General features: G+C 44.5%; 1 protein-coding gene across 2 annotated transcripts; it reads left to right on the top strand.

The window, feature by feature from the left end:
- Positions 1 to 14,462: 14,462 nt before the first annotated feature.
- On the top strand, positions 14,463 to 102,013 carry NOL10 (nucleolar protein 10). 2 transcript variants are annotated; one of them, XM_004274885.4, is made up of 21 exons: positions 14,463 to 14,637; positions 18,331 to 18,376; positions 20,494 to 20,592; positions 23,319 to 23,396; positions 24,632 to 24,669; positions 25,883 to 26,019; positions 26,758 to 26,823; positions 28,265 to 28,325; positions 32,982 to 33,067; positions 37,824 to 37,902; positions 39,105 to 39,254; positions 41,746 to 41,812; positions 44,129 to 44,181; positions 71,627 to 71,753; positions 75,372 to 75,451; positions 75,650 to 75,748; positions 76,795 to 76,884; positions 84,998 to 85,171; positions 85,435 to 85,682; positions 95,190 to 95,292; positions 101,200 to 102,013. In XM_004274885.4, exons 1-21 carry the CDS (start codon positions 14,572 to 14,574, stop codon positions 101,317 to 101,319), a joined length of 2,067 nt encoding a protein of 688 aa, XP_004274933.1. In that variant the 5' UTR covers positions 14,463 to 14,571; the 3' UTR covers positions 101,320 to 102,013. The 2 variants fall into 2 exon arrangements, with proteins under 2 accessions (XP_004274933.1, XP_033293333.1); XM_033437442.2 differs by lacking the exon at positions 20,494 to 20,592.
- The last annotated feature ends 42,166 nt before the right edge of the window (positions 102,014 to 144,179 follow it).

Below are 144,179 nucleotides of genomic sequence, written 5' to 3' on the forward strand. Positions count from 1 at the left end.
GGTGGGAGGAGACTCCCGGCTCTGCTGGGGACAGTGTGTGTAGGTGGGAACCATTCCCACCTCAAGCCGCTACCATCCGTCCTCACCGCTTCCTCGAAAACAATCCTCCCTCCATTTTTAAGCCCCGCTTAACGCTCTCCTCTGGAATCACCCCTTGCTGGGACTTGCACGACTCCATCCTCTCCTGTGGCCACTCATTTCCTGACTCTCTCCTGCGTGTCCTTTCTCTGACCTCCCTTTACTTTTGTTGTCCCCAAAACTCCATTCTTTGCCTGCTCCTTTCTCTCCCTGCACCGGAGGTTTGTGACTTTGGGGGATCACAGATCCCTTTGATTCTCTGTTGACCTCTCCTCCTAGAAAAAATAACTGCACATTACACAATACATAGGATTCTTTTCATATGATATTATCAAGGAGTTTGTGGGCCCCTCTAGACTCTCGGACTCCAGATCTAGAAGCCTCATCCGTACACTTTCCCAGAGAGATTTCAAACATTCCCGCAGGACCATCTATTCTTTACAACTTTTAAACATTGAAGTGTAGTGGAAAGTGAGGGCTGAATAGGCAGAACACAGAAGATTTTTAGGATAAAGAAACTACTTTGTATAATATTATTATGATGATGGGTACATGTCATTATACATTTTGTCCAAACCCACAGAATACCAAGAATGAGCACCAAGGCTGAAACCTAACGTAAACTACAAACTAGGTGGTAATGATGTGTTAATGTAGGTTCACGGATTATAACAAATATAACACTCTGGTGGGGGACTTGATAATGGGGGCGGCTGTGCACGTGGGAATTCTGTACTTTCCATTCAATTTGGTCACGAACCTAAAACTGCTCTAAAAATTAATGTCTTATTTTAAAAGAGGAACTACCATGTATACAGGAAAGAGAACAAATTACAGGTGTACAGCTCAATGAATCACAGGTAGGAACACCCATGGAACCAAATCAAGAAATAGAGCATTAGTTAAAAAAAAAAAAAAAAAAGAAAAGAAAAGAAAAAAGAGTATTAGTAATGCACCAAAGCCCCCTTGGCCCTCTGCCATTTGGTATTTCCTCGCACCCTCCAAAGGAAACTGCCAGCCTGACCGCTAAAGCCATTGAGTAGTTTTGCCTGTTATGAATAGAATCGTACACTATCTACTCTTTGGTGCCTGGCTTCTTGATTCCTACGTTATGCTTTTGAGGTTCAATGTTCTTGGGTGTTCATTTTAACCGGTGTGCAGTATTCACTGCCGGGTGTCCCGTGGTGTGTCTTGGTGGACTTCTGTTTCAAGTTTGGGGCTTTTAGCAATCATGCCACTGTGAACATTCTTGTACATGTCTTTCGGTGAACACGTTGTATGTACTCCTGTTGAATATATATCTGGGAGTGAAATTGTTGGGTCCTGGAGTTTACATATATTGAACTGATGTAGATAATTCTAGTTTTCCAAAGTGATCGCACTAAGCCAAACACCCCACCAGCAATGTGTGAAAGTTCCTGTCATTCCAAATCTTCATCAATACTTGGTGTTTTCAGAATTTAAAATTTTAGCCATCCAGATGCGTGTGTAATGACAGCTCATTGTGGTTTTAACTCGCATTTCCCTGATGACTAATTATGTAGAGGACACTTTCATGTGTTTGTTGGTCATTAATATACTCATATATTTTGTATGGGGTTGTTGTTTTTTCACTGTTGAGTTGTAGGAGTTCTTTATACATCCTGGATACCAGGCCACCATCTGATACACGTTTTGCGAATATTTTCTACCAGCCTGTATCTTGCTTATTCATCTTCTTAACTGTCTTTTTTAAAAATTAGTTAATTTATTTATTTATTTATTTTTGGCCGCATTGGGTCTTCGTTGCTGCACACGGGCTTTCTCTAGGTGCGGTGAGCAGGGGCTACTCTTCGTTGTGTGTGTGGGCTTCTCATTGCAGTGGCTTCTCCTGTTGCGGAGCACGGGCTCTAGGTGTGCAGGCTTCAGTAGCTGTGACGTGTGGGCTCAGTAGTTGTGGCGCATCGGCTTAGTTGCTCCACGGCATGTGGGAATCTTCCCGGACCAGGGCTCTAACCCATGTCCCCTGTATTGGCAGGCAGATTCCTAATCACTGTGCCACCAGGGAAGTCCCTTAACTATGTCTTCTGATGATCAGAAATTTCTAATTTTGATTCTAACTTATCAATTTGCTTTCATAATTATGGATTTTTGTGACCTAAGAAACCTTTGCTTATCCCCCAAGTCACAAGATATTCTCCTATGTTTCCTTTTAAAATCTTAATTGTTTTAACTTTGGTGTTTAGGTCTATGATCTATTTTGAATTCATATTTTTTGTATGGTATGAGGTTGAATTCAGGGTCTATTTTTCCCTATATGGATATCCAGTTATTCCAGCACCATTTGTTTTATATTTATTTATTTATTTAACATCTTTATTGGAGTATAATTGCTTTACAATGGTGTGTTCGTTTCTGCTGTATAACAAAGTGAATCAGCTATACTTATACATATATCCAGCACCATTTGTTGAACAGAATTTCCTCTCCTCATTGGATTGCTTTGGTGCCTTTGTTGAAAATCAAATGATTACATAAATTAGAGTCTATTTCTGGGCTCTCTATTCTTTTCCATGATGCGTTTGTTGATTCTTCCTCCAGAAGCATATTCTCTTAATTACTGTAACTTTACAGTAGGCTTTCAAATCACGTAGTGTACGTCATCTAACTCTGGGGGTTTTTTCAAATGTTTTGAAGAAACCTTTTGTGTTGCTGCACATTTTAGAATCAGCTTGTCAATTTCTACCAAAAAATAAAGAAAAGCCTGTTGAAATTTTGATTGGGATTGCGTTGAATCTATAGATTAATGTGGTGAGAATGGACATCTTTTTTTTTTAATGTGATTTTTCAGGTTTTATTTATTTATTTATTATTTTTGGGGGGGGCTATGTTGGGTCTTCATTACTGCACGCAGGCTTTCTCTAGTTGCAGCAAGTGGGGGTCTGCCCTTCGTTGCGGTGCGAGGGCTTCTCATTGTGGTGGCTTCTCTTGCCACGGAGCATGGGCTCTAGGCACGCGGGCTCAGTAGTTGTGGCTCGCGGGCTTAGTGGCTCTGTGACATGTGGGATCTTCCTGGACCAGGGCTTGAACCCATGTCCCCTGCATTGGCATGTGGATTCTTAACCACTGTGCCACAAGGGAAGCCCGAGAATGGACTTTTTTTTTTTTTTTTTTGTGGTACGCGGGTCTCTCACCGTTGTGGCCTCTCCCGTTGCGGAGCACAGGCTCCGGACGCGCAGGCTTAGCGGCCATGGCTCACGGGCCCAGCCGCTCCGCGGCATGTGGGATCTTCCCGGACTGGGGCACGAACCCGTGTCCCCTGCATCGGCAGGCGGACTCTCAACCACTGCACCACCAGGGAAGCCAAGAGAATGGACATCTTAATGACAAGTCTCATCTTGAATTATTTATGTATCTCCCCATCCTCCCACTCCCCCCCACACACACCAAGATCTGCTCTTGTGTTATCTACTGTCATACCTGACCCTGAAGCTGGGAGGCACCCTTAACTTTGCCCTCTCCTTTAGCCCTGACAGCAATCATGAAGGCCTGCTGATTTTCCTCCTTTGTCCCTAGTGCTACCGTGCTAGTGCAGGCCTTCCTCATTACTCACCCGGATAATTGCAATCTCTGATTAATTACCTGGACCCTGCAAATGCAGCTCATGCACCAGCCTGAGAGAGACTGTTTTTGCACATCTGACCCCACTACTCTGCCTTGAAACCCATTAGTTCCAGGATCAGTCCCAGTTGCCTTAACTTGAAATGTGCCAGTTCATGACCTGGCTCTTTCTCACCTTTTCAGCTACATTTCCAGACTTTCGCTGTCCCTTCCTTTTTCTGAAAGCCTCCCCCCCCACATGAGATGGGACCCCTCCTTGATGCAGCAGTCATGCCCTGTACACAGGACTGGGCACGTAACGCAGGGTCCCTTGCTCAAAAATTATTAAGAATTTCAAGATGACAACAGCAGAGTTTTAAACCAGGTGTGAGTGAGGGTCTCATGAGCATGGGGCCCTGTGTGACTGCACAGGGCCTTTGCACTTCCCACTCTTGTCATTGCCTCTGTTTGTGTGGAGCAGGAAGCTCTAGAACTCTGAAGGACCCAGGCAAGTCATCCATGAAGTGAGCTGCTTTCTTCCAAAATCAATGGCTTTTGTCTTTTGTTATAACCTGATCACTTTGAATGCCCTTAGAAGGTAGAACATTGACTACTATTATAGTCCAGCTGCTCAGTTCTGAAAACTGAGTCAACAAATGATTATGTTCCGTGAGGCCCGCTGTGATCAGGGCACTGAGAGCCCTGATGGAATGAATTTGCTTGTGGTTGTGATGTCAGCCAGTAATCCCACCACAAAGGTGGAGCTTGTGATAAACTTTCAAGCACAGACGTCACCAGTTTCCGTGTAGTATAATTAGCCTGTGTTCATTCTCAGTAAATATCTGTTCTTATTCAAAGGATTCTATACATTAAACTCTCCAAAATAGCTCCTTCAAATAGACTGGAAATGCACGCCCATGTGTATTTGGTATCATTTATGCAAAGTATTAGTGTGTGATTGAAGGAGAAAACGTGCAGTGAGGTAGCATCCCACTGCCTGGGGTGAGGTGTGGGGTGTTTATTGCAGTCTGGTTTGGGGCCCAGGTCCTAGTGAGGGTCTTCATGGTCAAGTATAAGAGGTCTTCCAGTCTATCTTACTGCCAACTTCCCTGGCTTGATTTCTCCCACTCTAGAACTCCTTGGCAATGTGGACTACATCCTATGCAGACTTTTATTCCTAATATGCACAAGGTCTGGCAATAGGTCCAGTAAATGTCTGGCTACTGAATGGAAGATAAAGGGAGAAAAAAAGAGGGAAGGAAACAGAAGGGGGATTTCAGCGTTGGATTATATTATCTTGTGGAAGTAAGATAACTTATATTATCCCTACCACCACCACCCAGAGCAGACAAGCAAAGAAAACACAGCTTTACTTAATCTAAAGTTCAGCTTAACTTTGTCCATAATGTAGATAATAACTCATTCTGGTGCATTTAAGACAGTTAAATGTCCATATTAATAATACTAATGAAAACAATAATAAATTTATATTAATAACATTTATGAAAGTTATTTTCTTAATAACATGCATATAGCTTTAACCATTTTTTAATTTAGCTATTCATTTATTTATTTATTCAACAGGCATTGAGTGCCTATCATGTGTTATAACTAGGGAGTAGATTTTCATGATCAAACATTCTATAGTTTATTTCACCATTGGCCATTTGTGGACTTAACATAATAAAAAAGTAAATCTTTTTTTAAATAAAATTTTTTATTTTATTTATTTTTGGCTGAGTCGGATCTTCTTTTTTCTGTGCAGGCTTTCTCTAGTTGTGGCAAGCGGGGGCTACTCTTCGTTGCGGTGCGTGGGCTTCTCATCGCGGTGGCTTCTCTTGTTGCGGAGCACGGGCTCTAGGCGCACGGGCTCAGTAGCTGTGGCGCATGAACTTAGTTGCTCCACAGCATGTGGGATCTTCCCGGACCACAGCTCGAACCCATGTCCCCTGCATTGGCAGGCGGTTTCGTAACCACTGCGCCACCAGGGAAGCCCAAAAGTAAATCTTTTTAACAGTAAAACTATTAACTGTCTATTCCTTTCTCTTTTTTGCTCAAGTCACATAAAATGGACAAAAGGCATAACACAAGGCTGTGTAAAAATACAGGGCAGCACTGTATTTCAGGTATGCAAACTGCATCTGCATGTTAACATTATCTCATACATTCTGGAATCTGTGTGTCAATTCAGCCCACAGAGAAAGATTTACATGGTATTGTCTTACTTTTATATAATAATGTCATCTACAAAGCATTTTCACGTGTGTAAGTTCACTTGAAATCTGCCTTCTAAAAACTTACAGCCTAAGGCAGACATATTGACAAATGTCTGAACACATAGTAGTAACTCAATAGATATTCTCTGAATGAGTGTATGAATGAATAGTGTTACAGGACACATGATTAAGAGTTAATTATTAAAATAACACAAAAACTTTATAGTAAGCCCTAAAGGCATTTCAATTCAATTCAAACATGGCATTTACACATGGTAGTAGCTGAATACGTGTGTGCTTAACTAAATTTAATTTCTCACATCTTTGCTATACTCCAGGAGTCTATCGCATGGAGGGAGGAGTGATTCTCTTTTTCCCTCGGTGGGAAAGACAACCTGTACATGATGATGGTGATGATGATGATGATGATGTTGATGGTGACGACCATGCAAGTCACATGTAGTTAGGCAGAATTCTAAGATGACCCAATGTCCTTCACCTTTGCATAGCTCCCTCCTCTGTAACTATGATAGGCTAGTATGTTACATCACATGGCAAAAAAGATTTGGCAGCTATAATTAAGGTTACTAATCAGTTGATCTTAAGATAGGGCCACCTACTCACATGAGCCCTTTAGAAGAGTCTTCTCTGCTGGATGCAGAGGGGAAGTCCCTGAGACCCACTGTGGCCAGCTTGAAAGACCATGAGCATGCAGACTGTGAGCTGCCCATGGGGGTCACGGAGGAAGGACCTGAGAACGGCTTCTGGGAGCTGGGAGTGGCCCCCGGCTGACAGCCAGCAAGGAAACAAGGGATCTCAGCCCTACAACTGAAGAAAACCGAATTCTGCCAACAACAAGAATGATCTGGGGAGCTGATTTCTCCCCAGAGCCTCCAGACCAGCCAGCCTGGCCGACACCTTAGTTTCTGCCAGAGAACCAGCCACGCCAATGCCATAATTCTGACCTACAGAACTGTGGGTCAATATTTACGCTGCTTTGAGCCACCAAGTTTGTGGTAATTTGCTATTAGCAATAGAAAACGAATCCAGTGGTTAATGGTATTTTTAAGGTGTGGAAAATTCCTCTGCAGGTTATGCGGAACCCGAAGCAATGATTCAGAGTAACAGGGAAATGGGTGAGCTAGGCATCCTGGGCTGGGAAGGGCGTGGCTAGCTATCAGGCATTTCAGTATTCTGAAATGGGGTCTGACAGGCGAGAAGAAGACCACGCGACCAGCAAGCGTCTGGAAGAGAGAAATGTTATCTTTGGGGATCACTTATAGTAACATCTTCCTCTTTCCTTCATTCAACAAATACTTATATTTGCTCTCTTCTCAGTGTTGCATATAATTACATGTATGTATAGCAGTCAGATGGATAAGGTCCCTGTTCTCACGGGGCTTACATGCTAGTGAGCATGGAGGAACCAGAGTATAAAACACTTCGAGTGTTAAAGAGTAAAGTCATTTCAGGTAATAAATGCAAGAAAGACAATAAAGCACATGGATGTGATGGACGCAGCTGGGCGGGGGCAGGGCTGCTATGGGTCGGAGAAGGCATTTGGGGGTGGGGGGTGACATCTGAAATGAGATCCGGATGCCGCAAAGTAGCAGCGTGGAAATGCTGAGGACAGAGCATTCTGGACAGAGAGAACAGCAAGTGCAAAGACCCTGAGGCCAGAAAAGCAAGAAAACAGTGTGGCCAAGTCACTGGGGAGAGAGAGGTAGGCTGAACACAGGTGGTGGAGGATCTTGTTAGGCATCAGGAAGGAGTTTGGATTTAAATGTGAGTGCACTGGGTTCTAAGCAAGGGAGCGAAACCATCTGATGCACTATTTTAAAAAGGTTGCTCTGAGGGCTGAGGGTCAGGGGATGAGTGAAAGCAGGGAGACCAGCTGGCAGCTTGGGGAGCCAGGCAGTGGGTGGCAGTGGCAGTGTAGAAATCCAGAAAATCTTCTTTGGAGATAAAGCAGATAGACTTCCCGGTGGATTTGACTTGGAGAGTGAACCGCTTGGTGAATATAATCCTGTTTATTGGGAGGGGGAAGGCCAGGGGTGACGGGTATCAAGAGTTCTGGTTCTGGTGGATGGTTGGGAAATCTATCCACAGCCTATTGTAGTGCCTCATGGAGAGAAAATGAGGAAGGAGTTTCCAGAAGAAACAGAGACGCTCCATGGGCTTAGCAGGAGGACTCTCAACACTGGCTTCATCGTAACAAAACAAAACAAAACAAAAAAACTTTATTTTGAAATAATTTTAGATGTACAGAAAAGTTGTAAATATACTACAGAGAGTTCCCATATACCCTTCACTCAGCTCCCCCATTCTACCCATCTTACATAACTATAGCATATGTATCAATACTAAGAAATTAACATTGTGCCACACTATTAACTAAACTACAGATTTTATTCAGATTTTACCAATGTTTTTGCTAATATCATCTTTCTGTTCCAGGATCCAATCCAGGACACCACCATGTTGCATTTAGGACTTAATTCTTTTTAGTGTGTTATTTAAAGATGCACAAATGTAAACCTAGTATAAGTTTATTATGCTTTTAGCTCTTGTATTACTATACACCAAAACAAATTGATACATTATTTTCACGTAAAACTTCAAACCAATAGAATTCAAATTAATTTACTATGATAATTGATATATAGATATTTTTGATGAAAACCAGTTGCTGCTTTGCTAGATGAATATATAGCACTGCTATGACATGAGATCTGTTGCATTCTCTATCCCCACCTGATTTAATTCTTCCCACCACCGTCCTCTACATGATCAATTGCAAAACCTTCTTTCACATAATAGGCCATGACATCGTTGGGCTTTCACTTGGCTCAGACGTGTCCCTATCATATTATTTCATGCCATCCTCTCTCCTTCTAATCACTGAACCGAGACAATAAAAGTAGTGGCACGTGGAGCCAGTGAACTGTAAACTTAAAAACAAACTTGGCGCTGATATGAGCCGTAGTACTTTTCAGAAGACGCCAACCAGATAATCAGATATGCTTATATCAGTTGGTTAAAAACTTATTTTTGAAAGAGAAAAAAACCACAACGAAATGTTATTTTGCAAATACAACTGTAAGCCCCAGTTTAAGAAACACTGCAGTGAGATTAAATACAATGTATGATGAGAATCTAGGTATTTACAGCCCCCTGGAGGTGAAGGAGGATGAACTGGAGTTACTGAGGTACAGAGGGTGGGATTAATAGTAGTCCGAAGAGCAGGTGCAAAGACTCGAAGGAGGTGTGAGAGAGGGTCTTGTTATTTTTCACGCTGTGAGTAATTCAGCTTGAAGAGTCTAGGGAGTGAGCGGGGGTGAGAGACGAGCTGGGGAGGGGGCAGCATCAGGTACAGTGGCTGGGAAAGTTGGAAGGGGCCAGCAAAGGTGTTCTTCTAGGCTTGGGGAGAACTAAAGAGTTTCGAGTTAGACTGTTGATGTGATCAGGTTTGCCCATTAGAGACATGACTTTGTCTCCTGTGAGAGACAGATTTGGGGCAGGAAGACCAGAATAAAAGGATTGTGATGGCCAGGTGGGAGAGGATGAAATTTGAATTCCTCTGGCAGTGGGAACAGAGAAGAATGAATTTGACATCTGAAAGGGAGACTCTAAAGGATTTGGAGTTGGATTGGCTGTGGACATAAAGAATTGGGAGAGGAACCTTGAATGTTTACTTGAAGGTCTCTGGAATGGCAACTAATAACACAGCAGTTAAGGTTATTTGGAGTCTACAACTTTATTTTTTTTCTTAGACAGTTTTTAATGTTTTTGTTCCCAGGAGTAAATAATAATAACTAATAAATAGTGCTTACTATGTTAGGAACAGTTCTAAGAGTTTCATATGTGCTGTATTTTATTGAATCTAAAAGCCCATTAGCTATAAGATGCACCATTATCCCATGTACCATTAGAAGAAAAATACTGTCAATTAAATATGCATGATATACAAGACACACCTGATTTCAGGGATGATAAAAATATCCTGGACTCAGTGAATTATAACACACAGTCATTTTATCTTTATAACAGCCCTCTGAGATAGGTTCTATTATTATCCTCATTGTTCAAATGAGGAAACAGAAGCAGAGAGATTACATGAACTTGTTCTATCCAGCCTCTATCCAGGTAGCCAGGATTTGGACCCGTGCAGTCTGGCTTTGAAGACTGTACTCTTAGCTCCAAGCACGGGCATTGGATAAAGCACCACATTCAAGTTCATCACAGTCTAGGGACTGAATATTCGTGTTAGAGATGAAACTAGAAACACCCAAGAAGCAGCACCTGCTTTGTAGTTCCACCCTCAGTGGAAAACAACCCTAGAATGCAGAGAATTGAACCCTCAGGGCAGTGACTGCGGGAGGGGCACCATCCTGGCACCTGGGACCAAGTACACCTTGTTCTACCTGGCAGAAAACACCATGTTCCTTGCAGTGTGGTTCCTGACTCTCTGACATTTCTTGTTGGAGAAGGAAGATGTATAAATGGCCATGTTTGAAACAATCATTTGGCAGAGAGCTGTGCTGTTTCCAATATTCCAAAGGCCAAAATGTACGGGACAAAGAATTAGGACTTTGGGTCAGGATGTGAAGTGAGTAATTGACTCATTTTTATCAAGAAATATTTGCTGAGAGTGTGCTATTCACCAGGCAGTGGGTTAGGCCCAGGGAACCCAGAGATGAAGTAAGGCCCAGACTGTCATCAAGTCTAGGTGCAAAGGGTGGTCAGACAAGTACCTTACAAACCACAAAGGTAATGGCCATGGATTTACTTCAAATCTTTCAGAATAAACCAAGGATGAGGAAGTGGTGAGGGTATAGCTGAAACATAAATGGTTCATGTGTGAATTGTTGAAGCTGGGTTTTTTGTACATGAGTTCAATACACTATTATACTTCTAAATATGTTAAAAAATGTCCTAGAGTAATGAAAATGAGGGAGAAAGAAAATAACAGGGTGAAGAACATGTTCAAAAGGAGTCCATCCCCCATGGAAACAACCTAAGTGTCCATTAACAGATGAATGGATAAAGAAACTGTGGTATATGTATAGGATGGAATATTACTCAGCCATAAAAAAGAATGAAATTTTGCCATTTGTGGCAACATGGATGGATTTGGAGGGCATAATGCTAAGTGAAATAAGTCAGACAGAGAAAGACACTGTATGACATCACTTATATGTATTATTTGTGTTCTAAAAAAGACAACAAACTTGTGAAGGTAAAAAAAGAAGCAGATTCACCGATATAGAGAACAAACTAGTGGTTATCAGTTGTGGGGGGCAATACAGGGGTGGGGGAGTGGGAGGTACAAACTGTTGGGTGTAAGATAGGCACAAGGATGTACTGTACAACCCGGGGGAATACAGCCAATATTTTGTAATAACTGTAAATGGAAAGTAACCTTTAAAAATTGTATAGAAATCAAAAACTTTTTAAATTTTATAAAAGGAGCCCATCCCAAATTTAACAAAAAAGGAAGCTTTATGGGCTCTATTTTAAAAATGGTATTTTAATTAGGCTTGAGAGGTTGTGACTTAAGGAAACCAGAGTGCCTGCAGGAAACCGCAAAGAACAGGCATCGAGTATCGCATGGCATCCGTGTTCCTTATTATTGTCTGTAGGATGTGTTAAATTACTGTGCATTTTAATAATAAAAATCTGCAAAAAAATAAAGGTATTTATTCAGTACAGTGAAAGCATGGGAGAATGAGAAAAATATTCAGAAGGTGAGTTTTGTTTTTTTGTTTTTTTTTTTTTGCGGTACGCGGGCCTCTCACTGTTGTGGCCTCTCCTGTCGCAGAGCACAGGCTCCGGATGCGCAGGCTCAGCGGCCATGGCTCACGGCCCCAGCCGCTCCGCAGCATGTGGGATCTTCCCGGACCGGGGCACGAACCCGTGTCCCCTGCATCGGCAGGCAGACTCTCAACCACTGCGCCACCAGGGAAGCCCCAGAAGGTGAGTTTTGAGGAGATGGTGGCCTCTGGATATAAGGACAAGGGGAGGGCTTCAAATGACCATCAGCCAAGATTCAAAAGCAGAGAAATGAAATCGATGTTCATGAGGTAGATGGCAGATCTAGGGGTCAGTCAGTGGGAAATCGGATTGAATAAGGTAAAGTGAAATGGTCTAGGACTCTTTATTATCAAAGTTAGGAGTAGGCTATATCTCTATATATTATACCTAACACATGTCACTTAATAAGTGACAGACATGCTTGTGGTTTACACTCAATGGGTCTTTACAATACGTTCTTGAAAATAATAAAGGTAGGGACTTCCCTGGTGGCGCAGTGGTTAAGAATCCGCCTGCCAGTGCACGGGACACAGGTTCGAGCCCTGGTCCGGGAAGATCCCACATGTTGCGGAGCAACTAAGCCCGTGAGCCACAACTACTGAGCCTGTGCTCTAGAGCCTGTGAGCCACAACTGCTGAGCCCGAGTGCCACAACTACTGAAGTCCGCGCGCCTAGAGCCCGTGCTCTGCAACAAGAGAAGCCACCCAATGAGAAGCACGGGAACCACAACGAAGAGTAGCCCCCGCTCACTGCAACTAGAGAAAAGCCTGCGCACAGCAACAAAGACCCAAGGCAGCCAAAAATAAAAATAAATAAATAAAAATTTATTTTAAAAAATAATAAAGGTAGTATTTTTTTGTGTATGAAAGTATTCAAAGTGTCTTGGAAATCATCCTGCATATTTTGGAAAATAAGCATTTTCCATTTTTTTTTAAATTGAGGTATAGCTGAGTACAATATTAGTTTCAGGTGTACAACATAGTGATTCAATATTTTTATAATTATGCTCCATTTAAACTTATTATAAAATATTGGCTATATTCACTGTGCTGTACAATATATCCTTGTAGCTTGTTTATTTTATACACAATAGTTTGTACCTCTGAATCCCCTACCCCTATCGTGTCCCTTCCCCCTTCCATCTCCCCACCGGTAACCACTAGTTTGTTCTCTAGATCTGTCAGTCTGTTTCTGTTAACATTTTCTATTTTTACAACTTGCTTAAAAGGCCTATTTTATTACCACTCTGAAGCCCATGATCTTTCTCTCCCTTGGGACACCGCCTCCCCAAGGAGGATGGCAGTCCTACGTATTTTCTCAAAAAAAGTCTCAGGCGGAAGGTAGAATTTGGACTGGAACTTTAAGGTAGAATAAGGACAGTTACAATAGGAACAAAATTGTTGAGCTCAGAAGTCCTTACTCTGCCATGAACAATATAGCTTGTGCTCAAAGTGACCCACCTCAGTTATATGAAAGTGGAGTGAGTACTACTCTCCAGTTTCAAAAGGACCCTTTTGCACAGTTAACCGACACTTTCTGCTGAAGTTTCATCTAACCACACCAAGAATTCTTAAGTCCTCAGATCTAGGCAACAGTCTCTAAGTAACTGGACGATCAACAGAGAAAGTTTGTGAACTTTTCTGAAAACGATACTTAAGCGAGGGTCTGCCTGTCAATACTGTCACACACCCATCTCAAAAAACATCAGGTTCAAATCCATTTCTTCCCTGATCACCTCTTCTTTTACCTTTTTACCCCTCTTCTTACTATGCTTTTTCTTTTCTTTCCTTATTTAGTGAGATTGCCAGGAAGAAAATTTTCTCTACCTTTCTAGGTTCTTTTGGCTGGTCTAAGAATTAAATTGACATCAGATTAATATGTGAAAATCAAACAAAAGTGTAATAACATGTATACATGGGAGGGACCCAGGAAAACTGAGTAATGCACCAAAATGCTGGAAACCCTCATCTTAAATACCATCTTCAGCTAAAGACAAAAAAGATTGTTTCAGGCACTGGTTTGAGACTTCAAAGGCGAGGAAGGCAACTGACATGGAGATTAAAAAGCAAATGTTTGGTAAACAAATGCTTGCTGGGTATCACAGAGACAATGGGACACAGAGGGGAATTTTAACAGACTTTGCTAGGTTCCTCCCTGTCTACCACACCCAGTTCACACTCTAGTTATCCATGGCGACAGCGCCCTTGCTAGAACAGGTCCTCTATCTACATTCTTCTAGACAGTGAAGGGGAAGGTCAAAGTTTTTTCCTATGTCTTTTGGGCCTTGATTGGTTTCAGCTAGAAATAATACGCACGCCAAAGAGACATTTTGGGATGGCAAATTTTGCTCCCCTGCAGGATGAATGTCAATTCCAGATGAAAATATTTTTTAATATCATTTTTAAAAATCTTTTATTTCTAATGGAATATTGCAGGAACACTGGTGAGAAAAGAACTCACTTCCACTTTGAATTCGCTCCCAGGTCGTATTCTCTCCCTGGATTCCCTGACCGGGCCCCCCAAAGCCTCAGTCAGCCCAGACAGCCCTCCCGGGTACCTAGACCTTTCGGCCTGAGCAGAGACCCTAAGAGCTTCCTGCTCCTCCCTGCTGACAAAAGGGAAAGCAGTTCTTCGCCCTCCCTATATTAGGGTCGCTCCCAGCCCCGCCGCCTCCAGGACCTCACTAGTTAGCATTCCCTAACTCCGCCACTTTCCCACTTCCGGGACCGGCGCTTTTTCCGGCGCCCGGAAGTGCGTCATCACCCAGCGCCCGCGCCCCGGGCCCCACGCCGCCCAGGCGCTCCAGGAGGCCCTGAGATTACGGTGCTTGCGTGCACTGCAGCGTCCTGGACGGGAACGGGGGTGGCTGATCCTCGGCGCCGCGATGCAGGTCTCCAGCCTCAACGAAGTGAAGATTTACAGTCTCAGCTGCGGCAAGTCCCTTCCCGAGGTGAGTCACGTCGGGTCCTCCTCTTCGCGGGGCAGCCGCCCCTCTCCTCCCTGTTCCTGGTAGTTTCAGCTGGGCCCGGGCCGGCCCCAGACTAGGGGAGGCCCAGAGTCCAGGGACGGTGCCTGGGGGAGCTGGTCGGTGCTGGGAGACGAGGACAGTGCTGTTACCGCGCCAGAGCCTGGGCCGAGGGGTGATCGGGATTGATGAGTTGGCTTGAACTTTTTGCGGGTAAAGTTCTCTAGAACAGAGGAGCTGTCCCTTTGGGCTTGTATAATGATCACAGTCGCTGCCACACCGAGGAGGAAAACGTGGACAGATTGGTTGACAGGTATTTCTCCCCCACTTTAATGCCCGCTCATCAGCTCTTCGTTGAATTCCTGTTATATGCCAAGTTCTAGAAATACAGCAGTGAAAAGAAATGCAGACTTTGCGTCAGCAGCATTTATGATGTGGACGGCAGTATTTTTGAACCTTGCTGAACTTAACTTGATTTCGTTGAGTCTTAGGACATCAGAATTGGAAGGCGTTTGGAAAGTCAGCCATTCTCTTCCAATCTTTTCATGTTGAAAATATGCAAAAGATCCAGCGAGGGGAAGGGTGACTTGTCCATCCACCTAGGCTCTGTAGCTTGTATGTTATTTCTCATAAGTGCTGGTCAGGCTGCTGTCGAAGCACTGCCAGTGAGAAGAAACTTTTGGCAGAAGCTCTTCCATTTTGAGACTGCTTGTTAGACAGTTGTTTTAAAACACGCCCCCTTTCTACATGCCGCGGTTGCTCTGAGTCCTGCCCTTGGAAATCAGAATAAGTGTAACTCTTCCTTGTGTCTGACTCTAAAAGATTTGGAGCCAGTGATTAGACTCTTCTCAGAATTCAGGTTAAATAACTCCTTGTTCTCCAGCTGTTTGTCACACAGCATGATCCTTCTCATTTTGTTCTTTCGTTCTGCACATTTGCTGAGACGTGAGTACCTGCAGGCAGCCCTGTTCTAAGTGTTGGGATACGTGATGAACCGGTCAGATAAGGTTCCCTGTTGGGGAAAAGGATAATAAGTAAGCAAATAGGACAACTTCAGATACTGAAAAGTGCTTTGAGTGTCTATAAGAGAGCACTTGTGGATGAATTGTTTAGAGAAAGTGGTTTGGACTCAAGCCCTCAGGGAAGGCCCCTCTACAAGGGGGTCACATTTGAACAGAAACTTGGTTGATGAAAAGGATTGAGTCTTTTGAAGATGGGAGAAAGGAAGAGTTTTCCGTACTGAGGGAACAGAAAGTGTCAGTGACCCACAATGGAAGGCACTTGGCACGTTGGAGAAACAGGAGAAGCACGGTTGTGGCTGTGGAATGCTCAGTGGGGCAAGAGGGTGGGGACAGCTGAGGCTGGAGAGGTGGGCCTTGTAGGCCAAGGCAGGAAATTAGGGTTTTATTCTTAGTGCTGTTGGAAGCTGTTGCTGGATTTTAGATGGGCTGCTCTCTGGTAAATTACTGCAGCTGGGGAGGGTGTGAGTGGGGATGAGTTAGGTGGTCCAACTGAGAGACAGGTGGCTCGGGCTAGGATGGTAGCAGAGGAGATGCTAAGACTGGGTGGGGTAAAGGAGGTGTTTTGGAGGTAGGCTAATGGGACTTGCTAATGAGTTGGATAGTCGTAGGAAGTTGAGGTGAAGGAAGGAATCAAGAGAGAACTCTTAGGGTGTGGATCTGAATAACTGGGTACACGGTGTTGCTGATAACTGAAATGGAGAATTGAGCACATTGCGGGTTGGGGGAAGGTAGTGAGCAAAAGGCATGAAAAGTTTTATTTTTGATACTGAAGGTTTGATGTTCTAATAAACATCAGGTGGAAATGTTGAGTAAACAGGTATGTGTATCCTGTTAGGGAATCTCTCTAAATCTTCTTTTAAAGTAATTCTGACTTATCAACAAATTGCCTGTTTTGCTTTACCTACTTCAAATGTAAGATCAAGCAGGGTTTTGGTTTTTTTTCTTCTTTTCTTTTCTTTTGTTTTTTTCCAACAATGGCGGGATGCCTGTCCAGTGAGAGAATTAGGTCATCAGCATTTCCAGAGCTCTTTTGCTGGGTTTCTGGTTAAATTCTTTGGCATTGGTAAAGTGACGTTCCCTATCAGCTGTGATTTTGTAGAACACAAAGAGGATGCCTGATATCAGTGACAACTTTCAGTTCTTTGTTGAACTTTTAAAACTTAGACTGGTTCATTCCTGCCCCGTGCTGACTCTGTCTGGTGTGCTCTCCTGTAGTGCTGTCAGTGTGTACAGAAACTCCAGAGTGAACTGTTTTTTCATCATTTTTCAACTCTTTTCCATCGTCACCGTTGTAAGGAATTTCTGGCTCTTTTAGGTCCCAGGCTCCCATTTAGAAGGCAATCTCAGTCCCCTCCCCTTTGCCCCAAGCTCCTGATGTGTGAGACCAGCTATCCAATGAACTGCCCCCTTCTTTAGCATAACTCCCTGAGAAGAGGAAATCGAATCCCCTATGAAAGGAGAAGCCCTTTGTTTTGCTTCTATTAAGTTGATGTAGAAGAATGTATCGAGTGCCCAGAAATATAGTTTAACATCACCTTTAATTGAAACATTTCTACCTAAAATGAAATCAGAGCAGTGTAATCACAAAGGCTAGCACAGACCTGTAAACCAATGCCCTGAACACAAGGCAGGAGGAGAGCTCTGGCTCAGACTGAGGCCCTTCAAAGAGTGACACCTGTTCCAGCGTCCACACTGCCTCCGGCGTCACACTTAGGGTCTTCAGGAGTGGGACTACATGACCAGAGAGCCCTAAAGATTATAATGTCCTGTGTCTGACATGGGCTGTACATTGGGTTTGTGCTTTTAGAAATGACATCTGTTAATTTTTCTCTTGCTTTTCTTTGATTTCCTGAGGGTATGTTTTCTTAACCTCGTCATTATTGACGTTTTGGGCTGGGCAGTGCTTGTTGTACAGGCTGTCCTGTGCATTGTAGGAGGCTTGGCAGCGTCCCTGACCTCTACCCACTAGTTGCCAGGAGTGCCCACCCCTTCCCATTGTGGCAGCCAAGTACACTTTAAGAATTGCCAGATGCCCTTCGGAGGCAAAATTGCCCCTGGTTGTGAACCACTGCTTTAAGGTGATCGTAACTGATTAGTGCTTCATCATTGGCACCTGTTCATGCAATGGACTTATGCTGCAAGCTAAAATAAGGTACAGGAATTACAGAACAAAATCTGGTGTCAGCGAATGTGACTTTTAAAAGTATCATTTCTTTATTATCAAGTGTCAGCTGTTTGGTCAGGTTTATTTATCTAGGTTTATGTTTTGTAAAAAATATATTTCTTTAAGAAACTTTCTCCATTTAATGTTTGCTTTTTAAAATTTCACTTAAATAAAGTTCCATATATTAGGTATAACCCATAATATTTGAGATTTACTCCTTTCCCTTAGGTTGATTTGATGAACTAGTTTTCTCTTGTATAAAATATGGTAGTTCTAAAAATTTATTGCCTAGTATATGTAAATATATACCAGAAAAAAATCCATGTAACAGGATGTTCACAGTAGGGTTAGGATTACAGAGTATTTTCATTTTGTATGTTATATATTCCTATAAAATTTCAATTTTTTAATATGAGCATGTATTATTTTTGTAAGCAGAGAAACAATTCAAGTAAATATGTTTTAAAATAAAGTCTCTTTGTTTTCTTTAAGTGGCTTTCTGACAGAAAAAAGAGAGCACTTCAGAAGAAAGATGTTGGTGAGTATTATTTTTTTCATTTCAGCTACATTTGTGATCCACGTTATAATGCTTTTCTCATTTATTTTTATCATATTTAAGTGAAGGTTTACAAAAACACAGTGGAATTCATGCAGTGCGTGTGGGCTTCAGTAGTTGCGGCACACGGGCTTCAGTAGTTGCGGCTCGCGGGCTCTAGAGCGCAGGCTCAGTAGTTGTGGCGCACGGGCTTAGTTGCTCCACGGCAGGTGGGATCTTCCCGGACCAGGGCTTGAACCCGTGTCCCCTGCCTTGGCAGGTGGATTCTTAACCACTGCGCCACCAGGGAAGCCCCCTTTTCCTTCTTAAGAAAACCTTTGTTGTGCTTGATACAGTCCCGTGGGTATGGGGTTTGATTTTACCTACTTAAGCACTAGTAAGTTAGCTTGTTACTGTTTCATGGATGATAGCAGAAGACGTAAGACTCCTGGGTCAGAGACAAGGGCTGCATTACTCAGGCGGCACAGCAGATAGCATGATCACCAGCATGCTCTGTCACCCCCCTGCCCAAGTTCCACAGGGGCACTCAGTGTGGCCCAGATGGGCGCACTGCGTGCAGTGGCTTTGTGTTGCAGCTGAGGAACACTGAACTTGAGAAGTCCACTGCCTTTACAGCAAGCAGTAAACAAACCTGCTCTTTGTCTAGAGGAGACTTACCTGTGGAGGTTCCCAGCTGCATAAATAATGCTGAGAAATGGCTCAGGTAAAGGAGTGGCCAGGGCCTTACAGTCTTGCCGTACCCAGCAAGACCAATAGGAATGCAAGCAGTCCTAGAAGGACTAGCTCTCCTAACAGTTCCATAATCACTTTGTTTTCCAGTGTATCATATCTTTTTCCATTTGTTGAATCCATTTGTCAGTTTTTGAGCTATAGAGACAATGAACATTTTCTTTCTGAACAAAGTAATTTTACGTACAGGACATATGAACATGAACATATATGGTCATTGTAGAAGATTTTGATTCTTTAAGTTATGACAGCAGGGAAGATAGGTTTGTAAGATCAGTTTTTAACTTAAATCATTTTGGACAAATTTTCATTAAATTTTCTCTATTACAACTTGTCATAGTTGAAAGATGATTAAGTTTCCACATATTTTGTTCATGTTATTTTCTGAAAATCAGAGACCTAAGATATTGAAAAGGTTTCTGGATGTGAGATAAATACGTCAAAGCAAGCATCTTGGAGAAGAAGTAGGCTTTATATAAAATTAGAAAATTACAACTTTAAATCAAAGGAAAAGAATAATTGCTGCTTTCACAGTGCTTACTGATTTTGATTTCTTCTGATACTCTCATTCCACTCCAGTGTTCTAGTGTGTAAGAAAACAGGTTCAGATTACTTAGAGGAAAAAATTGTTCATTGACTCCTTTCCAGCCCATCTCAAGAGTATCGTGTGCCTTCCAAATTTAGTGGGCCATTCCTGCTCAGTTGGTTGGTTTAGTGAACAGGGCAATAATGTGCCAGAGAGTCATACACAGTCCTTACAGTGGGCGCATTGTTACAGTAGCAGCCAGCAAGAATCCACACTTTCTTGTTGCAGGGAACCAGTTTTTGTGAGAGTACGTTTAAGTGTTTAGACCCAGAGATTGCTCTAAGGCTTCCTCTAGCCTGGATCTTCTTGGCCGCAGATCAGTGCTGCCACAAAGAGGCAGAAGTCAGCTTGGTAGCAGCTTCTTATATAAAGTTAAGATTTTAAAGGTTTAGACTTGTTATTATTTAGGAGAAAAAAGATTTTTGTCTTAGCCATGATCCATGATTGAATAACAATGGTGGTTTAATGTTTATTCTGTTGCCCCTTTATCCCGGGCTTGAAACTGGATGTTTGATGCACTATTATGGACATTTTTTTTCCAATTAACGATGACACTTTTTCCTTTTTGAAAAATAAAGATAAAATACTTAGTTTAGAAAAATAAGGTGTGAGCTAAGAGAAAAGCTTGCTGTGTCATGGGCGGGGCTGTGTCCGTGCGCCTTCCCGAGGCTGGGAGGCACTGGGACGTTGCCGTTGGTAGTGACCCCGCTCTGAATACTGTCTTCCTGGACACAAGAGTAAGCACATGGCGGTTAAACCAGTTATTTATCTTCTTTCTTTGTAGATGTCCGTAGGAGAATTGAACTTATTCAGGATTTTGAAATGCCTACTGTTTGTACCACTATTAAGGTATCAAAAGATGGACAGTATATTTTAGCAACCGGTAAGCATCTTTTTGGTTATGATTTACATATACTTCGTAGCAGGAAATGTTACGATGGGAAAGGTCACTTTTTAAAAATTACCCTGACATTTTATTATTAAAAAATTTCAAACATATAGAAATATTGAAAAACTGTACAGTGAACAGCCTGTCACCTAGATTCTTCAGTAGTTTACTGTATTTGCTTTATCACGTATCTGTCTACCCATCTTTCTGCCATCCATCAATCCATCCTGTTTTTTGATACATTTCAGAGTAAGTTGCAGGTATTAGTATACTTCACCCCTAAATACCTCAGTGTGTACATCATTAACTAGAGTTCAGTATTCGTTTATTGCTTTTTTTTTAAAAGATAAATTTGGATAAGTACATTGATGAGTTTGGACAAATGCATACGCCTGTGTAGCCCAAACCCCTGCCAAGATACAAAACATTCTTTCATCCAGAGCATTCCGTCATGCCCCCCGCAGTCAATCCCTGCTCCCACTCATGTGTAGCCAGCCGCTGCTGTGATTGACTTTTTCACCACAGACAAGTGTAGCCTGTTTTAAATGACTTCATGTAAATGCAGTCATACACTATGTATTTTTTTTGTGTAAGACTTATTTCATGTAGGACTTCATATTTCAGATTCATTCATGTCATTATATGTGTCAGTAATGTGTTCTTTCTTTATTAGCAAACGGTATTTCCTTATAGGAATATGCCACACTTTGTTAATTTATTCTTCATTTGGTGGACACCTGGGCTATTTTCATTCTTCGACTGTTATTGGTAAAGCATTATGAACCGTCTTGTCTAAGTCTGTTTTGAGGACATTGCTGGGTCGGAGGGTAGGTATATATTTAGTTTGATGAGAAACTGCCAGATGGTTTTCCAGAGCAGTCAGATCATTTTGCGCTCCCACCAGCGATGAATGATGGTTCCAGGAAAGGTCATTTTTATCGTAATGATTTTCTCTATCATGTACTAGTATTTTTTATGTCACTAAGATTTTATGTTAGCAGTATTCATCAGTATCAAAAAGTCAACAAATATAGGGAACTTTTAATATATTACAAGTTAGAACAGCATTACCCAACCTTTTTATGGTTGTAATTTTGCTACATCTATCCTGGGTATTGTCCACTTAACTTGTTTTGTTGGCTTCACATTATCCATCTATATCTCTTTTCCAACCACTTTCTTATTTGACAACTTTTATACATCCATGTGCTAGTCTCTTTTGTTCTGTGTCAATGGTTGTCTCATTACTAACACTATCTACATTTTTTAGCGTCCAGTTTTATGGTCAGAATCTAAATTATAATTATAGTTTATATATAACACATATATTGTATATAGAGTATGTGTGTGTATGTATTCTATACTATATACTGTTTTTAAATGAGATCTTGGGCTTTGATCCATGCCAGAAAACATAGGACTACTTCATTCCTTTCTTTCAAAAATATCCTTAGTGGTTTTAAAAGTCAGTCTTTTTCTTTTCATGATAAACTTATAAAAAATGCAAACATTATAGAAATACATAAGATAAAATGTGAAAGGCCCTAAGATTGCACTAAAATACACAAGATATCACTGTGCTTATTCCTCCATCTTCTTTCTGTACAGAGTACTGACACTGTCATTGTTGAGTTTTACAAAAGCCGGATCACAGTATAAGCGCCACTCTGCAGCCCTCACTGCACCCGCTGTACTCACTCTCCCTTTCACTTTGTAGTATGTTTGGCAGCTTTCCATGTCAGGACTCACAGGTCTGCGTCATCCTCTTTATAAACTCTATAATGATTTACCATCATTTATTTAATCGTTTCCCTATCTGTGGACATTTAATTTGCTTTCAATTTTTGGCCATCAGTAAATAATGCTGCGATGAACATTCTTCATGTCTTTGGTGCGCTTATGGGTGTGTTTCTGTAGAATAAATTTGTATAAGTTGAAATACAGATATAAGGTGTATGAGTATCACATGTTTTACAGATATTGCCAGATTGTCCTCCAAAGAATTTCTAATAATTTATACTTATCACCAAAGTATGAGAGAACTTTTTTTGAACATCAACCTCAATGCAGATACTAACCAGTTTTTCATCTTTGCCATTTGATAGACAAAAACTAATTTTTTTGAATTTTGTTTGAATTTTTGAATTTTATTTTTCATACAGCAGGTTCTTATTATTTATCTATTTTATAAATATTGACAAAACTAATTTTTTAAAAATCTACTTTGTTAGATTATTTGTGAAGTTGATTAGTTATTTGTATTTCATACACAGGTGTATGCATTTTCCGTGTCTTGCTTGTTTATATCATTTGTTCATTTTTCCCTTGGGATGTTGGAGAGGGCTTTTTTTTTTTTTAATATCTTTATTGGAGTATAATTGCTTTACAGTGTTGTGTTAGTTTCTGCTGTACAACAAACTGAATCAGCTATATGTATTCATATATCCCCACATCCCCTCCCTCTTGAGCCTCCCTCCCACCCTCCTTATCCCACCCCTCTAGATCGTCACAAAGCATCGAGCTGATCTCCCTGTGCTGTGCAGCAGCTTCCCACTAGCCGTCCATTTTAGGAGAGGGCTGCTTTTAAATTCTTCTTGTTTGATATGCTTATAATGAATCTTGCTTACCTCTAAACAAAAAGTATACTCAACATAGCTGCAGGATATTGATAATGAAAAGTATGTCCTTTAGATTTTACATCACGTTAAATTTTTTTATAGGAACATACAAACCTCGAGTTCGATGTTATGACACCTATCAATTATCCTTGAAGTTTGAAAGGTGTTTAGATTCAGAAGGTAAGTAAGAGGTTCTATTTGAATTCATAAAAATAGTTTTTATTTTTGGCTGCTTTTCTGTTTTTTAAAATGGGCATGGGTTGTGTATCAGTTTTCTGTGCTGTGTAACAAATTGCAATAAACGCGGCAGCTTAAAAAGATTCATTTATTAGCTCATAGCTCTGTAGGTAAAGTCCGTCCAGGCTTTTCTGTGTTCTGTGCTCAGGGCTGACCTCAAGGTGTCAGCCAGGTGGGACTCTTCCAGAGGCCCTGGGCAAGACCCCTTTTCAAACTTACAGGATGTCGGCAGAATGCAGTTTGTTTTGGTTGTAGGGCTAGGGACCCCTCTGCTGCTGGCGGTCAGCCTGGGGGCATGCTCAGCTTCTAGAGACCCCTGCATTCCTCCTCACTTGGTCCCCTCCTCCTTCAAGCCAGCAGCAGCTCATCGGATCCTTCTCGTGCTCTGAATCTCTCTGACTACCCCTTCTGCCGCCAGCTGGAGAAAACTGCTTTGAAAGGGCTCGTGTGATTATAAATCTTTCCTTTGCCATAGAACGTGATGTAATCACAAGAGCGGTGTCTCCTCACATGGATAGCGTCCACCCACACTCTCCAGAGGAGGGGACTGCCCTGGGGGGAAGGTCAGCGGGGTCATTCTTAGAATTCTGCCTGGCACAGGGCGCAGGTTGAAATGGGAGAGTTCAGGTGTTTTTGTCAGGTGGCCCCATGTTTGAGGTTGAGGGAGGAGTTAATGGGTATGTATTCTCTTAACCTGTTTCACTGTCTTCCGTTTGAAACCAGTACAAACTCCGTGCGCTGCTAATAATAACTGTTTTCGTGCTCTATTTTCATTTAGCAGGTATGCTATGAATGAGTAAAAAGTTACTGTTACCTTTTTTAAAGCAAAAGGTTTTGAGTTTTCAATGTTTGTTGTTTTACTTTGAACATCTCAGAAAAACCGTGACAAAATTTAGAAGTCATTATGTTTTGTAAATTTATTATTTAATTTGCTTCAGTTCTGTAGAAAATCTAGCTGATCTGTATAAAGAAACTATAAAGCTTTTAATTTTCCATTTGGTGTTTGGGGGCAACATAGCATGGAAACTTTGTTCTTGCGTTACGTAGGTGGAAAAAGGGAAGAGAAACCCAGCATTTGTATACAGTATGTGTGTTGGGTTAGAATCTCTGCATCAAATTTGTATTTTTATTAAAGAAGTGGACTGATAATTGTGTTTTTCCTATTTCTTATTTTTCAGTTGTCACCTTTGAAACTTTGTCTGATGACTATTCAAAGGTATGCTTTGTAGTGTTGGTTTATCCTGCCTGTCCTCAGGAAATGAATGAGTGGGATTTGTTTTTATGATAAGTGTTTTTATGATGTTTCCATTGTTAAATTTAAAATGGCTGTATAGTAAAATAAAACCTATTGTTTTCTATTAATATATACTTAGTTTGTCACATGTATGTGACAACTGGGATAGAGATAGCCTTCGGCCAGTCTAATATCGAAATAAGTTTGCCATAGCATGTATGAATGAAACCTTAGCTATATTTTTAAGAATTGGTAGCAGTCATCTTTTTAGACCATCCTGTGTTCTAGATGTGTGATTTTCATTATTGCATTTATTATTTTCGTTTCCTTATTCGTATGTGAAAAGTACAGCAGCAGTGTTGTATGTTTAATTTTCTTAACCCTGCAAATACGTGGTTGTGCATATACTGAAACAGCTCGAGACACAGCTAATATATTTATGTTTCCTTTTCTTTCTTTTTTGGTGCCATTAGTGCATCTTTCAACTCTTGTGGTAATTTTCAACAGTTACAAGGTTGTCAGTAAAAGTGCCTTATTCAGTTTAAAATGAAAACCTTTGAGAGATGTCATCATGAAGGAAAATTGAATTTTCAGAGCTGATATGCTTTCTGTGTTGTCTTCAGTTCTGGAAACTATGGGGTACAGTTTATCCTTTTGCCTGTGGTAGCCGTTTATCGTACGTTTTGGGACTTGTAATTTTATAGTATATTTTCTCTAGATCTTGATAAATTTGCTTTTCAATACCATCTGCAGATTTTTAAGATACCTTTGTAATACGTTAAAGTTAAATTTATACAAGGAGCCTATCAAACTCCGTGTGATAATAGTGAGATTACTAAAGCGTGTTCTTAAGTGAAATAGGAAATGACTCACTGAGGTTACTGAGCAGTGCTCTACGTTACAGAGTGCTGGCGCCAGATAGGTGAAGGGCATTCGTATTAAGTCTTTCAGTTAGAAGGTAAAGTTTGCCAAAAACCTATCTAAGATGCAGGAACGCATTAAGTAACTAATGGAGAGGTTTGATTCTCAAACACATTTCTTAACCGTCGTGGCGAGTTGTGTTTATACACGTGCGTTTACAGAGAGCAAGGAGGAGGATGAGAGATCAGAGATTTTCTTGCTTTGCCGGTTTCAGTGATGATGATGAAATAAATACTTTAACCTAAGCAAACTAATTTTCTTGTTTCATTTTCAGATTGTCTTCCTGCATAATGATAGATACATTGAATTTCATTCACAATCAGGTTTCTACTACAAAACCAGAATACCAAAGTTCGGGAGAGATTTTTCTTACCATTATCCATCCTGTGACTTGTACTTTGTTGGCGCAAGGTATTGGGGTCTAATCACCCTTTGTTTTCTCCTTTCCACCTCCCCAAGCAACTTCTGTTCTTAAAATTGAGGAGAGGGATTAAAAGAAGGATAAGACATTATCCCTGCCTTATGGTTGCTCCAAGAGTGTAGTTCCAAAGTGACTGGCTCATTTAGGGATCACATCCTTGACTTCCATTAGCGTGGTGCTCTAAATCTAGAGAGACGTGGTGGCCCAGTAGTGTAGCAGTGGTGTGGAGTCAGTATCTTAGCCCCCTTGCGTGCATTTTAAAACTTTTATTCTTAAATGCTACCTTCTTTATGATTATAAAAATAAGTCATATCCATTTTAGAAAATTGGGGAAATATAAAAAAGAATAAAGAAGAAAAAAGATCACCCATAATTGTGCCACTCAGAGGAAACCCTTATTAGTATTTTAGTGTTATTTCATTGTAGTCTTATATACATACACTTATAGATACATTTTGGATCTTGTATTCTCCGTGTTATTTGTAAATAATATCCTACTTAATGACTTCATAATATTTCCTTGGCACATGGGTCGTTTAAATCACTTTTATGCATGAACAAACTTACAAGTAAGGTGGTTATCTTTTAGGGTTAGAATGCATTTTTGTGTCAGTTTTACAAAGGGAAGTGACGCTTTGTGACAGATCCATGTTTCTAAAAATTATATTTACTTGAAGAAACGTTCATTGTAGTTTCCTGGATTTTTCACTTTATTCATTGTTTGGCAGCCCTGAAGTTTACAGATTGAACTTGGAACAAGGACGGTTCCTGAATCCTCTACAGACTGATGCTGCGTGAGTGTTTTGTTATAAGAATCCTGCTGTATTTATTTTGGCCAGGAGATGAAGCCAGACGCCCAATTTGTTGTCAAATGACACGTGTTGCCTGTGAGCAGAGCTCTGGGCAGCTTAGGTAAAAGCGTAACATTAAATTTTTTCCCACACAAAAAATTCACTAGAAGACCTGGGGATGTTGTAAAATTAAAAAAAAATTTTTTTAAATATATGTGAAGAGTTTTTAACTCACTCCAGAAATTCAGTTGCTGTTTTTTCCTGTGTTCTTTAAATTTTCATTCGTGATTTAGTTTTGTGGTATTTTCTTTTATAGAGAAATTTTGAAGTAACTTGGAGTACTGTTTTTTTATTTTATTTTGTTATGCTTTTGCTGGCAGACATTTAAGAGTTTTTCACATTTTCTTTTCATCATATGTTATGGTCTGTACTTTCGTTTTATTCATAGAGAAATCCTTTAGGAATGAATGTGTCATAATAGTATTAATACTGAGCAATAGTAACAACAACAGTAGTGAAAGCACTTACTGTGCGCCAAGCATTATTCAGGATTTTATATGTATTCACCCATTTGAAACTTATAACATATTTTTACAGTATAGGTACTATTGTTATCTCCATTTTACAGCTAGGGCAGCTGAGACTCAGAGAGGGTAAGTAGCTTGTTTAAGTTCACACAGCTAGTATAGAGTGGAAGCTGGATTACTTCTCACCTATGTATATAATGAGCTTGTTGGATTTTCCTTATTGCTTTGAAGGGGATTTTTAAAGGTTGGAAGAACAGGTAGTGATAAAAACCAGGTAAACTCTGGGTTTCTTTTCCACATTGATTTGAAATACTCTTATTTTCTTTAAAAAGAAATTATAGTAATGTCATGATGCATCCTTGAATAATAAAAAGTTATATGCTCTTTAGTTGCAGAATTTCCTGTTTATAATAACAACTTTTATTTATTGTCTTGTAAACTCTAGACGTTGTGCTGAACATGTAGTTTTTTCATTTAATCCTCACAACAACCATATGAGATTGATGAATACCATTTTTCAGAAAAAGAGAACGAGCCTAGATCAGTGTACTCAACAAGCTGGTCAAGTCTCAGGATTGGCGTCGTGATAGCCTGCGTTCTTTTTGCTTTGGGAGAAAACATATTGGGAAATGTGTTCTCGCGATGGTGGAGTAGTGTTTTCGAAGAAGGCCCTTCCTTGTCTCGTCCCCTGGCGGACAGAGTGTCACCCTGGGGTCTGACACTGCGGGGACTGTGTACGATGCACTGGCCCCTTCGCTGCCTCGGTGCTTCGCCTACGCAGATGAGCGAGAGAATCTGCTGCCACCTTACGCACAGCATTGCGTTTACTGTTTGTTTAGAAAGTTTATTGAGTGTCTGTCGTCCCCGCCCCCTGCAAAAGTAGATGCTAAAACTCCCTTATCGCTTTACTATTTTAGGGAGAATAATGTTTGTGACGTAAATTCAGTGCATGGCTTATTTGCCGCAGGAACAATAGAGGTAAGCGTACGTTGACTTTATTTTTTAGAACATTTGCTCTATATTTGATAACGAATGGAGTTTTATTTAAAGACAGCGTTGCTTGGTTCCTAAGAGCAGGGTGCTGATGAAGCCACAGGCCACTGGTTTGCTTTTCGTATGGACCGTGGGTCACATTCCACAGAGATACAGCTGTGCCGTTGTTGCAGACTGTGCCCCTTGTGCATTGATTTGGTCTGCGAGGGCCATCATCGTCGGGGGTGAGACCTGAAGTCGCTGCTGGATTGCCAGCTCCAGTATGATTGCCACCCTTGTTCTTAACAGGAGGCAGTCCCAGCTCTCTGCTGCTTGATAGTTTTATGACTGACTTTCCCTGAGGCTTGTTTTTCTCATCAGTGAAATGGAGATGATAATACTTACCTTGGCAACTGTATAGAGGTGCTGTGCTGGTGAGAATCACATGAAAGAACCTATTTGAAAACATTATAAACTGGAAAGGTATATGGGGTTGTGATTTGGACATCCTCTATAGTAGCATTTGATAAATGCACAACATTTTCATTTTAAACTACAGCACCTTTCAATCAGTGTCCTTCATGCTTACCAGTAGTTTTTCTAGATTTGCATTTTTTAATTACAACATTGTTAAATACTCATAATAAAAAAAGGTAAAAATGTCAAAAATGTATTATTAAAAAAGTACCCTTCTGTGCTTTCCAGTTACCAAATCCTCGTACACCCGAGGTAACTCTAATGGCTTGCAGTATTCTCCTTTCTTTTTTGTTTCTCTGTGTATGTGCAGGTATGCATATGTGTTAGTAATATGGTTTTAAAAGTTTTTCACAAAATTGAAATTATACCATGGTTCTTCATTTGCTTTTTTTTTTAATGTAATGGTATATAATGTATGTCTTTATACATTGGTACTTGTAATTACTTATAAAGCTAAAGTAATTTTTTAAAAATTAATTTATTTATTTTTGTCTGCATTCGGTCTTTGTTGCTGCGCGCGGGCTTTCTATAGTTGCGGCGAGCAGGGGCTACTCTTCATGGCGGTGCACGGGCTTCTCATTTCAGTGGCTTCTCTTGCTGTGAAGCACGGGCTCTAGGCGCATGGGCTTCAGTAGTTGTGGCTCACGGGCTTGGTTGCTCCGCGGCATGTGGGATCTTCCTGGACCAGGGCTCGAACCCGAGTCTCCTGCATTGGCAGGTGGATTCTTAACCACTGCGTGACCAGGGAAGCCCCTAAAGTAATTTTTTTAAACTGATGGATAGGATTCCATTGTTTGAATGTACTGTAGTTTATTAAACCAATCCATCTGGATGAAATTTAGGTTTCTTTACTGAAATTATTTTTATGTTGAAAGGTTAAAATTTGAAATGGAACACATGAGGTTGATTTAATGGAAACATATAAAACTATGTTGACAGTGTTATAATACTATTAAGCCTAAGTGAGGCCAGTGAAGCATTATCTTGCTAATTACTTTTCTTGAGATTACCAAGGGGAAGTTTTCAAATAATTTTCTTGAAAAAATTGTTTATTTGAATAGAGTCCTTACAGAGCAAGTTAGGCTAGAAATCAGGAAGCGTGCTCTGTAAGAGAAGTCATGTATTAGAGCAGGTTGCTCTTTCACCAGCTGTTTTTTTGTTTGTTTATTTGTTTTTGTTTCTTTGCGGTACGCGGGCCTCTCACTGTTGTGGCCTCTCCCGTTGCGGAGCACAGGCTCCAGATGCACAGGCTCAGCAGCCATGGTTCATGGGCCCAGCCGCTCCGCGGCATGTGGGATCTTCCCGGACCAGGGCACGAACCCGTGTCCCCTGCATCGGCAGGTGGACTCTCAACCACTGTGCCACCAGGGAATCCCTCACCAGCTGTTTTAAGACCAGCCCTGAGACTTGTTGAAGGGAGAGCAGAACCCCCCAGACCAAAGGCTGGGTTCCTGAAATTCCTTGGGTACCTTGATTACTGGGGGCTTGAAATTTGATATGCATAGTCAGACCAGACTTTAAAATGCATTTTACATTAATTTTTAAAAAAATAAATTTATTTCTTTATGTATTTTTGGCTGCATTGAGTCTTTGTTGCTGTATGCGGGCTTTCTCTAGCTGCAAGAGTAGCGGGGGCTACTCTTCATTGGGGTGAGCAGGCTTCTTATCGCAGTGGCTTCTCTTTGTTGCGGAGCACAGGCTCTAGGCGCTTGGGCTTCAGTAGTTGTGGCATGTGGGTTCAGTAGTTGTGGCTCGCGGGCTCTAGAGTGCAGGCTCAGGAGTTGTGGCCCACAGGCTTAGTTGCTCTGCGGCACGTGTGATCTTTCCGGACCAGGGCTTGAACTCGTGTGCCCTGCATTGGCAGGCGGATTCTTAATCACTGCGCCACCAGGGAAGTCCTAATTTTTACATTATATGTTGGATTTTGATTTCTTCTGTGATAGTTATTGTAGTACATATATTAAACTTTTATCATGGATACAATAATATTTACAAATTTATGTTTTCCCAGTTATACCAAAATGTCTTTCGTAACTCCTCTCCCCGCTACCACACCAACCAAATTAGGGTCCATTCAAGGATCATGCAGCACATTTTGCACTTGTTTTTCCTAACCATCCTTCTTTTCTTCTTTTAAATTATAAAAGAAATGCAGCTAATGATAAAACATTTAACAGTACTAAAAATGATATAGGTAAAAAGTTTGAAAAAGTTAAATTCTTTTTTTTTAAACATCTTTATTGGAGTATAATTGCTTTACAATGGTGTGTTAATTTCTGCTTTATAACAAAGTGAATCAGCTATACATATACATATGTTCCCATATCTCTTCCTTCTTGCATCTACCTCCCTCCCACCCTCCCTATCCCACCCCTCTAGGTGGTCACAAAGCACCAAACTGATCTCCCTGTGCTATGCGGCTGCTTCCCACTAGCTATCTATTTTACGTTTGGTAGTGTATATATGTCCATGCCACTCTCTCACTTTGTCACAGCTTACCCTTCCCCCTCCCCGTATCCTCAAGTCCATTCTCTAGTAGGTCTGTGTCTTTATTCCTGTCTTACCCCTAGGTTCTTCATGACATTTTTTTTCCTTAAATTCCATATATATGTGTTAGCATACGGTATTTGTCTTTCTCTTTCTGACTTACTTCACTCTGTATGACAGATTCTAGGTCCATCCACCTCATTACAAATAGCTCGATTTCGTTTCCTTTTATGGCTGAGTAATATTCCATTGTATATATGTGCCACATCTTCTTTATCCATTCATCCGATGATGGACACTTAGGTTGTTTCCATCTCCTGCTATTGTAAATAGAGCTGCAGTGAACATTGTGGTACATGATTCTTTTTGAATTCTGGTTTTCTCAGGGTATATGCCCAGTAGTGGGATTGCTGGGTCATATGGTAGTTCTATTTGTAGTTTTTTAAGGAACCTCCATACTGTTCTCCGTAGTGGCTGTATCAATTCACATTCACCAGGAGTGCAAGAGTGTTCCCTTTTCTCCACACCCTCTCCAGCATTTATTGTTTCTAGATTTTTTGATGATTGCCCTTCTGACTGGTGTGAGATGATATCTCATTGTAGTTTTGATTTGTATTTCCCTAATGATTAATGATGTTGAGCATTCTTTCATGTGTTTGTTGGCAGTCTGTATATCTTCTTTGGAGAAATGTCTATTTAGATCTTCTGCCCATTTTTGGATTGGGTTGTTTGTTTTTTTGTTATTGAGCTGCATGAGCTGCTTATAAATTTTGGAGATTAATCCTTTGTCAGTTGCTTCATTTGCAAATATTTTCTCCCATTCTGAGGGTTGTCTTTTGGTCTTGTGTATGGTTTCCTTGGCTGTGCAAAAGCTTTGCAGTTTCATTAGGTCCCATTTGTTTATTTTTGTTTTTATTTCCATTTCTCTAGGAGGTGGCTCAAAAAGGATCTTGCTGTGATTTATGTCAGAGTGTTCTGCCTATGTTTTCCTCGAAGAGTTTGATAGTTTCTGGCCATACATTTAGGCCTTTAATCCATTTTGAGCTTATTTTTGTGTATGGTGTTAGGGAGTGATCTAATCTCATACTTTTACATGTACCTGTCCAGTTTTCCCAGCACCACTTATTGAAGAGGCTGTCCTTTCTCCACTGTACATTCCTGCCTCCTTTATCAAAGATAAGGTGACCATATGTGCGTGGGTTTATCTCTGGGCTTTCTATCCTGTTCCATTGATCTATATTTCTGTTTTTGTGCCAGTACCATACTGTCTTGATTACTGTAGCTTTGTAGTATAGTCTGAAGTCAGGGAGCCTGATTCCTCCAGCTCCGTTTTTCGTTCTCAAGATTGCTTTGGATATTCGGGGTCTTTGGTGTTTCCATATAAATTGTGAAATTTTTTGTTCTAGTTCTGTGAAAAATGCCAGTGGTAGTTTGATAGGGATTGCATTGAATCTGTAGATTGCTTTGGGTAGTAGAGTCATTTTCACAATGTTGATTCTTCCAATCCAAGAACATGGTATATCTCTCCATCTATTTGTATCATCTTTAATTTCTTTCATCAGTGTCTTATAATTTTTTGCATACAGAAAAAGTTAAATTCTTATTCCCCACGAGATAATCAGTGTTAATGAGGCTTTTTTTTTGGTATTTGTCTAAAAATTTTCTAGTATTTAAAATGACTGTGTTTTATTTGTTTAGGGCCGAGTGGAGTGCTGGGACCCGAGGACGCGTGGCAGAGTTGGCCTGTTAGATTGCGCCTTAAGTAGTGTCACAGCTGATTCAGAGTAAGTGAGAGTGAAGTCGCAGTTTAAATTCTCATCAGCTTCTGATTTAAACAAACGTATCAACACTAAATAAAATCAGTTGCTAAAGGATGACACTCTTAAAACACGTTTATCTGAGGTTGTGGTTTTGTGATTGTTTTATGTAGAAATCCTTTCCTGTGAAAGGTCACTAAGTGGGGAAGCCAGATGGAATTCCTTGTTTATATAGTTGCTGTGGAATTTTGTTAAAACAAATACACTGCAGGAATTTGTATTTCCCATTCTGTAGGATTTGGTGGTGGAACCAGGAGTCTACCACTCCATTTAACAAACAAAAATATGTGCTTTGAATTCTAATGTAGAGGGAAGCAATGTTTTTGATATTTTCTTGTTCCTGTTTGGCCATTCCAACACTTAAAATAATTGGAAAAGTAAATCACAGTTGGGGGATGAAAACCTCTAAAGCTTGAATTAAGTAATACCTATAAGCCCCCTGTCCTTTTCCCACTCACAAGAGTACTTACTGTTATACTGCTTGGTACATATGTTTTCAGACATTTTTTTTTTTTTGGCCTTGACGCATGGCTTGCGGGATCTTACTGCACCCACCAGGGATCGAACCCGGGCCCCCGGCAGTGAAAGTTCCGAGTCCTAACCACTGGACCGCCAGGGAATTCCCTTCAGACATTTTTCTGTGCTCATATTAACACATGCAGATTATCACTCTCTTTGTCAGATCCTTGATATGGGATTAGTTGCTATAATCAGCTTGGGAATGCCCTTTCTCTGGGGTCTTGTTATTCATGGAAATGTCATTTTACTTTGTCTTTCAGTTGATGAGACATTTATCCACAGTCATGTCACATAGGAGGTGGAGTGTTAGATGGGTGGGCTGAGAGAGACTAACTCTAAATTTATTGTAGAATTTTGTGTGATTTGCATTTTTCTGGGGGAGAGAAGAAATATAGTTCTTTCTTTTGAAAAACTCAGCTTTGTAAAAAAGCATTCTTGACCTAGAAAAAAAAGCTAAGAATCACTGAATGGAAAGATGTCTGTTTCTAATGTATACATTTTTCCCTCTGTCATAAGTAAAGAAAAAATTTTTTCCATCTTTTAATTATGACATTGAAAGTGAGTGTAGGAAATTTTTTTCCTGAGTATTGTTACTGAGTTTTATTAAAGTGATGAGTAACTTCATTAGTCACGGTAAGTACAGTGTATTAAACAGTCTAAAAACGGAAACTCATTCTACATTTGATTTTTCATTTTGTTTTGGAGTTACTTAGACACTTTTATTGTGAAATGTGCACATACAGAAAAAACATTAATGTGCATATTACTGAATTATGAGTCTCTACATTTGTTAATAGAATAAAGCAACAGAAAATGCTTATTAGTATTCATCAAATAGGTATGAAAGAAAATGAATCAGAAACTTGTTTATTTTTAGAAAGCAGAAAATCAGGTTTACGTGAAAGATATTTACTCACTCTATAGGAAGCAAAGAGGTTAATTTTCTCTTACCCTTAAGCATTAACTTGTGTTTGGATTAGAATAAAGAGACTTGTGTACAAACTCTGTCATTAATTGTTTAATCTTGAAAAGTCATTTAAGAAAACAGGCCAGCAGGAGTTATTTGCAGTATGTCTTAAGGTTATTTCTACTTTAATGACTACAATAGACGTACCATTATACAAAATTTAAGGAAGGGATGTTAAAAAATAATCTTAACTGTGGTCTCTAGAAACATGGGAGTAGTCTTTCTTTTTTTGTTAGAATATTGATTCACAAATATTTTTGGTGGCCTCTTTTGTCCTTAGGGGTGAGGCATTTTTCAGCTGTCATGATGGAGGTTATTTTATTTATTAAATTTTTTTTTTCATTTTGTAAAGATGATGTGTACTTAATCTAAAAAGATACTAAGCAGTTTCAAAAATGCACGGAAGAAAGTAAAAATGACTTCTGCATATATACAGGTAGGTCTAATTTAAGTAACAGACCACTCTTGGTTCGTGAAGGATGCTTATAGTTTTTCACTAGTACACATCTATTTACAGTTTTATGATTATTTCCTGGGAAAATATCAAGAGCTTGAACAGCATACATGTTCTTTAAGGCTTTTGGTACCCATTGCTAAATTGCCTGACAGGAAAAGGTAACATCAATTTAAAGGTCTACCTACGTGTACAGAGTGCACATTCTCCCACCTTCCATAGCCCAAGGTGTTAATCCCATTATAATAATACTAAGATGTCAGAAAGAGCCCGGGATATCAAATCAAAATACAGCTTGGTAGAAATAATAGCTAACAGTACTTTCTATTTGCCAGGTAGTGTTCTAAGTTCTCTACATATATTAACTTATTTAATAAAACAACAACAGTCTTTGATGCAGGTACTGTTTTGTATTTATTTTACGGATGAGGAAGTATTGACCAATAGCCTACGTAAGGCTTTAAGAATTATGTGGCAGAAGCATATTTATTTCTAGGGAAAGATGTTCCAAATATGCTGTTAAGTAGAAAAGCAAATCATACAGTTCCCTATAGAGTTTTATCACATTTTCATAAGGAAAACAATGAACTTATGTGTCCAGTCATAGGGACGAAATCTGCATATGTTACAAAGTGTTAAAAGTAGCTCTGCCTGCTGATTCAGCTTCAGGTGATTTTTTTTTTTTTTTTTTTTTTTTTTTTTTTGCGGTACGCGGGCCTCTCACCGCTGTGGCCTCTCCCGTTGCGGAGCACAGGCTCCGGACGCGCAGGCTCAGCGGCCATGGCTCACGGGCTCAGACACTCCACGGCATGTGGGATCTTCCCAGACCGGGGCACGAACCCGCGTCCCCTGCATCGGCAGGCGGACTCTCAACCACTGCACCACCAGGGAAGCCCCAGGTGATTTTATTTATTAATTTTTTTATGCTTAGCTTTATTTTTTCCCTACACAAACATTATAAGCCGTCACCTCTGTTATTTGACATAGGTAGAGTTCTGGAAGGTGGAGCCAATACAGTCAGAGAAAGAAATACGTGTTAAATTTTGGCTAGCGGAGGACAGGCTTTTGTTCTTTGCAGATGATGTGATTGTCTGCCTAAGAAACCCAGTAGAACTAACTGAAAAACTATAAACACTAATATGAGAGTTAAGTAAATTGGTTACAAAATAAATGTGCAAAATCAGTGGCGTTGATGTTTTTCAGCAATATCCAGTTAGAAAGGTACAATGAAAAGCAGTTCTCATAACAAAATAATTTACAACAAAACAATTGTAAAATACTGAGGGATAAGCTTAAGAAGTGACTATCTGAAGAAAGGGACAAAATTTTATTAAGAAACAAAAAAGTTTGACTAGGGCTTCCCTGGTGGCACAGTGGTTAAGAATGCGCCTGCCAGTGCAGGGGACACGGGTTCAAGCCCTGTTCCAGGAAGATCCCACATGCAGCGGAGCAACTCAGCCTGTGTACCACAACTACTGAGCCTGTGCTCTAGAGCCTGCGAGCCACAACTTCTGAGCCCGTGAGCCACAACTACTGAAGCCCGTGCGCCTAGAACCCGTACTCCACAACAAGAGAAGCCACTGCAGTGAGAAGCCTGTGCACTGCAATGAAGAGTAGCCCCCGCTAGCCACAACTAGAGAGAGCCCGCGTGCAACAATGAAGACCCAACACAGCCAAAAATAAATAAATAAAATAAATTTTAAAAAAACAACAAACAAAGAGTTTGAATAAATGAGGAAAAATAATGTCACCACACTGAGGAATGATTCCAGAGTTTATTTTGAAGAGTAGATGACTGAAAGTGATGCAGACGAGAGACCTCCAGGTTCCCGTGGATGCTTCAGTGTAGTTGCAGGCTGAGGCTTTAGGTGGCATAAGAGACCTGAGGATGCCAAGAGTCAGCAGCCTGGACTGAAGGTCTTGGTCCAAGGTTATGGAGACAATAGGTATTGAAATCAGGACTGTGGCCCGCTTCTGGCTCATCTTCTAGGACCCTTTCCCCCTCAGAGCCTTATTCTTGCTTACCGAGTGAGAAGCATACTCCAGATTCAGAGCCATAAACATCCATCATTTTGTTACCTTTACAGGTTCTGTGTCCCCGTTTGGGGACTAGTCTTTATTTTAGCTTGACATCACTAACGTTAAAAATGAAAATGGAGGGCTTTCCTGGTGGCGCAGTGGTTGAGAGTCTGCCTGCCGATGCAGGGGACACGGGTTCGTGCCCCGGTCTGGGAAGATCCCACGTGCCGCGGAGCGGCTGGGCCTGTGAGCTATGGCCGCTGAGCCTGCGCGTCCAGAGCCTGTGCTCCGCAACGGGAGAGACCACAACAGTGAGAGGCGCGCATACTGCAAAAAAAAAAAAAAAAAAGAAAGAAAATGGGTATACCCATGCCCGAATATAAAACTGTTTTCTCTTAAGCAAAAAAGGGCATGTTTCTGTAAATACCTTATCCTGGCTTAATCAAAATGAAAGATATTGTCATACTGATCTTTTTCAATTGGTTTTATATTTTCAGAAACTTTTTTTGCTTGTAGCTACTTTGAAAATATTTCTTACAGTTTTTAAAGAACATAATCTACAGATTTTTAAAGGTAGATTACATGTATAAGTAAAGGTTATTTTTCATTTTGATTAAGGAAGTTTGGCTACAATTACCTTTTAAACAGAAGGCTAAGAAATGTGATTGTCCCCATTAGAATTGAAGTGAAGATTAATAATGAATTTGTTATTTGGAAGGAGATTTGGCCATATATACATGAAATACAAATGTTTTGCCTTTCAGGATAAACAGTTTACCAACGATCTCTGCTTTGAAATTTAATGGTGCCTTGACCATGGCAGTTGGGACATCCACGGGGCAGGTAAATATGTTTAAGTTGGAAACTTCACACTTCAGTTACTACTTCAGGGGCGTGTATGTGTCACAGGAAACATCCACATGTCTGTTCACTGTGGGAACAGAAAATGAAGCATTATTGTTTTGGCCAGAGTGGAGAGGGTACTCAGAATGCTGTGTTCCTTTAGTACCTTGAGAAATTCTGGTCCTGGCCTGAATGGTTGGTGTGAGAGGCTCTCGAGCTGAAGCTGCAGCGGGGTATGCCTCAGGTGTCCTGACTGTGGTTTAGAGCAGCCTCTTCTAGAGAGTGTGGAGCGGAGTTCCGTGGTCATACAGGTTTGGAATTCTCCACATTTCTACTCTGTGAGGTTTATAGTGCATTTAAATATCTATTGAAAGCTCGGAGAATTCCTGCAGACAAAAAATGTGTTGAGTAAGTATTTCCGAAATGTATTTGCCCGAGGAACCTTTTTTTTCAGCCAGCACTATCACCCACATCCGGTGCAGTGCGTGGTCAGTGGGACATACCTCAGCAAACGCTAGTCTGAGGAGTACAAATGAAATAGCTTCAGGGATTTAATTTCATCTTTTCTCTCTTTCCTTCAAGGCAGAGCCCACACACTTGTAAGTCTGTTCTGACCTCAGCACAGGTGTGAGCCCTGCTTCCAGTAGAGTTACTGCCTCTGTCATCTGTCACCTGGGACTGAGATCCAGCTTCACCAGGCCCCTTGCCTATCAAGACAGGGCTCAGAAGAGACCCCCCTCCCCCCGAAAGTCATAACCCTGCAACCGCCATTTGTCTTGAATCTACCAGGGCTGTCTTTATTATGCTTCTTGTTCTTGTTTCTGTCAGCCGCTGTGACAGTGCCTGGTACACAGTAGGCCCTCAGTGTATATATTTGTTGAATTCATAAATGACACAGATTCTTGTGGACTTCCCTTTTGGTTCCTTCCTTAATATAGCTAAATAGTTCTCAATCTTAGTGTGCCTAAAAACTACTCTCAGGGTTGCATTCATAAAACCATATACTGGAAGGGTAATTTAAGAGATTTTTCTGGAGTGTTTTTTGCTGGCTGACTTTAGAATCTTTGTACCCTGAGTGAAGGGTGTTCATTGTGTTGATTAAAAAGGTAATGAAGCAAATGGCAGCCGTTTTTCTAAGTTTTAAAAGTTTCAAGATAAAATATTTAGTTCGTTTAAACAGAAATAACTTTTTTTCTTTCTAGGTTTTATTGTATGATCTTCGTTCTGATAAGCCATTGCTAGTTAAGGATCACCAGTATGGGCTGCCCATTAAATCAGTTCATTTCCAGGATTCATTAGATTTGATTTTGTCTGCTGACTCTCGAATTATCAAAATGTGGAATAAGAACTCAGTACGTATTTTTTGTTGTTAACATTACTTACTATTTGCTTATTTTCCATGTAATGTTTCTTTTCTTTCTGTTGCCTTTTTTGAGCAGTGTGCGTTCTTGAGAAAGAAGTATCAATACTAAGCATCCGTTTGGGCTTAGTATTGGAAGTCAGTTACTTCGGGATAGATAATATTCATATGCAAAGTAGACAAGATTGTTTTCTTCCTGTTAAGAAGTTTTCCTCATTTGCTAGAACGGACATGCATTTTTACATGTTCAGTTAGGTAGAGAGTAAATCATTGTTTAAAAAAAAGATTGATCCATGAGAAACTCCCTAGATTTTGAGGCTGTCTTACAACCCTTGGAAGGTTTTTATGAGCTACTACTAATCTTTCCATATCAGTATTATTATACATCTCAATTTCATACCCTTTCCCCATGTCAAACAATTGGATTTTAGATATGATACCTTCACAATAATTTCCTATAGTGTTTTTCTTAAAAACAATATTTTCGTCAGAATATTTGATGTTCCCTGCCCTTCTGAGTGTCATTTAAAAGGTAACAAAACCCTGTGTTGCTGGTTTTATTCTCCTTTCTGTTTTTGCCTTTTCATTTTAAAACCTAAGTATTTTGAGAGAGTAGTAAAAGACTAGTTCACCAGCTGGGAAAAAATCCATTCAGTGTAGCGGTTGCTTTTAAGAGTCTTTGCATTTATTGATTTCAGACTTAGCATCTTTAGTCAAAAAGTGTTACTTTAAAAAAAAAAAAATTCATTTTTGAGATGCATGTGGGTGGAAGGCCCAGCAGCCCCAGCGTTAGTTACCGGAGGGCAAGCGCCGGTCTCTCCTGTGAGGGCTGCCCGCGTTTAGGGCAGAGATGCCACCAGCAGCTCCGTCATGGTTCAGCTACTGAGCAGAATCCCTGCCTGTTTGGACCATTACTTCTGTTTTTCATTTTCATTTTGTCAACTCTCAAAGTATTGACCTTACTTAGCTCCCTTTCTTTTTTTCTCTGGATGTGCTGTGGAGGTTCAGAGTTATCCTTGGGGTGTGTCCCGTCTCTCCAGCCCTGTTACCTTTGTAGCTCCTGAGACTCTGTTAGGGAGAGGAGGAAGGGCTTCCGGCTTTTCTCAATTCCTGGAAGAATTACCCTGACGATTGCCCGGGAACCGACTATGCTGCTTTGAGTTGGAGGGTTTTGAGGGCTTTCTTAGGAAGATACGTGGTGTCTTAGGCTGGAATTTTCTCTGCTCTTTTCTGATAATCCAAACTAGTTTACTTTGAAACAGTATTTCTTTTTAATACTACAAATGCAGACATACTATTTTTGAAAGGTCATAGCATACTGGGAAAGTAGAAGTTTCCCTTGACCTGGCTTCCATCCTACCTAATGGTAAACTTACCAATTTGGATCCTCCCAGGCCCTCTAACTGCTGCATAGTTTTCCCCAACATGGATTTCTATGAACTGTGGCCCCTTTTCTTTTTTGTTCCATGCTATTCTTCCCATTTCACCTTCCTTGTTCCTTCCGTCTTTCCGTTTTTTGTTTCGGGGGCACTTGAGACGAAAGGGAGGGAGGTAGCCGTGCGAGTCCCATCGTCTGTCTCCAGTTAGAACCTGGCTGCTGTTTTTCACTGGGTGCAAAATTAGTTTTTTAACTGCTGCCCCCACTTTGCCGCGGAGCCTCTAATAATGGGTTAATAAATGCAAGAGCTGGCAGACATTTTCAACAGCAGTTCTTGAAATCACGTTGTACTTGCTACAGTAAGTTTTATTTTGGTGTTGTTGCAGTGACTAAATACGTCCTCTTGACCAACACCCGAATTACTTGGTTCTGCTCGACTTGCTTTCCTTGTTTATCTTTCTCATCACCTTCTTCCACTCCCATCTACTTACTTTCTGTCTTTTTTCTTTTACTTCTTTTAATTTTTAAAACTAGAGTATATTTCCCCCCATATTAAAAAAAAATTTACCCTTTGCTATGTGATAACTAACACTTTATGTATTTATAGGATTTTTTTTGTAAGTTATTTTATATTCATCATCTTACTCGATCCCCCTCAAGTCCTTGTGACGCAGGTGTGGCAGATACCATCCTTATTCTGCCTTGTTGACCGTCTCTTCATCTTTGGTTGCTTTGAGGACAAGTTTACCGAGGGTGTGTTCTCCAGGTTATGAGAATTTTTTAAAGTTGATATACAACTTTATTTTAGACTTTACCCTTTCCTGTTTAGACATTATCTTTAAAAGTTTATACTCAGTTTCCCAAGAAAGTCACCTCTCCCCCCGAGCCTCAGTTTCTTCCTCTCTAAAATGAGAAGGTTTGATAAGTTGATAAAACAAATTCTCTAAGATTTTTTTGGACTTAAATTCTGTGATTTCAATTAGGTGATTTTATTTTTTCACATCAGCAGAGTGTAGTGGAGTTACGTCTCCCGGTTATTTTCTGTATATCACATTGCCAAAAGCTGTCTTCCTTTATTTTAATAATTGCTTTTTGCTTCTTTTAGGGAAAAATATTTACTTCCTTGGAGCCAGAACATGACATTAATGATGTTTGCCTCTATCCCAACTCAGGTATGCAGTATGTAGCAGCGGGCCATTCTGCGAGATGAATCTAGGTTATGCTTTATAGGGTTTTAAACTCATTTTATTTCTTAAGACAGGGTTTGGCTTGGTTGGGACAATTCTTGGATATTGTATTTACTTGAAAAATTAAGAGCAGGAAGTGGCGTGGATGATGGAGAAGGTGACCCTCTCAGTGACTTAGGCCTCAGCCAGCCTAGCTATTAGTAGAAACTGGTAGCAGTCCATAGGTCGGTGGCAGGTGAGGTGCTACGTAGTGTGCACTTTAGCTGTTTTATGTGACTGGTAATCGTGTGTAGGGATTTGGAGGAGGCTGGAGCTCCCTGATGATGATACACAGGCTCATAAAGCCGTGGGTTTCGTATATTCTGTGTTGCAGGCTGTTCAGTAAATTACCTGGCAGATTTTAAGGTTTAACAATCCCTTCAAGGCAGATCTGTGAAGAATTCTGGAAAATGAGAGCACCACTCTCAAGCAGGGTCATATTCTGAGGACGGACGTACACAGATAATTTTGACGGAGGGATACAAGGCAAAGCAGGAAGAGTTCTGTTATGTATGTACAGATGTCAGGAGAGAGACAGAGAGAGAGACAGACAGAGACAGAGAGAGAGAGAGAGAGAGAGAGAGATTCAGCTGAAGCAATGAGAGGAGAACATAGAGGAGATCTTTGTCTGCATTGAGCGTGGGGTGCTGGGTGGAGTTGGGAGGTGAGGTGATCCCCATGAGGGGACAGTGTAAGAAGGGCAGGAAGGATGGGCAGAGGCACAGCACGGTGCACGGAGGAGCTCTGGGAGGAATGGGGTGGGAAGCAGGTGGTGCCCGGGTGGTGCGGACCCAGGAGTGAGCTGCTGAGTGGCTGGGTGCTGTTTGTGGTCAGGACGTACTCAGACCCTGCTTCCAGAGGTGGTTCTGTCCACCAGGTAAAAGGTAGATCAGTTTTGAACTAAGATGAGTAGGAAGTGATACTCGGAGCCGAGATTGGGAGCACAGGAGAGAGAGCAAATTTGGAGAGAAAGATTATGTTTTCTTCTTTGAGCCTTTGAATATGAGGAGGCAGGGGGTGGTGGCAGCATCTGGCAGAGGGTCTCCAGCCTGGCCACCCCTAGGATCGCCTGGGAGCGTCTTAGAAGTACGGCTTGCTTGGCCCTACACACATCAGGGGTACTGACTCGGCGTCTGGGGTAGAGCCCCGAAATGAGTTACTTTTCACATGCTTCCCAAGTGGCTGTGAAGCCCCGCCCTGATCCACAGCCTCACCCTGGGAGCCACGTCCCATGCACAGTGAATAGTGTGGTCTCGAGAAAAGCAGGTCTGCAGACGCTAAATACTTTATTTTTTTAATTGATTAATTTATTTATTTTTGGCTGCGTTGGGTCTTTGTTGCTGCACACGGGCTTTCTCTAGTTGCAGCGAGCGGAGGCTACTCTTCGTTACGGTGCACGGGTTTCTCATTGCGGTGGCTTCTCTTGTTGCGGAGCACGGGCTCTAGGCACACGGGCTTCAGTAGTTGCAGCACGTGGGCTTAGTAGTTGGGGCACGGGGGCACTAGAGCACGCAGACTTCAGTAGTTGCGGCGCTTGGGCTCAGTAGTTGCAATGCGCAAGCTCTAGGGTGCGTGGGCTTAGTTGCTCCGCGCATGTGGGATCTTCCCGGACCAGGGCTTGAACCCGTGTCCCCTGCATTGGCAGGCGGATTCTTAACCGCTGCGCCACCAGGGAAGTCCCAGGCTGTTGGATTCTGTATGGGTCTTTTCTAGTGTAGCTACACATAGCATTCCCTGTAAGCCATTTTGTTTTCTGTTAAGGTGTAAAGTTTAATTCAAACATTAGGAACTACTTTGCTGTGCCATTTGGTGGGAAATACTTTACCTTGGTTCTTTGACTCCTGATTAACAGAGAGAAACCTTTCTTCTTGACTTCCTTATTATATTATAATAAATAGTGCATCAAAACTACATTTTATCTATGTGTCTGAAGCTTAAAACTTTCCCCCTTAAAAATGATGGCGAACTTTGTATAGACCTGAGCACTTCATGGTGGGAACTGCTCAGTCACTTAGCTAGTACAGACAGCCTAAGTGTTTTGCAGATGGGGAGGCTGGTCTTTCTGATACTTAAGGTGCCCCGTCTGGGAGGGTCAGGGACCACAGGCCACAAGCTGACTCCAAGGGTGCCTGGCTGCCGGTCTGGCTCTTCTGCCGTTCGCCGTGTTCTGAGCACCTCACCCATTTCAAAACGTAAAACAAGTAGAAAAGGGAGCTTTTCTTTTCCCCATGTGTTTACCTTTTTCATTGTGTTTATTTTTAGGAATGCTTCTTACTGCCAATGAAACCCCCAAGATGGGCATCTATTACATTCCGGTAAGTGATACAGAAAGGAGGTATGATAAAAATAGGACAAGAAAAGATACTGTATTTTTGAAGCTGGCTGTGTCGAGGGACTTTGGGTCTGCATGTGGCTGTGTAAATTAGACACAGTGGCTCACTTGTCAATTCCCTGTGCTTCCTGGAACCGGTAAAATAATGCTTAACCATTGTTCATGGGAAACTACTTAATATCCCATTAAAATAGTAGAAATTCTTCTTTATTCTTCAGATCTACATTTGTTTTTTGTTTCAAAGCATTCCAGAATCTTAAACTTTCAGCTATTAGTGATCAGGAGATCTAATCCTCTAAAATAAAAGTCTAGTTCTCTTCCAGTCATCTCTTTGTAGTTTGTGTCTTTTAAAAATGAGTTTATATAAAAGAAACTATCTTAGATTGCCATGATCAGTGATGACATGCAGTTTGCAATCTTGTGCCGTTTTTTCTTCCTTAAAGAATTCTTCTGTTAGGTTTGCCAGAAGCTTCCCTACCTTTACCTAAACAGAAAAGCATATAGTACAAAGTTGGCATTAGATTACGGTTAGCAGACATCTCCTTTTCTGAGATTTGGGGAGGAGCGTGAGGGGTGTTGAAGATCACATCTTTAGGGCAGTGAACTCTCTATAGTCGCTGTTAGCCTCCAGTTATGAAGGTTCTTTATATTGATGATGGTTTTTTGAAATATCTCAACCATGTGTGTATTTCAAAAAAACAAAGTATTCTGTTGATGTTGACTTTCTGTGGTTTCAGGAACCTGATGTGTTGTTGAAAGCACTTTGAGATGTTTCTTTTGATTGATAGTGAAATGAAGGCTATTCAAACAGCAGCTTTTCCGTTTTCCTAAATTGTCATTTGTTCCTTTTCTCCCCGGAGTCTCACGGATACTGCTTCCATATTCCTGTTAGTTTATATGTCTTTATCTTCATCTGATCAATAAGTGATTGTATCAACTGTGTGGCAGACACAGTGCTATAGGTTGGCAGTGTATAGGGTCCTGCCCCTTTCTTCAAGGAGTTCATTATTAGGGAATAAAACAAGAAAGTAGACAATTTCCAGTCAGTGTGATGAATGCTGTAACAGAAGTAAGGAACCCATCATGGGGCTGGAAACTGGTGGGAAATGTGGAGGATACTCGGAGAAACCTTCCCAGAGGAATTGATTTCCAGGGAGAGACCAGAAGGCTGGTTCTGTCTCCTGGATGAAGAGGGTGGGGTGCAGAATGGGAGAAGGGTCTTGGAAGTAAAGGGAACATCGTGTGCTAAGATCAGGGAGAAGATAACACACGTAGCCGAGAATTAGCGCTTGAGGATTGGTGGTAGCTCAGGCTGAAAAGGTTCTCTGCAGCCAGGCTCTGATGGTCTTGTAGGCCAGGTGTGACGGTGCAGGGCAGGCACTCCTGGAAAAGCTGTAAGCGGGAGAGTGCTGTGGTCAGATCTGCAGTTTTGAAGGATTATTTGGGCTGCCATCAGGAGAATGGATTAGGTAGGATCCAATCCGGAAGCAGCGAGAACAGGCTGTAGCAATCTACAGGAGAGGTGACGGTCCCTGTGTTACCTTGGCCAGGCCTCCCTTTTTAGTATTTGGAGCTTTGGGGGTCCTGGGGCAATTTGAAAGAAGTCTGATCTGGTGGGCAGTGATTTCAGAGGCTTGTTGTCCACGCATAGCCAGGTGGTGTGTCCGGAGGTGTCCACTGATGAAGACCTGTGTCGATCACGAGAAGAGCCTTCCCTCGGTCCAGTGTTAATAGTCTTCTCGCAGCGTCGGCCCCTCTGGGCACGTCAGGAGAGGCAGAATAAATCAGCTTGCCCTCCCTTTACTTCTCCTCTTTCCGTCTTCCTGTCAGGAGCGCTTACTGTGTTTTGATTGTCAGCAGCTGCCTATAAGGCGTCGATGTCTTGAATGGAAGAGCCCTTCCTCCCGTCAGAAGTGTGTAGAATCAGCCAGAATCTGAGATGGAGCGTGGAGGCCGCATGGGGGGTCTGCTCAGCTGGTCAGCAGTCATGGGCTGAGAGCCCCTTGGTGTGGAGCCGGGGAGGGCAGTTCTGAGTACTCCTGCGGGAAGGCTGTGTTACCAGCTTGTGCTAAGATGGTGGCAGTGGGGGCAGAATTGGAAAGATTGTCAAGGTTGTAAGACAGGCTTGGTCATTGATTGGATGTGAGGAGGAAAGGAGAGGAAAGAACCAAAGATGACAGCTGCTTTCTGCTTGGTAAACATGCAGACGAGGAGGTCCCTCGCTGAATCCAGGAGGAGAAACGGGATGATAGACTCTTAGAACTGGAGGAGACCCTTACTCCCTTCTGCTTCTCTGGGTCTATTTCTCAGAGTGGGCTTTTTTGTTCCAAGTTCTGGGAACTTTAATTTGCACATGTGAGAGGGGCTAGATGCTGGCCAGGTGGTGAGAAACTGCTTTCTTGACAAATGTTAGCTTATCTTATAAGGTCTTTTTAGTTTCGACTCTGTAGCTCAGATTTAACTTGAGCGCTGAAAAAGAGTCCAGAGGCTGCTCCCAGGTGACTGTGCGTGTGCGGACAGTGAGAGCGGAGTTGTTCTCGTGCAGTTAAGCCTTGTGCTGCAGCTGGTACGTAAGTGGTCCTTCCTGACCTGCCTTCCTGCCCTGCTGCCTTGCACGGAGTGAGGTTTCCGAGTGCCGCTTGTCTTTACTTGGAACCTGTTCTTTGTGGCACTCCTTCAAAGCAGAGAGAGCCCAGGGGTCTGAAAGCCTGCCATCTTTCATAAGATTTTATCAAACTCACCAAGCTGATTTGGCACAGAGGTTTATTTGAGGCCTATAGAAACAGAGAAGTGTGTGTTTAATATATAATTCATGCCCAATATGGAAGGTTGGGACTGTGATTTGTATCAACATCTTATAAACCAGGTCTGAAAACTCTTTTTCCCTGCTTTGGGGCTGTGCTAAAAATGAAGACAGCTTAATGTTCTTTTAGCTTATTAAGTTTTGCTTTTCTACCTGATACCATCTTTCTTGAATACTTGAAGTCTTTTTAGATTAAATGCAAATACTGATTTATATACTCAGTGCTACTTACATATCCCAATAGCTAACTAGTCTTTTATGACCAAATGGATTTTCTCCAGCCCTTTCCCCTTTTTCTCAGTACTCTCTTTTTTTTCCCTCTCGGAGACCAGGATCTGTTATTTTGTTTGTTTGTTTTTTAAATTCCAGGGCCTAATTCAACGGCAGCTTTCAGGACTAATGCCAGAAGTAGTTTTTCAAGTTTGGGTTCCTCTGAAATGTAATTTAATCGTAGGTTAGTTCTTCATAATTAACACCTTTGGCAACTGTATAGACTCCAGAGGGAATCCAGGTCCTGTGGCACCCAGCCCCAAACCTGCCAGTGTGCTGCGTACTGTTTCTGTTGGAAATGCTCCTTGGGCTCCAAGGCCCCGTGGGTCAGTGAGCTCCAGAGACCACTCATGACGGGATAGTTGATGGCTTGCGTGTTTGATAATGTGTATGGATGCGTAAACTTGGGAAAAAGAGAATTATTATTTGTTTAGGAAGCTATTTGAATTAGAAGAATAAAAGTCAGCTGATAAAGGATCAATGGTTTGGTTTTTTTTTTTTTTCCGAACATGTAAATTTAAGCCACTATAATGATTATATGCAATGTCACTGAACCCATCTTTCAGTATTGGCAGTTAGGTGTTTTATTTTAAAACATTTTCTTAGGGGGAAAAAACACTTGTTTTTACTTACTTATTTATTTATTTATTTATTTATTTTTGGCTGTGTTGGGTCTTCGTTTCTGTGCGAGGGCTTTCTCTAGTTGTGGCGAGCGGGGGCCACTCTTCATCGCGGTGCACGGGTCTCTCACTGTCGCGGCCTCTCTTGTTGTGGAGCACAGGCTCCAGACGCGCAGGCTCAGTAGTTGTGGCTCACGGGCCCAGTTGCTCCGCGGCATGTGGGATCTTCCCAGACCAGGGCTCGAACCTATGTCCCCTGCATTGGCAGGCAGATTCTCAACCACTGCGCCACCAGGGAAGCCCAAAATACTTGTTTTTATTGAGATGTTTTTATTCTTTATAATGAATCAAAAAACTGTATTAAATATTTTAACATTTACTATTTAATTTAAAATTATATTTTAAATTTGGAAAGTACTTTTGGAGCCAGAGTACCTGCAAATAGGGCAGAGTTAAAAGCATAAAGGGTTATATTTAACTTGCACCAGTGCTTCTGTTTCTTTTAAGAAAATAGCACTTGAACTTATCCAGCATAATGCATGAAACCTCCGGAACTCTGTCTTTGCAAAGAGAGATGACTGCGTATTAAGAAGCATAAAATCTCAAGAGCGCTTGCTTCACTAGTTGTAACACACACGCACATGTCCTCCCAAAGGCACGTAAAGCCAAAGGAAGTGCAAAACAAATTAGTGAAGTTTAGTCAAATTTTGTGAAATGTAATAAAAGATTCAGTCTAGTGAATGTCTTTAAGTCTCTTCACTTCAGTGAGTTATCACTCACCAACCCAAAAGGTCTTCAAAAGAGCCATGGCCTCCAGATACCATCGCTGGGTTCACTTGCTCCTGTTCAGAGGGGTTTAGTCTGATATAGATCGAACACCTGTGCTTCAGCCCTCCAGGAGACAAGAGGTCAGCGAGTACCGCCTGGTTTGGCGGTGGTCAGAGAGGTGCTTTTGAAATACGTTTGTAGTGTTTGGAAGTCAGTTTTAGAGAAGTGCAATGAAAAATTTTGTGGTAGATATATGGATATTTGCATTTGGGCACATTTTGTTTTTGTTGCTCAGTAAAGAGTTAAAAATGCGTATCATAACCTTTTCACTGGTGTTTTTTTCTCTAAGGGCTTTTGTGACTGAAACAAAGAAATTTAGATATGAACAATTTTGACTGTTCTGTCTGTGGTGAATTGAACTTGTCAGCCTACTTCTAAACTCAGCCACTATATTAGATTGTCCATTATCGAGGTATTTCTGTGGCCTCCCTCAGAGATGGCCTCTTTTTTTCAAGGCCAGTATTTCAAATATTACTGTTTGGGTATGTTTTGGCATAATTTTCCAGATGGCTTAAGAACATAGTTATATAGTGCTTTCTAACAATTATTCCTTACCTTCACCATAGGTAACATATTTTTACCAGCTGTCCAAATTGTAAATATGTTATTTTAGCTTAACGTTAGATTTGACAGTGTCTTACAGATATTTTATGTCTCCTTTTTATATAGCTATTATCTTCTCCATTTTAGTTTTAAAGTTTAGGGTTAGAAACTTGGTCTTCTTTTTTTTTTTTTCCCGTACGCGGGCCTCTCCTGTTGAAGAGCACAGGCTCCGGACGCGCAGGCTCAGCGGCCATGGCTCACAGGCCCAGCCGCTCTGTGGCATGTGGGATCCTCCCGGACTGGGTCACGAACCCACGTCCCCCTCATCGGCAGGCGGACTCTCAAACACTGCGCCACCAGGGAAGCCCTTCTTTTTTTTTTTTAATGTTTATTTATTTATTTATTTTGGTGGCCCAGGGTCTTAGTTGAGGCACACGAGATCTTTAGTTGTGGCATGTTGCCTTCTTAGTTGCAGCGTGCGAACTCTTGGTTGTGGCACGCATGCGGGATCTAATTCCTCGACCAGGGATTCAACCCCGACCCCCTGCATTGGGAGTGTGGAGCCTTACCCACTGGGCCACCAGGGAAGTCCCTTGGTCTTCTTTTTGTCTGATGATCACATCACACACCTGGGGGCAAAATGGTGAATGACAAGTTTGTCCCACAATCTCTAGAAACAACGCAAACAGCAGAGAGAATTTTGGCCAACAGAGAAGGTTCTGCTTTTCCTGGAGAGTTGGATGTGTTTTCTCCTTTAAAGTACATCTCGTATGCAGATCACTTAACGTTGGACACAGTTGACCAGGCTGTGCCCAGCTTCTAGAACACCACATTCTCTTGGTTCTCCTCCCGTCGCCCAGTTGGCCCTTCCAGTTGGTCTTCTTTGGTGGCTTCTGCTGGCATGGCCCAGTGCTTGGGCCTCAGCTCTCTCCCCTTGACCCAAATGTTAGTGAGCCCTGGGGCTTAGTGCTTGTCTCTTTGTGTATTCTCCCCCAGGGAGCTCATCTGTCCCTAGGCTCTGTAAGGCGCCTGCGTGCTGCTGACTTGCAAACTTCTGTCTCCAGCCTTTCCTTCCTCTCGGAGCTGCAGAGGTACATATCCACTGGGCTACTGGGCTTCTCCACCTGGACGTCTACTTGGTGCCCTGTATTAAGGTGCCTGCAGCAGAAGTCTTGATCCCAGCTCTCCACCCACCCCACCCCTGCCTGTCTCCCGTTCCCGCAGAGGCACCGTTGTCTCCTCAGTTTCTAGGCCCAGAGCGCAGGCACCACCATGTTTCCTCCCCCTCCCTTCACGCCTCCTCGTCAATCCATCCGAATGTCACATCAACTCTTTTCCCAATATTGGTTCAAATCCAGCCATTTTTCAGTACTTCCGTTCCTACCACTCATCTGGATTACCTTAGTGGCCTCTTAACTGATCTTTCTTCTTTCTCTTTTGTCTCTCTTGCATTCTATTTTCCATACAACAGCCAGGTTGATTTAAAATATAAAAATAAAAACAAAAATCAGAGTCTATCATTCTTCCTAAACCTTCCAAAGGCTTATCATTTTGCATAGCATAGCATCTTAACTCCTATCGTAACTTAAAATGTCCCACAAACAGGAAAAGGCTAAAACACCAGAGTCTCCATTTTCTCTCACCCATTAGAGACTAGATCTCTGTAAACCATTTATCCATTTACAGGGATCACCAGATGGTTAGAGCATAAGACCAAATCCCCAGTCATTGCTGCCAGCAAGGGGGAATAACTTATAGGCCATAAATTAACCAAAACCCAAGCACAGAATTAGTAGAGAGGAAAATTAAAGTTAGAGAAACAGAGTTACCGAATTCCTGCCGCCCCTTTGGATTCACATGGAGCCAAGAAGAAAAGCCACGCTTGGCTGTGCTGCTCTGGTGATGGAGTTTCCCTGACACTGTCAGGTGGATCCACTGTGCATCTTGGTGGGACCTCTAAAACTGTTAAAGGATGATTTTCAGAGAAATGTGAAGTCATGACTTTCACATAGATACCAAATGAATACGTGCTGAAAATTTCATTTAACTTATTAAATAAGGGAATCGGGTACATGTCATCAAAGGTGAAGTCTAAAATAGCACAGATTTACGTGGAATAAAGTGATATTGGATTGGGAATGTGCAAATAAATAGATAGGCCTTTCTGAAGTTGTGGAGGGTTATCTGTCCAGGACAGAATGCATTTACGTGACTGTAGACAATTATCTTGCATTGCTGTCAGTTACTTGCAATTTACAGAGTTGTAAAATATATCCCATGGAATCAGAATCAGATAATCTCTAGACCAGGAGTTTGGCAAACTAAACACGTAAGCACCAGCTGCCTGTTTTTGTAAATAAAGTTTTACTGGAACACAGTGCACGCATTCATTTATCACGTATTGTCTATGGCAGCTTTCTGACTAAAAAGGCATAGTTGTGTAGTTATGACAGAAAGACCCTGTGGTCTGCAAGCCCTAAAATCTCTACCTGGTCGTTTAAGGAAAAGTTTGTGGCCCCCACTCTAGAGTATGCGTAGCTTTCCATTGAACACAAAATCTTCCTATATTTATTTACTTATTTGTAAATTTATATAAATAATAAATATATGAATACATTTATAAATGATAAATGAATATCTTTCCTCATTATAATGTAAAACATGGACACAGGGATATTGTTGTGTTCTTTTCCCTGTTATATTCCCAGCACCTAAAGCAGCGTCTACTATACTGTAGACATTGAATTAATATGTGCTGAAGATTAATAAAACAAATACATATGAGAGTAATATGATGACCGTAATTTGAAGAATCTTGGATAATGTTTGCATGTTTTGACAATGGCTGGTTTGCAATGATTTTTAGCTGTTATACCAAATTCAAATTTACCATCTGCCCTTTTCTCCTACCATTAGTGAAATTAAAAAGTGGAGAACATGACTCATAAGTGTTAGACATAGTTTTTATACAGTAGGGTAAGGATCAGTTCCTTCGCTCTGACAGTATGTTCTCATCAGCAGAATCAGAGAATCTTGGGACGATGCAATCATTGTGTTTGGGAATGCTGTCAGATTTCTAAAAGAAATGCCTTGTCCAAAAGATTTAATGGTGCTGTTAAGATGAACTCTTTCTTAGAAAAATACAAAAGGAGAATGTGAAAGTAAGGGCATTTAGCTTTTGTTGTACCTTTTTTGAAATCTGTGGAAAAGTTGGCTTTAGGATGGACTTACGTGTTTTAAAGATGGGAAACAATGCCTTGTTTTTCTTCCTGTGCTTTAGCTGGAGCTGGTGGAAGTCCTGTGCATGCTGCTCCCTAAGATTTGGCTTTGAATCTGGACCGTTGATCCATTTCGATTTGAAGCCAAGGCTGAAGGCACTTATGTTTACTAATTTGATACCAGAGATTCCCCAGATGTGAGATCTCTTCAGACCACTAGTGTATGTTGAAGTGGCCCTGAATATATTAGTGTCCATGTAGAGTCCTAAAAGTGATGGATCACGTTTTCCTCTAAGATGCTTATTTAAGCAGAGAGCTGTTAGACGTAGTGACAGAAGTAATTTTGTTAGAAATTCCTTTTTTGTTGTTGTTTTGGTTTTTTTAGTTTTTTTAGATTTAGAAATTTCTATTTTCTAGTGCCAGTTGCAACATATTCTCTTGGTTTAGGGAGGTAGTACCAGATGCAAAGAAAACTGTCCTCGGAGGAGTTTGCCAACATACAAGGGATGTACAAAACAGAACTTAGGGCTTCCCTGGTGGCGCAGTGGTTGAGAGTCTGCCTGCCGATGCAGGGGACACAGGTTCGTGTCCCGGTCTGGGAAGATCCCACATGCCGCGGAGCAGCTGGGCCCGTGAGCCATGGCTGCTGAGCCTGTGCGTCCAGAGCCTGTGCTCCACGACGGGAGAGGCCACAACAGTGAGAGGCCTGCGTACCGAAAAAACAAAACAAAACAAAACAAAACAGAACATAAACTGGACAAATGGTTGCTGAAATGGCTTTCCACAATAAAGGGTTTTCCAATGTGCTGCGAAGGAACAGGGAAAGCTTTTGAAGTACAGAACACTAGAACAGGAAGGGAACTTTGAGGTCATCTAGTCTAGCCCCTTAATATATAGGCGGAGTCAAGTCATTTGTTCAAGGTCAAATGACAAGTTGGTCACAGAGCTGGATCTAGAAGGCATTTCTTTTTTTTTTTTAAACATCTTTATTGGAGTATAATTGCTTTACAATGGTGTGTTAGTTTCTGCTTTATAACAAAGTGAATCATAGAAGGCATTTCTTCATTCCATATTACTTATGGAAGGAATTTCAAAATTAGTCTGACCTGAGCTTGAATACCAGCTTTGCTACTTGTAAATATGGTGACTTTGAATAAGTTACTTACCTTGTCTCAGCCTTGGTTACTTGAGCTACAAAGGAAGAATGATGTTGTAAGGCAGCTGTGTACGGTAGATACTTAGTCACTTATCATGGTGCTTGGTGCCTGGTAGATGTTCAGCTGATTGTTACTGTTATACTCTTTTTGCAATGAGTAAAATTTGATGGATCCAGTGTCAAAGAGTATTTATATTTAGCATTATATGGACATGGGCTTTTATGTAGCTTTTAGGAGGAATGTGATACTGAGCACAATAAAGATACACTGAAAAGGTCGTGACAGAATCATAGGTGTGAGTGAGGAAAATGACTTCAGAAATATGATTTGAGATTGTTTGGTCTGTTACAGATCATATAAAATAGAGGTTGAGAAAGAACTATTGAATGCCATTGGTTTTGCGGTTAGCTATTGAAACAGAAAGCAGTGATGAAATCTGGTTGCTCAAATTAAAAATCTGATTTTTAAAAGTGAAGTCCATTTCCCCACATTATATAAACAGAGCACACTCTTTATAGAAAACATCAAATAAAGACAAGTAGAAACGTCACTCTTCCACCATCCAAAGGCAAACACACTTGGCTCTATTTTTTCCATTGTTTTCATCTGAAACGTTGATATGGTTTAATATCTTGCCTTTTTCCCACTTAATTAATGTTTCCCCAAATTATCATAAGCTCTTGGAGATCATTAAAAAGTGGGTTTTGTGTGTGAATATAAAAATAGTATATAGTTTTTAAAAAATGTTTAAATAGATGAAAAAACCAACTGTAGTCTCGCCAAGTCAGAGGCACTCTTGCTGATGCTTCTGTTACAGTTTCCTTGCGTTTGGGAACATCTTGGTGGCTGTTGATTACATTCTCACCTAAATCCTATAATTACGCTCACTTAGCTTACGTAGATTTAAATAGAAGTCCTTCAAGGTGTGGGTGCTGGGGGGCGATGTGGCTCCGTCCATCTCACGCTGCAGGTCTGTGTCTAGGACTGAATTTAAGGTGGAAGATCGTTTCTCAACTAACAGAAATCAGCCCTAATTCTCTAAAGCATCCACTGAGTGTAGTCGGTCACCTTCTCATCTGTGCATTTAGGAAGGTGCTAGTTACGTATCATTCTTGGGAGACTTGAGAAAACAGTCGTTTCCTGTGTTATGTGGTTGAGATGAGGAACGCCATTCAAAAAAAAGGCCGCTTGAATGTTTTCTTCAAAAGATTTTTGTTCCCACTACCTCTCATAGCATTGCCACACTGAGTGTGGTTCGGGTAATTTAAGGTAAGGGGTTTTTGGTATGACAAGGCTCCTGGCTGTAAGGTCACTGTATCTGGTCCAACACCTGAGGCGTAGGTGCTCTTTTAGACATACTGAAGGACATCCCAAAGGGATTTTTCAAGTTTGATTACACTTTATTTAGTCTTAGCTGCTTGACTTTAGAACCTGGTCTCTATGTAAGAGGTTAAACCAGTGAAATTCAGAAATTTTAATTGCAGTGAACAGAGTAGGAGAAAGGGAAAGATTTAAAAAACAGGGCTTCCCTGGTGGTGCAGTGGTTGAGAGTCTGCCTGCCGATGCAGGGGACACGGGTTCGTGCCCCAGTCCGGGAAGATCCCACATGCCGCGGAGGGGCTGGGCCCGTGAGCCATGGCCGCTGAGCCCGCGCGTCCGGAGCCTGTGCTCCACAACGGGAGAGGCCACGACAGTGAGAGGCCCGCGTACCGCAAAAAAATAAATAAATAAATAAAAAATATAGTTAGCAAGTTCAGAATGAGTGAGGTAGGGCTTAGCAGCAGCATTTGTGAAAAAGGGATCCAGGGGTTTTGTTCACCTCTAAATCAAAGGAATAAATTAAGCAGAATGTTGGCAGTGATTCCACATGTGAATGGGGGTGGGGAAGGACGAGAGGGTACAATTGAAAGGGCCATCTTGGGGCTGTTAACGTGAATGTTCATTGAGAAATGTTTCACAGGTTGAGAATTAGAGAAAGATCAGAAAAGAGCTCAGGAATTGTGTTATCAGGCAGCATCTAGAGAAGGCATGTTTTTAGGGTTTAGGAAAAGAATAAGTTCATAAAAGAAAGTCACCCTTTGTGAGGTAAAAAAAAAAAACAACTGATGGGGCATTAGACTAAGGAAGAAAATTTTCATTATTGAGCACTTAAAGTCAGAACAGCAAGTTAGTGGAAAAGTTAGATTCCAAACTCCATGTATTTTCATTACCTTCTTTTAATTAACAAAAAAGGAGAGGGATGAAAAGCAGATGCATTTCTTTTTAGTGAGCTTCCTTTCTAACCCAATTCACAGCAGATCTACTGTAACTGAATTTTATCTTATGCATGAAATCGCTTTATAAGGTGTTGTGTTCTGTTTGTAATTTTTCAGTTATATATTCGTAATTGTGAAATGGGAAGTAGGGCATAAATGTCAGGTGGCTAATAAAGTGTTCTGATCTAATACAAACAAGTTGTTTGTGTCTTTACAAAGGGGAAATGTGGACTTCCTATTTTAATCTAAACACTTTCAGGCAGTAACATAGTATCTGTGGCATTTTTCTCAACAAAGGAAATCCTCCATTTCCCATCACATTTTATTGGGTCACAAGAATAGCAGACATACAGAAAGCGTTAATGTGTGACACTCAGGAAGTAATTTTCTGAGCATCCTGTCACATTTTCAAAAGTTAATTTCAGTTCCAGCGAGGTAAAAATGAATGTAATTTCCATATGGAAATATTTGACGCACATATGACATTTATTTTATTATGTTAATATGTTAGATGATATTTATTTTTTACACAAATGTTTACACATCTGGCATGCCCGTTTTCTTGAAAGTAAATAACAACTTCCTATTCAGATGCTAGGTTTTCAGTTCTGAATCAAATATTGACCAAAGATCTTATCTCCCAGCCCTGGTGATTACATGCTTACCAGGTTGATCTCTTTACCATTCTTGTTTTGGACAAGATAGAGTTGGAAGTAAATCTAGTATTCTTTTGTCCTGTTGGTGTGGTCACCTAGTTGGCGGCGGTAGGATGTAGTGCTCACAACCAGGGATTGATTTTAGTTTCTGAGTTTACCTGACTGCTTGAACCCTCTGGTACTTTCTTTGATTAATATGCCCATTACCTATTATGGGGTTTTTTTTGTTGTGTTTTGGGTTTTTTTTCCTTAAAAATAGAAGGCAAGTTATACAAATAGGCAAGAAATTTGGGCTACGTTCCTTTAAAAGGCCCAGCTAATACAGAAAATAAGAAGAAAGTTCTAAGACTTAGACTTTTCTTCACTTTGATTTAGTGTTCTCTCAAATCCCAGGCAAGTTTGTCTTCTAATGCACATGTGCTCAGATGTAAGCACCCTGAGGGCAGGACTTTTGTGTGTTTTACTTTTTGCTGTGTCCCTGGTGCCCAGAACAGTTCGTGGGCTCTTGCTGAATACGTGCCAATTTGAAGGAATGACTATTACTGACATTTCATTTAAAAAATTTTATTCTGGGGCTTCCCTGGTGGTGCAGTGGTTGAAAGTCCGCCTGCCGATGCAGGGGACACAGGTTCGTGCCCCGGTCCGGGAGGATCCCACATGCCGCGGAGCGGCTGGGCCCGTGAGCCATGGCCACTGGGCCTGCGTGTCCAGAGCCTGTGCTCCGCAACGGGAGAGGCCACAACAGTGAGAGGCCCGCGTACTGCAAAAAAAAAAAAAAAAAAATTATTCTGGAAATATTTCAAATATATGTAAAGAGCCCCCATCTATCCATCTCCTTGCTTCAGTATCATGTGCTTTCCCCCCATGCTTTTTTGGGGGGCGGTGGTGGGATTGACTCGTATTATTAGCAGTTTAAATTGCTGTAGAAAGAAGTTGTTGAAAATTGTTAAATGGAAATGAATAATCTGCACATTGGCACAGATCTTTAGTTAGGCTGTGTTTACCTTCTTGAGGAACAGGACATTATTCTTGGTTGGAAAGAAATAATGTGTAAATGACAATAGTGAGACTTATTGAAAGGAAGTTTAGGTCTGTTTATGTTTCTTTCATATTTGCACAGGGTTGTATCATTCATTCATTCATTCATTTATTTGTATGACTTTATTTTTTTTAGAGCAGTTTTCAAAATGTTCACAGCAAAATCATGTGGAAAGTACAGAGTTTCCACATACCCCCTCTCTCTCACACACACACACACCCCCACACACACACAGTGTACACCACCTTCTCCACTGTCAGCATCCTGCACCAGAGGGTACATTTGTTGTAGTTGATGAACTGACATTGACACATCATTATCACCCAAAGTCATTAGGGCTCACCCTTGGTGTTGTACATTCTGTGGGTTTTGACAAATGTATAATGACGTGTATCCACCATTATATATCATACAGAATGGTTTCACTGCCCGAAAAATCCTGTGTGCTCCACCCATTCATCCCTCCCTCTTCCCCCAAGCCCCTGCCAACCACTCCTCTTTTTACTATCTGTGTGGTTTTGCCTTTTCCAGATGTCACATAGTTGGAATCATACAGTATTTAGCCTTTTTCGATTGGCTTCTTTCACTTAGTAATATGCCTTTAAGATCCCTCCACGTCTTTTTGTGGCTTGATAGCTCATTTCTTTTTATTGCTGAATGCTCTTCCATTGCATGGATGTACCACAGTCTGTTTATTCATTCACCTGCTGAACTCGTTGCTTCAAGTTTTGGCAGTTATAAATAAAGCTGCTCTAAGCATTCATGTGTATGTTTTTGTGTGGACATAAGGTTTCAACTCTGCTGGGTAAATAGCAAGGAGTGTGATTGCTGCATTGTCTGATAAAAGTATGTTTAGTTTTGTAAGAAACGCCACACTATTCCAAAGTGTCTGTACCATTTTGCATTCCCACCAGCAATGAAAGAGAATTGCTGTTGCTGCATATCCTTGTCAGCTTTTGGTGCTATCAGTGTTTTGGATTTTAGCTATTCTAATGATGTGTAGTGGTATCTCATTGTTTTAATTTGTAAGTACATTTATTTTTATATTGGTCACTGAAGGAAATCCAGCCCTTTGTTTTTTGTCCTTGTGGGCTTGACTAGATAGTCTATGTTGACTAGTTTCTAGTTTGAGTTTTGGGGGGAGTAAGGGTCATTGGACTAATCCTTAGTAGGCACCTTTCATGCACCTGCACTAAGGCCTGGGATATCAAAGACATTTTATTTGTTGCCTTGGAGCTTATAGTTTTGTAAAGGAACAAACATTACAGTTGTAGGAGCACACTAGGAAGCCATCTTTCCATAGGTGGGATAGGCAGGGGGAGTACAGACATTTGAATTGAATCTTGAAGGACATGTAGGAGTTAACCAACAAAGAGGTAGAAAGAAAGGTGGTGGAATCAGGGAGATCTTTCTACACACAGGGAGTTGAAACTAGATGCTAGAGCCTCAGATCTGTTCTGTGTGCCTGGGAGGAGCTTAGGTTTTCCAGGGGCAGGGAGGGGCAAGAAATAAATAAAACTGGAGAGATGTAAGGGCCTTAAATCTAAACCTTTGTACTATGTTAGCATTTTTGCTTTTGATTTAAAGTGGAGCGGCATGCCTTTGAAGGGTTTTATTCAGGGGAGTGCGATCAGATATGGGTGTAGGATTATTCTGCCTACAGGGATTGGGTGGCTTTGGAAGCAGGGGCTAGGACAGATCATAACTGACCAGGAAAGGTCCTGAGAGCGCCCTCTGAGGTAGTGGCAGTGGCTGGTGAAGGAGGAGACAGATAGAAGAGGCGGTCAGGAGGTAATGCCTCCTTAGGGCTTGGTGATCGTTGGGAGTGGGGACTAAGAGGCAGATGGGGCTGAATGAGTGATGGTGCCGTTGACAAAGGTAAAAGCTACAGGTGGTGGAGCAGGTGCTCAGTTGAGTTTTGGAAGTGTTGAGATGACTTGAAGTTTTCTCTCCCAGGTATATGATTTAAAACTCCGAAGCTTCAGATAATGGCAAGCTACTTCCTGGGAGGGCGTTTTGATCTTTTGGTTTATCTCTATGGAAAGGATCAAAAGTTGTGAGTGAGTTAAGTTCTTGAATTTTCTGGAGAGAAAAAGGATCTTTTGTCTTTCTTAAAGGTCTCTTCTCAGCCAATATCACAAATACCAATCCAGATGTTCACTAAGGGTCTCAATCCTGAATTACAGGCTGTGAAACAATTGATGTTTCAGTTTGATGTTGTAGGGGGCTTGTTAATCATTTGGTAACTCTGTCTGTTTCTGTGCCTCTGTCCCTTTGGAGATGTTGTTTATTACTTTAGGAAAAATGCTCTATTTTTTTTTAATCAAACATTGTAAAAATATATAACCAAAGAAGAAAAAGTCCTTCATAACCGCCCCTCCCACTACCATTCTTAACAGGACGGTGCATACTCTTTGCAGAGTCAAGTCAGTTCTCTCTCCCTCCATGCCCCCCCAAACCCCCCAAACACTAGCATGTGCATTTTAGCAGAATTGGGGTCTCATGATGCATACAATTTCGAAAGGGGTTTTTGTCACTTAACGATATGTTGTTCTGATCAGATCAGATAAATATAAAGCAAACCCATTCTTTTTAATAGTTGCACAATATTTCATTTTATAGATATGTCATAATTTATTTGTCTAGTTTCTTATTAATGGATATTCACCACTCATTTCTTTCAGTTCTCTAAACCAGTGCTGTTTAGTAGAACTTCTCTGATGGAAATATTCTAAGATCTGCTCTGTCCAACATGGCAGCCACTAGCCACGTGTGATTATTAAACACTTGAAATGTGCTTGGTGTGCCGAAAGAACCGAATTTTAGATTTTACTCCATCTTAGTTAATCTAAGTAGCCACATGTGGCCAGTGGCTGCTGTATTGGACAGCGCAGCTCTCAACTATGTCAGAGTCAAGTTAGGTCATCAAGGTGCTTGCTTGGATCACGTTACTTGGGCCTTCATCAATTACAGTTTAATGGTGTTTCTTTGATGTTTAACAGTCATATAAAGTTTCTCTTGTAAACCTCTTTTAAAGAAGTATTGTTCAGTGTTAGAGTTCCTTAGGGGGAGATCTATGAAATGCTTCTCGAGTTTAGTTCCAAAAGAGAGTTTCTCTTTCCAGACATATCAGTATGCTTCCTTTATCAAGTAAATGATCTCTGTCTACCTCATTATGCATCTCTTTTGCCATGGTTGCCATGGAGTCCAAAGTTCAATTTTTGGTTCTGCTACAGCAGGTAATCTTTTCCCTTGCATCACTCCTCCCACCAAACTATATAGCTTTCCTTTCAGTCTGAGTTTAAATATTTCATTATGTGTATGGTTTTCCTTGTAAAGCACTTCTCTTTTTGAAAATGATTAGATTTACGTGAAGTTTTTGGAATTTATCCTAAGACTTCACTAAAAAAAGATAAATACAATATACGCACTACTTCCCTCCCACAACCCTGCACACACATACATCATGTATCTTAATAGGGCCATTAATATTGTCATGTGTATGAATCCTGTTTACCATCACAGTGGGAAATGTATGTATTTAAAATCTGAAATAGACATTCTACCTGGGTTGTAGAAAATTACTTACGTGCTTTATGGTTGGTTACATTTTATTCAATTATGAGTCAAAATTGGGTTCTTTTACCCTCTTGTTTTGCCCGTATAATGCTCTACTTTGGCTTTCTTTGGGAATATATGGAAATCTCCTTTTGCTTGAATTTAAAATGTATTCTTCAGGATTTCCTAGTTCCATGTGTGGCACCCTGTAGATAAACATTAACTGCTAAATGGTGGCAAAATATTTTTTGACCCTCCTAGAGTAGCAGTGTTGAAGTGTGTAACCTTCATTTAAAAACATTTTACTCTTCCTTTGTTTCTGCCAAGTTTCCACCCCTAGATATTTTTAAATATTAGGATGCCCTTAGTTTTTACATAGACTTAAGAATTGGGAAGCGTAAGAATATGCCGAAAAATTATTAATAAATTTCTTTGCCTGTGAGGAAGTAGGATAGAACCAGGAAACTGCTGATGTGGTAACCAGGATAACACACTAAAACCATCTGTGTAACTCTTGGCAGGAATAAAATGACAAAACAAGATCTTGGAGAGTGCACATTACCAGGTGTGTGATCAAAAAGATAAATACATTCTCAAATGATAAAATTGGCCTAGTGCCTTTAGCACCCATGGGACTGTTGTGTGTACACTTATGTGCAGACATAGCTGTCAAGGTTGAGCATTTTTAGTGTAGTTAGGAAACTGGGACAGGAAAAGGCTGGAAGTAGAGGACTTAAGCACTGCTTGGAGTCATTGGAATGTAAACTCTGGATGTGCACTTGGGGAAACTGCGTGGGATTTCAAGTGTAACATGATGAAAAACATCCAGTGGTGATTTGCAGCAGAGGTGCAGAGCCAGGCTCTTCAGGAAAGAATAAAGGGGAGACCTTAAAAGAACCATGTTTGTCCTGTTTAACTAACAGTGGACTTTGAAAAAGACAGGGACCATAATAAGATATTTTTTTCTTTTTTCTTGAGAATTGAAGGAAGATGGAAGCTGAGGACTTTTTCATGCTATTTAATGCACTGTTTGTAATTTTCAGGAAAAGCTTTTCATTCTAACTCAAATTAGAATTACTTAGGTTAAGTATAATACAGCTTTGAATACTTACAAGAGAACTTTAAGAGATTTGGTTTATGAAGGAATTTCATGGTTTTGAACAAGATTTTTGCTCTCTTAAAATTGCAGTCGTTTGAGAGTAATTCTCTTTCCCCTTTTCCTCAATTTAGCAGGACTGTTTGGTGTAAGCTTGCATGTTCTGAATGTTGCCAAGCTCACAGTCAGTAGATCTCCAGTGGATGTATGTGTTCAGTTTTCAGTACACTGTTAACTTCAGTTTCCCAGAAGCTTTCTTGACATTACAATACCTCAAATTCAAAAGTTTAAAACAGGAGAGGAGTGGTATGAATATCTGTTTTCAGGTACATTTGTCTTTTCACAGTTTGACAGTGATGTGTCTAGGTGTGGATCTCTTTGAATTTGTCCTACTTGGAGTTGAGCTTCTTGGATGTGCAGTTTAATAGTTTTTACCAAATTTGAGAAGTTTTTGGCCATTATTTCTTCAGATACTCTTTCTGCCCCTTTGTTTCTTTTCTTCTGGGACTCCCATTTTGTGTATGTTGGTCTGTTTGACGTCCCACAGGTGTCTGAGGCTCTGTTCAGTTTTCTTTCTATTTCTCAAACTGGATAATCTCAACTTACCTGTCTTCAAATCGGCTGATTCTTCCTTCTGCTAATTTATATCTGTTGAGCCCCTCTAGTGAATTTTTTATTTCAATCATTGTATTATTCAACTCCAAGACTTTTATTTCGTTCTTTTCTATAATTTCCCTCTCCTTGTTGATATTCTCTATTTCATGAGACATGTGTTCTCATACATTTCATTAGTTCTTAGGCACGGGTTTGTTTGTTTAGTTCTTTGTGCATATCTGTAATAGCTGATTTAAAGTCTTTGTCTGGTAAGTCTAAAGTATGAACTTCCTCAAAAGATAGGTTCTCTTGACTGCTTTTTATCCCCTGTATATGAGCCGTGCTTTCTCTGCACGTCTTGTAATTTTTTGTTGAAAACTAGATGTTTTGGATAATATAATTTGGGAGGTATGGAACGCAGATGACCCCCACCCTGAATTCACTGTTGTTGCCATTTTGTTTGTTTAGAGACTCTGCTGGATTAAGTCTGTAAAATCTGATAGCTTTGTTCTGTGTGGCCACCAAAGTCTCTGCTTAGTTGACTTAATTCAGCTGATGACAGAGCTTTCCTGGAACCAGTAAGTCTCCCATCCTTTTTAAAGGGATCCTTGTAAACATAAGTCAGATCATGTCACGCCTCTGCTCAGAACCCTCCAGTGACTTCCGTCTCACTCAAGGAAAAGGTGAAGTCCTGCAGTGGCCTGCAAGACCCTACCTGATCTAGCCCTTTCCTGTCTCCCTCTGTTCACACCATACTGGGTTGGTCTCTTTGCTGATACCCAAACCTGCCAAGCAGTTCTGATCTCAGGACCTTTGCATATGCCAGATATTCTCATGGTTTATTCTCTCCTCTCCTCTAGGTCTGTATTCAGTTGTCACTTCAACATGGGCTTCCCTCTCCACCCCTGCTCCCCCTCCCCTGTGTTCTCCATCACCCTTCACTGCTTTATTTTCCCCATAGCTCTTATCACTGTCTGTCATACTCTATACTCTTTCCTTTGTTTATTGTTTCCCTTTCCAGAATGAAAGCTCTTTAAAGGTAGAGATTCTTGATTGTTTTGTTCACTGCTGTACCTACAGTGAAGAGAAAAATGCTTGACAATAACTATTTATTGAGTAAATGAATGGTGATCTTTGGCAATCTATTCTTATTTAAGAATGAGACACTAGGGGCTTCCCTGGTGGCACAGTGGTTAAGAATCTGCCTGCCAATGCAGGGGACTCGGGTTTGATCCCTGGTCTGGGAAGATCCCTCATGCCGCAGAGCAGCTAAGCCTGTGCGCCACAACTACTGAGCCTGCGCTCTAGAGCCTGTGAGCCACAGCTACTGAAGCCCATGCGCCCTAGAGCCCGTGCACAGCAACTACTGAAGCCTGCGTGCTCTAGGGTGCCCGCATGCCGCAACTCCTGAGCCCGCGTGCCACAGCTACTGAAGCCCGTGCACCTAGAGCCCGTGCTCCACAACAAGAGAAGCCACTGCAATGAGAAGCCCGCGCACTGCAATGAAGAGTAGCCCCCGCTCGCCGCAACTAGAGAAAGCCCATGTGCAGCAATAAAGACCCCACGCAGCCAAAAAAAAAAAAAAAGAATGAAATACTAAATGCTGATTGGAAGCTCTTTGTATGCCGTGGTCTTGTCTTCTGGTAATTTTCATGCTAACTCTTCAGCTAATGACCAAAGGCATACCTTGGAGAAATCACAGGTTTGGCTCCAGACCACTACAATAAAGCAAATGTCGCAATAAAGGTAGTCACATATTTTTTGGTTTCCCAGTGCATATAAAAGTTATGTTGATAGTATACTGTAGTCTATTAAGTGTGCAATCGCATTATGTCTATAAAACTATGTACATATCTTAATTTAAAAATACCTTATTGCTAAAAAATGCTAACGGTCATCCATCTGACAACACAGGGTTGCCACACACCTTCAGTTTGTAAGGAACACAATATCTGCAAAGTGCAATAACATGAGGTCTGTGCCTATATTGGAGGATTCCCAGATATCAACATCTGGAAGTCTGTCTTTGGGGATCTTTCGTTTTCTATAGAGAATCCCCCGGTTCCTCACCAGGAGTGTCAGGGGTTTAGGCTGGCTGGAATGGAAGCACAGCAACCTGTGTTTGGCTTCTGGCATTCTGGGAGCTGCAGAAGGAGCTGAGGGTCACACACTGATGTAGAGGCTGCCAGTTAGTTTGCTAATTTCAGCCCCCGCAGCTCAAGTCACCTGTGCCAGGTATCCACCCACGCGGAGCAGCTTTCCTTCACTTTCTCCAAAAAATCATCCTCTGGTTTCCTAAGGGGTGGTGGGACTTTAGATATTCATCAACTCCATCATCTCCCCTCTGTGTGGGCCCATCTTCCCAGATGCATGGAGCCTGGAAGTGCTGGGTCTCAAGGACTCTAAGAATCTAGTCTCCTCTTTGATACTTACCTCTGTAAGCACCCAACTTTTTTTTTTTTTTTTTTTTTTTTGGCTGCGTTGGGTCTTCATTGCTGTGCCCGGGCTTTCTCTAGTTGCGGCGAGCGGGGGCTACTCTTCATTGTGGTGCGTGGGCTTCTCATTGCGGTGGCTTCTTTTGTTGTGGAGCATGAGCTTCAGTAGTTGTAGCACTTGGACTCAGTAGCTGTGGCTCGCAGGCTCTAGCGTGCAGACTCAGTAGTTGTGGCACATGGGCTCAGTAGTTGTGGCGCATGGGCTTAGTCGCTCTGCGGCATGTGGGATCTTCCTGGACCAGGAAGCCGTGTCCTGGTCCATATCGAACCCGTGTCCCCTGCATTAGCAGGCAGATTCTTAACCACTGCACCACCACGGAAGCCTGTACCCAACATTTATACTGTGCTAAATCCTTTAACCGCTATATTTTCTTCTTTTGTTCTTTTTGTCCTTGAAGGTAATACCTTTTATACTGGTTTACTATCATTTTAAGTAGGCTTGGGAGGGAAAGGAGATAAAAATACATAGTTAGTGCGCCATTGAATTGTTAGCTTGGGGTGTCCTGTCCTCCCCTAACCCTTGAGTATAGATGCTCTGTCGCATGCTTGTTTGTACTCATAGGGCATTGCATAGATTAACTCTTGGTTTGTCAGCTGATACGGACAGAATGGCAAAGGTGATCTTTTTCTTTATCACCTGGCCTTATTTTATTATCATTTATTTCAGTGCCTAAACTGCTTTTCAAAAAGTGAATTGAAAAAAATTGAAATCATGGCAGATAATAATTTTTCTCCTTTTTAAAATAAATATTTTAAAATGTTGAAACTAAATTGCTCTTTTGCTGATCTGATTTTTAGGAATGAGAGAACAAAGTACTACAAGTAGAGTACCTTTAAATGACTCATAATTACTCACGCAAATACATGTAAACTTGGATACGCAATTAGGCAGCTCATTATGTTGCAAATGCAGTTACATGCTTAAATTCGTGGCCACTCCCTTGGCTCACCCAGCTGTCTCTCCTCTTTTAGGCTTATTTATGACCGGTTATTAGTAAGCCCCAGCTGTCAGAATTTTAAAATACATGCTGGTACTAGTGGTGCTGTTCAACTAATAATAGAGGGAAAGTTTGAAAAGGAAGTTTGCCTTTGAGTTTGTGTATTGCAGAGTTGGTCATCTTAGTTGGCAAAATCCCGTTCTCTTCTGGAGATACAGGCTATACATTTAGAAAAATTATGATTAATCGTAATAGTGGTTAACGATAGTTACATTATAGTATACCCGCATCATCTCTGATCTGCAATTCTGAAATCCAAAAAGCCCTGAATTTTTTTTTTTTTATAACTGATCAGTGGCAAAACCTGAATCGCTTCATTAGGACTCAAATCTGACATGTAATGATGAGGCTCTTTCTAGTCTATTTATCCACATCACCGGTATGAAGATGTGTAGATTTTGCCGCAGAGAACTATTAACGTGTTTGATTATGGACCACTGACCCAGACCCCACTGAAGATTTTACATAAAAGCACTATACGTACTGTGTTACCTTTTGAAAATGCAGAAGATTCTAAGGTTTCAAATGCTTTTTGGCCCCAGTAGTTTCTTCTTCTTCTTCCTCTTCTTTTAATATTTATTTATTTATTTGGCTGCGTTGGGTCTTAGTTGCGGCACCGCGGGATCTTCATTGCGGCGTGCGGGATCTTTCGTTGCAGCACACGGGCTTCTCTCTAGTTGTGGAGCACCGGGTTCCAGCACGTGTGGGCTCAGTAGTTGCGGTGCTTAGGCTTAGTTGCCCCATGGCATGTGGGATCTTAGTTCCCCGATCAGGGATCAAACCCGCATACCCTGCACTGGAAGGTGGATTCTTAACCACTGGACAACCAGGGAAGTCCCTGGCCCCAGTTATTTCTGATAAAGAGTTATGGCCTTATAGTGAGAGCAACAGATTTCAGGTTAGATGTGGGTTAAAATTCTAATGGGGAAACTTTAACTGATACATGTTAGAACACTTGGATATATTACATACAGTTAAAGTTTCCCATTTTTGTTCGAAGTTATTGTGAAAAAAGAAAAAAGTTATTTATTGTGTGTTGATGCAGTACTACCAAATGGAGTAATTAAGAATTTTCTTAGTTACTAAGGTTTTTAAAATTGTTTTTAAATCATTAGTTTAAAAGTGAAGGGACTTCCCTGGTGGCGTGGTGGTTGAGAATCCACCTGCCAGTGCAGGGGACATGGGTTCGATCCCTGGTCCGGGAAGATCCCATGTGCCTCGAGGCAACTAAGCCCGTGTGATGCAACTACTGAGCCTGCACTGTAGTGCCCACGAGCCACAACTGCTGAGCCCATGTGGCACAACTACTGAAGCCCGTGCACCTAGAGCCCGTGCTCCACAACAAGAGAGAAGCCACCGCAATGAGAAGCCCGCGCACCGCAACGAAGAGCAGCCCCCGCTCGTCACAAATAGAGAAAGCCTGTGAACAGCAACGAAGACCCAACACAGCCAAAAAATAAATTTATTTTTAAAAGTCAGGGTAACAATTTCATATTTAATTGCTGTGCTATATTATCAGTGATTTTCATATAAATAGGAAATACTAAGTAGCATTATAAGTAAATGGGAAAAATTATGGCATCTATATTGAATTAGTACAGTTTGGTTCTTTGTCTCTAATGATATTAATAATACTTTGTTGTTATTTTAATCACCCTTGATCTGTTAAAACCATCCATCCAGTAATCCCCAGTCCTTATTTCTGCCTTAACCCAGCTTTAGGATGTGGCACAGTGGTTTTTCAAAAGAATGGGGGAAGGGGTACCCTCTTCTGTCAACTCCCTAAGAATCTTAATATTCATCGTCTGTCTCCCCACCCTTAGTCATTTTTGTCCATTACCAGAATATATGAGAATTTTGAGGTTTTAAATTAAGCATATGTAATTAACATCTTAAAGGTAGATTGTAATCATACAGGCAGATGAGCTTGGGCACATGGCGTGTATTTTCATGTACCTTAAAATTGGTTCTTTTGCCCAAACGGATTAGAGCAAGTAGATACTTGGCTGCATTTCAGTCAAGGCCTTCCCAAAGCACACTGATAAAGATTCTTTCCTATTTTGGAGGACCAAGTATTTCTGTTTAAATTGATTGATATGATTGTCATTAAAGTTGCTGAGGGACCCACAGTATCCCTTTATAGCAGTTTGATGAGTCCGTGTCCAATTCTCTACTTTTACTGACCTGTGACTTTAAGAAATTCTTATAAAAAGTGGAAAGTCATTAACAGATAACTGAAGTTTAAAATAGAACAGTCTTTACCAAGTTTCTGAAACAAAACTCTTCTGGTGCATAAAAATGTAGATAATCAAGCAATAATCAGTTTTGACTGCGGTACAGAATATAGCAATGTAATGACACTACAGAAAACCTGGAAACTTCTGACGTAGTAGTAATAGTACACCAATTGTTAAAAAAGATGTTTTCTTCAAGTTGTAAAGCCTGAAATTTAAGAATAAATTAATATATTTTTACATATTCGTTGAAGGATTAACATATTTTATGAATAAAGACCGAGGAATTTTTACACATGAATTAATATTGTGGTCTTTATAGGTACATCAGAGCTGTGCACGTGGTTAAACCCTCCTTATTAGTTAAGCCAACCACTGTTTTTGCAACTTAGTGGTAGACCTTTGAGGAAAGCTCTGATGCGGATAAAACCTTCAGTGAATACCAGTTAAATCAGTAATTTGAACTTTGTTATGGTTATTCTGATTTTTTTCTCTGAGTAGGAAGTAGGGAAACGTGATTAATAATCAACCCATTAGACTTAGTTTTGTTTTTGATGGAAATATTTCCTCCTGTAAAATTTAATGGCCATGAATTTGATTGCAGAGATTATTTTCCATAACCAGAGCTGTCCCTGGAGAGGCAATTTGAAACAGTTTCATTAGAATCCAGGTAACTGTCAAAAAGAGTGTTGTGGAACATTATAAAAAAGGGCCATGTGAAAGTAAGTTCAGATCTGGTCTGATATTTTAGTATTCCTACCCCTCATCCCCCAAGAAAAGTCAGTAAACACAGTGTAATCTTTTCATTGTCTTTGAAGCCCATGTTTATGACTGATTTAAGGTTTAAAGGTGAAACTACTTTATTATGAGGTCCTTTGGTACCAGTACCCCCTTGCATAGGAGGCAAAATAAATCCCGACTTTCACCAAAAAGTGTTCTTATATCCAGTAATTTTATGGTGAGGTATTTGAATGTTTTTATCTGAGTAAGGACAACTAGACAACTTTAAAAATACTTTTGCCAAAGTAAACCCTTTAAGTCTTCATGCCTTGTGCAGTGGAATTCATGAATGCATTTATACATGTTTTATGTGTGACTAGATTTATTTATGAAACACTTATTGAACACCTACTACTTGGCAGGCAATGTTCTAGGTACTGGAAATTAAGCACTTAAAACAGATGAAGTTTAAACCCTCCCATGAGAACAATTTCTTGAGGATTTTACATTCTAGAAAAGTGCTGAGCGTTAGTGTACTTTCTTCCTCTCTAAAAGAGGAGACGATTGCTGTCCTCAGGTCATACACCAGTACATGGTCGAGCTTTGCTTTTGCATATTTGTGACTGATGGGAAGCAGATACCCTGTAGTTGCAGGTGCCTAAACTCTCACTCTCAGAAGGTGCCCCCCGTGGTTTTCCTAGCTTGCTCACGTGCTCATTCTAACCGGAAGTCCTTTCAAATATACTTACTGAGTGTCCCAACCCGGCCTGTTTCATCCAGCCCTCGCCGTCTTCCACGTGGATTCAGCAGAATCTCAGTTCATTGCTTTAAACGGCTGAGTGTGTGCTCATGTGCACGTGTGTGTGCATGCACAAACCATCTGCTGCAGTTAGGTTTCTAACTCCTTGGGGAGTAAGAGGATAGTGGGGACTTTGGTTTAGCACCGTGCTTTATGTGTAGTAGCAATTAATATCGATATTTGTCGACTTCAAGCTACTGTCCTAAAATTGCTTAAAATCACAGCAGTTTCTTTAAAGTGGTCTACATTGAATTTTTTTAAAAATACCTTTCATTTCTTGAAGGTTTGTCTTTTATGGTTAGTCTAACCACTTAGCATATCAAGACCTTTACCTCTGTTTTAAAAATTGTACAGATTATGCAAGTAAGAAAATTCTCCATGGGACTTTTTACTGCTCATTAAGAGTTGTTTTTCATGTTCCTGAGCCCCATAGCCTTTGGCAGGAGTGGTGGGATCACCCTCTCTAATCAGGCAAAATAATAGAATTAATTAGTACGGCTGTATCTTACATTTACTTTTTTTTTTTTTTTAAAATGGTTGAAGAGGGTGTTGGGGGCTGTCTTCCTTTGTTATAACTCTCTTCCTCCTACCTTCCCTTCTCCAAAAAGTTGAAGCTAGATTTAATAATTTCCATTATGAGTTTTGTTTTTTTTCCTCTGTATGATTGATTACTGTCAAAATACACAGGCAAGAAGTCATTGGAAGTTCCGTTTTGTAAGAACCCAGAGTTCTCTCTTCTGAAAGCCTGCACCGTGAGAGAGGGTTTCAGTAGCTTGGCTCTCCCGCTGAGTGTTATTTCTTTTGGGATAAGCGTTGACCTCAATGCGTGAGGCATCTGCTGGGAAAGATTTGTACCAAGGGCAAAAGCGTAAGAAGCAATCACGGTATTTTATGGAAGTGATTGGGTTACAAATTGAAGTATTCATATTTTATTACTTGGTTATAAATTCTGTTCAATCCTTTGTTCCTCAGCCTTTTATTGGGACTGATTGTGGATCCTGGCAGCCCATTTTAGGTTAAATCTAAAGAATTCTGTATACAGAATTTTAATTTTTAATCAATTAAATGAAGTGGGCCATACAAGATAGAATGTAATTATCAAGTGATTAGTTGAAAACCCTTAAAAAGGGTAATTCTCAGTTTGGACTTTCGTCATGAGTGGCAAACAAAAGGTCTGATATGCCAAGTGTGCTTTTGTAGATTCTAGTACTGTTTTGAATGAAAGAGATAATAGAATTATAGATGGATGTTACTATTACTACCTGAATTATTATTTATATTTTCATAGTTCTCATGTAAGAATATTCATTAATATTGTTGTGTCCCAGACTGAGATTTTTCCCTTATAGGACTAAGTTCTCCCTACTCTGTTTTTTCTCTTCCATTATAGACTTGATTATGCATATTGCAGTTGTTTCTCAGTACTTCTGATAGAATCAAGGATTTTTAAATTATATAAATATAACACGAAATCTGGTTGTAAAATAACTCTTAGTTCACATGATTAGAATGTACATTTGCTAACCTTCTAATCAACGCCGGCAGGTTTTGGGTCCTGCTCCCAGGTGGTGTTCCTTCTTAGACAACTTGACAGAAGAACTGGAAGAGAATCCAGAAAGCACAGTTTATGATGATTACAAATTTGTCACCAAGAAGGACCTTGAAAATTTAGGTAAAAAAAATTATGATGAAATGTTTATAAGATTATTTCTACTTGTTTTTGTTTTGAGTTTTGAACATTAGAAGCGATGGAGTCACATTTATCTGATTTTCCAAATCTCTTTCTGACAAATCAGACATTAAACTTAGTATATATAATCTCTGCTTAGAAAAAGATTCAGATAAATTCAACCTACTGAGGCTTTTTTGTATCTTAAATGAGGAATAATTTTTTTAACCTACCACCTATGTATAGGAAAAGTCTCAGTCAAGGGAGCAGTGACTTTCAAGTACTATTTGAATATAATAAGATTTTGAGAAATCTCAGAGACTGCACGGAAATGATTTTTGTCCCCCTGTAGGTTTGCTTATTAAAAGACCTAATCCAAAACTTAGAATCCATAGATTGAATCCTCAAATATGTAGAACCTTAACAGTTACTTAGGTTTAAAGAATACAAACCAAGAAATGCTTCTTAATAATGGCCAACATTTAAAATAGGGCTTACACGTGCCAGGCTGAATGTTTTATATACAACTCATTTAATCCTCACAGCTATGGAGTGGAATGTTTTATATAAAACATCTGAATGTTTTATATACAACTCATTTAATCCTCACAGCTGTGGAGTGGATACTATTATGATTTCATTTTATAGGTAAAGAAACTGAGGCACAGAAAGATTTTTTTTTTTTTTCCCAGAAAGATTAAAGCAACTTGCCAAAGGCTTCAGTGGTTGGTAAATGTGAGGGTTAGTTTTAAACTTAGAGTCCATGCTCTTAACCTCAGCCATACTGACCCCTCTGAAGAACATATTTATCTTAGTTGACTAGTACTGGTTTGTAGGATAACAAGACTAGGTTTTGCTAATCTTGTTCTATTGTTGGGAAAAGGCTGCATAGCAAATTACTGAGAATGGGAAAACTTAGAGGATCCGTTCTCCACAAGCCTAGGCAGCTTAGTTGTCTTTAGAACAAATAGAGGTACTATAGCAGTTAGATGCTAAAAGAAAATAGAATCATATAACAAATAGATTAGAAGAGAGATTCTTAAATTCTATTTTTAAACTATATCTTTTAGCACAGTTAATCCAGGCAGAATTATTTTCTACCAGCTACCACCAAAATAATTCTTTAAATTTTAATGTGTTTAAAAAGAAAAGAGTTGTATTTAGCCTTTTAAAAATATGACTTTTGGATGAAATAGGGTGAACTAAGTCTTCCTACTGAAGTGCCTCCTTACACACCCCCAGCGTGATTTTTGCAGTCTGCTTGCGTCACACTCACCCGCCTTCTTAAATTGGAGACTAGAAAGTCATTGCTATTTTGTGGATTTTTAAAAACTACTGTGTTTAGTATACTTTGGGTGTTTTTTCAGTCTCTTCACTGTGTTTATTTTGGGTGAGGAAGGCAGTGATAAAGGTTTAGATACGTTTTGTTAAAATGCATTCACACTGCCTATTTTTAAAACTATGGAAATAGATATTCAACAAAATAAGTTATACTAGAAATCATCTTCATGTAAATTAGTAATATCTTTTAATACTAAATGAGCCATTGGTTATAATTTTTCAACAGATTTTACGATATATATAAAACCTTTTTAAATAATTTATGTTAAAGTAAAAATAAGGCCATGTAACTAACTTCCCTTATTTCTTAAGATTATAGCATTGAATACTTGCAAGTTCTGACATTTCCCAATTATGGCCTTTAGCAGGTCCTATACCGTGTTTCATGGGCCACTGTGTATGCAGTGCTGGATGGGTAGCATTGTGGCTGATATCATGGGCATTAGAGATGGGCTGACATGGGCTCACATCCCATGACTAATAGCTCTATGACTTGGCCAATTTACTTAACCTCATTGTGCCTTGGTTTCCTCATCTATAAAATGGCAATAGTAATGGTACCTACCCATAGGGTTGCTTGGAGAATGAATCAGATAATGCTTGAAAAGTACTCAGCACAGTTTTGAAACATAATACGTAAATGTTACCTATCATTTTAAGAGTTTTGTGGCCAATAAGTTTGAGAAATGTTAGGTTAAGCCAATATAAATCAGTTTCTCTACTTATGGACTTCTTTGAGCCTTTAATGCCATCATACACTATAAATCTCCAGGAGTGGGAGGAGAATATGAAACAGTTCCCAAACTTAACTTGATCATAGAACCTCTTCTTCCTCAAAGATCTCTTGGGACTAGTGTTCTGTGGAGCTAATGATGAGAAAAGCTGCTGCTCCTGCCAGATTCTCTGTGTAGAGTTGTTTGAATATGAAAAGCTTTCTCCTGGAATGGGAGTAATGCTGGGCCATAAATATAAATTTTATATACCTAACAGAGGAAACAAAAAATTAGGAGCACACATGTGCAGGTACCTAAATGCAGATTGTTATGCATTGGACATTTCATTAAGGTTCAGCCCTCCCTCCCCCCGACCCCCCTACCGCCTTTTAAGTTTCTCCTGTGCAAATCCAAACCCTGTGGTTTTATTAACCTAATGAATTCCAGGAAAGTATTTTTCTGACCAAGTCTTATTACTTTATGAGATTATCCTAAATTTAATTTTGCCTTTTGATGTTATTCTGTAATGTGTACTGTTCTGTACATCTATGTGATTTTCCTAGTAAGTGATTTTTAGGTCTGGAGCGATGTTTATTTCTAAAATTTGGAAATCAGGGTAATGTTTTCCTTGGAAACGTAGTCACTTAGTATAATACCAACTAAAGCTGCCTTTTATGTGAGTATGTCATAGGTGGTCTTATTCTGAAGATAAATAGTCTCATAACCTTTCTCTGTGTAAATATTTGCAATTAATAAACAATTGCTGTGACACATAGGCAGAGCATCCTTATGTGACCACCAGTAGCACTAATTGTAAATGAAATCTAAATCTAGGAAACCCTGTGAAAGATACTGTTTAAAGCTTCCAAACACTGATTGGCATTGAACTTTTAATTCATCCATGATGAAGTATGTCTGTATATAATATATATGTTGGTATAAATTTGCCAAAAGCTGTTCTTTTGGGGGAAAAACATGCCCTGTCTACATTACTGTTGTGACAGTGTCCTATGTTTTTGGAAATTATGGGCCATAACAGTGGTCTCCCCCCAACCCCAGCACTGTTCCTACTTGGCAGTTTGAAAGTTGACAACCTAGCGTTGATCTCAGCATTTTTTGTTTGTTTGGGCTTTTTTTTTGGCCGCACTGCACGGCATGCGGGAGCTTATCAGGGATCAAACCTGTGCCCCTGCCGTGGAAGCGTGGAGTCTTAACCACTGGACCGCCCGGGAAGTGCCCTAAGTGTTATTTTTAAAGTTAAACTATAGCTCATGGAACCCAAAATTCTGAGAACCACTTGTATAGGGAACCCTTCGTTACTTACCTGTCATAGTTCATAAAGACCTTGCCATCATTTTTATGCTTAGTATTGCATTAAAAAGAAGTAAGGATGATATTGCTGAAGCAGAGTAAAATTTTCTTTGCAATTATTGAAGAAGATCAGTAATTCTGATCCTTAAATTTTTACTCAGAAGTGAACTTACCATCAAATTGTTGTCATGAAAGATCGTTGAGTTTTAATCAAGATTTCATAAAGATCTGCCCTCTTTTGATTAACTTTGCCCAGGGCTCACGCATCTCATTGGATCACCTTTTCTCCGGGCATATATGCATGGATTTTTCATGGATATAAGACTCTACCACAGGGTAAGTACAGAACTACAGTTATTTTAGGTGATAAATAAAAGCACTCTGTAGCCATTTCTTCTCTTACTTTCGTTTTTATAAAACATACTTAAGATTTGTAAGCGATCTGTCTGTTCTTTGGCATGATAGTCATGCTGTATATGAGACATGCTGCTAAATACAATTCTCTTATTTTTAATTTTTTTCCACTTTGAAAAGGTGAAATTGATGGTAAATCCATTTGCTTTTGAAGAATATAGGAAAGATAAGATCCGACAGAAGATAGAAGAAACACGAGCACAGAGAGTCCAATTAAAGGTAAATATTGTAGTCAGCATTGAATCTACTAGAGAAAGGTACTTCACTTGTATTTTATTTATTATTCGAAGAAACCTGCCATCCATTTCTTAGTTTTTCCATCCCTAGTTTACGTCTTTTACTAATATTTCTGGTATATTTTATTTGTTGTGAGGGTGGATACTCTGTACAGTTTTATCATTATAGACTCTATGGTAATGGTATTGTGGGAAAATAATGCCAGGTGAGCTGAGAGTGTCAGTCCTACCAGGAAAACATGATGCTATTTTCAAATAGGGATATAGATTTTGGAGTGTTGGTGCTTTGCTAATCCCCATTTCTTTCTGACATTTGGGAGTGTCTTAGGCTAGCTGTTTGGGTCATGGGAAATGGTCATTAGACTGTGCCAGGGCCCAGACAGGAATCAGGCCACACTAATTCTATTAACGGAGGGAATTTAATGTAAAGAATTGTTACCCAGGTATTAGAGAACTGAAAAGGCAAAAATACTGAGGTATTGATAAGAGAGGCCGTGGCTTCAGGGAGCAGCTAACACTCCAGGGCTGGGCGGCAGGAGAGAGGCAGGCCTGAGAGCTGGGACTCAGACCTCCGTGGAGGGCTGACAGCTGGCGCTGGGGTTCCCGAGGTAGGATGAGGCTGTTCCGGGAGCGTGGGAGAACCACAAAATGGACTCCCTGCTCTGCTGGAGCCACCTGTTGTTGCCAGGACAACGAAGCGTTGATGGGTGACGTCGCGCCAACGGCAAGCAGAGGGGAAGCGCAAACCCCATCTCCTTCTGCCTTCCGACTGAGGTCAGCCACCAAGTGATACAATCATTTCTAACTGGACATTGTTTAAAACACATGCACACACTCTCAGTGCAAAAGACTAGTGACAGGTTTTTCCTTTTTCCAGATTATTTGTTAAGTTTTTAAAAGCAGTGAGTGTGTGTATATTGGCCACAGGTCAGGCTAGGATGTGGAGTCCTCCTGTCCCTGCTTTTCGCTTTAACCTTTAAAGCTAAATTGTAGGTGTTTCAGTACAGTTTTTTTTTTCACCTCTACTAGAAATTGCCAAAAGTTAACAAAGAGCTGGCACTTAAATTAATTGAGGAAGAGGAGGAAAAGCAAAGATCTACATGGAAAAAGAAGGTTAAGGTAAGATTTTATAAGGCAGAGAAAATACTGATAAATTGTTTCTCCACTTTCTTGACAGTAACTTGTATCTTTTTTCTTTTTACTTTAAAAATGCATTTAGTTTTCTGTTTTCCTTGCTTTTAAGATAGTATGTGCTCAATATGGGAATTTTGTAGAAAAGAATATAAAGAAAGTCACCCATATAATTCTATCCAAAGGCATCATTAATATTTTAGTGAATTTCCTTCCTGTCTTATTTATCTTAAAATTATAAACTATAATAGCAGGATACTACTGTATATATAAAATATTTATCCTGGTTCTATAAAATAACACACATAGCTTCCCATTTTTATTAAAAATTCTTTCGTAAATATTTTTGAGAGCTGCGTATTTTATCTTGTGCATGTATTTTAAGTAATCCTTTTATTGTTCAGTATTGAGTTTGTTTATTGTTTTTCTCTGTACTAACTAGGTTTGTTTATAACTTCACAAGTAACCAGTTTTCATTTAGACTTGGCGTCATTGGGACTGTGCACTCCTATGAATACTGCTCTCTACATTCCGTTCCTAATGTAAAATAGAGAAAGATCGGCTGTAAACTAAATAAGGGTCAATGCTTCATTTAGCTGATGTTGTCAAGACAGGAGGAGATTTTTCTGATTTTCCCGGATATGCGAAGGCTTCCTCGTTCCTCCCCAGTGCTGTTTTCTCACCTGCTTAGATCAGGCAGGCAGATGACCAAGATGGGCTGTTCTCTGGAATGAGGTGTAAAGATCCGATCTCTCCTGCAAGCCTGCAGGACCTGCCTGAGTAGATAGATGGCCGAACCTCGTATCTGGGCCAGCTGTGTTGAGCTCTCAGGAGGGGATTGTTTGCTTGTTTATTCTTTCTCGGTTCTCTCTCTAGTTTTTAGCCAGGTAAGTGAACGGGAGATAAGTGAGCTCTTCATGTGTTAATTTTTGTACCATTCTCTTCAGTGACGTCAAGGGACTGCAACTAAAGGGTCTTGAGTCTGGCCCCCTTGCTAACTAGTTGTGTCATCATGGGTGATCCTCAGCTTCACTGGGTCATAGCTTGTTCTTCTCTAAGATGCAGGAATAGGACCAGCGAGGGGCGTTCCCGGTGCCATGAACGGGTTCACTCTCACTGTTCCCTCCGTCATCCTTGGCCTCCTCATTCTTTCTGCATCCTCTTATCCTGGTCTGTTCGCTTCTTTTAATATGCTGTTTTTTTCCCTTCTTTTTCCAATTCTTTTAAATTTATTTTTTATTGGGGTATAGTTGTTTTACAGCGTTGTGTTAGTTTCTGCTGTACATGGAAGTGGAGTTCCCTGTGCTATACAGCAGGTTCTCATTAGTTATCTATTTTATACATATTAGTGTACATGAATCAATCCCAATCTCCCAGTTCATCCCACCCCCACACACACAAGTAAGTACATAGATGGCTTTTACATTTCTACTTTGATTACATGAATAGTATACCAATGTTGAAACAATGACTTAAACTTGTTATATGAATTTATACCTCTATATGCTATGGCTGTGCACCTTCCTGCTTTACATCAGTGTATTAAGTATATATGTATATCTTAAAATGTTTAAAATGTAAGTGCTTCCTGTACCTTGACTTTCTCCTCAGAGTATTCACATTGATTTATTTTCTTTCTTCCTTTCTTTCTTCCTTTCTTTCTCCTTTCTTCCTTCCTTCCTTCCTTCCTTTCTTTCTCTTTCTTTCTTTAATAAATTTATTTATATTTATTTATATATGTGTTGGATCTTCGTTGCTGTGCACGGGCTTTTTCTCTAGTCGTGGTGAGCGGGGGCTACTCTTCATTGCAGCGTGTGGGCTTCTCATTGCAGTGGCTTCTCTTGTTGCGGAGCATGGGCTCTAGGCACGCGGGCTTCAGTAGTTGCGGCACACAAGCTCAGTAGTTGTGGCTCACGGGCTCTAGAGCACAGGCTCAGTAGTTGTGGTGCATGGGCTTAGTTGCCCTGCGGCATGTGGGATCTTCCTGGACCAGGGATCGAACCCGTGTCCCCTGTATTGACAGGCGGATTCTTAACCACTGCGCCACCAGGGAAGTCCCCACATTGATTGTCTTGTTAGCCCAGCCTGAGGATGGTTAGGGAGGTAACCTTTCAGCTTTATATGTCCTTCTGCAAGCTTAATGGAAGTGGTCTTTGGATTTACATGCCCTAAAGTTTCAGTAGGGAGGGAGTGAAGCTAATTTAGGCTGCAGATGTATTCTATGTTTTATGCTTATGAGTCTTTATTACATTTAATGTTATAGAGAGCAGGGCACTTAAAATTTAATTTTGATACTTTGTGCAGCACGGCATACACAGTTCAGGATCCTTTTTAAAGGCCTTATGATTGTGGAGATGTGGGGGAAGCGCCCTTTTCTCACCATCCCCCCATCTGCCTCACAGGCTTTCGTTGAGGTTAGGGACGGCCGGAAGAGATGGAGAACACAGGCGGCCCTTGCTGTGCACATTAGTGCAGGATGGTAACAACGACCCTGGGAGCTGAAAACGTGCAAAGTGATCTGTAGAGTCAATGGGAAAATCATGGTTGTCTGTGCCTTTAAGACAGTTTCAGTCAAAACATTTATAGGGTTATCCTGTAAAGAATCATCAGACCATGTGCTATTTCTACTGCAAGTGCAAAGAGGAAGAACCTTGGAAATTCTTATCTTCTTCCATCAAGCAGTTTCCCTTCAGCTGTTGGAAGCTGGAAGCACGGTGTCTGTAGCTGTGTGAACTGTAGAACCCTGCCAGAGAGCGGCGTTTGTACAGTGTGCTCATCTGCCCTTAGTGGCTTGCTGACCCAAGTCAGGCTCCATTACCAGAGCTCAGTTTCTTTCCAGAAATACTTAAATATAGTCATCTAAAAATCTGAGTCTGTTATTAGACAGTTTGTATGATTTGTTTAACAGTTTTATCTAATTAAAATGACCTGGGGAATTCCCTGGCGGTCCAGTGGTTAGGACTTCACACTTTCACTGCCAGGGCCTGGGTTCGACCCCTGGTCGGGGAACTAAGATCCCACAGGCCGCGTGGTGTGGTTTCCCCCACCCCTCCCCCAAAAAAAAGACCTTAAAAACCATTCGTGAATTAAGGAAAGACTTCTTCATTATAATTGTAAAGAAGACTTGAAGGAATTGTTAAATCCATCAGCAGTTCATTAGTCTCGTCTTTGAATTCAGCTCTTTAAACCCGCAGGAGCTTTAATAGCTCTGATAACTTCTGATTTGAAAGTCAGCATGGTGCAGTTATGTTCTGCTTTGGCTCCGGCTGAAATTTCGTGGAGGCCGACGGTGAAATATGTTCCCAGATATCACTATCACTGATAACATAATTAAAGTCTAAGATGTTTACCTTTCAGTTGATGTTGGATCTGCGGTGGCAAGTGACCCACCTCATAATGTCGCGAAACATCTGGACCTTATCCAAACTTAGAAATTTGGTAGTATTAATGGGTGGTATTTGGTATTAATTAATTTGGTGGTATTAATTCTAATTAAGAATTAATTCATTTATTCTTTCAGCTTTATTCTTTCAATCCAGGAACTTAGGTTCTACAGTACTGGGAAATTTTCTTAAAAAAAATTTTAAGTAGTCTTTCCCTGCTGTGATTCATGGTCATTTGTTCAAATTAAAGAGTGAAAGATTTGAAAAGCTGACGGGAGGCTCTGAGGTGGAGACAGGGCTCATCAGTCCTGCGTGCTGACCTGGCCTGTTTATTTGGGGAAGCGCCAAGCGGCAGCATCTCTCTGCCTTTCTCTCCACCGCTCCGAGTCTCCTGATTGGAGGGTGGTGGCCTGGCTGCCAACGTTCTGAGGACCGAGAGCTACCATCAGGAGGGCTTGGGGTGTCGGGGTGGGTGGCACCTCAGCCCCTCGCCTGCACCCCCTTGGTGCCAGGTGCTCCCCTTGCCGCCCCATGCTGTGGCCCCAGCTGGCCACGTCCTGCCCTCCAGAGAAGCCTCCCTCCAGCTGGAGACCGCGAGCGCTAGACCTTCCTTTCTTGCTTCTGCAACCTCGTCGCTCCTGTTTCCTTTCCTATCCTTCTCATCCTTAAGGATTTGTGTCTTTTTAAAGCCCCTTTTCTATTGTGTTAGTGGGGTTTTAGCAGAGATTAGAAGATGCTCATGTTCAAACCACCATCTTTACTCAGAAGTCTGCATCACCTTAATTTCATAGATATCATAGCATTGAAAGAATTAATCTGTTTTAAATGTCAAGTATTTCTCATATATGTCACTGTGTTGGGACAAAGTATTGATAATAAGCATGCTACTCAGATCTACACACAATATACTTCTTTGAGGCAGGGCTGTGGCATGAGCAATACTTTAAGATGTTTCCTAAATTCCAGGGGCAAGTGTTCGGCATGTGGACATGTGTATTTATGGGGCAGATCGCTAGCCAGACGCTCGTGAACTACTATAGAACGTCACTAACTACATCTCATCCTACTTCTTTTTTTTTTTTTTTTTTAAGACAGCTGTGAAAACAAACAGACTAGGAAACTCTGATGGAAATATTTTTACAGCTGGGTTGGAAGAGTTTGTATTTTATATTTGTTCTTCTAAGGCATACTTGTCTTTAGGCAATGCAACTTATTTGTTTTAAATTAAGGGAAAGAAGAATACTAGCCAACATATCCTTTTTTAACACATTTCTCAGTTATTTGTTAAATGTGATTATTTAATAATGCAGTAAGATGAAAAAGAAAAGATTTCCCTTGGGATTTACATATATATACATGAAACCTGAAAATGTGTAACAGGCCAATAGCTATTCATGTGGTCTTTGGCAGTATTATGTATCCTGTGTTTACAGGTAACTCTGAAATTTATCCAGATTATCCCCCTCTTCTCTCCTGAGTCCTGGTGCCTTGATATTAGGCACCTAATGTTGTCTGTCAGAATCCAGATGATGTTCTCCTTGAGCCATAGACTGAGTTAACCAGTCGTAAATGGAACATAATTTCTTTTTTTGATCTTCAAACAATTGGACTTTATTTTTTATTTATTTTTTTAACATCTTTATTGGAGTATAATTGCTTTGCAATGTTGTGTTAGTTTCTGCTTTATAACAAAGTGAATCAGTTATACATATACATATGGAACATAATTTCTTTAACTTTTCTCATGCACTGGATATTTTTTTAAGACAGTTTTTACTTTAGAACAGTTTTACGTTCACAGCGAAATCAAGAGGAGGGTACAGAGATTTCCCATATACCCCTGCCCGGACACGTGCGTAATCCCCCCTCCCCCCATTAATATCCCCCACCAGAGGGAACATTTGTTACAATCGATGGACCTACATTGATACATCGTAATCCCCGGAAGCCCACAGTTTACGTTAGGGTTTACTCTTGGGGTTGTTCACTCCACGGTTTTGGACAAATGTATAATGACACGTATCCACTATTAGGACATCAGAATATTTTCACATCCCCTCAAATCCTCTGTGCTCCACCTGTTCACCCCTTCCTCCTGAGCCCTGGCAACCACTGATCTTTTTACCGTCTCCATTGTTTTACCTTTTCTACAGGGTCATATAGTTGGGATCGTAGCCTTTTCCTGTTGGCTTCTTTCTGCTTAGTAATATGCATTTAGGGTCCCTCCATGTCTTTTTGTGGCTGAAAACCTTACTTCTTTTTAGCGCTAAATAATACTCAGTTGCTTGAATGTACCACGGTGTGCTTACTATTTAGCTACTGGGGGATGTCTTGGTTTCTTGGTACATAATTTCTTGTCCTTTATTCCACCCTATGCCTCTTTTTCTGATCATCTCCAGTGATGGATCCTGATGGATCCTGTATCACCAGCTTTCTAGTGACTTAAGCTAGACCCTTGAGAAAAATTTTTACCCCTCTTTTTCAGTCTTCCTCCTCCCATCTCATCTGTAGCCGTATCTATCAGTTCGAACTTAGAAGTGTATCTCACTATCATCCTTTCCTAAAACACCCTTAGATTCCAGTTGCCCTAATTCAGGCCCTGTCTCTTTTCCCAGCTTCCTCAAGAGGCCTCTTCGTCTTCCTCATGACTCAGGTTTCTCCCTCAACAGCCCATCATGTAGCACGCCGCTGCGGAATCGCAAAGCAGACTTCTTTTTGTCATCTGAGATTCTTTTTTTTTTTAATTAATTAATTTATTTATTATTTTGGGCTGCATTTGGTCTTCGTTGCTGCGTGCGGGCTTTCTCTAGTTGCGGCGAGCATGGGCTACTCTTTGTTGCAGTGCATGGGCTTCTCATTGCGGTAGCTTCTCTTGTTGTGGAGCACGGGCTCTAGGTGCATGGGCTGCAGTAGTTGTGGCGCGTGGGCTCAGTAGTTGTGGCTCGTGGGCTCTAGAGCACAGGCTCAGTAGTTGTGGCGCACGGGCTTAGTTGCTCCGCGGCATTTGGGACCTTCCCAGACCAGGACTCGAACCCGTGTCCCCTGCATTGGCAGGCGGATTCTTAACCACTGTGCCACCAGGGAAGCCCTGTCATCTGAGATTCTTGACGCACTTTTCTGTCTGTATCTTTCCTCCTTATCCTCTTCTTCCCTAATAGTTTCCCCTTACCTGCAGAATAATGTCACGGTATTTAAAATCCTTTACCATCTGGCCTGATCAAAAATTGCTTTTTCAAATTTTGCCATTATCCTTGCATTATCAGACTGTTCACCACTCCTCAGTTGTCTGGAAATGTTCTTCCCAAATTTCTATCTGTTGAAAACTACCCGTCTTTTAAGCTTCCTCCCCGATGCATATCCCCTGTGAACCCTTCTGAGGTGTACCTTATTGGAATTACTTTTTACCTCTCTGCTCCTAGAGCACTTTCAACTCTGCCTAGCATCCTTTCTAAGGTGCCTTGTAGCATAGAGGTTGGTTTGTGTTTTGCTCATGAGGTTGTGAATGCCTTGGGATCAGGAACTAGAACTTACCTATCTTTGTTTCTTCCTTGAACCTAAATCTGTCTTGGAAATGATACTTAGGGAAGACTTCGATATATCTCAAATATATATTCAGTATATCATAGAATTTTAGTAAGGGTTTGTCAGGTTTTAGGTACATACAGGTAATAAACAGCCCAAGTTCCTTAATGTCTCGTGGTTTACCGATTTTTTGTGTAGCTCAGTTATACAACATTCTGAGCTCAACTACTTACAGCCTTATTTACTCCCAATAGTGGAGAAGCAGCCAGTAAAATAAAGTCTGTTAAGTAGAGCCATAGTTTACCACAAACAGGTTCATTTTTTCCAGCCTGTGCTCAGGCTGTTTACTTTACAAACCATGTTAAGCAGGTTAATTTATCTTGTTTCCAAGCCTAGTGCAGATAAGGAACAATAGGAGAGCCCTGAGTGTATAAGATTATCATCTGTTCAAGTGAACAGATAAATTTACAGTACATTCTAGAAAATGTTTCTGTTCAGAGTGGTATAAATAAAAGGGAATACAGTGTCAAGTCCTGAGCTATCCCGAATGGGTCTCAATAGTAAAGTTTTATTATGTCAAAATCGTAGTCTCACATTATATCCTTTGAGAACAATTAAATGGCCTAGGAGAAAAAGATCGATGAGGCTGTCCTATGAGGGAAGGAAATATCCCTCAGGTTTCCGAGTAACTCAGAGTCAGTAAACTTACACCACCAGCTCCCCACCTTGTTCATTCTGGACTTATGATTGACGCAACTTCCTCTACCAGTTTTAGAATATGAAGTTGAAAGTCTCACTAATTTTCATTCAGTATAGTAGCTATGCTTAAAAAGCCATGTTTCAAAAACATGTATTTTCTTGAAAAATGTTTTTGCATCAAAAAATGTTAATTGAAGGAAATTCTTTCTAACGTGTTAAGCATAAAGTTAGGCCAGAAGGCTCAGTCTCAGCTCACTGTGTGCATCGGCCAACTAATACATATTTTCTGTGAAATGGGTGAATCGAATTTGATTGTGGGTAAGAGATAAGCAGTTAGAAAGTTCTGGAAACTGATTCTTTTAACAATTTCATAATTTAATAAGTTGTGCTTTATGTAGCTTATTAATTTATTATTGAGTAAAATGTGTTTAAGCCATCTTTCTGGTCAGATTTTATTCCAGTATTAACTTTAAATTTTGACATTCTTTTTCTTACAGAGCCTTCCTAATATTCTCACCGATGATCGATTTAAAGTTATGTTTGAGAACCCTGACTTCCAAGTAGACGAAGAGAGTGAAGAATTTAGGCTTTTGAATCCACTTGTTTCCAAAATTAGTGAAAAAAGGAAGAAGAAACTAAGACTCTTAGAGCAACAGGAACTTCATGAAAAAGTAACGTACTCTTTATCATTTAGAATTTGCTCCTGTTTGTTTAAAATAAAGTTTTCTGTGTAGGTTGAAAGAGTCTTTGAACAAACTTGAGCTGTAATTTGTTTGACCTTCAGCTTAGGAATATATCTTATTTAATTAAAGATGTTTTTTCCGATGCATGCAAGGTCACGTACTCTGATGGGCTAATGCTATTTAAAAGAAAATAGTGGGTCAGTGTTTTGGGTTGGGGGAGAGGAGCTGCTTCTTACTATTTTTATTTTCAGGAAGAGGAGGAAGAACCGGAAGGAAAACCAAGTGATGCAGAAAGTTCTGAGAGTTCGGATGATGACAAAGACTGGGTTGCAGAGGTCAGGAAACAGCGCCGACTTCTCCAACAGGAGGAAAAAGTGAAGCGGCAGGAACGGCTCAGGGAGGACCGGCAGACAGTCCTCAAGCCCCAGTTTTATGAGATCAAAGCAGGCGAAGAATTCAGAAGCTTCAGAGATTCTGCCACAAAGCAGAAGCTGATGAAGTGAGTAGAACAGCCTTCAGTGAAGGTTCATCGAGTTGTCCCAGCCTTGCTTTTCTCCTTGCCCTAAAGGTGGCGTTTGGATCTTTGGAGTTAATGTGAGCGAAGCACCACAAGGCCTGAGGGGAAATACACTGGTCTTTACTGTGACTATTTTTAACAATTTTTTGAGGCATAGTTTACATACAATAAGGTGCAGGGTGTGGCCCCATGAGTATTGGTAAATATATACGTCGGAGCACTTTCATACTGCAGAAGCCACACTCTTAAATTACGGTGGTAATTAAGAGGTAACAACTTCTTTAACAGAAAGTTACTTTTAAAAGTTAGAATTTCAGTTATGTTTACCCTCATCGTAGTTTACCTGATTATTAAAAAGGTCACTTGGAAAATTTGCCAGGAATTTTAAGCCTTTTGTAGGAAAACTGAGAGATCAGAAAGAGTGGTGTTCTAGGATAGTCGAATACATAGAGACAGAAAGTAGAATGGTGGTTGCCAGCGGTTGAGGGGTGGGGAGACATTGCTTAATGAGATACAGAGTTTCAATTTAGAATGATAAGAAAGTTCTAGAAATGGACAGTGGTAATGGTTGCACAATAGTGTGAATATCCACTGAACTGTTCACTGAAAAATGGTTAACATGGTGATTTTTATGTTATATATATTTTACCACAATAAAAAAATCAACCTTAAAAGAAATGGTATTATTTAAACAGTTTCAGTTTTCAAGTGTCTAAGTAAGGAACTAGCTGGGTATGTAAGCCCAAAACGTGTATGAGCTCTAAGTCACCCAAGTCTCTGCTTTGAGAATTTCTAGGCTGAGTATTGATATACAGGACTTGGATCGATAGCCCATCAGAGTAGATGACCTTGTAAGAAGAGCCTAAAGGCCTGGGGAGCCAAGGAAAGCGGGGGAGGAGCAGGGCCCGAGCGAGACAGGTGAGGCATTAGGTCAGGGGCGGTACCAGCGCTACACCCTGTACTTCTCTAGCCCCCAACTTCCCGTTTTGAAAAATGTGGTTTTTCAGACGGAAGGAGGGGGAAAAGGTGGGGAAGATATTGACAGACAGGCTGACTTGTTTCTGGAATGGAGATGTGCCTGTTCGTCTTTATTTCAGCAGTTTCTCGCACATATCTGGGAAACCAAATGATGAGCAAACCCTTCAACTTAGATCCAGGAGCACCTAGAAATTCTGGTTCTGACTAACAAAAGAGACGTTGGTAGACAAAGAATCTAGTAATAGGCTTACTATCTTTTGAAGAAATTTTCTTTACCTACCAACCTCACTTTTTTTTTTCATAACAACTTTCTTGAAATGTAGGTTGTATAACATACAGGTCACGTACTTAAAGTGTGTAAGTCGTTGGTTTTTAGCCTATTCACAGGGTTCTGCAACCACCACCGCAGTCAGTTTTAAAACATTTTCATTGCCCCCAAACAAAATTCCTTACCCCGTTGGTATTCACCCCCATTTACCCCATCCCATCCCCGGGCATCCACTAATCTATTCTCTACCTCTGTAGATTTGCCTATTCTGACATTTCTTTTTTCCCTTAATGTTTGTTTATTTATTATTTGGCTGCGTCTGGTCTTAGTTGGGGCACGCGGGCTTCTCTCCAGTCGAGGTGCATGGGCTCCAGAGCATGGGGGCTCAGTAGTTGTGGTGCACAGGCTTAGTTGCCCCGTGGCATGTGGGATCTTAGTTCCCCGACGGGGGATCGAACCCACGTCCCCTGCGTTGGAAGGCAGATTCTTAACCACTGGACCACCAGGGAAGTCCCTGACATTTCATACAAATGGAATCATATAGTATGTGGTGTTTTGTCCAACGGCTTTTACTTGGCATGTTTTACATGTTCATCCGCATTGTAGTATGTGTCAGTACTTCATTAGTTTTTATTGCCAAATAATATTCCAGGATATGGATATACCACATTTTATTTATCCATTTATCAGTTGAAGGATATTTATGTTGTTTCCAGTTTTTGCCTATCACAGATAATGGTACTATGAACATATGTGTATGTGTTTGCGTGGACATATGTTTTCATTTCTCCCGGCTGCGTACCTAGGAGTGGGATTGTTGGTCCCATGGTATCGTTGTGTCTAACCTTCTGAGAAACTGCCGCACTGTTTTCCAAAGAGGCTTCTTCATTTTACCTTCCGTCAGCAGTATGTGCACCTCGCTTTTTATGCAGCTGTCATTCTTAGATTTTTATCTGGAGTCCTACTCAGAAGCAGAGGGAAGACTGCTTGTTTTCAGCATTCTGATTCCGTGGAGTGAATTTCTTTTTAGATTATCTGCTGTTTTTGTCTTGCATTATTTACCCCTAGCTCCTGGATCAGTACCTAGACCCGAGTAGGCACTTGATAAATCCTTGTGAGAGTGTGAATCTTCTATGCCTTGCCTACATGTCAGGCAACTCTGGAAGTTACCCTTTCAAGATCTGCTGAAAAAGAACTCATTTACCTGAAACCCAGGAAAATCTGGGAGCAGTTGTTTTCAGGGTAACCATGGTAACAGGAAGCCACAATTTGGGGGTGGGAGTCATGACTAAACTCACTGACATTCTTGCTTTGCCTGTGGGTTGTAGTAGGATATTAATGTAAAAAACAAAAGGGATGAAAATTTAGTATTTAATGATAAATAATAGCTAAGTTAATGCACTGCAGTTAAACGTTCTTACTAAGTTAAACGTCAATAAGTTAAACAGTTTTTTTGAGAAGAGGAGCTGTATGAGTGATGATACTTACACAAGCTTAAAAGCCAAATCAAGTTGCTTAAAGTAATGACCCTTTGGTGTGAACAGCCTGCAGTTGGCTGGCGTTTTGGCACATACTGCTTACTGAACTCTGGTCTTGACCGGATTATTCTGGCAAATTCTGAACTTGTAATATTTTAATGTTATTTAATGAAGCATTGAACCATTTATCCTTCAGACAGCTATAGTGATTCCTTATGTTTATTCTGTGAGTTACCACAAGGCGACCAACAAAACACAACATCAGAAGCAAGTGTATTATGTTTAAAAGTTCACTTGGACTTGCCCAACCGTAAAACCATTTCTATAAAGGGAAAAGTGAAGAGTGAATCCTGACCGGGTGCTTGAGTGAGTCCTTTGCTTGACGTAGTAACAAGGCTTTAGGTAAATGCACATGTCTGTCAGCACCTTTTCATATGCCTTCCAGTATGCTGCGCTTTGTTTGTGTGTCTGCTCATCCACCTGGCAGCCTCCCCACCCACCCATTCATCAGTCAGTCATTCATCGGGTGCCTCATGTGAGCAAAGTGCTATTCTAGGCCCGGGGGATGGAAAGGAAAAGCACAGCTCACATGCCCGTTGCATTCCCATTCTCGCTGACACTGTGAGCTGTTCAGAGGCCTGGGGAACGTGTACAAGGAAGAAAGAGGGTCAGTTTTTAGAGATTTGAGGGCATCTTTATTAGAGGTCCTATTAAAACTGGTCTCTTGAAAGAAAAAGATGAGCACGGAAAGCAGGGTGGGAAAGCTGGCATTCTAGGCTGAGGGAGCGGCGTGGAGGGAGGACTGCTGTGTGGAAGTGAGGGAAGCGCTCTCGTTGTGCAGCGAGAGCGCAGAGTGAGTGGCAGGGGCACAGCTGATGAGCCGGAGAGGCGTGTTAGGCCCCGACCCAGGTCCTGGCGGGCCAGGGAAGGGTTTGGGCTAAGATGAACGTGATCAGATCTGCTCAGCCCCTCCTCCCAACGATGGAAATACTTACACAGTAAAAGCAGTACATGTTTGTTGTAGAAAATAAAAACATAAGCGAAAAAGTCCCTATTTCCCAGAGACTGTTATGAAATACCGCAGTTTTAGAGAGAATGCAGGGAGAGACTGGGCCTGTGAGGTCAGCTCACACACTGCACAGCAGTCCTGGTGGGAAGTGACGAAAGCCTGAAGTGTGGGGTGGAGAGGAGCCTGAGTATTCATAAGTACGTCTAAGAATAAGACACACACACTACAGCACTGTTTGGTCACTAATTTAATGTCACAAGAGTCAGGGGTGACGTTGAAATGTCTAGCAATGTTGCCACCGAGATAAGGGATACAGAATGAAAAAACAAATTTAAGGCTAAAGTATTGAGCCGGGTGTTCAGCACATTAAGTCTGCAAGACCCAAATGTCTTCTTGGTAATGTCCAGCTGACAAATGGAAATGTAGGAGGTGGGCCAGAGACATTGGTTTAAGAGATACCAGCTTCATTGTGGGACTGAAACTGTGGCATAAAAAAGACTTCCCACCATTATGTAGAGGGAGATGAGGGCTAAGAGTGGAGCCCTTGGGAACAAGTATTTTTCTTGTGTCTATGATGAAAACCATACACCTCTCTGACAGCATACAAGTGCATGCAAAGTAACACATGTGATTTTAGCGGTGTTGGGAATATATCGCTAGGCTGGGGCTGAGAATTCTGATTTCGAGGGCTGGTAAAGGAGAATGTGGGCAGTAAACATTACTAAGGAGCTGCCCAAGAGGCGGGAGGAAAACGAAAGAGCCAAACATGGAGAGACTTTCACCGAGAGGGGCGTGGCTCGAATGTCAGGCGGAGCACGGGAGGCCCCGGAATGGAGATTGGAAAAAGGCCGTAGGAAGAGTGTCTTATTGCGATGAATTTCTCAGGATTGATGAATGAATGGGAGATAAAAGAATACTGTGAACAATTAGCATAGATGGTTCTCTCAAGACATTGGCAGTGAAAGGAAGGTATTCAGAGCCAGTAACTTGATAGGAAAGGGTTTCTAGGCTTGAGAGATGTGACTGATCAGGACGCAGAGAGGAGGGGGAGAGTGAAGAAGTGAGCGACTGGACTGAATTGGCAGAGCTAATTAGGTGAGCAGTCTGGAGTGCATGGGGCCAGGAGCACCAGTACATCTTCAGAGACAAGGGAGAGAAGTCAGGATGGGTGGAGATGATTGCGTTTCTAGGTAGAAAGATTGGGAGTTCACGCCAGCTGGCCGCCATCAGGAATGTGGGCACATCAGCCTCTTCAGTTACCTGGGGCAGCCTCGGTCTGCAGCGCGTGATGTAAATACTGGAGGTGTCTGTTGGTAAACCCCAGAGAAAGAGTCCTTGGGATAACTTTCTAAATTTCAGTAGTTGAGGGTGGCTCCTCTTCTTGGGTAATAAGTACTACATGCTAGGTGGCCCTTTCAGCCCAATTCATGAAAGCATTCTTTGAAGCACCTACCCTCTGGTAGGTCCTGGAAATTCAAAGATTTTTAAGACATTGTTTGCCTTTGACGACCTCATCTTCTTCACCAGCTACTTTAGTAGCTCTTGGTGAGCTGCTTATCATGTCTGCAAACTTATCCACTTTAAATAACTATGGCCAGTTTTTACTCTTCAGCTAATTTTCTTCACTGACTGTGGATAAGAACTAAAAGAACGCAGTCTCGTTTTTAATATAAACATTTTTAAAATCTAATTTTGAAAGCAGTTTAATTCCAAACTTTCACTTTAAAAAAAAGAGAATCTTTTATTACTCCAGTAATATGTGCTCCAGTAATACACGAGCATATTATCATTGTAATACTTAGGAACACAGGATGGAAGGTGAAAGTCTCTTCTTACCCACACTCCCTTCCTGAGGTCCTGCTCCGGGCGCCTTCTTAGGTTTCAGTCACTCCTGTATATGCACACACTCACGTGTACAGTTCTAGCTTTTCTGCCTTTGACATGAAAGGACTGCACTAACCTTGTTGCTGTTTCATGTGCTCTTTTCACTGAACAATAAGTTTTGAAATTTTTTCCTGGTAAATACATGGAGGTCTGCCTTATGGCTGCATAAATATTTCATGAAGGGCTTCCCTGGTGGCACAGTGGTTGGGAGTCCGCCTGCTGATGCAGGGGACACGGGTTCGTGCCCCGGTCCAGGAAGATCCCACATGCCGCGGAGCGGCTAGGCCCGTGAGCCGTGGCCGCTGAGCCTGCGCGTCCAGAGCCTGTGCTCCGCAACGGGAGAGGCCACAACAGTGAGAGGCCCGCATACCGCCAAAAAAAAAAACTTCATAAGATGGATGGGCCATGCTATCTAATTTTCGATGTTTAGATTGTTTCTTGTTTTTCTCTTCCTTTCTCACAGTTATAAATGTATACACATGCGCAAGAATTTCTTTAGACTGCCTTACCTAGTGATGGAATTTGCTGGACCGAAAGAGGTGTGTGATCAATTTGGCCAGATCGGCCTCCAGAAGGGCTTTGGGCCCTTTGCCCTCTTGCCAGGGTGCCTGTTTCCCCACACTTGCAACAACAGTGGATATCAGGGATCTTCTAAAATTTTAACTGAGCTGCACATTGAGATAACCGATCTCGTGGTTGCTTGAACTTGTATCTGCTGAGATAGAGGCTTTGAAGCCACGAGTGCAAACTGAAAGCACTGAAATAGTTTCTAGTAACCTTGACAGTGTATGTAAATATTTGTCAAAGTTATATATTTAAAACGAAGTACTTAAATTTTAAGTACTTCTGTTTCTCCATTCTCTTCTTACTCCCTTTGATGTAGACGGTGTGGGGTGATTCCTTTCTGTTAAGCTCATTTCGCTCTTCTCAACACTGTACTAAAGCAGGTGCCTTTAGGTATGTCTTCCAATCCCCTACCTCCCTTTCCTCACAGAGTGATTTAAAAACGCTGTGAAGGAGCATTATTTTTAATTAGTTTTAATTAAGGAAATAGATACTAGTGTGTGTGTGTTTTAAAGCTTCAAAGAAGTAAATCATTCAGCTGTCTTGGAGCATCTAATAAATATCTAATTTGATTTTTTTCCCCTTGTAGTGTATGCCCGTTTTTCTTCATGCTTTTAATGCAGCCGCACTGATCGTGTAGGTTCTTCCCCCCATACCCTCTCCATCCCATACTGAGTCATTCCTGTCACTTTCCACCTTCTGCAGCCCATGTCTGTCTTCTCAGCAGTCCCCGCAGATGTGGGGGAGTTTTGATCGTCTTGTGACCGGCAGGGGGGTACCTTCTCCCTAAACCTCTTAACTTCACCGTCAGTTACAAAGCAGCCAGAGGCCCGCGACCCGAAGCCTAGACAGGAGGAGGAGCAGGACGGAGGGCCGGCCAGCGCTGGGCGAACGGGAGCAGGACGGGCGGGGGTGCGGGGGTTCTGCCTTTTCCTCTAAGGTTACAGTAGACAGTTTTCAGGGGCCTGACTGCGTCTTCAATCCCCTCTGAGCGAATTCACACTTCGGGAATTCAGGCTTCGGGACTGGTGGTTCACAGCCGCTTTCCACACGCCGCCTTTAAAGGGAGGGAAGCGGGGCCTGCTTTACTGCAGGAGCCTCTGCCCTCGGCCCCCGCGTCTGATCCTGTGCCACGGCTCCTCCTGAAGCTCAGGGCTCTCCAAGCAGCCGAGGCAGAACAAGTTCCTGCAGGTGCCCGGCCAGGTACACGGAGAGGAGACCAGAGCTTCTCTGCCCTACCTGCAGGAAATAGGTCACCCTGAAAAGAGGAGTCATTTCCCACAGTTTACTTGAAAAGTCTTTTTCTTCCCAAATTAGTGTTCTCTGTGTACCACCTTGTCTCAGTGGCTCCATACTTACTCAGAATTCCTGTTACCTTTAAAATCTCAGCACTTGTAGCTCTGAAAGGAAAGAACAAAAGTGCAATGAAGGGTTGGAGGAATTTGCAGAGCTGACGTGAGTCACAGGTGCGCCGGAGTCAGTTTACACGTCACCCTTGAGTTCTGCTCAAGTGAAAAAAAGGCGAAACCAAACCTTAATTTCTCATTCAGTTTGTCATGTGGAAGCTTGTCATTTAGAATACTTAGTGGACACATTTCCTGAGCAAACCTTTATAAATCAGGCATGGTCTGACACACGCCTGGAAACCAGGAATTCTTCAGGTGGAGTCCTGGTTTTAGGCTTGAATCCTTCTGTGGCCTGGGGCAAGTCAGAGAACATCGTGCCTCCCTTTGTGCCATCTATAGAGGATAAACGCTTCTGTCTCAGGGATGTTGAAAGAATTAGTCTGTTAAGAACCTTGAAGATGAAAAGTACTTTAAAAGTGCTTCTTAATAACATTATTGCTTAGAAAACAGTGCCACTTTTATGCTAACCACGTTTACGTCTCAAATCATGTAAAGAAGGTATGTTTAGTACTAACTAGTAGTCATAAACTAGAGGTAGGGCTTTCAAAGGTGTAAACATCAAACATTGGCTTCAGAATTTCAAAGGAACATCATTTTGTCTAATGGATCATTTAGGAGCTGTGTTCTACTCAGTAATTAGTTACGAAGATCATATTTCAGGAAAAAGAAGACCCTTTCACACAGTGCACACACCCCCTTTTAAATTCAACCAAGTTTTTTCATATTAACTTTTAAAAAGGGTGCACAGTTTTAAGTTGGTGCAAGGAGGATTGGAAAGGGAAGTATATTTACTTTTTTTTGAGGAAGGAACCGAATAGAAGAGAAAACCATATTCTTGTTTTTTGTTCCCTCTCTTCTCCCCTCCTAGTTTCATCCCAGGGATATGAGGGTATTGCTTTTAGCCTTTTCTAGAAGGGCTAGAGCTAACTTTAAAACTTACTCAAAATGTCTATCTTTAGGGTTAATTCTGTTTTTTTTGCTCTAAACCAGCTTAACAATGATCTGATTTTATAATAATCCATTATTATAAGAACATTCAATGAAGTGTTGTATAACTGGTACAAAATTCAAATTTAACGTCTTGATTGTTGTAGCTGGCAGTCAGTTGCCGGGCACAGCAAACCATAACAGTGACAAAGATTATAAAAGGAGACCTTAGAAACATGATCAAGAAATAAAATGAATGAAATTTGGGCAAATTGTGTCAGAAAGGGTAATTCAGGTAAGAAATTGAAAGGAAAACACCTGGAGAAGTAGCAGTGAGTAGGGCTGGATCAGATAGAATTTACCCTCAGTGTAACTGCTCTTGTTCTCTCTGTGTAATCAGACGAGTATTCACGTTTCAAGTTGGTCATACGGAGGGTGGTGAGTGTGGTCCATGAGCTAAGACCGAGTGAAGGACAAATCAGAATTCTCATAGCACTTCTCTGTGGCTCGACCTGGAGAGCTGCCTTTGTGTTGAGGCCTTTGTAGAAGGTGAATGAGTTGCCGAGATGCTCACATACCTAACTCATGCGTGGATTACATATAAAATGCTGTAGCAGCGTAAGTGCCGCTGACTATTACGGTAAATTACAGGCTTCAGAAATATTGCTCCTTTGCCTTTTGGCTTCAGAAATGTGATTTAGTAAGATAAGTAGCAACCATTGAAATATGTGGAACCCCCACTTAAAATACTAAATTAGTGGGTGTTTGGGGCAGCCATTGTTTCTACTAGGGATCTGCTGAGTCTGAATAATGACGATTCTCTCCATTGATTGTATTAAACGAACGCCATTTTCTGTCTTTACTAAATTTGTGAAAGATCATTCTTCGTGTGATCAATTCTAATTAAAACTTGTTTCAAATGGTAAATCAAAACAAAATGCTAATTAATATGTCATTCTCTTAAATTTCCTGCAGTAAAACCCTTGAAGACCGGTTGAAACTCGAAGCGAAAAATGGGACATTGAGTGTATCGGACACCACGGTTGGCAGCAAACAGTTGACATTTACATTAAAGAAGGTAAGTTGCTTTTTAATGTTCTTTTTTAATTTACAGAAGCAAAACAGGCCTCCAGTAGTGTTGTGTGTGTGACCTCAGAGCTGCCTTCCCAGGCTTCTCCCCTGTTGAGGAGCTGTGCTCTCTTCAGGCATCTTTCCTGCAGCCAGGACGCGTCCTGGGCCGCAAGCACACGGCTTGGCCTCGGCAGAGCTGGCGTGTTTCTGGTGTCCTGAGGGAGACAGGGCCTCAGTGACCCCAGGCTTGGTACTGTTGGTGAGGAGCTGCCGTGTGGTTTCTGGGTGGCTGGACCACCTGAATAGGGCCTTCTGAAGCACAAGTCGTGGCCTCCTGTGGTATAATGGAATAGTTCAGGCTCACATGGACTGAAAGGAGATCAAGAACTGGTGAGTTCTGATGTGTTCATGGCAGTAAGATCAGCTTGTCCAGGGTAGGTAGTTTCTGTCGTAGTAGGTTATTCTAAACTGACTTATAACAGTCATTTCTTCAGCCGGCTTTGGTGATGCCTGGCACCGATTGAAGGAGGAATAAGCTGCTTTAAATATTTGCTGGGAACTCATGGGTGACGCTCTTGCCAAGTCTTGGCTCCCTGTGCACCGATGCCGAACACAAATACAGAGATTTGGAAGCTAAGAAGTGAAGAGGCTTTTTATTTTCTTTGCCAGGCAAAGGGAAGACACAATAGGCCAGCGCCTCAAGAACTGTGCCCCCGCTGCCCGGGGAGGTACAGGGATTCTTATAGGGGAGTTCGCAGTCCGAAGTGAGTGATAAGGGTCAAAATGGTGAAGGTCTTACATTCTTCTTCTTCTTGCATTATTTCAAGACAGTCCCCACTGGAGTCAGGCAACCAGGTAATTGGGTCCAGCAGCCCGGTGATTGGGTCTGTTAGTCTCTGGGTTATCGGTCTGTGACCTCCTTTCTGAAGTGCAAACGGCTACAAGGGGTGATTTGCTACAAGAGATTACAGGGGGAGCAAATACCAGGTGTAGAATGTAAATTACACAGGATTAGGGGTGACAGGTTAGCTTTGTGAAGGACAGATCTAACTACAGACACTACAGATTAGTAACAGTTAAAATAAAACTAGGATTGATTAACTCTTTCAGGCCAGGTTATGTTTCTTCTCTAGCCTGTTCACTGTTCCCTTTATTTTTCTTTGTTCTCAGGAGAGGGAAAACTTCATTTCTATTTTTGCTACATGGTTTTATTTGTCAATTTTTTTTTCTCATTTAGTCAATCTTCCTTAATATACATTGTCTCCAAGAGGGAAAGAGTGACAAAGACTCCGCCTCTGATTCTTTTTTAAAATTGAGTTCTAATCCACATATCATAAAATTCATCCTTTTAAAGTGTACGTACAGTTCAGAGGTTTTAGTGTATCACCAAGCTGGGTGTGCATTACCACTGTCTAAATCTGGAACGTCCTCATCGCCCCAGAAGGAAACCCCTTGTGCAATCACCCCGTACTCACATCTCCCCTGCCTAGGGGTTTGCCTGTCCCAGACACTGTGTGTAAATAGAATCATACAACATGTTTTCCTTTGCGACAAGCTTCTTTCGCCTTAGCATGTTTTAAAGATTACTCCATGTTGTAGCACGCGTAAGAACTTTATTCCTTTTCATGACTGGTATTTCATTGTGTGGATATACCACATTTTGCTTACCCTTTAATCTGTTGATGGACATTTGGGTTGGGTTTTTTGTTGTTGTTATTATGAACAATGCTGTCGTGAAAATTCAGGCCTGTGTTTCTGCATGGACTCTTGTTTTTATTGCTCCTGGGTATATACCTAGGAATGGAGCTGCTGAGCCTTATGATAACTGTTTAACCTTTTGAGGAACGGCTAGACTGTTTCCCAAAGCGGCGGCACCATTCTGCACTCCCACCCGCAGTGTATGACGGTTCCACTTCATCCCCTTCCTTGCCAACACTTGTTATTGTTCGTCCTTTTTATCGTTGCCATCCTAGTGGGTGTGAAGTGGTATCTCATTATGGTTTTGATTTACATTTTCCTGGTGACTAATGAGGGTAGAGCATCTTTTCATGGGCTTATTGGCCATTTGTATATTTTCTTTGGAGAACTGTCTGTTCACATCCTCTCCCATTCATCTCTGATTCTTTGACAGTTCTCTTGGTGTCATCAGGAGGCTTGGCAAATGATAAGGACACTTTTTTTCTTAGTTACCATCCATTATCCATTGTATTAGATACAATAAAAAGAAAAAGCAAAAGAAAAGAAGAAAAGTTGTTTTTTCCTTGTGGTGAGAACTCTTAGGATTTACTGTCTTAACAGCTTTCATGTAATATAATACAGCAGTGTTAGCTAACTGGAAGTTTGTATCTTTTGACCACCTTTCTCCAAGTCCCCCCTCCTCCCACCCCGCCTCAGAACATCTTTATTATAAGTGTAAGAAGCTTTTCAGTTAAATCTGCCTCCATTTAGAGCAAATTTGCACTCTTACACTTCTCATTTAAATAAGCCAAAACTGGCTCTGTGTTCAGATGAACTAACTGTGCCTGTACCTAGTTTCTTAGAAATTCTCTGTGTACCGTCAAACATTTCCCGATTCCCCCTGAAGTCCAAGAGGCCGAGGGGGCGTCAGGCGCACGGCAGCTGTGGGAGGACCTCAGGCTCGCGGCTGCCCTGGCCCTGCGCTCCCTCTGTGGCACGGAGTGAGCTTCAAGGAGGACGCATGCACACTCCTTTCCCACTTTTTCCCCTTAATTGGAAGGTACTGAGTTGAATATCAGGTTGTAATTCGTGGTAAAGTGAAAATAATATGGTTCTGATTTTCTTGGGTGTTTTTCCCCCTGAAAACAAAAGCAACACTGAGTAAAAAGTACTTAACACAGCCTCGTGGTTGGGTCCAGCAGAGGCTTGGAAACTGTTCGGGGGATGCATCAGTTGGTGTTTGGCTCGTGCCTGTTTTATCACTTGGCTAACAGAAGTTTAACTATTAAGTCTTAGTTTTACTTAAGAATATTTAGGGAATTGTTTGTATATTTGTTATACAGATCGTTTCATACTAGGGGTACAATACAGTCAGGTAAGATCTCGAGTTTCCCCAGTAGTTTCATATGTGAATCAAATTGAGGGAGAAAACCTATGCTTTAATATTACTTAAAATTGTGAGGTGGCAGAACTGGGACTAGGCCCCAGATCCTGTTTCAGACGCCCTGCAGTTCAGTCCCTCAGGGGCGCTGGGCCGCCGCTAGTGCCAGGGTGTGGGTTTGTGTTCATCCTCCCCTGCCTCTGTGACAGGGCTGCTGTGGCTGTAGGGGAGGGAGTCGGGACAGGAGCAAGGAGGGGAGTGAGCTAGTTGGCTCTTCGGTCATAGCAAATGGGTCACGTGGTGGCGACGTCTTCCAAATACAGCCTTTTTTCGGAAGGGGGCTGATGAGAGGTTTTTCTGGACAGGGGTTTGTCTGCAGGACGATCGCTGTTGCATACGAGCTCCTGCGTAGGCTCCTGCCTTGTGGGAACCAGTGGGCAGGGCCTCATGGAAAGGGGCTTTGCCACCGGACACATAAGGGAAGTCTACCACTGATGTCTGTATTAGAGACGCATAACAGCACCTGACTTAGAAGCCCCACCCAGAACACCTTGTTCATCTTTATTTTATTTTCCCAAAGTTATTTGGACAAGAAGCACTTTTTTTAGGGATACTTTTTTTAAAAAATAAATAAATTTATTTATTTATTTATTTTTGGCTGCGTTGGGTCTTTGTTGCTGCGCGCGGGCTTTCTCTAGTTGCAGCGAGCGGGGGCTACTCTTTGTTGCAGTGTGCGGGCTTCTCATCGCGGTGGCTTCTCTTGTTGTGCGGAGCCGGGCTCTAGGTGCACGAGCTTCAGTAGTTGCGGCACGCAGGCTCACTAGTTGTGACTCGCGGGCTCTAGAGCTCAGGCTCAGTAGTCGTGGCGCACGGGCTTAGTTGCTCCGCGGCACGTGGGATCTTCCTGGACCAGGGCTCGAACCTGTGTCCCCTGCACTGTCAGGTGGATTCTTAACCACTGTGCCATCAGGGAAGCCCCAGGGATACTTTTTAACATGCAAAACCAAATTCACTGATTCACAGGGGTCTTGATGACACCGTTATTTGGTCTGCTAGGGAGTATGCAGTTTCCCTCGGGGTTTCTGACTTTTCCGTTAACAAATGTGTATCAAATACCTGCTCTGTGCCATATTCTGGGGATGCACAGAACAAGGCAGATTTGGTCTTTGCCACCGCGTCCTCAGGCTATAGAGGGGGGTACACATACAGTCACATCACTGTAATGTGGGACGTGCTCCCAGGGAGGCCCGGGGCTGTGAGTGTCGGGCCTGGCCTGGACCATGGAGTGCGGGGCGGATGAGTGAGGGACAGGCTGGATCTTAGAGTCAAGTCAGAGCCTGGGTGGGGCAGGCAGGGTTCCAGGCGCGCTCGGGGATCTGAAGGCGCCTATGCGTGCGAAACAGCCATCTTGGGGAGGGGAACTGTGGCTTTGGGTGTAACTAGAAAGACGTGTAGAGTTGTCCTGTGGGGCCTGGTGAGTAGGTCATGTTCAATTTTAACCTCAATCCTAAGAGCCGTGGAAAGTTATTGAGAAGCTCTAGTTAGCAGAAGACTACATACTGTGTTTATTTTTAAAAAGTCCTGTGGCTGCAGGCTCCTCCCCTGCAGTGAGGGGCCCGTGGGGTGTGGACAGCACCCCGGCCTGGGACGGGGCCAAGGTAGAGCTAAGGGGAGGAGTACACAGGGCAGGCTTTATTGTGAAAAGCCTTTGCAAAAATGGTAATAGTCAGAAAAAGAAGTTAAATAATTATTCGGAATCTCTAAGAGTCTCCTAGAATAGGGGCGATTCATCTCTTTTTGGTCTTATAAATTGCTTTCCTTTCTCACGATTCCCTCACCTTCCAACTCTTTAAAGTATTGAATGATACCAGCTGGAAGTGAACACAGGGACTTTCTCTTCAAGACTAAAATACAAATAGTATTTTCAGGTGCATGGAAAATATAGGTCACAGGCAGGCAGGCTGCGTACGTAGGTGTCTATAAGGCAGTGCTTTTCAACCTTTAAAAATTTGTCCCTGCCACTGCTTTCACAGTTACCTTCTGTCAGTTCCACCGGCTAAGATTTTTTTTTTTTGAGCTTCATGGTTAGGAGTTTGTATTATCCAAACCACCAAAAATGTTTTTAAAACTCTATAGCTCTTACCTTCATTGCGGATTCTGCGTTGAAACTCCTCTCTTTTAAGAATTTCTGCTAAACGTAGTGAAACTGTTTGGAGGAGGTCTGGCTCTCGCCTGAGTGTTGAGAACGGTTCCTTTCAAGCAGCCCGCCTAGAACCCACGCACCTGTTCCAGCCATGAACTTGTGACTGATGTGTCTGCCGAGCCTTTATCAGCATTTAATGGTAGATCTCTGCCTTTCAAGGGGAGTTTGACTTTCTGGAAATAGCCAAAAACTCTTTGGAACCAGCTCTGGAGACTGAACGCTTAATCATGCGTGGGTTATTATACGCTTTCAGGACACAGAAGTACTTTTGTGTCTTTAAGACAGTCTGAGTAAACTAATGAGTGTCTCTGGCTTGTAAACGAAAGACAGTTCTACATGAGAAGTCGTGGACATCTTGAAAGCAATAGCGTCCTCTTAAAATGGGCTCTCCTGGGAGGGGCCGTGTTGTGTGGGGAGTTGGAAAGCCAGCCTCAGACTGTATGGTTTAGACCCGTGTGTCAAGGCCGTTCTCTTACCCAGGGGGTTAGGATTTCAGGTTTCACAGTGACCGTAAAGGTTGGCCCTCGTCCTGCTGTCCCTGCCGGAGCAGGGCAGTGATTGGTGGTTGTGCTGTTGGCGTTCTGATGGTCACAAAAAAATGGTGTTGGCCTTCCCTTTCTCTTTCTCTCTCCTCATTTAATCTTCTCTTTTAGTCGGAACAGCAGAAGAAGCAGCAGGAGGCTGCGAAACTGCACCGACAAGAGAGGAAGACCCTCCGCCGTTCAGCCGGCCACCTGAAGTCCAGGCCCCGGAGAGGACGGCCGTTCCACTGAGTCTGGAACCGACCCCACGTGTGGTTGGGAGGACCTTGCCTCCCCTACTTGACCATCGTTAGAGGGTGTTGTCTGCGCCGGGGACGCACGCTCCCGGAGCCCCGCGGAAACCCTCGCTGCGTCTGCAGGCGTCGACATCTGGCAGCCGGTCCCAGGCCTCTGGTCAGACTGCGGGGCTGCACCCGCTGGCCATGCGGTGCCCCCAGGGCTCCCCGAGAACATTGTCCCTTTCCCCGGTTTTAATCAAGTAAACGAGGTGGTTGTTTTTGAATATTGTGAAACGTGCACCGTGACGTGAGAGGTTCTCTTGTGCTGAAAACCAGGACTGACGGTCTTCCAGAAACTTTCTTGCACTGCCTGCCACCATCCGTGAATCAGCCACCCCGAGATGCCATTCCTGTCTTGCCCGACTTGGGAGCGTCGGTCGTGTTTATGTTTATGAGGCTATGCTGGTAGCTGTGTTGCTTGTTTATGTGTTAGTTTGGGATTTTTTAAAATATATTTTTATACCAAGAGAATATAAAGTAATGGTGATAACAGTCTAAAACAAGAAGTGGAAGCTACTGGATATTCTTTTAACTTGGCACAAGATGAAATACAGATTTTTTTTTATTATTCTGTTTCTTAAGTGTAATTAGAGACATACTGGCTGGAGAAAATGTTTATAAAAATAAATGCTTTCATTTGAACAGCTTCTTGGAGAGAGACCCATTCCTTGAGTTAATTTGAAAAATAACTTTGGTTTCCTTAGTTTTTTGTGTATGAATGTGATTTTGGAGATGCGTTTCTTTATGTACAACTGGGATAGTGACTCCTTGGGTTGTGAATGATAGAATCTAACTTGAAATGCCGTGAGCCAAAGGGCAAAGGCGTTAATTAACACAGCCAGGCTGTCGAGCCTTAGCGGGACACCTGGATCCAGGCCTTCCAGACTCAGGCCCGTCTGCCCTCCTTTCTTTTCTCCCTCCTGTTTCAACATTACTCCTGTTTGCTCAGGTCTCCCCTCTTCTCTTCCTACACCCCCTCCCCGTTATATCTCCGCTTCTGTGCAGACTGGCCTGCTCCCCCAGGCAGGGAACGGCATGGGTCACACTGTTACCTCTGTGGTCTGAGAGAGAGTAGGCACGCGCATGTGTGTGTGTCTGTATGTGTCTGTGTCTGTGTGTCTGTGTGTGTGTGTACGTACAGACACAGTCACCAGAAAGAGACTCTGGTTACACGGGCAGCCAACCCAACTTGTGTTGTGATACCAGAGGGTCCCGCACCTGTTTGGTACTTTCCTTTGTCAGCTCGTCCCCTAAGCTATTCACAGGGCTTCAGCTCTCTGTGGCTCGCTTTTCTGTCTCCCACGCTGCTGTCTTCAGGAGCTGGGAGTTTGAGAAGAACTTAAAGAAGGACACTGCCAGCTGGAGTTTTTCCCCAGGGCTTGAGGGTTGTGCTCCAGACCTGTTTCCTGGGGTCAGGCTCTTCCGTACATACACCTGGCCTTCCCGGGCCCCCCTTTTCCTTCTTCGGGGCCCTCCGTGTGACGTGGGGAGCCAGTACACCACGTGCCAGATTCCAGAAGCAGTGCTGCAGCTGGCAGAGGGGCCTCATTCGCCCTGTGAAGCTAGGGCTCATCTGAGTCCGGATGAGGATGGTGTGGACCCATTCTGGACGCTTGGGACGCTGGCAGCGGGGCCGGCCCGACCCAGGGTGGGGTCCCAGGCCTGTTGCTACCAGTTCCGTACCCACTGACCGTAACTTCTCTGAGTCTCGTTTCCTCCTGTAAGCGGGCCTGACGCTTCATTTCGGTGAGGAGCGAATGCGGCCCGTACGTGCACGAGCACCTCGCCGGGTTCAGGAGTGCTGGAGGAAGTGCTCGCTCAGCAGCCACGCCCCTCCCCTCTGCACACGCGCCCCTCTGAACTCAACACATTCTTTTTTTTTTTTACTTTTTTTTTTTATTCATTCATTTATTTATTTTTGGCTGTGTCGGGTCTTAGTCGTGGCGTGCGGGCTTCTCTCTAGTTGTGGCGTGCGGGCTCCAGAGCCCATGGGCTCCGTGGTTGTGGCATGCGGGCTTAGTTGCTCCGTGGCATGTGGGATCTTAGTTCCCTGGCCAGGGATTGAACCCACGTCCCCTGCATTGGAAGGTGGATTCTTAACCACTGGACCCCAGGGAAGTCCCTCAACGTATTCTTTAATATCAAGATTTTCCTAGAGCAAGGTGCCCCTCAGCTTTTGTTCTGAGGGAGTCCTGAAAGGGCAGATGGAGGGCCTGGGCTGAAGCTGTGAGGGACATTCGAGAAAAACTTGCTGGATAGATAGAAAGCTGCAGAGCGCATCCTCCAGGCACCGTGTTCCCCTAGCGACCCCTGAAACAGGCCCACCTCTTCAGGTGGCGATTCCTGAAGCACCTGCTACGATCCCCCCATTTCTTTGAAGTCTTCTGTTTTAAAAATGTTAAACACGAGTTTCGTGCTCCATAATTTCCCTGTGTTTCTGGTAGCTTCCTCAGCAACCCGATGATGTGGCCGTGCTTCTCCAGGGCAGGGGGTTCCTGAGCCAGTAGGAGAGGCCCAGCCTAAAGCTGGGGGCGTGGGTCTTACCTCAGGACCACCCTGCGGTTACTGAGTCATGACTTCTCTAAGCCTGCCTGTACCAGATCCCCTTCGTTCTCTGACACCCCCGACCTGATGCCTAATTTTTTTTTTTTTTGGTCCAACCATTAAAAGCAAGTTGCTTCCAGCAGCTGGGGCAGTGGTTACTTTTGGAGAGAGGGGAACGTGGTTGAAGGGGGACATGATGGGGCATCTGTAGCACCTGGTTGATTCCAGTCCTTAACCTGGGAGCTGAGCTGCTCTCATGACTTGTACACTTTTCTGTGTCATGTTATACTTCAATTAAAGTCATAAGAAACAGAATTATTTCATCAAAGTCACATGTACCCATGATAACAAATTCCCAACTAATCTGTAACTACTAACAGTAGAAGGTATATCCTCTTAAATGTCTGTGAACAGCTGTGTACTCTTACCATACCTACCACGATACCAACGAACCGTGCTATTTGAGATGTTCCTCATACCATAGCGTGCTGTTCAAGTACCGTTCATGGACGTCTTAGTATGCCTGCAACTGAAATGATTAAAGTTCCTAAGACAGTTGTACGGGTTTCCACCTCATGAAAGACCTGCCTCACTTATCCTCCAGCTGCCATGAGAAGAAGCGCTGAGGCCCTTGGGTGACTTGGGCGGGCCTGGACGGGGCGGAGGCGTTGGTGGGACCTGATTTGTTTTGAAGGTGCGTTGGCAGGATTTGGGCTGGGCTGGCGGCGCCGCATGAGGGGGAGAGGAGGCCGCGGCCCCAGTGCTGGGCCCCAGCCGAGCTGGTGTGGGACTGAGGGGGTGAGGACGGATTCCATTCGGACTAGATCCGATCAGGTCTGTTCTCCTCTCAGAACCCTGCAGGGGCTGCCCTCAGAGCAAACACCCAGATCCTCAGAGCCTCCACGGCGTGATGAGGTCCGGCCCCTCTGCACCCCCTTCAGTTACTCCTCGTCACCATGTGATGCTGTTTCTGGAACACGCAGAGTGTTCTCTTAAGCCAGGGCCTCCGCGGCTGCCATTTCCTCTGCCTGGAGTGCTCTCTCGTCGGCCCACGGCGTGTCTGTCTCACCTTTTGGGTCACGACCACCCTGTGTAGAATTGTCCCACCCCTGCTCCCGGCACCGATATCCACCACAATGTGCTTTAAGAGAAGAAAAACAAGCAAACAAACTTATTACTGTGGAAAATTTCAGACACAAACCAAAGTGGAGAACAGTTTAATGAGCTTCCGTGCACGCATTCATCATCCAGCTTCAGTAATTAACCACAGAAGCTCATCCTGTTTCCTCTTTACTCCTGTCCATTGGCCCTTTGTTTTGAAGTGTTTTGATCCCCAGACATCGTATCATTTTACAAGAAATATTCGTAGCGCTTTACTTGTTTATTGTTTATCCCATCCTCCACCCCACGCCAGAATGTGACTTCCGTAAGGGTAGGGAGATGGTTTTTTCTTTTCTTTTCTGGTCTGTTTTGTTTACTGCTGTATAACCAGCACCTAGTACAATGCCTGGTTACATAGCAGCTACTTAATAAGTATTTATCAAATGAATAGCTGAGTCAAGTTAAATGAGGACGGAAGATCAGATTTGGGGTTGAATAGCAGAGGGATGATTCTCACTTGACAAGAGCTTGTACAGAGCTGAAAGGCCTAATTGAATAGTTCAGGAAAGAAGAGGAAAAAAGGCGTCAGAAGAAGTGACTACAGACAGCAGTTGGCAGGAGTTTGGGAATACAGGGGAACAGAAAATGTGAGATCAAGAGAGAGTTTTCCTTAAAACGGGAGAAATCCAGCATGACTGCACACTACTGGAAGTAAGCCAGGAAGAGGAAACGGTGACGTCAGAGAGGGGACAGCTATTGGAGTGACATCCATCAGTAGGTTCAGCAGTTGCCGTTGCCGTGTAATTGCCCCAAAACACAGTGGCTTAACGTAACAGTTATCCAACAGCCTCAGTGGACCAGGAATTCAGGAGCAGCTTTGCTGGGTGGTTCTGACTCCTGGTCTCTCGTGAAGATACAATCAAGACGTCCGCCAAGGCCACAGTCATCTAAAGCCTTGACTGGGCCCAGAGGATCCCTCTTCCAAGCTCACACACATGGCTGTGGGCAGAAGGCCTCAGTTCCATGCCCCACGGGCCTCTCCATAGGGCTGCTCGAGTGTCCTCCCTCCCCCAGAGCAAGGGATCCCAGACAGCAAGAGAGACCAAGACAGAAGCCACTGTGCTTTTTATGACCTGGGGTCAGGGGTGGCACGTCATCACTTACCCTTTCTTTGATTTGTTACAGGTGAGTCACTAAGTACAGCCCGCTCACAGTGGGAGAGGAATTGGGTACCATCTTTTAAGTGGAGGGAGTATCCCGTAGGGTTGCCAGATAAAATACAGGGCACCCAATTCCATTTAAATTTCAGATAAACATAACTTATTAGTATAGCTATGTCCCAGATATTACATGGGGCGTACTTAGATTTAAAAAATCATTCATCTCAAAATCAAATGTGATGGATGATCTGTGTTTTTTTTTTGCTAGATTTGACAACCCTAAAAGAATCTGTAGACAAATTTTAGCACCCACACACTAGCCTGAGAGGGAATGGGATAGAGTGCACAGAGACACCCACCTCACACAGACACATGGGCAGAGGCCACTGGGGTTCAGATAGGCGACAGGGAGGCAGGTGGACGTTCTCTTCTAATAGCTTCTGTTTTCTCATTGGGCCAAGGTGAGCTTCTTCCCCCGCTCACCGCGTCTTGAACTTCTGTGCTTACACACCAAGCTCACCCTTATTCAGAACCCTTTGTTCTGGCTGAATCTCTCAATCCCCAGGAACTGTCCATCCCGTTCCTTCTCTCCTTCCTGCCCCTCCGCCCACCGTGAGCATCTTTGTAGAACACCAATTGCTTCCTCAGAGTAATAAAACACAGGACGTAAGACTTGAGAAGTCTGGGTTCTGCTTTTGCTTTTCCTCGGATTTTATTGCCTCTCTGAGTTTCCAGAATCCTACCTCAGTGTTTTTCAAATGTTTTTTTTTTTTTTTTTTACCGTGTCCCACAGTAAGAAATACATTTGACACTGTGACCCAGAACACGTGTATCAAAAGTGTTACAAACTGTACCTCCCAGTATATAAAGCAGGCTGGCATTTTTCTGTTCTGTCCTATAACATTTCCTTTACCCCACCATCCTCCCCCAGATAAGTTCACACCTATTAAATTGATTACATGACCCAGTAATGACGGCTCCAGCCCCGAGTTGGAAATTGCCACCTACCCTAACAGATGGGTTTGTCTTCATGCTCCAGGAGCATGTTGGCAAAACCCCCTAAAGTTTGTCCCCCAAACCTGTAATTGTTGCTGTAACTTCTAATAGTGATAAATTGTGTAGTGAGACATTTTGCTGGAGCTTCCATGAGAATTTTCTTTTGACTGAATGCACAAGATGAGTATTTCAGTGACTTTTCTTTTTTTCAAAGCTCTATCTTCAGCATAAATTAAATGCAAAATAGATTTTATAGAAGAGCAGTTTGGGTGGTTTTATAAGAAAATTTAAAAGATTTTATGGTTCTTAGGTAAACTCTTGATGCATTAAAAATCTGATTGTTTTTTGATTGGTTTTGAAATGACTCTTAAACCTCATATTACCTATGTAGCCATGAAGTTGAAACAAAATCCTGGAGTTTATGCTGTCATTGTTTTTAAGCAAAGGTAGATGATGGGAGTTACATAACCATTCTACTCTTTGTAAAAGACCTGCCTCCATATTTCTTATCTGATAGAAAACTCATCTCTCATCTGCACTGAGAATACTAAAAGTAATGTATTTTAATCCAAGCAAAGTCCAAAGTAAATTAACGTGTTGGGTCTTGAAGTGACTGAATTCTTCTCAAAACTGAAAGAGGACAGCAAAGTATTAGAAAAGGTATATGTACAAATAAATACTATAATAGATACTTGATTGTTTCCTCGACATCCCTGTCCAAGTTGGCATAAATTTTTTTCTTCTTTTTGGGAAAATATGGAGTTGCCTTTATATTTGGAGTGTCCTTATATTAAGGCCTATATAAGTGGCTTAATCTAGGATACCACACACCTTTTTGAACACGTAGGGGAAATTCCAGTCCTAATAATTTTTATTCCTGAAATTCATGTTTTAGCCACATGTAAATTTTCCAAAATTATGCAATAAAAAGTCTGTGACATTTGAATGAATTCTCTTGGGAGTTAGGGTGCCGCCTTCTACTCAAGACATGGAACCTTTATCATGAGCACATCCTGGGTGAATGGAAATGTATTAGAAGACGTTCTGTCCTTGCCCTTAAAGATATGATGGGCCTGGAGCCAGGTTTCAGGAAGGACACAGCTCGGGGTGTTTGTGGGGCGTCCTGCTGCCCAGCTGTCCTGCAGGGGCTGGAAATCACCCACACACTCCCAGTTTTCCTGTCTACGCGCACGCACACATACACACACACACACATCTTAATTGAGGAGGAAGTTGTTATTCTCTGACGGTGCTGGGTTCCAGACTCTGAGACTATTTTGTAAACCCAGATGGAACTTCAAAGTTATAGGGCCACAAGCTTTCCTGTTGGGTGGGAGGGAGGCCAACTGTATTTTTCTAGTAGCCTTGGGTTCTTTCAGACTCAGGACAGCATCATGAATCCTGGACTCCCGGGATTTGATGGGACCGACCTTCCAGTTCAGCTGGCCACACACCTGCCTGATTGGATTTCCCCTGTCCTGTCCCTCTGAACTCATCATCCAGTTTCTGCTGACATACCCAGCTGACAAATGGCCTTCCTCCCATTCCGGCTGGGTCTGCCTCCTAGGTCTCTGCAGGGCAAGTTGAGTGTCTCCGGGTGTTCCCTACCCGCCCTCCTGCCCTCCCCCCATGCCTGTACTGAAGCCCTGTAGAGGGGGAGGCTCACTTCCTGTGTCTGCCGGATCTGAGACCCGCTTCTCCCACCCCGCTTGGCTCCTTGCGCTTCGGGTGCTGTCTGGTCCTTGTCCGATCCTCGTGTACCTGCACAGGTGCGGACGTGCCCCGGGATTTCCTCCTCCTCTCACAGGACCACCTCTTGCACCTTTCATCCGTGTGCCCTCTGGTGCCTCGGGTCACCTCGCCCAAAACACACGGCATCGACCCCTTGCCCCCACCAACCCTCAGCCCAAGTACTTGTTCCTCTTCCTCGTTGCTCATCCAGTCACCTGAGTCAAAGATCATGGTGCGTATCAGTATCGATGGATTACACCGTGCAAGTGACCAAGCAAAGGGCCGTGTTCTCACGGGGCTTCCATTTTCACGGGGGGACAGACACTGTCTCTCAAACGTCGTGAGGGTGAAGAGGGCCCTGAGGGCTGGGTCAGCGGGAGGTGGGACGGGACAGAGTCCACCTGTGAGCCAACTAGGCTGGGTCAGGATAGGCCTTGTTGAGAAGGTGAGATCTGAGAAAAGGCTTGAAGGAGGGGAGGAAGGGTGGCTGGGATGCTGGGGGAGGAACATTTTAGGCAGAGATACTGAAAAGCCCCCAGAAATCTTGAGAAACAGAGTTTCTGATTCAGCGGGTCTGAGATGGGGCCAGAAACTTCGGGTTTCTACCATAGCGGGGTCCCCTTTGAGAGCCACCGAGCAGAGGCCCCAGGGCAGGCTGTTGCCTGGAGGTTGAGGGAGGAGCCCGTTGGCCAGTGTAGTGTCAGACTCCTGGCGTGGAGGCAGGAGCAGCCCCTGCCGCCCCACCAGCCCTGGGAACATCTGGCCAGGTGTGCAGGATGATGCGGGCTCTGCAGGCTGTGACCCAGGCAGTGCGATGCTGGAGGAACAGCACCTCTGGCCCCCAGACCCCTGAAGGGCCGGCCTCCTCTCTCCCCTCCCCGCGCCCCGAAGTCCCCTGGCTGGGCAGCCTCTTCTGCACAAGGATGGCAGCAGAATCTGGGGTCCCCCAGCCACACTGTGGGAAACTCTGAGCCTTTCGTGATGAAGGGCTTCAAAACCCAGAGTGGAGCCTGATGAGTAGAGAAAACAGATGGAAACAAGAGGAGACCTGGGTCTGGCCCAGACTTGCTCGTGGTTAAGTTGCTAGTCAGCGGCCAAGTCACTTAACCCGTCTGTGCCTTGGTGTCTGCGTCTATAAAATGGGTTTAATAGTATCTGTCCCCTAAAGACTTCAGAGGATGGAGCTTAATGAATGGGGTCCATTAAACTCCTCAGAAGAAAGGTGTAACTAAATATAAAGCAGTATTGTAATTAGCTCTGGTTCTTTAGACCAGGTCACATCTTGTTTTAAGAGGGTTACCATGACAACAGATTTGTTTGAAAAACACACGTAAAAAGGCGTGGCTGTGGGCTTCCCTGGTGGCGCAGTGGTTGAGAGTCCGCCTGCCGATGCAGATGCAGGGGACGCGGGTTCGTGCCCCGGTCCGGGAAGATCCCACATGCCGCGGAGCGGCTGGGCCCGTGGGCCATGGCCACTGAGCCTGCGCGTCCGGAGCCTGTGCTCCGCAACGGGAGAGGCCACAACAGTGAGAGGCCCGCGTGCCGCAAAAAAAAAAAAAAAAAAGAAATGTCTGCTGGAAAATAATTACTTTCCCTCAGGTTTTGGCCTAGCAAGTATGGGTCGTTGCCTTTCGTGTAGTTGAGTGCAGCGGCACGTGAAGGAGAACCAGCGTGTTCTTCACTGTGGAGAGCTGAGTGGCTCTCAGGACTGGGGGCTAAGACCCACCAGCTCACCCGTAGCCTGGGGAGCCCCCAGGGGCCGCACCATCTAAGCGTTCTGTCCACCTCTCCTCACTCTCTGTTCATCCTCATCTCTTATTACTTTCTAACCGCTCGCTCTTCCGTCACAGTGCCATCCATCGTCTCTACCCTTAACCCTCCAATTAACTCTCCCAGCCCTGACAGGCCCCAGGAGATGGGCTGTGTCAGCCCCACGCAGCCCCGTCTCAACCGATGCTGATAAAGGGTGAGGGGCTGGGACAGAATACACTGCACGTCTCTACCCTGTTCTGGCTCCTGTCGTACCCTCTGGTGACGTGGGGCTGAGCGTGCCCGTACAAAAAAGGCCATCAGACTGGGCTGCACCTGTGCGAACTTTGTGGGTTGAGAGTTCCTCCCTGCTACTGGTAACCATAGCAACAACTTCTTCGACAGGGACCACACCCACCGTTGGCCTCCCACCTGCAGATCTCCAGGTACCAAAGGCTCAGAGGAAACAGCCAGGTTCGCCGGTTACCACATCTAGAAACTTGGAAACATTAAAAGCCCCTGGATTTCTTTCTCTGTCAAGTGGGCATAATTCTACCTCACGAGGCTGCAGGGCCATTTAATGAGATAAAGTGTGTAAAGAGCCAGACAGTGCTTAGAAAATGGTAGGTTCCTTGTTCAACATCTGACCCCCCTTCCCTGCCCAGTCTTGTCAACACGTTCGGTCCAGTGTGGACCCAGCTTGGCACATAAGTGTGGCACTGCAGGAGCACCCTTCCGGTGGGTTCTGCCCACAGGACAGTCATCTGACTGTGTGACAAGGTAGCACCACGGTGGAGACTCAGCCCCAAATGAGGTCCCAGGCCCCGTGTCAGCGAAGTGAGCTCCACACTTGGGTCACAGGCTCCGTTACCATGGAAACAGTTGATGCAGTCCTACTCTCCGCTCCCCACTGCCTGACCCCATTTGCGCCACAAGTTTCATCAGTAGAAGCCAAATCTCCACCAGATGGTCACTATACAACCTGCCAGGCAGCTTCTATCTTTGAAGGGCCATCTCAGAGGATGCTGGGGACGAAGACCGGAGGACTCACCTCCTGCTTCTCCCCCCTCCTTCGTCCCACTGCCTGGTGGTCGCCATGGCCTCTCCTCCCTTGCTTGGGACATTGCCAAGACCCCTAATGGAAAAATCCCTGCTGCTCCTTTCCCTGCAGTCTTCTGGATGAGAATAAACCCTGAGCTTCGGGTGAATTTTGAACACTCCCCTGCACCCATTCACCCCTGTCCTTTCTGCCTTTGATTTCAGAATCCGAATTTCTTGGGTACCAAATATTTGACTTCTGCCCAAAGCAAATCTACAGTGTAAGTAACAACACACAATATATAAATCTGACTTATAGCTCAGCAGTTTTAGAAAATATTTCCACCATTTCTAGGCTGCAGAGTGTCTGGTGGAAAAACCTCATTGTTTCCCCATTTCTCCCCGAGGGCCCTTGCTGGGAAGACGGTCACCAGGTCAGGGCAAACGCGGGAAGGCAGCCAAGCGGGCATGGCCGTTACAGGTTGGAGGCCCCAGAGCTGGGAGCAGTCAGGCCCTGGAGACCTGACTTGGCTTGTCTGCCTGAATTCCCAGCTTCCCTTATTAGGGTATGGTCTCTAGACACGGCTTGAGGCTTCAGGGTTTATGTCAATTATACTTGAAAATACTTGTTTAATCAGTTTGCTCTTCAAACCCTTCAGCAAGATGTGTTCTGAGCCCCCAGTGTGTGCCTGGCATTGTCCCAGACAGTGGATGAGAGGCGGGGACATATAAGAGACAGATAAGACCGGGTCCCTCCTTGCATGGGGACAGAATTCAGTCAAGAAAAGCGTGACAGGGCAAGGCAGTGCAGGGTGGGAGTAGTGGATGGGGAGTGCAGGGGAAACGTGGGAGCTGGGCGAGTGGAGTCGGAACCTCCAGGCACAGGGCTGGCCCAGGGAATGAGTGACAGCCCGCAGATATGCCAGGAGGTGAAACGGCTCGGGGGGGTGGGGGGGCACGGGAGCCAGAGGGGCGGGGCCTCGATTCCGGAGCAAGGGTACCCCGGCATCTTCCTGCGCCCAAGGGTGACTTGGGCACCTTGAGCCCCTGTTTCCTCCATCGCCACATCGCCTTGCTCATTCCAGCAATGGTTCTTTTCAGAAGTGGGACCTGGGTGTCCAAAATGCCTTAGGAGGAGCCTGGGGGTCATGGGCGTGCGTCGGGTTTCATTTATACCAAATGGCTTTGAAGCTCTCGTCTCTTCTGGCACCCCGGGTGGGTGGGTGGGTGAGGGCTGGAAGGAACCAGTACACCGTGCTCTGGGCACATCTTGTACCCGATGGTCATCCCAGGCGGCCACCCCATAGCTCAGGGCACCAGCCTCTTCGTGTGTTGAGGGGGTGACGTCCGGACACCTCCAGTGCTGAACGAACCCGCCCAGGCTGTGTTCTTAAACCGTCAGGCCCCAACTCGCACCTCGATTTTCCCTTATTCTTTCTAATTATAAGAGAAATACATGCTGATTATTTAAAATGATTTAAACATTATAGAAAGGTAGCAAGGAAAGCAAATTTCCCCCAGAACCCCGTCTCTGCAGGAACAACCACTGGTTTTTCTTGCTTGATCTTACTGGTGTTTGGATATTTGCTGGGAGAAAACAGCTACAGGCCGATGCTTCCTCATTTATGGGGCACTCGGTGGGCAAAGCACGTTCAGGGCACAGTGAGGGGTTGGGGGTGCTTTTTGTCCTTAAGGAGCTTCCAGTCTAAGGAGGGAGGCAAAAATCCATGAGAAACTTAGGCCAAGAGGAACCTAAAGAGACATGATACTAAATGTAACACGGTGTCCTGGCTGGGGTCCTGGGACAGAGAGAGGACGTTAGGTTAAAACCAAGGAAATCTGAGTAAAGTCTGGACTTAAGTTAAGGATAACATATCCGCATTGATCCATGAGCTGTAACAAACGTGCCACTCGAATCTGAGATGCTCGCAAGAGTGGGAACCGGTGTGGGTACCTGGGAACAGCCTGTACCATATTCTCAATTTTTCTGTAACCCTAAAGCTGTTGAAAAACATTAAGTGTATTTAAAAAAAATAAATAAAAGACAAACCAGAAACACAGATCAGGCAAAATGGTAAGCGGTGTGCAGAGGTAGGAGAAGCTCAAGGCTTTCGGCTCCGGGGGTGGTCGCGCAAGGGGCTCTCACCTGGGGACCACCTCCCAGCCACATGGGGGGCGAAGGAAGCAAGACGGATGTTCCAGGAGAGAGCAATCCGAGGCCCCATCCAGAAACCGGCCCTCGTGCTCCCTCTGAGAGCCCTGGAAAAGCCACAAGAGAAAGGGGACTATTAACCCATATCGGGGGGGGTGGTGCAGAGGCCAGCGTTACTGCACCAGCTCAGGCCTCCTCTGCCAGCCAGGTGGAGGGCTCTGTAGGTGCCAGTAAATAGATGCTCAGGAAGTCTTCTGACTCCCATTCCTGTTTACAGTGGTTTCATGGCTGGAGGTCAAATCCAGAAAGCTGCTCTGAGAGTCTTCCTGCCCCTCGGTTGGCTCCGCCACTGTGTTCCTGTTCAAACCCTCGAGGCACGCTGGGGCCGAGGGATTGACCAGCGGCCCCAGAGAAGCCCGGTTCCTTCTGGTTCCTTCCCCTGGACGTCTGTTTATGAAGGTCTCTGCAAACACAACTGTATGGAGAAGTCTTGAAATTCAGAGTCCCAGCTGAATGTCTAGGTTATATGAGAGTTCAGAAAAAATGAAAATTATTTCCTCCACGGCCACCAGGTTTGGAGACCCTCCCCGGACCTACACATCCTGCAGATGACTCGACTCGACTCGCCCCCTCCGTCCCCCATGCTTGCCGGGCCTGCACCGTGGAGCGAGCGGCACAGTGGGGGCCCCGGGCCAGGCTCCTGCTCTGTCATAGCACCAGCCCTTCCCCAGGCCCGGCTCAGGCCCCAGTGCCCAGCGAGCCTCACTCTGCTAACTGGGGCATCTGCTCACTGAAAATGCCATTCTTAATACAAGTAACAGTGGCCTGTGCCATTCATGGGGGAGAATCATTCTGCTATTTTAACCATTTGTAAGAGAACACTTCAGTGGTACTGGGCACATCCACATTGTTGTGCAGCCATCACCACCGTCCGTCTCCAGAATCTGTCATCATCCCAAAGAGAAACGCGATACCCACTGACCTGGTGACCTCTGCTCTACCTTCCATCTCTGTGAATTTACAATTCCAGGTACTGCATATAACTGAAAGCATACAATACCTGTCCTTCCGCATCTGGCTTATTTCACTAACCATGTGTTTTCAAGATGCATCTTTGTGGCAGTAGCATGTATCCAAATTGTATTCTTTTCTATGGCTGCGTAATATTCCGTTGTGTGTATAGACCACATTTGGCTTATCCATTGATCTGTTGACGGACACTGGGTTGCTTCCACCTTTTGGCTGCTGTGGACCTTGGTGCCCAAGTATCTTTTCTGAGTCCCTGCTTTCAATTCCTTTGGGTATAGGCCTTGGAGTGTAATTACTGAGTCATACGGTAAGTCTATGTTTAACTTTTTGAGGAGTTGCCAAACTATTTCCCACAGTGGCTGCACCATTTTACATTCTTACCAGCAATGCACCAGGGTTCCAGTTTCTCCGTATCCTTGCCAATACTTGTTATTTTCTGTTTTTATTCCTTACTTTAAAAAATGTATTTATCTTTTACAATAGCCATCCTAGTGGATGTGAAGTGGTATCTCACTGTGGCTTTGATTTGCGTTCCCCAGCTGATGACAAATGTTGACCATCTCTTCGTGTGCCTGTTGGCCATTTGTGTATCTTCTTTGGAGAAATATCTATTTAAGTCCTTTGCCCAGTTTTTAAATTGGGTTGTTTGGGGTTTTTTGTTGTCGTTAAGTTGTAGGAGCTCTTTATATATACTGGATATCCACCCCTTATTCTATTTGATTTTTGTATCTGTCTGTGCACACATACCTGGGAGCAGAAATTCAAGGTGCGCACATACCTGGGTGGTCTAGGAAGGGCTATTCTTAGGCATTTGATGCTCCAGGAAAGGGTGTCTGGGTTAACCAGGTGTCTCAAGGTGCCAGACTGGGAATGGACGGAAAGGAGAGAAACTCAGAGACAAGAGGTGGGGAGGTCTCCATCCAGGCTGGCTTACAGCTCTGGCCTCCAGCTGCTGACCTCTGCAAAGCAGCATCTGGAGGACTCTTCAGACACAGATGAGTCTACAGGGCCTCACCTGGAGCGGACCCCAGTCAGCACAGTGACCAGCCCCCCAGTCCTGCTGAAGGTAACTGCATGTCCAGTAAAACCAGTACACCCTTGGGCTGTCTTGTCCATACCTCCTTCACTCCAGCCAAGGGAACTCTGCTTACAGCGCTTTTCTTGTTACCCCAGTTATTTCAGGAGAACTGATGGTAAAAAGGAGAGGCACCCCCAGTAAATATGAAGCCCGCCTCTCCCACTGTGGCCTCTGGCTGGTTCCAAGCAGGTCACCCGCCCTCTCTTCCACACCCACATGCACTGGCCGAGGCTACGGCAGCTTTACATACCGCAAGACCAAGGCTACTAAGTCGGGCAGTGGTCCCCAATCTTTGTGACACCAGGGACCGGTTTCGTGGAAGACAATTTTTCCACAGACCAGGGGATGGAGGGATGGTTCAGGCGGTCAGTGCGAGCAATGGGGAGCCGTGGGGAGCCGTGGGGAGCCGTGGGGAGCGGCAGATGAAGCTTTGCTCACTTGCCCGCCGCTCACCTCCTGCTGTGCGGCCAGGCTCCTAACAGGGACCCCTGGTCTAGAGGACCCAAAATTCTCAGGATGGAGAGAGTCCCCTCGGGTGGGAAGCATGTCTGGATCTGGGTTCGAAGGAGGAGGCAGCCGTGGTGGAGAAAGAGCCCTGGACTTGGAATCCAGTGTCAGCTCTGTGACCCGGGGCAGGTCACACAAGCTCGGGAGCCTGTTTCCTCCCTCCCAAAAGAGGACAACGCGGGGTGAATGATAATGTGTATAAAGGAACTGTAAGCACGTGAGCACAGATCTATCTGACTGCTGCCACGGGGTTGTCTTTCTAGCTCTGGTTCAGGCTCGCAGATGATCTTCAGATTCCGAGCACCTAGGTTTCCATGCATTAATACGCACGTAATAAATCTTTTTAAAAATATTTATGTACTTATTATTTATTTGGCTGTGTCGGGTCTTAGTTGTGGCCCACGGGATCTTTGTTGCCGCGTGCAGGATCTTTAGTTGTGGCATGCGGACTCTTAGTTGCGGCATGCAGGATCTAGTTCCCTGACCAGGGATAGAATCTGGGACCCCAGCATTGGGAGCGCGGAGCCTTAGCCACTGGACCACCAGGGAAGTCCCTGCACATAATAAATCTTAATTCAGGGTAACCGCCCAGACCATTTGGGAGGTTGTGAGCATAAATAACAGGCTTGATAACAAGGTCTGCCACTGGCGGGGCACCTAGAATATTCCAGACACTGTGCCAGTGCTTTTGCACTTGTGGAAACCCCAGGGGCAGATTCCACCCAGTTTCGCAGAAGTGGAAGCCCAGAGGCTGCTTGTCCGGGTGTCAGTTAGGACCAGAGCTGGGACAGTGACCCAGGCTGCGGTGGGTTCCGCCCCTGTCTGACCCCACGCGTTACGGCCGGCTGTGCAGGTGTTTGCTAACCGTCCCCCTCACTCCTCTAGTCACGGGACACTCCCGCATTTAGCTGGGCGCACAATCTAGCCCAAGGCTGCGTCCTCAAGCCCCCGGGAGCGGATGTGAGCAGGTCACATGTGTTACTTCCACGTCACCAGATCGAAGGGAAATGTCTTCTCCTGCACCTCCTCTTTTTCTCTTCCCGAGAGGTGGGGATGTGTCAGATAAGCTGCTGGCCAGCTCTGACCACGCACATGGGGAGGTGGCGGAGCCACAGGAGGGAGGGAACCTGGGCCCCTCAGGGACTTCTTGCAGCTGGGCTGCCCCATCAGCTCAGACGACTTCCTTCATGACATGAGAGAAATACAAGGCTCTTTCCTGAGGCCTCTATCATCTCCAGTCTTCTGGCCATTGTGGTTTTGCCCAAAGCCTCACTAATGGGTGTAAACGCTAAGGTGACATTCTTGCAGCATTGCCAGTAAGGACCAGCCAGGCCCACGTCACGCCAGCTCCAGGCTCCATCTCGACGTGTGAGAGCAAGTGTCCGGGGTAGCAGAATCTCATGGCTGGGCAGTTAAATCCATTCTCTAGCCAGCTAAGGGGAAAGTTACCCATTCTAGCAAAACCTTCTAAAGAGTTGTGATTTCCTTTGCTGCCGTGGTAAGTCCTGTCTTGGAATAGAAATGGACTGGATGTGACTGGTCTCTCGTTCTGAAACTCAGGTACCACTGGACAGGACTCCAAGGGGATACTGAGGACAGCGGCCCCCTCAGTGCCCAGAACCGCCCTCCCGTGTTCACTGAGGGCTGCAGTGGGGGGTCATAATTCCCCACAGGAGCGAACTGAGTCCTCAAGGCCAGGACCGGATCTTACCCAGCCGTGAACCCCTGGTGGGTCCCCAGGCCCAGGGCCTGGCACTGACTTGAGAGCAGGTAGGAAGAATTAGGGGCTAGGGCACCTCTTGCAAAGACGCGGCTTTGACTGCAGCATGTTGCCCTTTGAACACAAGCTCTCCTAGTTGTCTTGGGCCATTTTCTCCTAAGACCTGAGTGCAGAAGCCAAATTCCTATTATCTGGAAGTTCTGAGTACCTGGGGCCAATGTCTTCAGTCCTAAAGTTGACGTGAAGTTGACAAGTTGACCTTGCTTTGTTGGAATAACACAAGCCTTTCTTTGCAGCACCACATAAATAGCTTGAAAACAAAACATGACAAAACCAGACCCTGAAGAGTCCCTTCCATTCCCGAGAAACATTCCGGAAGACTCCCGTCTGTCTCCATTTCTGTCTTAGTTCACTCCGTAACAGATGGTCGCTGGCCACACCCTTAGTGTTCTCTCCCAAACACACTGGTTTATGTTTCACAATATGGCTAGGCTGAGAGTTTTCCAAATCTTTAGGTTCTGGTTCCTTTTTGCTTAACAGTTCTGCGTTCAAATCATTTCTCTCTTCTTGCATTTTAGCAGAAGCCGTCGGGAGGAACCAGGCAGCTCCTTCAACACTTCGCCTAGAGATCTCCTAAATATCCAATTCCCTCACTCACACGTTCTACCCCCCACAAAACACTAGAACATGAACACAGTTCCGTCAAGTTCTTTGCCACTTCATAGCAAGGATCACCTTTTCTCTGGATTCCAATAACATGTTCCTTGCTTCCATCTGCGGCCTCATCAGAATGGCCTTTACCATCCACGTTTCTTGTTTTCTGTGTGTGTGTTTCTTTGTTGTTTATTTTTATTTATTTATTTATTTATGTATTGCGGTACGCGGGCCTCTCACTGTTGTGGCCTCTCCCCTTGCGGAGCACAGGCTCCGGAAGCGCAGGCTCAGCGGCCATGGCTCACGGGCCCAGCTGCTCTGCGGCACACGGGATCCTCCCCAACCGGGGCACGAACCCACGTCCCCTGCATCGGCAGGTGGACTCCCAACCACTGCGCCACCAGGGGAGCCCTGTTGTTTATTTTTATTGGAGTGTAGTTGATTTACGATGTTGTGTTAGTTTCAGGTGCACGGCGAAGTGTGTCAGTTGTACTTGTACATATAGCCGCTCTTTTTTAGATTCTTTTCCCGTATACGTCCTTACAGAGTGTTGAGTAGAGTTCCCTGTGCCACACGGTGGGTCCTTCTGACACCGTCCACATTTCTGCTCACGTTCTGCTCGTGGCCGCTTCGATGTTCCCTAAGAAGACTGGGCCTTCCTCCCAGCTCTCCCCGCTTCCTTCTGCGTCCTCACCGCAATCACCCTTCGCTTCCGTACTCCCAGCCCGCCCCTCACAACGCCTGCAGCCTCTACCCATCACCCAGTTCCAAGGCCACTTCCACATCTTTTAGGTATTTGTTACAGCAACACCCCACTTCTTGGCGTCCCATCTAGGGGCTGGGACGCTCCGTCTTTTCTCTGCGGCTTGACTGAAGTGACTGAGCCCTGATCCGTGGAGCTGTCGCGTGGTTGCCAAGGTGACGTGAGGGAGGACAGCCACGGCCCCTCCCGCCCAGGACGGTCTGTCCTTACCTCCCGCTGCCCACCGGGCGCATCAGGGTCGCCCCTCGTGACCCCCAGACACCACCTGCAGACGCACGGCGCCTGCTTCCCCTCCTGTACCTCGTGCGTCTCCCTGCACCCATCAGCACCCATCCGCTCTGGGGGAGGGATTGTGTCTGCAATGCTTGACGGCTGTCTGTGGATGCAGTTTCATCATTCAGGGAAAACGATGAGTGTGGACATTAAATAATAGTGATGGAAAAAGAGAACAAAACCCACGCCAGTATTATTACACGAGGTATGATGCACTCGAAGGAGATGGTAGACTTACCCGTCTGAGTCATACCCAATCTGTCAGATTCCTCAAATTGTGCAGACAGACCAATTCCTCCTCTCATGGGTGTTTGCCACCCACAGTCAGGCTCCAAGGATTAGGCCCTCCTTGTCGCCACTTGGATTTGCGCTTTTCCAGGAGTGAACACCTGAGGCTCCGTAGGACCTGGGAATAGGTGGTGAGCAGCACGTCTGAGGGAAGATGCAAGCCAAATGTGACGGGTCAGGTCCCAGAGTGGAATGGGGCGCTCAGCGCGGCTCGAGGGGATGACGGGGCCTCCGTGGCTGCCAGGAGCGAATGCCGGCTCTGTCCCTCAGCTCAGCTCTGCTGTGCCAGCCAGATGGGGCTGAGGCAGCCCTGAGCCACCAGGCAGAGGTGCCAGGACCCTGTTCCCCTGAAGCTTCTGCCTGGCACTGCTAACTGCCCCTTGTCTAGTTGCTGGTGACTCATGCTGCCCAATGCCGCTTAGATGGACACTGTGATTTACTGTCACCTCAGCTACGGCGGAGCTCAGCTCCTCGGCACAGAAGAACTCCAGGTGAATTCTAACCACATCTGATCCCATCTGTCTGAATAATTTTCCTGCCATTATCTCTGGGGAGCTGCTCACCACAATGGAAAATCTGGGTTTCTGGAACCCTGGAGAGAGTGATGTGCTTCAGCTCCCCTCAGACCTTCTCTCAGTGGAGAAAGCTCCCAACACCGGCAGCCCACGGCCAGACCGGCCACGTCTTCTCGACTGAGCAGCTGACTGTGCGGGAAGGGCCTGGCGGCCCGGGGGGTGCAGGCCAAGGGCGCTTCCCTTGAAGGGAGACTCCAGCCTGCCAGCCTCCCATGGGTGGGCTCAGGCTCTCAGCCTCTCGCCTTAAGGACAGAGGAGTTCACGTCCCCGAGGGGACCCAGACCCCTGGACGTGGGGACTTCAGCACCTGCCCCTGCCCTGAGCATCCCTTACCTCACTTACCCGCCTCTCATGTCCCTTGGTGTCCTCGTTGTCACCTGGCCTTGGAGTTTGGCATGTTTGTTCCCCCTCGTGCTCTACCTGGAGGACTGTCTAAAGCCCAGGACTGAAGGCGTGGCCCTGGGGGGCCTGTTCGGGGAGCTGCCACAGGGGTTGTGAAGACGGGGAGGAAGAGACCGGTGTGCGGGAGAGACCGAGGCTCAGAGGGTGGACGACCAGGCCAAGACGGTCCTGGGCCCCAGGCCCAGGGGAGGGTCACCCACCTGGCTCACCCCTGACACCCTCACACACCTGGGAGCCCAAATCCAGAAGGGCTCCATCGTGTACCTCTCCCCAAGCTGACCCTCCCTACCCCAGCCCTAGATGCAGGACAGACAGGGGGGGTTCTGCCTTAGCCCGCACAGATGTTGGTCTTTACTCCGATTGCCTTAAAGCCTCCAGAGGAATTTGCTGTTTAAAGGCATCCTATGATTAATCTTTTCATAAAACAACGAATCATCCCATTTTTCTGTTGAGAATATCTCAGTTTTCATAGGTGGGGTTTACTCATAGTAGCGTTGCCAGTAGAAAGGAAAAAAAAAGTCCAGGATGCCTAGTTAAATCTGAATTTCAGATAAACAACCAACAATTTTTTAGTATAAGTATGTCCCATGTCCTGCATGGGACACACTGATATTCACCTATGACCAGGGGTCCTGTAGTTTATCTCTACTCTGGATTGAATCGTGTCCCCCACAAATCTACACGTTGAAGTCCTAAACCCCTGCACCCGTGAGTGTGACCTTATTTGGAAATAGGGTCGTTCAGATGATCAAGTTCAGATGAGGTCATTAGGGTGGACCCTAGTCCAAGGTGACTGTGTTCTTATAAAGAGGGAAGTCCGGGCACACACGCAAACACGAGGAGGAGCCGTGTGACGATGACAGCAGAATCCTGCTGACGCTTCCACCAGCCAAGGAATGCCAGCCGTCGCCAGCAGACCCCAGCAGCTGGGGGAAACACCTGGCACAGACATTGCCAGCAGACCACCAGCAGCTGGGGGAAGGCCTGGCACAGACATTGCCAGCAGACCACCAGCAGCTGGGGGAAACACCTGGCACAGACATTGCCAGCAGACCACCAGCAGCTGGGGGAAAGGCCTGGCACAGATGCTCCCTCACGGCCTCAGAAGGAACCAACCCTGATAACACCTTGATCTTGGACTCCCAGCCCTAGAACCATGAGCTGATGAATTCTGTTGTTGAAGGCATTCAGTTGGTGGTGCTTTGTTATGGCAGCCCTGGTGAACCAAACAGCTGACACAGAGTCACTTGGTTTGAAGAAGTAGAGCTTGGGGGCCGAGAGGGTGGTTGGGCCCATCTCCCTCTCCCACCTGGGCCCAGGTCCTCGACAGGGATGGACTGCATGTTCCGGTTGTATTTTCCATCTTTCCCGTGGTCCTCAGGGATAGTGGACAGAAAGATCATGAGTGGCTGATTGAGGCTTGCCTTGTAATACATGTCAGAAGGTAGGGTCCCTGGGCTAGAGGGACCCCAAACCTCTCAAAGTGGGGCTCGAGCCAGGCTGCGTGTGTGTATGAGGGGAGCCTTGCGTGGCCCGGTGTGCAGACCTCCGTGGCATCTTGTCTGCTGGTGGAGCACGGTGGCAGCCCCAGGGACCACAGAAAACCCGACATTTGGGGAAGGATGCAGGCAATGCGTCTCTCACGGCCTGGAGAACGCAGTGGCTGAGAAATCAGCGATGCCACAGTATTGCTTCCTGCGGGCTGGGCTTCCTTCCTGTGATCAGCAGATCCCTCCCTGGAAAAAGGCTGCAGACACGTGTATCCTGGACAGCTGGGGTTGAGAGTATTTCCTCTCAATTGTTTGGAGGAACTCTCAGGGGTAAATATGGAAAAAGCCAACAGCGTGGGCAGGCAACCCGCCTGACCCTTGAGGTGTGGCCGGCCCCTGGGAACGTGGCCATGATATTGGGGGTGTCTCACTCCTCCGGGCCTTTTTGTCAGGATGACCTGTAGGGCTGTTGGGCCTGACAGGACAAGGGCAGCATCATTTCAGGGGTGCTTGGGGGCTCCCCACTGCCTGCAGCAATGTGGGGGCCTGGGAATCCCAGCAGGGGGTGCCCTGCCCATCTAGCCCCCCTCAGTGGAGCTGCCCTTGGGGTTTGCACACAGGTTTATGCAGGGGCTGGGGAAAGGGTGCTATTGCTAAAGGTGCTCGCAGACCAGCGGCCCCGGGTTCAAGCCCAGCCCTGAGCCTGTCTCTGGCCCCTCATCTGGGGCCGCCCCCTCCTTGCCTGCTCTCACTTCTGGGTAGGAGGCCCCCATACTCGTGCCCTGAGTGCCCTGAGGTCTGTGTGCACATCGGGGGTTCCCCTCTCTGTGGCTTTCGCGTCCCCTGGCCTGGCAAGGAACCCACACCTCATTCGCGTTTTAATTTAATCTAATTATTCCTGGGTAGAAATCGTGAGCTGGTTTAAGTTCCAGCTACAGAGAGACCGTCTAAGTTGAAGAAATGAGAACTGCCTTGGAAGGAAATGATGCGTGTCACGGGTCTGTTCAAACAGAAGAGGGGCAGCCTGTGAGGGGCCTGCAAAGTCAGCTCGGGGTTTGAAGCGGGAACAAGTGTCCTCCAGGACTTTCAACCTGAGTGTCTCAGAATCTATATAACTAACCAGAGCAAACAGGTCCAGTGGTCTGCATACTCTAGACATGGTGTCGAGAGGCCTGTCCGCCCAGCTTCTCCCCGAGGCCACAGCCCTCCAAAGCCCAGCACTTCCTTTATGTTTACTGCATAGTAGTAACAACATCCCCAATACCGTCTCTCCCCATCTTCCAATAGAAATCCCAAATGTTAGCACATGCCCTTCTGGAATAAAGACTGCACTTCCCAGCCTCCCTGGAGCTAGGTGTAACCATGTCACCAGGTTCTAGACAAGGGAAAATGGCAGTGATAAGTGCCACTCTGGGAGCCAATGTTTCTTATGGAGGGAGCATCCTTTCCAATCTCCAACCTTCTCCACAATGGCTGGAATTTCAGCACAATGGCCAGGTTCCAGCAGCCGTCTTGGGCCATGAGGACAAGGCACACACCCCAGGACGAGGCACTGAGAGTTGGGAAGAGCCCAGATCCTGGTGATTTCATGGAGCTCCTGTACCAGCACCAGCAAGGCTATGGGCTGAACTTCTGGAAGATGAAAGGATGAAGCTTTAGATCTTTGCTTCACAGTGCAAAATCAAATGACTAATATATCCAAATGACAGCAATATCCATGACTTTAAATCTCCCTGAAGGGAGAGACCAGGGTTTATGTGTCTTTATTCTTTTCACCATCTAGCATGTAATAAGTGTTTTAATTTGATTTCATCCAACCTTTTAAAATCGTGTTACTTAAGGAGTAACAAAATCTATACAGTGACTTCCTGCTGTGCCAATAATACTTCTCTTTTTTCACTCTAAAAACTACCTATTTTAAGTTCCAGACGGGCCCCTTTTGAGGGATGCCAAGCTCACTTTTGACCTAATTTATGTGGATGACAGGTCTGGATGACATCACTTCTTAGCACCAATCTCTCCAGATGGGAAGTTCCCTCCAGAGGCTACTGAATGAAGCCTTTGGCCCAGGCCATGTGCGGGTCAGCGTCCCAGAGAGGAAGGGCCTCCAGGAAGGAAGTACTGGGGTCAGCTGTTCAAGGCTGGGCAGCTCCTGGCGGGTGGAGCAGGCCTTCTGGTGCAGGGCCTGCGGCGCCCTGGGAACGGGAGCCATCCCGGCAGAAGTGAGCACACGCCGCAAACATAGGAGAATCGCTGGAGCTGGGGAGCCCGGGCCAGCCCGACGCCAGCCTTGTTGAGGAAACGTCTGTGTAGGCTTGAAAGAGGACAAAGCGTCGGGGCCACGAGGCCAGCTTCCTTTGGGTGGAAAAGCAGAGGCTCTTTTTCTGACACTGACAGTTTCTTCCCAGCTTGGGGTGGGGAGAGGGGAGGAACTTTTATATTCTCCTCTGTACACGTTTGTATTATTTCTAGTTCTTCAAAGCCTATTTGCTCACTTCTGTCATTGAAAAAGAAACATTTTAAACAGATTCTTAAGAAAGAAACTGTTATATTCAATATCCTGAGATAAATCATAATGGAAAAGAATATAAAAAAGAATGTGTATATGTGTATAACTGAGTCACTTTGCTGTACAGCAAAAGTTAGCACAATATTATATATCAACTATACTTCAATAGCAAGAAAGAAAGAAAGATAAAGAAACCTATTATATTTAGAATGGATAAACAAGGTCCTACTGTATAGCACAGGGGAGCTATATTCAATATCCTGGGATAAACCATAATGGAAAAGAATATTAAAAGGAATGTATAGATATGTATAACTGAGTCACTTTGCTCTACAGCAGAAATTAAGACAACATTGTAAATCAACTATACTTCAATATAAACAAACAAATAAATAAATATGAACTCGTTAACAATTAAAGATAAAATCCCAGGAATGTCTTTTGCAGCCTTCTCCGACAATGAGACTTGTTTCCAACCTTGGGGTCAACCAGACAAGGGGTCACTGGTGAGAAAAGCTTTGGGAATTCCACTTGCTGTGAGAACTTGGCTTTGGGGGGAAATGTCAGAATGGAAGCCAGTAGCCGCAGGTGCAGACTGGAGGGGCACTGGCGTCCCTGTCCTCTGGGCACCAGGGGGGTCCCGGGTCCCAACACCTCCCTGTCGTCCCTTGACCCAGAGCCCAGCCTCACACTCAGTTTTGTTTCCAGTTCTTTTCTTCCTGTGAAATAAAGAGCCCGATGGCAGTGGTGGGCACATGGCTTGGGTTGGGGTGAAGCCAGGGGGTCATGACCGTCACGCGGCCGTCCACAGTGGAAGGACCCCACGGAATCTCTTTCTCGCCACCCTCAGTTTATTCCTGTAGCCACTAAGTGGGGTTCCCGTCAGAAAAGGCCAATGACGGCAGAGCTTTGGGGTGAGCGTCGTGTTCCCTACCCACCCAGGTTAAGGTGGGTGGGGAAGGCATGCCCCCACCATGGACGGTGTCCAGGTCCCTCAGCCACTGTGGACCTCGCACCTTTAAGAGCTGGATACTGTGGGCGATACGCTTCACACGTGGGATCCAACTGTTGCGCACACGGACCCCAGAAAGCCCACAGTGTCTGCGCATTCTGTAGATGAAGAAATCGAAGCTGACCAACCAAGGTCCCCCAGCCACCGAGGGGCCCAGCTGGAGTGTGAGCTGGGGCCTGTCGGTCTTCAAAGCTGAGCCACGCCTGCTCCAGCCGGGGCGGTCCTGACCGCCGACTGGGCTGGCAGACACGGAAAGTGGCTCCTGAATTGACCTACAGGTGCAGAGGGCACTTAGGACAATGTATCGCGGTCCATGCATTTTTGCACTTATCAGGCACCTGCTGTGCAAGTGGGCTGGTGTGGAGCTCATAGGGGTACCAGGGACACGCAAGGCCAAGTCTTCCTTCAAGAACCGCCTGTGAGTCTGGGAAGCAGGGTGCGCACAGAGGGGACAGCCCAGCGTGCTGGGTGCAGTTGTAAGTGCTGAGGGACCCCAGGAGAAAGCCTCCTCTGAGGATAAAGGGGTCATTCAGAATGCTTCGTAAAGACAGTTAGGTTGGAGCTGAGCTCCAAGCATGAGCAGGGCTTGAGTTGGTGAGAACAAAGGAAGAACATTCCAGAAGGGAGAAATAGGATGAGCTGTGGGTCAGAGACAGACATGTGGAAGGTGTATTGGGGAACAATAGATCAGCCTGGCTGGAACAGCAGAGGTCGTGGCAGGGTCTAGAGGGAGATAAGTTTGGCAGGTACAGTTCTGACACATGGTACAACGTGGATGACCCTGAAAGTATTATGCTAAGTGAAATAAGTAAAGGATAATAAAGGACAAACAGACAAATGAGGGCCTTGTCATCTGTCTACTCTGACTAAATCACGCTTCTCTTCTAAGTCCACCAGTTACAGGGAGCTCCCTGGAGGTCTAGTGGTTAGGACTTTGCTTATTCACTGCACGGGTTCAATCCCTGGTCAGGGAACTAAGGTCCCACAAGCCGTGCAGCCGAAATAAATGAATGAATGAATGAATAAATAAATAAATCCACCAATTACACAAAGATCTTCTTTCTGTCATTAAAATCTGGCCAATAACTTTCCATCTTCCCTGTTGTCTACCTGTTGTTTTTGCAAACTAATCAGAGGCTGTTATTATATTTTTAATAAAGGTATTCAGAACCCACCAAGACTTTTTATTGGGATGAATTGGAAACAGAGAATTGTGTTCCCAAGTGTCTTTGCTGTTGTTCCCGAGTTTTGGGGGTGCGCAGATATGGAAGTTTTTTATTGACACCTTGATTACCAGTGGTCCCCCTCAAAAAATCACACGACAATGGGAACATTTTCAAATATATTTTTCAAATGCTCAGTTGCACAAACTATAGCAAGGACTGTCTTAGAATTATCAGAATGTCATTTCTTTTTCTGAAGGGACAGATCATGTGCGGGCGGGTGTCTATGTTTAAAATATCTGCTAGGTGATGGTCACGTGATCAGAGAAAGGCTCCCTGCGTTTGGAGCACCTGTGTTTTGTTTGTTCTCAGCTCAGTGGGTCTTTTAAGTGTTCTGTCACAAGGTCACCTTTGGATCTCCGTGGAATGAGAGATTTTCTTCACTCCTATCTTACTGCAAAGTATTGAAAAGATCCTACTATGTTTAAAAGTGTTGTTTTTATAAAATTAACCACTTCTGGTCACATTGCTCGTTGGCGTCACGCTCTTTGCCTTCCTCGCGATGGAGGCAATGAGTTCCCGCTTTGTAACCTGATTCTGAATCCCTTTTTTTTTTTTTTTTTAATTCCAAGGAAAATGAAGCTCCCGTTGCTCACAGAGGTTTTCAATAACACATTGTTTTGAAGAGTCACTTAGAGTTGAGAAAGTACCTTCTTTTGGTGGCTCATGAAAATAATAGTAGTTCTTTGTGCACTTCGATCTTGAAACGTAATCTTTTCCAGATACAGTAACAATATCCCTAGTTTTATCCAACTGTAGATAGCAAACTTCCCACTGAATAATCTGTTCTAATGAATGTTCAGATTTTCACTTGTGTTTTCTAGGCATTTTCCAACAGTATTTGTTGACAAAGGAATGTGTTTTGGTTTGTTACCCTCTTCTATATCACTGTTTCATCCATTTAAGTGTTTGCACACTGGTAATGCCTCTTAGGCTTTTTCTATTAAAATAAAACTCAAAAGAAGCTTCTAGACACTTTTCACTACAAGAGTGAAAAGAGTTCATTTGCAAGAGTTTGTGAAGAACTGGATTAACTAAAGTTTGTAGAGAAAAGTATTGAGGTGTGTCTTGGGCTCTGGGGGCTTAGTTTTTAAATGTGCTGCTGAGGGACTTCCCTGGTGGCGCAGTGGTTAAGAACCCACCTGCCAATGCAGGGGACACGGGTTTGAACCCTGGTCCGGGAAGATCCCACATGCTGCGGAACAGCTAAGCCTGTGCACCACAACTACTGAGCCTGCGCTCTAGAGCCCGCGAGCCACAACTACTGAGCCCGTGCGTTACAACTACTGAGCCTGTGCTCCAGAGCCCGCGAGCCACAACTACTGAGCCTGTGCGTCACAACTACTGAGACTGTGCTCCAGAGCCCGCGAGCCACAACTACTGAGCCCGTGCGCCTAGAGCCCGTGCTCCACAACAAGAGAAGCCACCACAATGAGAAGCCCGCGCACCGCAACGAAGACCCAACACGGCCATCAATAAATAATAAATAAATAAATGTGCTGCTGACTGAAGCGGCGTGGCACAATGCAATGCATGAACGCGAACTTGGAGGGAGGCTGCCTGTCAGTAAGAGCAATCAGTATAAATCCACATTTCGAATGGTCTTGGTAGCTTTTAAAGAATGGCTGACTTCTTGTCACAGACTTGTCACTAGATATGCACGGTTTTTACTAGATGTTTGTGAGCTCGGTACCTATCGTGCAGTGTTTTCTGCCATCGCTGGTGGCACTAAACACGTGTTGTTTTTCCACACCAATAACTAATTCTCCAGTACTCTGGGGGACCAAGAATTCAACCCAATTCTGACATGACCTACCTGGAGTTAATGTCAGACCCCACAAGTTAGAGGCTCAGTCCTATATGATGGCCCCCAGGGATTGAACCCACGTCCTTGGCAGTGAAAGCCCAGAGTCCTAACCACTGGGCCGCCAGGGGATTCCCAGATGGCCCCCATCTCAGATGCCAGCCACACTTGGGATCCCCAGCTGGCCCGTGATTTGACCCCATTGCCTACAAATTCAGGCGTTCCCACAACTCTGCCCCCAGCCGCATCCCCAAGCCCACCCCTGCCCCCAATCCTGGTTTGCTAATTCACTAGAATGACTCAGAACTCGGGAAACGCTTTACGGACTGTCTCCGTTTATCATAAAAGGTACAAATGAACAGCAAGCATAGGACCAAGTCTGCAATGGCCTGAAGCATAGGCGCCTCATCCCCATGGAATTGGGGTGCATCCCCCTCTGGCACATGGATGTGTTCACCAAACCCAGTGGTTAGGGGTTTTTAATGGGGTCCCATTACATAGGCACGATTGATTAAATCATTGGCCATTGGCGACTGAACTCAATCTCTAGCCCGCCCCCCTCCCTGGAGGTCAGGGGTTGGCGCTGAAAGTTCCAACTCCCTAATCATGACTTGGTCTCTCTGGTGAGCAACCCCCATCCTGAAATTATCTAGCTGGCCCCCCAGGAGTCATCCCCTCGGCATACAAAAGACACTCATCACACAGGAAGCTGCAAGGGTTTTTGGAGCTCTATGCCAGGAACTGGGATAGAGGCCAGATCTTTATTTTTTTATACCATATCTATTATCCACTTGGGCCTGCATATTAGGATTATTTCCACTCTTAGGATTTTTGGGGTATTTTTTTGGTTTTTTGCTGAATATTTCAAAACCACTTCTCCATTTTAACACAGTTACTTTAGCTAATATCAGATGATGTAATCCAACTATCTATAGGAATCCCCTGCGTACAAGTGATCTGCAAATGTCACACACATCTAAAAAGGGACAAAATGTGGGACAAAATGTGGTTGGGAGCTCTCTGTATACTGTGAGCAGGACAACCTTCTGACATACAGGCTACGTGGGACCAGTGTCAAATGGAATAATAAATATTTGTAAATCTTGCTTTCTTCAGATGACAGAGTCAGTGAAGATTCTCAAGTTTCACCCATTCATCCCACAAACATGTGCTAGGAGCCTCCTGGGTTTCAAATGCCGTGAGGGGGCTGAAGCCATGAGGTTGAATGGCACGGTCCTTGCTTTTGAGAAGCGCACAGTGTAGCCATCAATTCAGAAAGACAGACAGTTGCGCTGCCGGGTGTAAGCACCATGGGGTGATGGTGAGTGCTGGGACCAGTACGGGGGCGCCTACGTCAGTCATAAGGCATAGGAAAAGAGTCGAAGACAAACTTCCAGGAGGAGGTGACGTTCTGGCTGAGTTTCGAAGATTAAAGTAGAGTTATGACCTATGTCGTGACAGTAAGATTCAGGAAACTCCAAGGAAGGCGGTGAAGCCAGAGGGAAGTTGCCTGAGGTTGAGTTGGGCAAAAAAGAGGTCAGCAAGAGCCCTGGGCCAAGGAGTTTAGATCTTACCCAGAAAGTAACGGGGGCCAGTGAAGAGCAGAAGAAGGGATCAAGGTAAGATTCGAGTTTTAGGAAGGGCTTTCTGGCAGCAAGTTGAAGGATGATGCAGAGAGAAGAAGAGACAGGAGTCAGGGACCCAGTGAGAGGGATGTTGTAATTGGGGGGTGGTGTGGAGGGATGAGGCCTCAGGAAGCGGAGATCCCGGGGGTCAGCAAACTCAAGGTTAAGGGCCCCATCCTCCCCGAGACAGACCTCATCTTAGACCAACTGCATGCTCAGACCAGCTGGCTACAAATCCAGGGGTTCCCGTAGACTCCCTCAGGTCTGATAATTCCCTAAAGTGACTGGGAGAACTCAGGAAAGTGCTAGACTCAGTGGTTACACTTTTATTACAGCAAGATAATGAATTAGAACTGCCCAGAGGACCTCACCCTGTGTAGGGTGAGGTCAGGAGCGTTCTAGAGCTTCCATAATCTTCAGGGTCATGGTGCGCCTCCAGCAGCAAAGTACGACTGTCAGAGTGTTTGCCAAGCAGGGGCGCTCACCTGGGCGTCAGTGTCTGCACTTTTGGGGGGCATACCAGTATGTAGGCATGATTGATTGACTCACGGCCGGTGTGGCTGACCTCAGTCTCTGCTCCGTCCCCGCCCCCCAGGTCCGGTCTGATATCTTGTGGCTCAAGCCGCAACCCCCTAGTCACACGGTTGGTCTCCCTGGTGTGACCAGCCCCTATCCTGAGCCGTCGGTTAGCGTAAACCGTCAGGTGTGGTCTGGGGGCCCACTGTGAATAACAAGACACCTCACCGTGTGGGAAATCCCACGGATTTAGATGCTCTTCCAAGGAGCGGACACAGGCCAGTCGGAGTGTCTATTGCACAGGACCCTGTGGGAACGTGAGGCATACAGGAAATGCTGGAAAGGGAGGGCTTCGGAGTGGTGGTGGTGGGATGGACTGCTGGAGGGGCATCAATGGGGGGAGACAGGGAAGGGCTTGGGAAGCAGAATCTGTTCTTCTTAGCCCATTACTGGCTGTGGGCTGGTGTCTCCGAGCCAGCGCCACCTTGCAGAGCTGCGGGGAGGGGGTGGGGAGGGGGGAGAGTGGGAGAGAATTCTGAGCCCTGTCCTCGAGGTAACCTCCCCCATCCTTGCCACCTCCGCTGAGGGCCCCCAGCCCCTCCTTCCAGGCCAGAGGCCTGGTGTGACTGTGAGACGTCCCATGCTAGAAGAGTCCTGAGCAAACCAGGACAGCTTGGCCCCTGCATCAGCAGCAACTTACTCCTGAGAAGTGAAGGAAGGAGGCCGCTCCCATTCTGGACATCACCATGCCCAGCTCCAGTTTGCCCACACGGCCTCTCTGCTCCAAACATGCTCCTCGAGCTAGAATAACCTTCACCAGGCCAAGAAAGAAAGGTTTTCCAGACACAAGATCAAAGCGAAAAGCCAGAAGAATGTTAGGTTCCAAGGCAAGGAATTTCCAAACAACGGGGCTCAGTTGATTTTGCATCTCACAGGTCTTGGTAGGAACCACCCCTGGGGCCTGACTGGGGCAGCACGGGGAGAGCCGGCTGCATCTTTGGTTAAAGGACCGCCACTGGGGCCTGACTGGGGCAGCGCGGGGAGAGCCGGCTGCATCTTTAATAGCTGAGGAGCAGTCAGACAGGAGGCACGTGTCAAGCCCCAGGGCCGAGAGATGCCAAATCTGAAACGGCAGCCCAAGAAGTTGATGACGGGACTGGAGGGTATGCTGGGAGGCCTGGCTGCTGCAGCTCAGCTGGGCTCAGCCAGCGCCTGGTCTGGGAGCTTGCCAGCTTCCCGCGTGGGGAAGAGCACCTGGGAAAGGCAAGGCCTCCTGTCTGTGACCTGGGCCGGGGCAGGGGGCGCTGCCTGTGCTCAGGAGACCCCATCATCGTCATACTTCCCTCTGGGTGCTGGATGGTGGTTTCTCCATCACCTGGTGGCTCACAGCCTTCAATTGAGGTTCAAGGTCCAGGAAGGCTGTTCCAGGTATCAGATCCATGACCCAGGTCTCACTCACAGCATCCCCTGCATGTCTGCCAGGCGTCCCCACCTCTGGTGCGAAGCCCTTGCAGCTTTGAGCCCTGCAGCCCCTTGCGCCCCAGCCCGGCTCCGGCCACCGGCCTCGGCTCCAGCCTCCAGGGCTGCTCGGAGGAAGCCGGTCCTTCTTTTCTCTGCCGGGCGCTGCAGGTATGTGAACACGGCCTTCCCCTCGTGGGTCTTCCCTGTGTTCCCAGTTGACAGGCCTGGCCCTGCGAGGGGTCCGCCTTTGACCAGGCCCCTCGCCACAGTGCTCAGGCCCAGCTGCAGAGTCTGCAGGAAAATGTCATAATTTCATAATTTAGGAAAAACTCATTCTCCCCTCTGGACACCAGTTGTGAGTCCAGGTGTCACTTGTGCTTCTGACCGACCGGCTGTAAAGGGGAGTTTCCCACGACCCCCTCCTCTGATTAATTTGCGAGAGCGGCTCACAGAACTCAGGAAAACAATTTCCTTGATGTTTACTGGTTTACATCAGTAACCAGCATGGAAGACATGCGTGGGGCGACGTGTGTAGGAAGGGGCGTGGAGCTGCCCTGCCCCCCCAGTACCCACGCATGTCCACCAGACCGGACGCTCTCTGAACCCTGTACTTTTGAGATCTTTATGGAGATTTTATCATGCAGACATGACTGATCGTTAACACCATCTTCCCTCTCCCCTCTCTGGGAAACGGGGGGCGGTGAGGGGTGGAGGGAGGCGGGGATGAAAATTCCAAGCTTCTCATTGTGGCTTGGCCTTTCTGGTGACCAGCCGCCACCCAGGAGCTGTCCAGAGTCACCTCATTAGAACAAAACACACCTGCTATCACCCAGGAAATTCCAAGGGATTTAAGAACTCGTGCCAGGAGCCGGGATCAAAGGCCGAATATTAGAGCAAAAGACTCTTCTAGAGCTCTTATCACAAAGGTCTCGGGAGCTGTGTGCCAGGAACCAGGGCGGAGACCAGACTAGCTCACACCAGTGCAAAAAAGCTAAGAGGTAGGGCCCTTATTCAGAAATTATTACGAATTTCCGGAACGGAGCGTTAAACCAGAGCGGGGTCCGGTGTGACTGCAGGGTCGCACGGCTCCCGACCTGGCCACTCCCTCTTGGATGCCCCCTGGCGTGTCCACGGCCTGCTTGGGGAGTGAGGTTGGGCTCATTTGGCCGGTCTGGGTGGGCACTGGACCTGGTCGGGCCTCACTCCCTTGCCCGGTGTTGCAGCCTGTAGTCAGAGAACCGACCTCTGTCCTCTGAAGCCCTGCAGGGCAGGTTGACTGTCCACTAAACCTCCCATTCTGTTCCTGAGACCGCTGCTCACCTCGTCGTCCATCCTTGGTATGAACAGGTTCTTTCTGACCTTCTTGGGAGAGCGCAACCTGAACTTTCATCCCCTGCCCGGGAGAGAAGCAGAGGTGGCCTGCAGAAACGCCACCCAGTTGCCCCAGACAGAAGTACACCTGGCGACTCGGGTCTGTTCAGAGCTCCTGCCATGTGCCCAGGAGACCAGACGTACCAGCAGGACCACCAGGGCCTGGGACATTTGCGAAGGAGGTGTGGGTGTTGGAAAACACTTGGGTTGGCCTGGAGGGAGGGACGGACTACAGGGACGCAGCCATGAAGCCTTGCTCGGCCCCCAGAGGACCTGGACTGTGGCCTCTGAATATGTTGTCGTCTGGCTTCCTGCCAGGTCCTTCTCGTTCCCCAATCTCCTATCCTGGTTTTACTTCTTAGTCCCCAAACATCCTTTTTTTTATTTTATTTTTTATTTATTTATTTTTTTGGCTGCGTTTGGTCTTCGTTGCTGCGCGCGGGCTTCTTATCGCGGTGGCTTCTCTTGTTGCGGAGCACCGGCTCTAGGCACGTGGGCTTCGGTAGTTGTGGCACGCAGGCTCAGTAGTTGTGGCTTGTGGGCTGTAGAGCGCAGGCTCAGTAGTTGTGGTGCACGGGCTTAGTTGTTCCGCAGCCTGTGGAGTCTTCCCGGACCGGGGCTCGAACCCATGTCCCCTGCATTTGCAGGGAGATTCTTAATCACTGCACCACCAGGGAAGCCCTATCCCCAAACATACTTTTCCCATCAGGTCTACACAACTCAGAGCATGAAATCTGCCTCCTGGGGGCAGATGGGTGTCCTTCCACCTATCAGGGCCTTTATGCACAATGAAAACTGACCACACGTTTTGTTTGTTTGTTTGTTTGTTTGTTTAACATGTAAGGAGTAGGTTTACTAATGGAGTCTCCGTGGAGTTTCCTGGGTCCTTCCCTTGCTCGCTCATTAGCAGGCAGCCTGGGGAGGGGGCCCGGAAGCAGGAGAAGGGGGCCTGGGGCTGCCCGGAGAGGCCCTGGCTGTGCCACGTGGGCAAAGCTCTGTCTCTTGCACGGACACGCTCCGTGGACCTTGCACACACACACCGATGGAAGCACTGCTGGGAATCATTTTCTCATCGTGCCGCTTCCAGAGGATTGCCCTCATACCGTCGGGCCCCCAGGTTTGGATACTACCCAGCGCAACTGCCTGTGTACCTCACCATACTCGTTTTGGGTATTTCCACATTAGAGGCACCTTCTGCAAAGAGCGGAGATTCCTGGGGCTGCAGCTCCTCAGGAGAACTGACTGATGGCGCTACAGGCAGCTCTAACTCAGCTCTAAGGCAATCAGAGAAGGGCAGCAGCCTTGGAGCCAGCGCCACTCTGGGGCTGCTCACTTGGGGATGCCGTTCTCTGCGTTGAGTGTTTGCGAGGCGTCGTACACCCACTGTCTTGTCTGCTCTTTGCAGTAAGCCTCTGAGCTAGAGATTATTGTCCCAGTTCTACTGACAAGGAGGTGAAGGCTCAGAGGGGATGGGGGACTTTCTAAAGTCCCATAATGACTGAGCTTAAAGCCAGGGGTTGAACCGATTGGTCTTGGACCAAAATCCAGAGTCAGAGCAGATAGAGGTGTCTCGTGTTTGCCCCCAGGGCTGGGCTGGGCCCAAGTTCTGGCCTTTGTCTGCCTTGTTGGGAAGGGCTTTGGAGAAAGGAAGCTGGTGGCTGCCTCATCGTCCCCATTGCCATTCCTTCCTGTGAAAGACGTTTTCACACCCACGACCTCATCGTACCCCTGAAACCTAGGGCATGTCGGTTCCATATATCAGGAGCAGAAAGTGAGACATCACATTGTGGCCGGAAAGAGATCAGGTGAGTTTACGGCACAATAGGTGGCAACACCCAAAGCCCTAGGAGAGATGTCACAAGTGTCACCCTCTGAACGGTTGCAGACCAGATTTTTAGGGATAGAAGTTGTTGCACTGTTGGTGGGAGAGTAAATTGATACAGCCACTATAGAGAACAGTATGTGGGTTCCTTAAAAAACTAATAACAGAACTACCATATGACCCAGCAATCCCACTACTGGGCATACACCCTGAGAAAACCACAATTCAAAAGGAGTCATGTACCACAATGTTCATTGCAGCTCTATTTACAACAGCCAGGAGATGGAAACAACCTAAGTGTCCATCATCAGATGAATGAATAAAGAAGATGTGGCACATATATACAATGGAATATTACTCAGCCATAAAAAGAAACGAAATTGAGCTATTTCGTTGGTGGATGGACCTAGAGTCTGTCATACAGAGTGAAGTAAGTCAGAAAGAGAAAGACAAATACCGTATGCTAACACATATATATGGAATCTAAAAAAAAAAAAAATTGTTCTGAAGAACCTAGGGACAGGAATAAAGATGCAGACATAGAGAACGGACTTGAGGACACGGGGAGGGGGAAGGGTAAGCTGGGATGAAGTGAGAGAGCGGCATGGACATATATACACTACCAAATGTAAAATAGATAGCCAGTGGGAAGCAGCTGCATAGCACAGGGAGATCAGCTTGGTGCTTTGTGACCCCCTGGAGGGGTGGGATAGGGAGGGTGGGAGGGAGGCTCAAGAGGGAGGGGATGTGGGGATATATGTATGCATATGGCTGATTCATTTTGTTGTACAGCAGAAACTAACACAGTATTGTGAAGCAATTATACTCCAATAAAGATCTATATAAAAAAATAGAAGACATGGTGCTTAAAGGAAATTAAGGCCAATTTGAACCCTGTACCAGGCCAAAATAGTCCCCAAGGATGAGGGCCCACTCAAGCCACTTGCAGATAAAAGCTGAGAGCAGGTGTTACAAAGAGCCCTTCACTAAAACATGTACATCAGGGGGCTTCCCTGGTGGCGCAGTGGTTGAGAGTCCGCCTGCCAATGCAGGGGACACGGGTTCGTGCCCCGGTCCGGGAAGATCCCACATGCCGCGGAGCGGCTGGGCCTGTGAGCCATTGGTGCTGAGCCTGCGCGTCCGGAGCCTGTGCTCCGCAGCGGGAGAGGCCACGACAGTGAGAGGCCCGCGTACCGCAAAAAAAAAAAAAGGATAACTGTAAAAACAGTCATAACTGGAATCATACTGCCTGCTGTTTCGTACGCTGGGGGTGAGCTTTGTAACTGAATATAATATTCTGTGGATTTTCCCACATCCATAAACATTATCTAAAAGCAAAATTCACTTTTTTTTAAGCCTAAACTTTTGGAGAGGTTATGATACCCGTGGTGCATGGCACATGGTAAATTCCCACTGCCAAATAAATATCTACATAAAAATGCCACTTTGTCCCTGCATTGCACAACTTCCACCTCTGAGCTGGTTGGTCTCAGGCTCTGACTCGAGCCAAGGAAGTCAGACACGAGAGATTTGGAGGCACCCGTGTAACGAGGGGAGCTGCAGGCACTGATGTTAGAAGTACATGTGCGTTATCCCATCAGCTCACGTGGCCAACCTGTCAAACGGGGCAACGGGTCAGAGATGGCCTATTTTACCCCAGTGCTCCTCCCGCTTCTTCCTTAGCAAAAGGATCCTAATTTTATCTGGACACGTGGCTGCTGCAATAAAGACTACATTCCTCAGAATTCCTTGTTGCCAAGTGGGGCATGTGACAAATTCTGTCCAAACGTACGTAAGCTAAAGTGTTGTGTGTGGCTTCTTGGAAGTGTTCTTTAAAGAACGTCAGAGAACCCCACCGTGCTCCTTACTCCTTCCTGCTAACTGAAAACAGGGCATGATGGCTGGAGCTTGGCAGCCATATTGGGCCCCGAGGTAAAAGCTTCATTCTGCGGGTGGCAGAACACTAAGAGAGAAGGGGTCTGGGTCCCAGAAGATTATGAAATTGCCGTGTCAGCCTGGGTCTACTTACCTGTAGAATTTTAGATGAGAGAGAAATAAATTTCTATCTTGTTAAAAAAACAAAGTAGTGTGGCTGGACTTTTGGAGCCCTGGGCTCTCTCCATAGATAACTCCCTACTATTAGGGAATGTTGTTAACATTTATTGAGTGTACCACTTGCCAGGCATATTATATACCTTCTTTAATTAAATTTAATGTAATTTAGCTTAATTTAATTTTCCCAACAAACCTGCAGTGTTAGTATTATTACCACCATTCTATAGACACAGAAACTAAGGCTCAGAGAAGCTGAGGAACTTGTCTAAATCACACAGACAATGATGGAGTACGATTTCCCAATTTCTGTTCTTCTCACTTTCCGTTACTGCCTCCCAGATTCTTCTGGATTCATTTGATTTTGCTTCTGAAAAGAAGAGCTCCTACCTGAGAAAGTCAAATTCACTAAGGGTGGCTTTTTCTCCTTGTTTTCTTCCAGCCTCACTTTTTTTTTTTTTTAACATCTTTATTGGAGTATAATTGCTTCACAACGTTGTGTTAGTTTCTGCTGCATAACAAAGTGAATCAGTGTTTCTTTGTAACAACTGCTCTCAGTTTTTCTCTGCAAGTGGCTTGAGTGGGCCCTCATCCTTGAAGACTATTTTGGCCTGGTACAGGGTTCAAATCGGCATTAATTTCCTTTAAACACCATGCCTTCCTTCTATTTTTTTTTATAGATCTTTATTGGAGTCTAATTGCTTCACAATACTGTGTTAGTTTCTCTTGTACAGCAAAGTGAATCAGCCATATGCATACATATATCCCCATATCCCCTCCCTCTTGCGTCTCCCTCCCACCCTACCTGTCCCACCCCTCTAGGTTGTCACAGAGCACTGAGCTGATCTCCCTGTGCTATGCAGCTGCTTCCCACTAGCTATTTTACATTTGGTAGTGTATATATGTCAATGCTACTCTCTCACTTCGTCCCAGCTTACCCATTTGAGATGAAGTTCCAGAAACCGATCTGTTTCTCAGGGGTTTGAAGGAAAACTTAAACCATGTTTTAATATCGGTAAATTATTCTTTTCCTCTACTTAACGGAAAAAAAAAAGTCCGTCATCAGCTATAGTAAATCCAACTCAGTTACCCTTATTATAGCGATTACTGTTCATGCCACTCTAATTGGCTTCTCTCCGTTTTCATTAAGAAACCGCATCTTCAAGAGTTTATAACTCAGACTCATTTTTACTTAGAGCTGAAATTTGGCTTTGACGGCCAGATTGGGAACCCAGGCGCCGGAGGTGCTGCCACAGAAGGAAGGAAGCCCAGCCTCTGAGCCGGCCCTCTGTGCCTCGGAGGGTGCCAGCAGATCTGCCCGGACAGCCGGTCACTCTGCACACTTGTCTCCACACGGATCTGAGTCTCGTTGGGATAGGCCCCTGGGCTTGTCGGACGGCAGTGTGGCCACGGCCTGGCCAGGCTCCCGCTGGGGTTCTGACAGCCCATCTCCCTATGAAACAGCCCCTGCCCAGGGACCCACCCGGTGTGGTGGAAGCAGGCGGGACGGGGAATCAGAAAACCTGGGTTGCGGTCCTCACTCGGCCCTGCTCGTGGGCACCTAGTGCTTGGCCTTTCGGATACCTCAGTTTCCCCATCTTCAAAGTGGAAAATAGTTGTCGTGAGGCTCAAATGAGATCAGACATGCAAAGCACTTAGGAAAAGTGCTGTATCAATGTGAGTCTCTATGGTGGACCCTAAGGCACCAGTTGTTCTCTCTCTCAACTGGGAAGCCAGGACAGGCCAGCTTTCTGGGCCCACAGAGACACAAACTCAAGTCAGTTCTGCCAGGGCAGGTGTCAGGCCATTGAGAGAGGCAGCCTGCCCCTCAGGCGTACGGGCTCCCGGGCGGCCGAAGGCCTCCTGCAGGGCAGAGAGGCGGGGTGCTCCTCTTGGAATGCCCTGAGTTCGAATCCTGCCGCTCCATTTATTCTGGGCAAGTCACTCGTCTTCTCCGAGTCCCCATTTTCACTTGTAGAAAAGGCACATAATAATTTCCACTTGTTTAGAATGCAGGCTGGCGCAGGCTGGTTCTCCCTGCAGCAGACCTAGAGTTATTACCAGTGGGGAACCTTGCAGGATTCAGAAAAGCTGGTGAGCAGAGAAGGAATCAGCCCTCCGGTGCCTTGATCGTAGCCCCAGAGCTTGCCTTGGACCTCTGGCCTCCAGAACTGTGAGGACAGCCTGGGCTGTTATAAGCCACTAAGTCTGTTGTCATTTGTTATGGCAGCAACAGCAAACTAATCCAGAGGTGAAGGGGACACACTTAGGACCACACAGCCAGTCTGCTGGGCTGGGGACCTGACCCCGGGTCACTGTGACCCCTGTTCTGGGGCCCCGCCCTCTGCCACCACGACCAAGGAGCTACCACAGAGCCCACGAGTTGCGCCCCCCCCCCCCCAGCGGGCTGGACTCAGCACGCGAGGTTACCTGAGCCTGGCAGGATGGGCCAGTGTGAGGTGGGCCTAACGATGCCCGTGAGGGTCTGCCCCTTCCAGTTTGCTGCCTTTGACCTCAGCAACGACCCCAGCATCTGCAGCTGCCTCACCCGGGGCCTGGATTCTCCTCCCAGGAGTCGGCGCCGCCTGGGCCTCCTTGCCTCTGACTGGCCTCGAGGCCGGTCGGATCCTCTGTGGAGCCATCCTGGACCCCCACCTCTCCTCTCCCCACCTCTCCCTGCATGGTTGCCTCCCCTCCCCCTGCCAACTCCCTCTGCTCTCCCCCTGCTCGCCAGTGTGGCCGGAAGCCCCTTCCTGGCTTATCTGGCCTCCCCAGGGGCCATGCTTCGTTCTGGGGGAGATGCCTGCCTCCCACATCCCTACCCCTCATCCCTTCCGGACCCTCAACCCCTCCAGAGCACTGACTCCCAACCGCTCATTCAATTGTTCATCGGTTCTTCATCCAACAAATATCACCTGAGCGCCCATAGGTGCCAGACAGCAGATACATCCGTGAACAAAACAGCGAAAGATCCCTCCCTGGGGGGGTCCCACTCCAGCGGGGGCGGACCCACAAAAATACTAAGTAAGTGCTGTGGAGGAGAGAGGGGCCAAAGCAGGTGGGAGGGCTAGAGGCTGCTGGGGAGAGGGGGCAGCACCAGTAAACAGGGGTCCGGGCTGAGCCGGGCTGGGGGCTGGAGGAGCGAGCCTAGTGGGTATCTGCGGATGGTGGTGTCAGAGGAACACCAAGCAAACGTCCGAAGTCTGCCCGTGTGTGTGAAGGACAGAAGCGGGCAGGTGAGGCCAGATCTGCGGAGCCATCTGGGCGCTCAGGAGACCTGCGAGTTACAGGCCCGCTGTGTGGTCCCCGGCTGCTGCTGAGGTGACGCTGACCCACGTGGAAAACAGACGGGAGGTCCCTTCTCCCCTTCTCCCATCTTCCAGCCTCCCAGGGGCAGAGGCAGCCACAAGGGGTGTGGGCATGGCGGTTGGCAGGGTCCCCACTCCAGCATCATTAGAGCCGGGAGCGGAAGGGTGGGCTTGGAGCTGAGACAACGGATAAAGCCCTGACTCAGCGGCTGGCCTCTTTCCACGCCCGCAATAGTAACAGCTGACGCTGGAGGGGCACTGCTTAGAGGGGGCCCGCGCCATGCAGCAGCCCTCACATCGCCTTGAGAGGGGCTATGCTCTCTGTCAATGAGGAAAAAAGATGACTTGCCCAGGATGACAGAGCAGGTAAGTAGAAGAACTGGGACCCAAGGCCAAGGACACAGGATGGTGCTCTCGTGCTCTGGGCTGGGCCGTTGTTGTTGTTTCTTATTCTGGATCTCTGTGTCATGTCTGACTGTGTGGACCGCACTCTTCCGAAAGGAGAGCTTGCCTGTCCTCCTCCTGCCCCTTGGGCGGTTCCAGCTTCTTCTTCCTCAGCTCCTCGGCCACTTCAGGGTCTGGCTCCGAGGCTCTGTCTTTAGCCCACAGCTCCCCCTGAGCTCTGCTCGGGCTCTGGAGGCCCCGCCTGCCCACCCGTGACTCCTGAAGCCCCATGTCCAGATGCCCCTCGGCGGCCCACCGTGGTGTCCCATCCGCACCACAGGCTCGTCGCGTCCGGGACTGGCTCCTGACTTCCCCCCCGCCCTCCGCCTTGGCACCGCCTGAGCCGGGGACCTGGGGGTCTCCTTGCCCCCATCTCTCACATGCAACATGCAGGCCATCACCTGCCCCTCCCAATTTTGCCTCCTAAATTTGGGGGATCTCTTCCGCTCCTCCTATGCAGGTAATTACAGCAGCCTCTACTGTGGTCCCTGCCCCCATCCTGCCTCCACGCCCCTGCCCAGCTGGCCCGTCCGCAGCGCCCATGCATCAGACCCTGCTGGAATGGCCGCCTCACGCCCAGCTCCCAGCACCACCCAGACAAGCCCCCCCGATCCCTCCAGGGTGAGCGCGGCTGCCTGACAGGGCCACTGCACTTCCCCAGCCTCAGCCCTGGCCTCCCTCCAACAACAAAAAATTGCTCCTGGCCGCCTGCCCTGTCACTTTGTTCTCACACCTGCTCCTTTGTTCAAGCAACCCCTCAGCAGCACGTCCTTCACCTCCTGCTTCCACTTGGCTGGCACCTACTCAGCCTTTAGGACTTGGACCAGGAGTGCCTCTATCAGGGCCTCGCCGACCCTCCTGCTTCCCAGGTGCCTCCAGGTGTGTCCTTTCAACAGGACAGAGTGTGGGGGAGCCTCAACCAGGTGTTCGTGGCTCTGCACGGCAGGGGCTGGCAGGTCTTGCTCTCCCCCGGTTCCACTGGGCACCATTCAGGGCCGAGCATTGTGTGGCGTCGGGTTCCAAAGCTCACAGGGGGACAGACGCGCCAAAATGACCCCAAAGGCTGCGGCAACCCCGGGAATCCTGGGACTCCTAGCAGGTCTCCTTGCCTCTGGTCTCCTCCCTCTCCAGTCCTTCCTTCCCTGGGCAGGTTCTTTCCAAAGTCCTTTAGATGGTGTGACTTCCCTGATCCATTGAACGGACCAGCTCAAACGAATGGTCCACTGCGTTCCAGGCGCAAAGCCCGAGGCTTAGCTTTCAGGGCCATCTGGCTGCCGTCCTGTGCCCCGGCCTTGCCCCCTCACTCCCTGCCGTTGCTCTGTGGGCTGTTTCTCATGCCAGGAGTGCCCTGCCTCACTCCTCTGTCCACTGGGCATTCCTACTGGGCACCCCGGCCCTGAGGTAGGCGGTGAGGATAAAATGATGACCAAAGCATGGCCCTGCCCTGGGGACTCAGAATCCAGGACCACATGCTGTCCATTGTATTGTCTGTCTTTATTCAATGAATAAATGAGTGAATCAATTAATAAGGTAAGCAGATGACTGAATTCAAATGAAGTGTCCTGGGAGAACAGGTAGGAAGCCATTAAGGGGTATATAAGTAATGTGCTTTGAGGCATTCCCATAGGGAGGGGGGCAACAATGTAATTTCTGCTCAAAGGAAGGTGTGAAGGCAGGTTGCTACGGATTCAGTGTTGTGTCACCTCCCCACCCACATTCCTATGTTGAAGCTCTACCCACCACCACCTCCGCCCCCCACCATGTGACGGTATTTGGAGGTGGGGCCTTTGGGAATAATTAGGTTTAGATGATGTCATGAGGGTGGAGCCCCCATGATGGGAAGAGGGACCATCGTTCTGCCTCTACCCTGTGAAGACAGAAGGAAGTTGGCCATCTACAAGCCAGGAAGTGGGCCCCTCACCAGGGCTTGAATCCGCCAGCACCGTGATCTTAAGAATTCCAGCCTCCAGAACTGTGGGAAGTAAGGGTGTGTTGCTCAAGCCACCCGTCTGGTGTATTTTGTTATAACAGCCCATGCAGATGAATACACAGGTGAAATACCACAACCACACCTGCAGTGAATTCTCCTGCTAACAGACAATGGCCCTACATGAAGCACACCTGCATTGGGTGGACAGTGTGCCCTCAGATATGCCTGGGAATGTGCCCATGATGGATGCTCAGGGCCCCGGGGCTTACCATATAGAAAGACGTCCGTGCCCTGGGACCATAGAGTGACCTTCAAGGCTCCACGCCCTTTGACGAAGCCCTCACACGGGCTCCCAGCTCCCTCCTCCCTCCTCGTTGACCTGATGCAGCTTTGACCATGAGCAAACACATCCCAAGTTTAACTCAAGTCTCCACGTATTCTGTCTATTGAAGGACTTTCATCTTTTGTATTTTGAGAACAAAAATG

Source organism: Orcinus orca, chromosome 13, assembly GCF_937001465.1.
Source record: "Orcinus orca chromosome 13, mOrcOrc1.1, whole genome shotgun sequence".
Taxonomy (NCBI): domain Eukaryota; kingdom Metazoa; phylum Chordata; class Mammalia; order Artiodactyla; family Delphinidae; genus Orcinus; species Orcinus orca.

Bases quoted from the DNA above. Each gene is read 5' to 3' on its own strand.
- NOL10 (XM_004274885.4), top strand. From the start codon at position 14,572: ATGCAGGTCTCCAGCCTCAACGAAGTGAAGATTTACAGTCTCAGCTGC. The intron at 14,638-18,330 runs GTGAGTCACGTC...GTTTTCTTTAAG, and splicing joins GCGGCAAGTCCCTTCCCGAG to TGGCTTTCTGACAGAAAAAA. The intron at 75,452-75,649 runs GTAAGTACAGAA...CACTTTGAAAAG, and splicing joins ATATAAGACTCTACCACAGG to GTGAAATTGATGGTAAATCC.